The sequence below is a fragment of the Symphalangus syndactylus genome, chromosome 6 (assembly GCF_028878055.3).
Source record: "Symphalangus syndactylus isolate Jambi chromosome 6, NHGRI_mSymSyn1-v2.1_pri, whole genome shotgun sequence".
Lineage (NCBI taxonomy): Eukaryota > Metazoa > Chordata > Mammalia > Primates > Hylobatidae > Symphalangus > Symphalangus syndactylus.
The window spans coordinates 133,687,691-133,831,869 of NC_072428.2; the positions used below are offsets into that span (position 1 = coordinate 133,687,691).

The 144,179-nt window shown below is 40.3% G+C and overlaps 3 protein-coding genes and 1 non-coding gene across 17 annotated transcripts; all 4 read right to left on the reverse strand.

Annotated features, from left to right (window-relative positions):
* Window positions 1-6,673: 6,673 nt before the first annotated feature.
* LOC129485529 (U6 spliceosomal RNA) lies at window positions 6,674-6,776 on the reverse strand. Its single transcript, XR_008658676.1, has one exon. It is a non-coding gene; the product is annotated as a U6 spliceosomal RNA (small nuclear RNA).
* A 360-nt stretch (window positions 6,777-7,136) lies between these two features.
* On the reverse strand, window positions 7,137-9,734 carry LOC129484056 (cTAGE family member 15-like). Its single transcript, XM_055281481.2, is given in 3 exon segments — window positions 7,137-7,333; window positions 7,336-7,391; window positions 7,393-9,734. Coding segments are annotated over 3 exon segments (2,403 nt in total). The 5' UTR covers window positions 9,702-9,734; the 3' UTR covers window positions 7,137-7,295.
* Window positions 9,735-28,520: 18,786 nt separating this feature from the next.
* On the reverse strand, window positions 28,521-65,160 carry TCAF2 (TRPM8 channel associated factor 2). Of its 5 annotated transcripts, XM_063642319.1 has the most exons (9): window positions 65,072-65,160; window positions 64,589-64,698; window positions 61,734-62,370; window positions 38,193-39,184; window positions 37,484-37,581; window positions 36,003-36,216; window positions 35,424-35,663; window positions 34,179-34,516; window positions 28,521-31,497 (listed from the first exon to the last, which is right to left on the reverse strand). In XM_063642319.1, exons 3-9 carry the CDS (start codon window positions 62,354-62,356, stop codon window positions 31,243-31,245), a joined length of 2,760 nt encoding a protein of 919 aa, XP_063498389.1. In that variant the 5' UTR covers window positions 62,357-62,370; window positions 64,589-64,698; window positions 65,072-65,160; the 3' UTR covers window positions 28,521-31,242. The 5 variants fall into 5 exon arrangements, with proteins under 5 accessions (XP_063498389.1, XP_055140337.1, XP_055140339.1 ...); XM_055284362.2 differs by lacking the exon at window positions 64,589-64,698; XM_055284364.2 differs by lacking the exon at window positions 64,589-64,698 and having other exon boundaries at window positions 61,734-62,367; window positions 65,072-65,134.
* Window positions 65,161-79,782: 14,622 nt separating this feature from the next.
* Window positions 79,783-129,492, reverse strand: TCAF1 (TRPM8 channel associated factor 1). Of its 10 annotated transcripts, none has more exons than XM_063642317.1 (10): window positions 129,336-129,468; window positions 108,737-108,912; window positions 102,794-103,427; window positions 91,049-92,043; window positions 90,663-90,760; window positions 89,322-89,535; window positions 88,435-88,674; window positions 87,229-87,566; window positions 85,505-85,755; window positions 79,783-82,542 (listed from the first exon to the last, which is right to left on the reverse strand). In XM_063642317.1, exons 3-10 carry the CDS (start codon window positions 103,411-103,413, stop codon window positions 82,533-82,535), a joined length of 2,766 nt encoding a protein of 921 aa, XP_063498387.1. In that variant the 5' UTR covers window positions 103,414-103,427; window positions 108,737-108,912; window positions 129,336-129,468; the 3' UTR covers window positions 79,783-82,532. The 10 variants fall into 10 exon arrangements, with proteins under 10 accessions (XP_063498387.1, XP_055140328.1, XP_055140331.1 ...); XM_055284353.2 differs by having other exon boundaries at window positions 129,270-129,466; XM_055284356.2 differs by lacking the exon at window positions 129,336-129,468 and adding an exon at window positions 112,019-112,199.
* Between the last annotated feature and the right edge of the window lie 14,687 nt (window positions 129,493-144,179).

A 144,179-nucleotide genomic window follows, 5' to 3' on the forward strand; every position in this document is an offset into this window, starting at 1 on the left:
CCAAGTTGGTCAGGCTGGTCTTGAACTCCCGACCTCAGGTGATCTGCCCGCCTCGCCCTCCCAAAGTGCTGGGATTACAGGTGTGAGCCACCATGCCCGGCCTACATTAAAGCTTTAATTTTCAGGAAGACTCTCCGACTTGAAGCAGAGTGATATAGTTTAGATACGTTCCCACCAAATCTAATGTTAAATTATAATCCCCAATGTTGGAAGTAGGGCGTGATGGTAGGTGTTTGGGTCAATATTAAACTATAAACAATAACTTACACATATCATAATGCACATAATACTAGAACTCAATATTGGTTTAACATTAGAAAATTAATTAACGAATCCACTCATGTTAGCAGATGAAAAAGGGAAAAAAAGGATTATTTCAGTATTTGAAAAAATACTTATTATACTCAGAGTTTATTCAATACAATCTTTTAGAAATGAGAAATAAAGGTGTGGCTGGCAAGATGGCTGAATAGGAACAGCTCTGGTCTGCAGCTCCCAGAGATCAATGCAGAAGGTGGGTAATTTCTGCATTTCCAACTGAGGTACCTGGCTCATCTCATTGGGACAGGTTAGACAGTGGGTGCAGCCCATAAAGGGTGAGCTGAAGCAGGGTGTGGCATCGCCTCACCCAGGAAGCACAAGGGGTCAATGATCTCCCTCCCCTAGCCAAGAGAAGCCTCCAAGGACTGTGCCATGAGGAATGATGCACTCCGGCCCAGATACTGCGCTTTTCCCACGTTCTTCACAATCCGCAGACCATGAGATTCCCTGGGTGCCTATGCCACCAGGGCCCTGGGTTTCGAGCACAAAACTGGGCGGCTGTTTGGGCAGACACAAAGCTAGCTGCAGGAGTTTTTTTCATGCCCCAGTGGTGCCTGTAATGCCAGCGAGACAGAACCGTTCACTCCCCTGGAAAGGGGGCTGAAGCCAGGAAGCCAAGTGGTCTAGCTCAGTGGATCCCACCCCCACAGAGCCCAGCAAGCTAAGATCCACTGGCTTGAAATTCTTTCTGCCAGCACAGCAGTCTGAAGTTGACCTGGGACGCTGGATCTTGGTGGGAGGAGGGGCGTCTGCCATTACTGAGTCTTGAATAGGTGGTTTTCCCCTCACAATGTAAACAAAGCTCTTGGGAAGTTCAAACAGGGTAGAGCCCACCATGGCTAGCAGCTTGCCAAAGCCACTGTAGCCAGTCTGCCCCTCTAGATTCCTCCTCTCTGGGCAGGGCACCTCTGAAATAAAGGCAGCAGCCCCAGTCAGTGGCTTAGAGATAAAACTCCCATCTCCCTGGGACAGAGCAGCTGGGGAAAGGGGCGGCTGTGGGCACAGCTTCAGCAAACTTAAACGTCCCTGCCTGCTGGCTCTGAATAGAGCAGTGAATCTCCCAGCACAGCACTCAAGCTCTGCTAAGGGAGAGACTGCTTCCTCAAGTGGGTCCCTGACCCCAGAGCATCCTGACTAGGAGACACCTCCCATTAGGGGTTGACAGACACCTCCTACAGGAGAGCTCTGGCTAACATCTGATGGGTGGCCCTCTGGGACGAAGCTTCTAGAGGAAGGAACAGGCAGCAATCTTTGTTGTTCTTCAGCCCTCGCTGGTGATACCCAGACAAACAAGGTCTGGAGTGGACCTCCAGCAAACTCCAGCAGACCTGCAGCAGAGGGGCCTGACTGTTAGAAGAAAAACTAACAAACAGAAAGGAATAGCATCAACATCAACAAAAAGGACATCCACACTGAAACCCCATCTGTAGGTCACCATCATCAAAGACCAAAGTTAAATAAATCCACAAAGATAAGGAAAAACCAGTGCAAAAACGCTGAAAATGCCAAAACCCAGAATGCCTCTTCTCCTCCAAAGGATCACAACTCCTCGCCAGCAAGGGAACAAAACTGCGTGGAGAATGAGTGACAAATTGACAGAAGTAGGCTTCAGAAAGTGGGTAAAAACAAACTCCTCCGAGCTAAAGGTGCATGTTGTAACCCAATGCAAGGAAGCTAAGAATCTTGAAAACACATTACAGGAATTGCCAACTAGAATAACCAGTTTAGAGGAGAACATAAATGACCTGATGGAGCTGAAAAACACAACACGATAACTTTGTGAAGCATACACAAGTATCAATAGCTGAATCAATCAAATAGAAGAAAGGATATCACAGATTGAAGATCAACTGAATGAAATAAAGTGTGAAGACAAGATTAGAGAAAAAAGAATGAAAAGGAATGAACAAAGCCTCCAAGAAATATGGGACTACGTGAAAAGACCAAACCTACATTTGATTGGTGTACCTGAAAGTGATGGGGAGAATGAAACCAAGTTGGAAAACACTCTTCGGGATATATCCAGGAGAACTTCCCCAACCTAGCAAGACAGGCTAACATTCAAGTTCAGGAAATACAGAGAACACCACAAAGAGACTCCTCAAGAAGAAAAACCCCAAGACACATAATCATCAGATTCACCAAGGTTGAAATGAAGGAAAAACTGTTCAGGGCAGCCAGAGAGAAAGGATAGGTTACTCAGAAAGGGAAGCCCATCAGACTAACAGCAGATCTTGGCAGGAACCCCACAAGCAAGAAGAGAGTGGGGGCCAATATTCAACACTCTTAAAGAAAAGAATTTTCAACCCGAAATTTCATATCTAGCCTAAGTAAACTTCATAAGTGAAGAAGAAGTAAAATCCTTTATAGACCAGCAAATGCTGAATGATTTTGTCACCACCAGGCATGCCTTACAAAAGCTTCTGAAGGAAGCACTAAATGTGGAAAGGAACAACTGGTACCAGCCACTGCAAAAATGTATCAAATTGTAAAGACCATCAACACTGTGAAGAAACTGCATCAACTAATAGGCAAAATAACCAGCTAACCTCATAATGACCCAATCAAATTCACACATAACAATATTAACCTTAAATGTAAATGAGCTAAATGTCCCAATTAAAAGACAGACTGGCAAACTGGATAAAGAGTCCAGACACATCGGTGTGCTGTATTCAGGAGACCCACCTCACATGCAAAGACACACACAGGCTCAAAATAAAGGGATAGAGGAAGATTTACCAAGAAAATGGAAAGCAAAAAAAAAAGTGGGTGTTGCAATGCTAGTCTCTGATAAAACAGACTTTAAGCCAACAAAGATCAAAAAAGACAAAGAAGGACATTACAAATGGTAGAGGGATCAATGCAACAAGAAGAGCTACCTATCCTAAATATACATGCACCCAATACAGGAGCACCCAGATTCATAAAGCAAGTTCTTAGAGACCTACAAAGAGACTTAGACTCCCACACAATAATAGTGGGAGACTTTAACACCCTACTGTTGATGTTAAACTGATCAACAAGACAGAAAATTAACAGGGATATTCAAGACTTGAACTGACCTCTGGACCAAGGGGACCTAATAGACATCTACAGAACTCTCCACCCCAAATCAATAGAATATACATTCTTCTCAGCACCACATCACACTTATTCTAAAATTGACCACATAATTGGAAGTAAAACACTCCTCAGCAAATGCAAAACAATGGAAATCATGACAAAGAGTCTCTCAGACCACAGTGCAATCAAGTTAGAACTCAAGATTAAGAAACTCACTCAAAACTGCACAACTGTATGGAAACGGAACAACCTCCTCCTGAATGACTACTAAGTAAATAACAAAATTAAAGCAGAGATAAATAAGTTCTTTGAAACCAATGAGAACAAAGACACAATGTACCAGAATCTCTGGGACACAGCTAACTCAGTGTTTCGAGGGAAATTTATAGCACTAAATGCCCACAGGAGAAAGTGGGAAAGAGCTAAAACCGACACCCTAACATCACAATTCAAAGAACTAGAGAAGCAGGAGAAAACAAATTCAAAAGCTAGCAGAAGACAAGAAATAACTAAGATCAGAGCAGAACTGAAGGAGATAGAGACACAAAAAACCCTTTAGAAAAATAAATGAATCCAGGAGCTGTTTTATTGTTTGTTTTTTGAAAAGATTAATAAAATAGACAGACTGCTAGGTGGACTAATAAAGAAGAAAAGAGAGTAGAATCAAATAGACACAATAAAAATGATAAAGGGGATATCACTACTGATGCCACAGAAATGCAAACTACCATCAGAGAATAGTATAAACACCTCTACACAAATAAACTAGAAAATCTAGAAGAAATGGATACATTATCAGACACATACACCCACCCAAGACTAAACCAGGAAGAATTCAAATCCCTGAATAGACCAATAACAAGTTCTGAAATTGAGGCAGTAATTAAAAGCCAACCGACCAAAAAAAAAAAAAAAAAACCCAGGACCAGATGGATTCACAGCTGAATTCTACCAGAGGTACAAAGAGGAGCTGATACCATTCCTTCAGAAACTATTCTAATCAATAGAAAAAGAGGACTCCTCCCCAACTCATTTTACGAGGCCAGCATCATCTTGATACCAAAACCTGGCGGAGACACAACAAAAAACAATAAAATTTCAGGCCAATATCCCTGATGAACATCGATGCAAAAATCCTCAATATAATACTGGCAAACAGAATCCAGCAGCACACCAAAAAGCTTATCCACCACGATCAAGTTGGCTTTATCCCTGGGATGCAAGGCAGGTTCAACATACACAAATCAATAAACATAATCCATCACATAAGCACAACCAATGACAAAACCCACACAGTTATCTCAATAGATGCAGAAAAGGCCTTTGACAAAATTCAACAGCCTTTCATGCTAAAAACTCTCAATAAACTAGGTATTGATGGAACATATCTTAAAATAATAAGAGCTATTTATGACAAACCCACAGCCAGTAATGTCCTAGGCCTTCATACTCACTCACCACTCACTCACTAACTCGCCCAGGCAACTTCCAGTCCTGCAAGCTCCATTTATTGTAAGTGCCCTATACAGGTGTACCATCTTAAAAATCTTTTATATTTTTTACTGTATATTTTATGTATTTATATATACTTAGGTACATAAAAACCGTAGTTGGTGACTATTACCAAATTGTTACCATAAATGTAACACTTACTGTGTTACAATTGCCTATAGTATTCAGTACACTAATATGCTGCACAGGTTTGTCACCTAGGAGTGATGAGCTATTCCATATAGCCTAGGTGTGTAGTAGCTACTATATATACCATCTAGGTTTCTGTAAGTACACTCTACGACATTTACATAATGACAAATTCACTTGAAAGCACATTTCTCAGAACGTATCTGCATTGTTAAACGACACATGACTGTGTCATGTTAGCTTTTTGTAGATGCTTTTTATCAAGTGGATAAAGTTTCCTCCATTCCTGCTTTATAGAGAGCTTTTATTATGAATGAATATTGAAATGTGTTAAATTTGTTAAATGTTTATTATGCATCAACTGATATAACGTAACTTTTCTTCTTTTGTTTGTTAACATGGTGGATTATTTTGATTGACTTTTTGAGATTTAATCAGGCTTGTATTTCTGGAAACAACCCCCCTTGGACATGGGGTACATTTTTTTTAATATGCTGTAGAACTCTATTTGTTAATATGAAGTTATACATATCTTTACATATATACACACACACACCCACTCTCTCTCCTGGTTTTGGTATCAGTGTAATAATAGCTTCAAAAAATAAATTGGAGAGTGTTCTCTCCTTTTCTGTTTTCTGGAAAAGATTGTGTAGAATTGGTGTTTTTTTTTTTTTCTTGAACATGGTAGAATTCTCCAGTGAAACCATCTAAACCTAGAGATTTCTTTTTTGGTAGTTTTAAAATTATGAATTCAATTTTCTTAATGGTTTTAGAGTTATTCAAATGATCTATTCATGTGTGGTGAGTTGAGTTAGTTTGTGTTGCAGGAGGAACACTGCATTTTGTCCATTTTGTCTAAGTTGTCTAATTTATGTGTGTGGAGTGGTTTGTAATATTCCTTGATTGTCCTTTGTTATATGTGGTGTCTGTAGTGATATCACCTGTTTCATTATGATATTTAAAATTTATGTCTTTTCCTTTTAATTTCTGCTTGAGTTTGCTAAATTTTATTAATCTTTTAACAGAACTATCTCTTTGTTTCATTGATTTAACTATTGTTTTCCTCTTTTAAATGTAAGCATTTTCTGTTCTTATCTTCAGTAATCCCCACCCTCTACTTGCTTTGAGTTTATTCTGCTCTTCTTTTTCTAGGTTCCTGAGGTGGGAATCTGTTGCTCACTCGAGACTTTCCCTCTTTACTAATGCTTGCATTTATTGCTATAAGTTTCCTTCTCAGTACTTTGATATGTCACAGTTTCATGTTTATCCAGTTCAATGTATTTTTTAATTTTTCCTTGAGACTTCTTCTTTGACTGATAGATAATTTTGAAGTGTGTTTTTAAATTTCCAAACGTTTAGCGATTTTCATATCTTTCTTATGCTGATTTCCAATTGGATTCCCTACAATGATTTCTGGTTTTCACCTGCTCTGGATGATTACCATCGCTTTTAAATTTGTTGTGGTGAGTTTTAGGGCCTAGGACAGCTCTATTTTGCCATGTGTTTCATCAGCACTCAAAAAAATATGTGTATTCTGCTGTTATTGTGTGGAATATTCTGTAAATGCCAAACAGATTCTTTTGGTTAATGGCATTTTGAGTTGTCTTATATTCCTATTGATTTTCTTTTTTTTCCTCTTTTTAAAAATATGAAATGCTTGATAAAATTTTGTGTAATCTATATGCAGGAGCCGTGTTAATCTTATCTGCATCATTCTGATTTTAGAAAGTGCTGCCAAAGCCAACACTCCTTGCTGACTTTCTGTCTAGTTCTATCAATTATTGAAAAAGGCATGAGAAAATTTCCAACTATAATTGTGGATTCATCTATATCTCCTTTCAGTTCTGGCAGTTTTCTTTTTTTAAAAAAAATCAACTAAAGTTTATTTAATTAAGCATAAAGTTACTTTCATATTTATCTACAACCACAGTGAATACAGTTCTTGGCATGAAGACACCACCACCTTTAGAATTTAAAGCCTCCCCACCTGCAAGATTACATATATAAAACCCCCACTATTGTTTCTCTAAGAGTGGATTAGTTCACCAAATTAAAATAGTTATACTATCTAGAATATAGTAAAATGGAACGATTTACTCATAAGATTCATATTTAAACGATCTTTATTTACAAAATACTATCCTGAGAATTATAATTCCATTAAACTTCAATTTGGGCAAAAGTGCAATCACTTAAGTAACAGCAGTTACTTAAACTGAAAATGAGATCAGTCAAAATTACTTTTGAAGAAAGCAAAAATATTGTCAGGTTTCTTGCTGTGGTTCTGGATGTTCAGTAGCATTGAAGGCGGAATCAATCCTGAAGGGAACTCGCTTCTACCTTCAGAATGCGGGGGTGGGGTAAAATCCAGGTCTCAGATGAAGGTAAGGAGGTAAACCCCTCGGTGGATAGATGTTTCTCATTGCAAATGGAGCATGTGGTGGACCTGGGAAATCCCTTGGTGGAAAATAACCTCGAGAAGCTCCAAACATGGTTCCTGGAGGAGGTGGGGGGAAAGGAGGTCCTCTTCTCATGAACGGGCCCCTTGTATCCACTGGAAACAATGGACCGCTGATTGGAGCAAGAGGTGGAGGAATAAAGCTGGGGCCAGATGCTTCATTTTCAGCAGGGAGAGATGAATTAGGCACATTTGAATTACCAGGATCATCTTTGGCATCATTTCTACTGGATTCCATTTCTGAAGGCATTGACCCATCCATTTTATCCAAAGAAGGCATATTAAAACTTCTGGGTTCTGCTGGTCCAGACAGTCTATCAGAATTAGAATAAAATCTGTCTTCCCTTTGTGGAGGAAGAGCTGAATCAGGATATGATTGCCCTGGTGGAGGAAACATCATCTTATGGTCCTGTTCCTGCGGAGATGACAGGGACCCAGTGTCAGAAGGAGCCCTGTGAGGATCAGTTAACCTATCACAGCTTGGTTCTCCTCTTCCATTGGTAATCTGATGGTCCAGGGGATTCCCTGGGCCTCTTGGGCCTCTTCCTCCTCCCCTTGGATGCACAGGTGAGAGTCTGAGTGGATCCTCCAACAAAGTTTGAGGAGAGGGAAAAGCTCTCGTTTCAGATGAAGGCTGACCCAATGGTGCGGGACCATATGGGGAATGCTCTCTGCCAAATGCTGTATTTGAAACATCGAGTGCATTAGGATCTTTTTCTAAAAGTTCAAATTTCAACTCTGTTTCAGTTAATTTTTGTCTGTTGTGAGCATTTTCTTTCCTTAAATCATTGAGGTTTCTTTCAGCAGTCCGAGCTGACAACCAATTATCATGTCCTTTTTTCTCGTAGGAAATAACCTGCTTTTGATAAAAATGAACAGTTCTCTCCAATTCTTCTTCAAGAACTTTGGCGAGCTTTCTATAGGTCTCCAGCTCTTCAGTGGCACGGCTAATCTTTTTTTCCACTTTAGAAAGTTTCTCTTCTTCCTCTATCCGTTAATTTTCCTCTATTGTCAATTTCCTGTGGAGTTTCATTTCATTTTCTTGATATAATTCAGTCATTATTTTAAGTTTCTGTTGAAGCTTCTGATTCTCACTTTCAAAATGTAGGTTTTCTGACTGCAAAGATGCTTGTTGAGTCTGAATATTTTTCATATACTCTGTAAGCTCTTCCTTTGTTTTGTCCACTTCAGATAACTGAATAATAATGTGGTTTCTTTCTCCTTCTAAGGTTTTGAAAGAAACATTTAACTTAGCAGCATGAATCAGTTTCTTCAAAGCTCCTTTTGGAGGATCATCTAAGTAAGCACCATTTTCCGATTGACTGTTCACTTCTAATTCCAAGTTATCATCATCCGTTGTGTCTTCTTCAAGCACAGCAAGCTGATCTTTCATCTTTAGCAAGTGTCCAGTCAGAGTCTTGATGAGATTTTCTTTATCATTCAGAACTTGTTCTGCGTGTACTTTGGAGTCTTCAAATGTTATTTTCTGTTTATTAAGTTCACTCACTTGTTCTTTCCATACTTCAGCTTCTTGCAAAAGCTGTTCCTGGCTTTTCTGAAGTTGAGAATTTTCATTCAAAGCATCTTTTATTGCTATCGCCCATCGTTCTTCAGTTATTTTAAATATCTTGCAGATGATTTTGGCTTCAGCTATTTGTGATTTGAGGGATTTTGACTCATCTTCTAGAGACTGTATCCTTTTTGAAATATCCGCCATCGATTCATCTTGTTGAGAATGTTTAGATTTCTCTTCTTTTAACTCTTTTGCTAGACAGAGGATTTCATCCTCAAGTTCAGAGTTGGACCTGTTCAGCTTTTCACAGGTTGCCTCCAAACTTCGTGCTTCTGCTGCCGCCTTCTCAAAGCTGGCATTCTCTAAAGATGACTCTATTTCATAGCCTTCAAACTCTTTTTGAATAAGGCTAAATTTTTCAAGTAGTTTACATTTTTCTTCAATTAGTCCAGAAAGCGTTGCACCAAGTTTTTGCTCTCTTCCCATGTAAAGCCGACTCCTAACCGATCTAAAACTTCTCCACAGAAAAAGGAGAACAACAAAAAATCCAACAACAGCTGCGCATACCACCATTTCCGATGGAAAACCGTAAGGATTCGAATCTGGTCTCATACTCTCAGGCAGTGCTGCCACAACTCTGCGTAGCTCCTCCAGGACCAGCCCCAAGTAGGGCTGAAGGGTAGCACCGGGCTCCTCCATAGCGGCAATGCTGCTCTGGCGGTCACCGCGGTAACACTGGCCACAACAAGCGGTGGAGAACACGCAGCCTTGGGTCTGGAAACCGAATCCGCACGCGGCAAACAACCCGAGCGGACCACTGCGGAGCCGGCTGCGGGGGGAGCTGGGGATCGCGGGCACCCACAGGCCTCACAGGCCCATGCTGTCCCCCCCCACCCACCCCCGGCCTCCTTGTTACACTTTACGTTATGAGGCAGCGCTGGTCTGAGCCCGACCCGCCTTAGTTCTGGCAGTTTTCACATCACATATTTTGAAGCTCTGTTGTTTCGTTAATACACTTTTAAAATTGCTGTCTTCTTCATAGATTACACCTTTGATCGTTATATAGTCTCTCTGTTTCTGGTAATCTTCTTTGCTTTATCTGATATACATACAGGCACTCTTGCTTTCCTTTCATTAATGTTTGTGTAATATATCTTTTTTCATCCTTTTAATTTGGCCGGTCCTGTATTGGTAAATTTCAAGTGAGTTTCTTGTACACAGCATACAAAAAACATATAAGAAAGGGTCATACTTTTAAATACACTCTTCTATTATCTGTCTCTTGGTAGACCATTCATAATTAAACTAATTGTTGATACTTTAGTGCATAAGCCTGACATTTTTTGTTTTCTCTATTAACTCTTGTTTCTCTGCTTGTTTTTCATGACTTCCTGTGGGTTATTTGAACATTTATTTTAGAATTCCATTTTGTTATTCATAGTGTTTATGGTGTATCTTCTTTTTTATAGTTTTCTGGTTGCTTTTTATAGCTTAGTGATTGTTCTAGATATTCCTTTATACATACGTTATCACAGTCAATTGGTGTCATCTGTATTCCAGTTTGAGTGAAGTATAGCAACCTTATGTCATTTTATGTCTCTTTACCCTCCCAAATTTATAGTATAATTGTCTTACATCCATTTAGAATAACACTAGACAATGCTATGATTTTTGCTTGAAACATCAAACATAATTTAGGAAATCAAAATCTATGCAAATAAGTGAGCATTTTAGAGCTGCCAGAAGGAAATCGGACACAACCTGTTTTGTCTTTCATTTTTTCTTTCTTTCCTTTATATTGATCATAGATATTATGATGCCCTATCTATTAACTCCAATATCTGGAATTATCTGTGCATTTGTTTTTAATAATTGATTTATTTTTTATCAGTCTGCATTTCTTGCTTTTTTGTATATGTGGTAATTTTTTTAAAGTATGCTGAGTTTCTGGATAATATGATACAGAAATACCCAAAAATTTTGAATTTTTTTCTGGACAGATGTTATGTTACTTGTAGATCACCTTGCTGCTCTCAAGACCTAGTTTTAAGCTGTGCTATGGTAATGATATTTTATTTTCCTCTGAGGACATATGCCTTACTCCTAGGATACTGTGCCTCTCCTTAGAATCTTTAGGGTCCCAGCTGGGTTTCTCAGTTGTTTACCAACATTTCCCCATCTGGCTGGATCTGAACCCCAGTAGCTTTCCAGGAAATTTTCAGTCCCTGATGATCTCTTCTGCTTTCCCAGTAGTTACTTTCTACTAGGTCTCCCCTCTTCTTAGCCAACTGTCACATAGCTAAAGAGTCACAGAAGGACCAAAGTGGCATTTACACACCCATTTCTAGGGTTCTTTCTATGTTGAAGATGCTGTTTTTTTAAACAAAATGTAGACTCTTGCCATGTTGCCCAGGCTGGAGTGCAGTGGCTATTCTCAGGTGTGCTCATAGTGCACTATAGTCTCAAATTCCTTGAGCTCAAACAATCCTCCTGCCTCAGCTTCCTGAGCAGCTGGGACTATAGGCACACACCACTATACCTGGCTTGAAGATATGTTTAATAAACCTAACCTACCAAACTTCATAGCTTAGCCTAGCCCACCTTAACCATGCTTAGAACACTAACATTAGCCTACAGTTGGGCAAAATCATCTTACACAAAACCTATGTTATAGTAAGCTGCTGAATATTTCATGTAATTTATTGAATACTGTACTGAAAAGGAAAAACATAATGGTAGCATGGGTACTTGAAATATGGTTTCTACTGAATGCATGTCACTTTCCCACCATTGTACAGCTGAAAATCTTAAGTGAAACCATTGTATGTTGGTGACTGTCTGTATTTGTTTATTTATTTTACTACTTTCCCTTTTTCTTTTAATAGTTGAAAGGCATCATAAGGTAAAATATTACTGCCTAAAAATACTCTGCTTCTCTGGAAAGTAAAAAAGACAGAAGTTTCCAAGAAATCTTTCAAGAGATATAAAAATCGTATGAAAATGAGATAATTAAAGAATAAATCTGTAATTATGCATGTTGTGAAATACAAATGGGAGGCTGGAAGAGAGACTGTAGATGCGCCGTGAAAATGAAAGCAGAAATAAAGTAGGAATGGAAGCATTTATATAGGAGTTGTGAGATATAGTATCTTGTTTTTGTTCAACACTAAATAGTTTTCATGTCTAGCAGAGGACTTGGAAATTATAAGCTACTCAACAGTGAATCTCAGAGCTTTCTCCATTCATCTCACAGTTAGTCTTATATAAATATACAGCTCTGTAATGATTACATGTATCAATTTTTTTTCCAGTCAAGGAGTTTTCCTCCTCATGTTCATTTCTCTGAAAAATATCACTTGGTACTAGATGATGTGAATGGCTGTGATTGAACTGGTTACTTAGGGTAATAGGCTGACATCTTGTTTCAGCAATTAAACAATAAAAAAGATGTTCTTTATTAAGATATGAATCCATTTCTTAAAGAAATTGGTTCCATAGATTTCCATAGCATTAACTATGTTGATAATTCAAATGCCTCATCACTGAACAAAAATGCTCAACCTCAGAGACTACCCTTGCACATAAATTTTTTTCCTATTTTCAGTTGAGTATTGGCCAACTCATATCAAACATTGTTGATAGATTTTTTTTTTTCAAGATGGCAATTAGAGGCTTTTACCATGCCACAGCCACTTGGAGATAGCAAGGCAGTGCATAAAGATAAATACTGTGAGCTTTAATTCGAGAAGGAAAATGGAGATCCACTGGAATTGTGAAGAACACTCCAGGATCCTGAGAAAGAGAATGCTGGCAAACAGCCACCATAATGCTGTCCAGCTGAGAAAAGTGAATGAAGTCCCAGTACATGAGAGGTAGAAGCTTCCCTCTGTGACTCACGTTTCCACTGAGGATCAGAGCAATCCAGGCTGAGAGATAGCACTTTGTTTCTCCCAAATCCTGGAGCTAACTTCAGGAGAGGCTTGGAGATGCTGATGGGGACAGACACTGGAAAAAGCTACAGGCATTTTCCCAGTCCCAGGACAAAGAACAGGATACCATTTTTAATTTGGGTGCATCTAAAGTCAGCCATTCTTTGGCAACCCAGCAGCGTGGCCATGCAGGCATTTTAGTATTGGGACAGAGATTGGAGCACCTGCTCTGGATCAGGGTAGGGTCCTCCACAGCCAGAACCATGGAAAATATCTCAACAGTAGGCACTGGAATTGGTGTTTTCCCCAGTCACAGGCCTTGGGCAAGAGGAGAGCTGCTATAGCTGTGGTTTCTCCTGGGCAATGAGACTTTCAGCCAGGGCCAGCTTGATGAACTAGAACTGGTCTGTGTGTGTTATTACTAGGTGTCTCAGACTACTTTCCTGAGACTGTGATGTAGCAGGGCCTTCTCCATTCTACACATAAGCAGATCTCCAAGCATTTAAAGCACTCGCTCTCATGGGCTAGCAGCCTGGGTTGCCCCTTCCTTCCTGTGCAGAGATCCTTGTGCGAGGGGGCCATCTCCACTTCTTGCCCATGCAGATATCCAGGGATTCAGAGTGCCCATTAGTGCAAATCAGCAGTCTGAGCTGCTCCATTCTTCTGGTGCAGAGATTGCGGTGCAGTGGGACCCTCTCTGCTGCACAGATTTCCAGGTATTTGGAGCACCTGCTTGCCTGGAGCAGTAAGTAGCCTGAGACACCCCATCCTTCCTGTGCAGTGATAGTGGTGCAAGGAGACCCTCTCCACTCCACAACCAGGCAGATCTCCGGGCATTTGGAGCAGCCACTCTCCTGGATTAAGAGATTAGGCTGCCTCTGACACTCCTATGCAGAGAACTTGGGGCCAGGGAGGTTTCCTACCTCCATGCCGAGGCACGCCTCTGGACACTTGGTGGCTGCCCACTGGACTCTCCCTCAGAGCTGGTGCTAGTGCTTATTGTTGGGGGACCTGTACGTGGACTTGCCAGGTCCAGCCCTACTCAGTGTTTTTCCAGTAAACAAGGATCAAGTATATACCCAGCCCCATTGGCTGCAACCTGGTATTACCCATATGTCCCATCTATTGGCTTGTAGGTCAAAGTACCCAGCCCAATATAAAACATGCAGACAGAAGTGCATAGGGTTATGGAAGCAAAGCCAAAAGACCCTACCCAGCATTATCCTCAGTCACACCCTCTAGGGAGAGGAGGAAAGGGAAAGGGAAAGAAACAGAAAAAAAATATATAGGGAAAGGAAGGAAAATAAAAAATCCGAGCTTCGGCTGGCAAGATGGCCGAATAGGAAGAGCTCCCGTCTGCAGCTCCCAGTGAGATCGACGCAGAAGGTGAGCAATTTCTGCATTTCAAACAGAGGTACCCGGTTCATCTCATAGGGACTGGCTGGACAGTGGGTGCAGCCCACAGATGGTGAGCCAAAGCAGGGTGGGGAGTCGCCTCACCCGGGAAGTGCAAGCAGTTGGGGAACTCCCTCTCCTAGCCAAAGGAAGCCATTAGGGACTGCACTGTGACAAATGGTGCACTCTGGCCCAGATACTGCACTTTCCCCATGGTCTTCACAACCCACAGATTGGGAGATTCCCTCCAGTGCCTATGCCACCAAGGCCCTGGGTTTCAAGCACAAAACTGGGCAGCCATTTGGGCAGACACCAAACTCGCTGCATGAATTTTTTTTTTTCCCATAACTCAGTGGAACCTAGAACACCAGTGAGACAGAACCGTTCACTCCCCTGGAAAGGGAGCTGAAGCCAGGGAGTCAAGTGGTCTGGCTCAGTGGGTCTCACCCCCACAGAGCCCAGCAAGCTAAGATCCACTGGCTTGAAATTCTCGCTGCCAGCACAGCAGCCTCAGCTCTACCTGGGACGCTCAAGCTTAGTCACAGGAGGGTCATCCGCCATTGCTGAGGCTTGAGTAGGTGGTTTTACCATCACAGTGTAAACAGAGCCACTCTGAAGATTGAACCGGGTGGAGCCCATCACAGCTCAGTAACGCCACTGTGGCCAGACTGCCACAGCTCAACAACGCGACTGTGGCCAGACTTCCTCCTTTCTGGGCAGGGCATCTCTGGAAAAAAAAAAAAAAAAAAAGGCAGCAGTCCCAGCCAGGGGCTTATAGATAAAACCCCCATCTCCCTGGGATAGAGCACCTGGAAGGAGGGGCGGCTGTGGGCGCAGCATCAGCAGACTTAAACATCCCTGCTTGATGGCTCTGAAGAGAGCAACAGACCTCCCAGCACAGCGTTCACGCTCTGCTAAGGATGAAACTGCCTTCTCAAGTGGGTCCCTGACCTCTATGTCTCCTGATTGGGAGACACCTTACAGTAAGGGCCAACAAATACCTCATACAAGAGAGCTCTGGCTGGCATCTGGCAGGTGCCTTTCTGTGACAAAGCTTCCAGAGGAAGGAACAGGCAGCAATCTTTGCTGTTCTGCAGCCTCCACTGGTGATACCCAGGCAAACAGGGTCCTCCAGCAAACTCCAGCAGACCTGCAGCAGAGAGGCCTGATTGTTAGAAGGAAAACTAACAGACCGAAAAAAATAGAATCAACATCAACAAAAGGATGTCCACTCAGAGACCTCTTCCGAAGGTCCCAACATCAAAGACCCTGGAGAATTCTCTGGATTACCAGGCAGAAATTCTTATTCTCTTTTCTTACTTTCTCCCAAACGTACAGAATTTCTCTCTCTCTGTTCTGTGCCACCTAAAGCTGAGAGTGGAATGACACCAGCACCCTTTTGGCCACTACCACTATGACTGTGCTGGGTTAGACCTGAAGCCAGCACAGTGCTTACTGGGTCTCACCCAAGGCCTGCTGTAAACACTCCCTGGCTACTGCCTACATTACCTCAAGGCCTTGGGACTCTACAATCAGTAAGTGGCAAAGCCAACCAGGCCTATGCCCTTCCCTTCAGGGCAGCAAGCTCCCCTAAGCCCCAGAAGTGGGTCCAGAAGTGCCGTCTGGTAGTCAGGGACTAGAGTAAAAACGCTTAGATGTCTACCTGGTGCTCTATTGTATTGCAGCTGAACTGGCACTCTAACTACTAGATGCAGTCCTTCCCACTCTTCCCTTTCCAAAGGCAGAGGAGCCTCACCCCATAGCCACCACCACCCAGGCCACAAGGAGTACTGCCAGACTACCACCGAAGTTCCCTTGAAGCCCAAGATCTCTTAAGTCAGCTTGTCATAAATGCTACCTGTCCTGGAACTCCCATGTCAGGGCAGTGGGCACCCTCTGGCCCAGGACAGGTCCAGAAATGCTGTCCAAGAGTCAAGTCCTAGAATTGGGGACCCCAAGAGCCTGATTGGTTCTTTACCCTACTGTGGCCATGCTGGTACCTAAGGTGCAAAACAAAGTTCCCTTTACTTTTTCCTCTGCTTTTCTCAAGCAGGAGTTTTGCCCCAGAGCCACCACAGCTGGTAATATCCTGAGTCTCACCTGAAGCCAGCAAGCCTCAAAGGCTCACCCAAGGCCCTCAATGTAGTACTTGGGTATTGCTGCTGGTTATTCAGGGCCCAAGGGCTCTTCAGTTAGCAGACAATAAATGCTGCCAGGACTGGGTCCTTTCTTTCAAGGCAGCAGGTTCCCTTCTGGCCCAGGGTGTGTGTAGAAATGTCATCTGGTAGCTAGGGCCTGCAATGGGGACCTCATGACTCTGACTGTTGCCCTGTTTTGTTGTAGCTGAGCTGGTATCCTAGATGCATCACAAAGTCTTTCCCACTCTCCCTTTTCCTCTCCTCAAATGGAAGAAAGAGGGGTCTTTTTGAGCCATAAGTTGTGCAGCCTGGGTTTATGGGAGGGTTGAAGCCAGCACTCCCTTAGCTGCCCCAGCTAGTGTTTCTGTATGCCACATGCAGTCCCAGTTCACTGTCTTTGGGCCTAGTTCAGCACCAGGACTCTCCTAAGAGTTTCAGTCTTTATGGCCCAGACTGCCTTTCAAGTTTACTTGGAGATACAGAGTGTTTACAGCCCTTGGTGGTGAAGTTTGCAGGCACTCAAGTTCCAACTGTTGGGATCAGTGATTCTCCTCTGGCTAGGGCTGGTTTATATGCTCCCTCTGTGGGTGGGTGTCAGCTGAGTTTGGTCCGGTTTTCCTTTCTGCTCTAACAAGATAGCACTGAGTTCAATGCCTCACAATTGCTGTGTTCTTCCTTCCCCAGCACCTAGAGACGCTCTCTGCACCATGCCACGATTGCTGAACGGTGCAGGAGGGGTGGCATACTTGATTTAGGACTGTTTTTTTTCTATCTCTTCAGTGCTTGTTTCAGCCATGTGAAGTTAAAACCAGGTACTATGAGGGCTCACCGGATTTTTGGTTCGTATGAAGGTATTTTTTCTGTGTAGATAGTTGTTAACCTGGTGTCCTTGTGGTGGCTGGGCAGACTATCAGTGGAGCCTTCTGTTCCGCTCTCTTGCTTTGCCTCCTCCCCTCTGGAAAACTAATTTTTAAAAAATAAATTCTCGGCCGGGCGCAGTGGCTCATGTCTGTAATCCCAACACTTTGGGAGGCCGAGATGGGTGGATCACAAGGTCAGGAGTTGAAGACCAGCCTGGCCAATATGGTGAAACCTTGTCTATACTAAAAATACAAAAATTAGCCGGGTGTGGTGGTGGGTAGCTGTAGTCCCAGCTACTCGGGAGGCTGAGGCAGGTGAATCACTTGAACCCAGGAGGTGGAGGTTGCAGTGAGCCAAGATCGTGCCACTGCACTCCTGCCTGGGCTACAGAGTGAGACTCCGCCTCAAAAAAAAAAAAAAAAATTCAAGTCTCCACTAATTGATGTATATTCTTTAAAAATTACTTAGAATCAAAATCTCAACAGGGTTTGTCATTATTGTAGTTGTTTACTCACTTGTTTTAGTGGAACACAACAAGCTGGTTTAAAAATTTAAATGGAAGCACAAACAACAAAGAATAATTGTGTATTCTTGAAGAGAACTAAGGTAGAATAATTAGCAAGATTTATTATGAAGCTATTATAATAGTATAGCATTGGCATAGAGATGGAGAAAAAAAAAATAGAAAAGAATAGAGAGCCTGCAAAGAGATCCACACAGAACCACACTTTTGGCCCTGTAGATGAGGTAGAAAGAGTGAACTTTTCAATGAACAGTGCTATAATTAGGAATCCATATTTTAAAAAACTAAAGTTGTATTCCTAGTTCACTATGCCCAAAACTCATTTAAACTTAAAAATGTATACAATTCTTTGAAGATAATATAGAAAAATCTCTTTGTGGAATTTGGGTAAATATTTTTTTTTTTACTCATGGTACAAATACTATTAATCATAAAAAAGATTAATAACTTTGACTACTTTAAAATTAAGAAGTTGTGTTTATTAAAATACGCCATAAGAAGGGTGAAAATGTGGCTCACAGAGTGGGAAAAGCTGTTGGCCACACATGTAACTGACCAAGTTTATAGATCTAAAACATTGGGACATACAGAAAATCCGATAGAAAAATGCACAAGAAAATGTAATGAGCTCTTCAAAATAAAAGCAAAAATCAAATATTTAATTAATACATGCAAAGCTGCTTAACATCATTAGTAATGAGGAAAACGCAAGTTAAAACCACAATAATATATTACTATGTACTCATCACTTTGGAAAAAAAAGTTATCTCATAATATCAAGTGTTCCTAAGGGTCTAGAGCAATGGAAACTCATGTACTCAAAGTGATATGATATATCTTTGACTTGTCTTTATCTACAGCTTGGTTTTATCTAACAAAGTTGAAGCTATGCACATTCTATGATACAGCAATTCCTTTCCTAGGGTATGCCAGAGAAACTCTTGCACAGATATACATGTAAAGGATGTCTGTAGTATCAGATAGGCCCCAAATAAAAACAATCAAAAATCAATCAGCAGCAAAATAGATTAACTGATTGTATTATATTTATATAATTGAGTATTAGGCAGAAAGAAAAATGAAGTAGAGCTACACAAATCAACACAGATGATGTCACAGTATTGCACTAAAGAAGCAAGTCATAAAAGATCACAAAAAATATAACTTTCTTGTATTCTTACACAGTTTAAAACAAGTTAAAACTGAACTATGTAGTTTAAGTTTGTGCACATAGGTAGTAAAACTAAAGGAGCAAAAGGAATGATCACAGAAGTCAGATTAGTCTTCCACCTGGTGGTAGGAGAGAGACAATGAACTTGGAGGAGCATAAGGAGGACTTCAATTATTGGCAACATTCTATTTCTTAATCTGTTGCTGATCTGATTGTTCCCTTTATAATTATTATTTAAATTGTACATATGTTTTAGATACATTTTTTGTGAGCACAATGTATTTCATTAAAAAAAGAATATTGTTGGGTTGCACCTTCTGACACTAAAAGTAAATTGGTTTGGGAAATTTTTATGGATAATACAAGTAGAGAGCATATTGACCAGTCAATTGCTTCATGGGAAGGGTAACATAAATATCTCTTTTAAATTAAAACTAGGGCAAGAGACTGTGTTTGCCACAATGAGAAAAATTTCACTGTTTCAGTTGGTGATCAGGAGCTGAAATGTTTTCTAAATGGCCACAATGGAGAGACAAAGAACAAAGATTCTATGCAGAGGACACAGAACTTAAAATGTCTAGGGTTCATTCAAGATACGAGTGACTTTAATTCCCTTTAGCAGTGGCTGTTATTCCATTTTAACAGTATTTGTGAGCAGTAGGAGCTTTGACGGTCCCATTTAGTGTGACCAACTAAGGCTTTAATTTTTTCTGAAACTGTTTCAAAATACTAATTTTTGAAATAAGTCAGGGACTTTAAGGCACTCAGGGGAGGAAATATAGGCAGGGTCATTTTAAATAAAGATAGGGTCATCTTTTTTTTTTTTTTTTTTTTTGAGACGGAGTCTCGCTCTGTCGCCCAGGCTGGAATGCAGTGGCGTGATCTCGGCTCACTGCAAGCTCCGCCTCCCGGGTTCACGCCATTCTGCTGCCTCAGCCTCCCGAGTAGCTGGGGCTACAGGCGCCCGCCACTGCGCCCAGCTAATTTTTTGTATTTTTTTTAGTAGAGACGGGGTTTCACTGTGTTAGCCAGGATGGTCTCAATCTCCTGACCTCGTGATACACCCGCCTCGGCCTCCCAAAGTGCTGGGATTACAGGCATGAGCCACCGCACCTGGCTTAAGATAGGGTAATCTTTAAGGCTGGTCGCTGTGGCTAATGCCTGTAATCCCAGCACTTTGGGAGGTCGAGGCAGGTGGATCATGTGAGGCCAGGAGTTCCAGACCATCATGGCCAAACCCTGTCTCTACTAAAAATACAAAAATTAGCTGGGCATGGTGGCAAACGCTTGTAGACCCACCTATTTGGGAGGCTCAGGCAGGAGAATCACTTGAACGCAGAAGGCAGAGATTGCAGTGTGTTGAGATTGCATCTGGGCAACAGAGTGAGACTCCATCTCAAAACAAACAAAACCACCACCACCACCAATAAAAACCCACTTCTTTAAAACTTAACAGTGACCATTATTACTTCCCTAAAGTGTTCTAGGGTGATTTCTGTCTCTTGAAATGTCTCCAGTTTGTTGGGAATTTAGATTTTACAGCTATTGGAGCTAATAACCTATAGGAACGTATGTGGTCCCTTATCCAATGCTTTTAGACATAATGAGGGGAGTTGGGGCATCCTTAAAAATGATAAAAACCTTGAGTGTGAGACCTGCTTCCTCTAAGACTCCATCAAGCTCTTATTTTGAAGCACAGAATCTTTTTTTTTTTTTTTAATTATACTTTAGGTTTTAGGGTACATGTGCACAATGTGCAGGTTTGTTACATACGTATCCATGTGCCATGTTGATTTCCTGCACCCACTAACTCATCATTTAGCATTAGGTATGTCTCCTAATGCTGTCCCTCCCCCCTGCCCCCACCCCACAACAGTCCCCGGAGTGTGATGTTCCCCGTCCTGTGTCCATGAGTTCTCACTGTTCAATTCCCACCTATGAGTGAGAACATGTGGTGTTTGGTTTTTTGTCCTTGTGATAGTTTACTGAGAATGATGTTTTCCAGTTTCATCCATGTCCCTACAAAGGACATGAACTCATCATTTTTTATGGCTGCATAGTATTCCATGGTGTATATGTGCCACATTTTCTTAATCCAGTCTATCATTGTTGGACATTTGGGTTGGTTCCAACTCTTTGCTATTGTGAATAGTGCCGCAATAAACATACGTGTGCATGTGTCTTTATAGCAGCATGATTTATAGTCCTTTGGGCATATACCCAGTAATGGGATGGCTGGGTCAAATGGTATTTCTAGTTCTAGATCCCTGAGGAATCGCCACACTGACTTCCACAATGGTTGAACTAGTTTACAGTCCCACCAACAGTGTAAAAGTGTTCCTATTTCTCCACATCCTCTCCAGCACCTGTTGTTTCCTGCTTTTTTTAATGATGGCCATTCTAACTGGTGTGAGATGGTATCTCATTGTGGTTTTGATTTGCATTTCTCTGATGGCCAGTGATGATGAGCATTTCTTCATGTGTTTTTTGGCTGCATAAATGTCTTCTTTTGAGAAGTGTCTGTTCATGTCCTTTGCCCACTTTTTGATGGGGTTGTTTGTTTTTTTCTTGTAAATTTGTTTGAGTTCATTGTAGATTCTGGATATTAGCCCTTTGTCAGATGAGTAGGTTGCAAAAATTTTCTCCTATTCTGTAGGTTGCCTGTTCACTCTGATGGTAGTTTCTTTTGCTGTGCAGAAGCTCTTTAGTTTAATTAGATCCCATTTGTCAATTTTGGCTTTTGTTGCCATTGCTTTTGGTGTTTTAGACATGAAGTCCTTGCCCATGCCTACGTCCTGAATGGTATTGCCTAGGTTTTCTTGTAGGATTTTAATGGTTTTAGGTCTAACATTTAAGTCTTTAATCCATCTTGAATTAATTTTTGTATAAGGTGTAAGGAAGGGATCCAGTTTCAGCTTTCTACATATGGCTAGCCAGTTTTCCCAGCACCATTTATTAAATAGGGAATCCTTTCCCCATTTCTTGTTTTTGTCAGGTTTGTCAAAGATCAGATAGTTGTAGCTATGCGGCATCATTTCTGAGGGCTCTGTTCTGTTCCATTGATCTATGTCTCTGTTGTGGTACCAGTACCATGCTGTTTTGGTTACTGTAGCCTTGTAGTATAGTTTGAAGTCAGGTAGCGTGAAGCCTCCAGCTTTGTTCTTTTGGCTTAGGATTGACTTGGCGATGCGGGCTCTTTTTTGGTTCCATATGAACTTTAAAGTAGTTTTTTCCAATTCTGTGAAGAAAGTCATTGGTAGCTTGATGGGGATGGCATTGAATCTATAAATTACCTTGGGCAGTATGGCCATTTTCATGATATTGATTCTTCCAACCCATGAGCATGGAATGTTCTTCCATTTGTTTGTATCCTCTTTTATTTCACTGAGCAGTGGTTTGTAGTTCTCCTTGAAGAGGTCCTTCACATCCCTTGTAAGTTGGATTCCTAGGTATTTTATTCTCTTTGAAGCAATTGTGAATGGGAGTTCACTCATGATTTGGCTCTCTGTTTGTCTGTGAAGCACAGAATCTTTAAAACCCTCCAGTCTAGGTTGGACACGGTCTTGGTATTGGAAAAAAATCAATTATATATCCTGAGTGAAATGTTCCTTGGATGAATGACCTTTACTGTAAAGTAACTGACTTTTGTTTAACTAGGAATAACCTGATTGGTTTTGGCAGTTGGACTCTGCTTGCTCTGTGATCCAGTATTCAGACACATAGTCTAATGCAGGCAGAGTTACAGGCGATGGCAGATCCAGTAACTGTATAGGACAGTATGTTGGCTGAGAGTGTGGGCTCCAACTTCTAGGGTTGGAAATGTGGCTTCGCTGCTTACTAGTTCTTGGCAAAATGAAGAGAGTAATTGTGCTTACTTTGTAGGAATGTTGTGAGCATAAATAAATATAAAAGCACTTAAAACAGTTTCTGAAAAGCAGTGGTTTATTGATGATTCACCTAACTTATGTTAATATCCTTGGGAGTAAATGTGGTCTGGAAAATAGATTTTTAGGATCATTGCTTGAATGGGATTATATAATTATATAAATGCACAATATATTATTTGTTATAACTCCCCTGTCTGCTACAATATTTCACTGAATCTTCCCATATGTAACTTTACTAATTCAAACCTAAGTCGTCCTCAAAGGCCACACATTCTAACTACCTGTTCTAATGATTGGTTATTTAAGACAAAAACTATGTGGCTGGGAGTAGACTGCATGATCCTATTAAAAGAAGTATCATTTGTGAGGGTGAATCAGTCTCATGCATTGAATATGTATTTATCTAAGTGAAGCACACAGCTGCTTAGGTTCCAGTCTGCAGACCCAGGAAAGCATTGTTTCAACTGAGTGCCTTACCTAAGTGCTGAGAATTTGTTTTTCATCATTGTAAGTGTCCTTGCATGGCTTGGTTCTCTGTAGTGAGGCCAATTACACTGGACTTTAATTTCCAAATCTCCACTTAAGTTTTGCTTTTTTAGCAACAGAAAGTGATATGGCCAGGCTTTGTGTCCCCACCCAAATCTCATCTTGAATCATAATACCTAGGTGTTGATGGAGAGAGCTGGTTGGAGGTGATTGGATCATGGGGGTAGTTCCCCCCATGCTGTTCTTGTGATAGTGAGTTCTGAAGAGATCTGATGTTTTATTAAGTGTTTGGTAGTTTCTCTCTTCCTCTCTCATCTCTCGCCTGCCACCATGTAAGACATGCTTACTTTCCCTTTCGCGATGATTGTAAGTTTCCTGAGACTGCCCTAGGCTTGCAAAATTGTGAGTCAATTAACTGTCTTTCCTTTATAAATTACTCAGTCTTGGGTATTTCTTCATAGCAATGTGAAAATGAAATAATACAGAGAGTTAGTTGTTTTAGGGCTATTAAAGGCCTAGGAATAAAAAGCAGTAGCTTTGCTGTTGTTAATTCTCCCTTTCCATCTGTACTGCACAATAAAGATGATTGGCTTTTTTTCAGATTATTCTTGATGAAAGGGACAATACATTCAAGAACATTTTATAAATTTGTTGGTAGCCTAGGAAAAAGAAACAAAGGGATCGTTCTTATTGAATTTTAAAACAGAAATGGTTCATCAAACTGCTCCATTGGGCTGCCTTTGGGTTTATCCCCTTGATATGAGGTAATATGATATTTGAAGTGGTGTCTGGGAAGCTGTTCCTCAGGTAGGCTCTTGGTTACTCCTCCGGGTGAGGACTTTTTCTCTCCATCTGTTACTCAACTTCTTTGTTCTCTAGATCTCCAGCTTGAGAGATAGTTTACAATTTCTATCTTAATTTTTTCTCAACACTATTTTTCCCAACCTATGCTTAACATTTCAGAATGATGCTCTCTCCCTTTATCAGCTTGAAGAGTTTATAGAGATGATGGTTATTTTTTTTTATGAAAAAAGTTTCTCATGGCTTTCCCAAATGAAAAGTGAATCAGTACAAAGAGTTGTGTGTAGAAAATGTAGGAACTTCTGCAAGCTGAGTACGGGACCAAACTATCCTCCCATCAGAACTGGGAAGTGCACCAATCTTGCACAAGAAGACTTTTCAAAATGGAAGCCAGGCATGGTACTAAAGACCTTGTAGCAGGAACAAGTTCATGAAAATAATACCCTGAGAAGCGCAATCATGCCATGCCTATAAGGAGATAGCATCAACTGAAAAGTAGCTCTCCTTCTTTGGAAACCTTGACCACGTCTAACGTCTTGGCTGACCTGCTGTTCATGTGCTAGCTACGTGCTGCTGAGGAACTATTAGTGGGGGGCGCTTTTGACCTTAGATGAATCAGTGTATCAGAGATGTATCTGAGGAATACGCAGAAAGGTCCAGTTTCTATTTCAAAGTTCCTGGTGAAGACAGCCTAGGGGCTGAAGAAATAACTGATCATAGGAAACTAGCTTAGATTCAATAAGTGGGACAACGATTTGAAGTAAGCTAATAGCATGTTTTTGTTTTCTTCTATAGAAATGGACACTAACAGATGAGATGTACCTGTATGAAGGTGCCATGTATAGGCATCTCAGCTGTCTTGTTTTGGAGTTGGGAGGCCATATAAAATAATTTGAATTTTTTTGGGGGGTTCTTAATTTTTCATTATTGTTATTGTGGGATATATCCCTGTTCCAGAACCTAATAACACGGCAGAATAGGAAAAATGTTAATTCAAAATGAAAGTGTCTACACTGTAGTTAACTTTGGCTAGAAAGTTACTTAGCAGAGGAGAGGAATTGACTTAGAAATATAGTAGAAATAGGGCCCAAGAAATGTCAGATAAATAATTGTTTCCCCAAAATACAGAAACTCCTGAAAAGAGCTTATACTGTTCTCTGACGTAAGTCCCTAGGAAAAGGAGAAATAAGAATTAATGGAAAATTCACTCTCACAATACAGCCTGTATTCAGAAGCTAAAAATAGGAGAATGGTTCTAATCACACTAAAGCTTCTTTCTGGAGTAGTGAAACCATTTTCTTGAATAGGGATAAATAGAAGAGGTCTTTTTTTTTTCCTTCTTTTTTTTTTTGAGACGGAGTCTCACTCTTTTGCCCAGGATGGAGTGCAGTGGCACGATCTCAGCTCAGGGCAAACTCTGCCTCCTGGGTTCAAGTGATTCTTCTGCCTCAGATTCCCAAGTAGCTGGGATTACAGGCATGTGCCATCACACCCGGCTAATTTTTGTATTTTCAGTAGAGATGGGGTTTTGCCATGTTGGCCAGGCTAGTGTCGAACACCAGACCTCAGGTGATCTGCCTAAAGATAGCAAACATATACAATAGTTGGAAATCCTCATCTATTCTTCTCCCATTATCATACATTCTTGTTAGTAATGTATTAATACAATAGACCCCTACACCAAAACTGATATGTGACAGGCCCTGCCCTTGGGGCTGTCGATACAGCTGTGAATAGGGCAGGTCTAGTCCCTGCCCCTGTGAGGTTTCCATGTAGTGGGAAAGAGAGATTTTAAACAAATAATTACAAATGTGATGACTGATATATAAAGGAAGTTACAGGTTTTATGGGAGCATGAGGCTTAGAGACATGGCTCGAGGAAATGACCTCTGAGTTAAGAGCTGAAGAAAAAAAGAAAACCTTAAAAAATGCTGATACCCCAATCCGAAGTAATATAGAGAAGTGCCATCTCTTCTCCGAGGCCACCACTAGCTCATAAAATGCCGCTGTGTGAATTAGAGAATGTCGCTCTTGCTATCCTGGCTGGCTCAGTGACGCACCCCAGTGGCCCACCTTTGTGTGTGACCCAAATGGCACGTCCACAAAGTGTGTCACTTCTCCACAGGGCAGGTTTTGTTTTATTAAAAATACAACACTAAGCACTATTTTACCGAATTTAGCTAATGGAGAAAACATAGGTTGAAATTATTCACATTTCAAAAAGATTGCAGACCATTCAAGTTTAATTAAGTCCTGGTTAAAGATAATTAAAGACTTAACAGGAAAAAAGAAAAAGTGAAAATGTTTCAATTTCTTATGATAAATATAAATGATATATGATTCCTCACTCTGAAAATACGACTCTAAAAAGGACATTTTTCTAGTGACTTTTGTTGTTGTTCTACCCAAAAGGAAGCCCAAACATCAGAAACTTCTCTACTCTGTTGTGGAGGGAAGGACAGGTGGAAGCAAGGAATGACCCAGGAGCACAGAACAATCTGTAGAGACGAGAAGGAGGGCCGCGTTCGCACAGCTGAAATGTGTGTATCACAGCTGGAATAAAGAAAGCAAGGGATAGAGGTGGGAGGCAAATCTGGAAACACTCGCAGAGACCAAATCATGGAAGACTATGTTGGCATGCAAGCTGTGTTGTAAATTTTAATACAGTTTATATCTATCTTGTTTAAAAGGTGTCATGCTTGCATAGGGTAGAAAACATGTGTGGTAGAAATACAATACTAAATTACTAACAAAGAGCTTATAAGAAAAACAACAGGAATCTGCCCAAACCCTACTCCCTCTTTATCTCCCCTGTTTCTCTACTCTTTCAATCCTACTCTCCCTAAGAAACTATTTCAAAACTTAAAAAAAAAAAAATCTTTTACTTTTCTTTCTTTTTTTTTTCCTTTTGTTTTTCTTTTTTTTTTTTTTGGATGGAATCTCACTCTATTGCCCAGGCTACAGTGTAGTGGCGTGATCTCAGCTCACTGCAACCTCTGTCTGCAGGATTCCAGCGATTCTCCTGCCTCAGCCTCCCGAGTAGATGGGACTACAGGCATGAGCCACTGCACCCAGTTAATTTTGCATTTTTCTAGTAGAGATGTGGTTTCACCATATTGGCCAGGCTGGTCTCAAACTCCTGACCTCATGATCCACCCGCCTCAGCCTGTCAAAGTGCTGGGATTACAGGCGTGAACTACTGCACCTGGCAGAAGTCTTTTACTTCTATAGGTATAAATAGTAGACTTACACCATTACAATTTTACTACAAAATTTCTAAACATATGCAAAAGTTGAATAAGGATCCTTCAAGAGCCCCTTCACTTAGCTTCAATAACAAACAACATTTGGCACTGTCATTACCAATTCTCCAGTACCAAAGAAAATGTATGCTTCCCAGTACAGCCAGTAAAAGTCTGTGGTATGCACTTCATGACCTTGGCAAGGGCCACCTTCCCATCACTTGAACCAATCCTTGTTGGAAGGTATGGACAATTAGATGAGCCAGGCATGGATTCTGTGCCCACTCCTGCCACCAGTGTGGGCCAACCCCTTCCAAACCAAGTGGACTCTGTGTTGAGGTTGGTGTACCAAAGGAAACCAAAGGAAAACTGATGAGGCTTTTAGCAAAGCAGTTGAGTGGCTCATGGGAGGGAAAAGCAAACCAAACCCATGTCCTGTACAGTAGTGATTGGACAAAAATATACAGTCCAAGGGAAATTATAAGAACTAGTTCCAAAATGAGACAAGCTAGATTCAGTATCTATCCTACTGTTCACAGGACATGTTTTTTTCTTTGGGTTGGTTCCAAGACCATCCAATAATTTTCTTCTAATAATTTTTCTAGACTTAGAACTGTGAAATTATGGAAGTAAATGTCTCAGAAATCATAGATTATCCCTATCACTGGCAGCAAATTAGTTTCTATGAATAGACAAAATGATCTGAGAGTATTGCAGTTACAATTAACTATAAACTTAAAAATAAGAGGCAAAGTCACAGTCTCTCTGTATGAGAGACAAGGAGCTACAGGCTCCAGCCAACTGCTACCAGGATGTGTGTGTGTGTGTGTGTGTATGTGTGTGTGTATGTGTAAGAAGCCAGACATTGTCTCTGTCTCTAGGGCAATCTATTAAACCCAGTGATATCCATCATTTTACCCTAACATCACTGTTAAGAACACCAGTTCTGCAACCTACACAATGGGAGAAAATTTTTGCAAGCTACCATCTGATAAGGTCTAATATCCAGAATCTGCATGGAACTTAAACAAATTTACAACAACAAAAAAAAAAAAATCAAAAAGTGGGCAAAGGATATGAACAGACACTTCTCAAAAGAAGACATTTATGTGGCCAACAAACATGAACAAAAGCTCATCATTACTGGTCATTAGGGAAATGTAATTCAAAACCACAATGAGGTACCATCTCATGCCAGTTAGAATGGCGATCATTAAAAAGTTAGGAAACAACAGATGTTGGTGAGGCTGTGGAGAAACAGGAATGCTTTTACACTGTTGTTGGGAGTGTAAATTAGTTCAACCATTGCGGAAGACAATGTGGTGATTCCTCAAGGATCTAGAACCAGAAATACCATTTGACCCAGCAATCCCATTACTGGGTATATACCCAAAGGACTATAAACCATTCTACTATAAAGACATATGCACACATACATTTACTGCAGCATTATTTACAATAGCAAAGACTTGGAACCAACCCAAATGCCCACCAATGATAGACTGGATAAAGAAAATATGGCACATATATACCATTGAATACTATGCAGCCACGAAAAAGAATGAGTTCATGTCCTTTGCAGGGACATGAATGAAGCTGGAAGCCATAATTCTCAGCAAACTAACACAGGAACAAAAAACCAAACACCACATGTTCTCACTCATAAGTGGGAGATGAAAAATGAGAACACATGGACACAGGGAGGGAAACATCACACTGGGGCCTGTTGCAGGTTGGGGGCAATGGGAAGGAGAGCATTAGGACAAATATCTAATGCATGCAGAGCTTAAAATCTAGATGACGGATTGATCGGTGCAGCAAACCACCATGGCACATGTATACCTATGTAACAAACCTGTACGTTCTGCACATATATCCCAGAACTTAAAGGGGGGGGTTAAAAAAGAACACCAGCTCTGGAGTCAAATTTCCTGGGTTCAAATTCCTTTTCTACCCAAGGCTGGATTACCCAAAGGCAGACAAATCACATTCTGAGGCAGGCAGAAAATCAGATACCAACACCTTTTTGGAAGTTAAATTTGTTATTGAATGAAAATTCAGTAGTAAACATTGGAAAAATCCAGACTCTGTTGAACATATTTTCATCTATTTTCTAGGTGACATTTTGTTTAAATTGTAAACCATTCAGGAAGAATAAGTTCCACAATGTTTTCATTGCTGTGGGCTTCAGTTAAGCCCTGGCTCTTCCTCTTACTCACTTCGTGACTTCAAAAAACTTATTTTATGTCCCTTAGTGTCAGTTTCCTCATCTATGAAATGGGGATGATACTAGTACCTACCTCAGAGGTCTGCTGGGAAGATAACATTAAATCACTCACAGTAAATAGCTCACACAATGCCTGGAACATACTAATCACTCATTATGTGTTAGGTGTCATTACTGTTCTTTCCTTTGACAAATATTTCATGAACACCTTTCATGTGTAAAGCCCCTGGAAAAGGGTACTAGAGAAATAAAAGGAAATTATCTAGAATTGGGAAGGATATGCTGACAGGATTTAGCAAAAGACATGCCCTAAATTAGTTCTCCTAATGCGAAGCCACTCTACTCTCAACGAAGCCTAAGGAATGATATTCAAAACAAATAACAATATGGTCTAAAAGTAAATGGCGAAAGTAGCTAGGCATACACTCGTTAATCCCAGAGACAAATCTCCAATGAGAACTCCCCCTAACCGAAGAGTCAAGATGGGCTAGAATGAGATTAAGAGAAAGCTCAGGGGATGCTGGGGTGTGGGTTGATTAAGTGAGGATTGCGTCTCCTGCACCCAGTAGTCCTGTGAATCCAGAGTGAAGCCCACTGTGCCTGTGGACCCCCCACCACTGACAGTGCCTTGATTCCATGGTGACCAGAGGAGTCAGATGCCTGTTTTGTGGTATGAACGAATGGGCATATAGACTTAGTAGCAGCTGTTAACGTGACTTTGTCCTTTGGTTGAAGGGCAAAGGGCAAACCCTGGAAGATGGAGCTAACCCCAAAGACCCAACCTCACAGCTCTGTGACACTCAGTTTGAGCACATGCCATTTTTCTTTGGGTTAGGTTATACCCAAGAATCCTTCCAGAAGTCGGAGAAAAAATGTAGAAAGGGCTAGGATACTGCTGACAACTACCATTATTGATACCATGTCTGGGAAAACATTGACATTCTCTAAATATACAAGGACTGAATGCTAACGCCAAGGGGGTCAACACTGAAGTGAGATTCAGCGCCCAGGATGTGCATGCTAGACTGGACACCGTAACAGTCCACTATGGGACCAGGAGAAATCAAACAACAGCTTTGCGAGGAAAAGATTTGTATCCTCATGTCATGGATGTGAAGACAGAAACACAGAGAGGTGAAGTGATTTTCCATAGAACCAAAGCTGGCCTGGGGCTCTCTCCACTATTCCCGCGTGTCTCGCTTGCTATTTGAAAACTTCTTAAAGCATAATAAATTAGAAGCCTTGTTCAGGGATGGCAGGGATGAGAAAGGGATAACAGGTTGTTATAGGAACCCATGGTCTTTAGAGCTATTGGTCAAAAATAGAAGCCTCAGGATGGCGGGATGAAAGATCCTCTCTGGGAGACTAAGAGGTGAAGTCTCTTGGGGAAAGCAATAGTGTAAGCAGAAAAACAATAAAAAGAAGCACAAGGCACCTTTTTCAGAAAGGGGTTCCATTTTTTCTTATGACCTTGGCCACCATCTAGTCAGGCTCCAGATACTGAGCACACATGGCCAAAGCCCCGTGGTGGAGTTGCCGGCATGACGCTGCCTTTTTTCTCCCGCCTTGCGGGGCATCCTTTACTCCCTGGCATGGAGGTACACTTGCATGGGGTTTTCCTGCCACTCTGGTAGGGAGGCCAGGCTGTCAGCCACCTCCTTCTGGATAGGCCAGCCCCAGGCCTCAAAGAAGGGAACCAGATTCTTCTTCACTTTTTCAGAGAACTTCTTCACCCATAGATTCATCCTGCCGGTGTTGTCTTTGGGGAGGTGAGAGAGGGTCTGGTACTCAGCAAAGAGCTGGGTGAATGGCTCCCACCCGAAGGCCTCTTGGAGCTGAAAAGGGAAAGAAGGAACAGAATGAGGTGTCAAGTTTGCAAAAGTGACGTGACATATGCATTCTTAAATACATTTGATTCACATGATCACCTCCCCTCAATCGTTACCTTCATCCTGGGTATGTGCCCCTATCTCCCCACTCTGCCCCTGCACAATAATGCAATCTCGTTGGCTCATTCCACCTCTTGGCTACAAAACAACACCCCCTGAATCTAGTGGGGGTGCTCAGGGGAAACCTAATGTCTGAATAGAGGTAAATACTCAATAAATGTCCACTATTCGTATCTTTAAAAAATTGTCTTCCCGGATCTCAAGTGTTTTCCTCAGCATCAGGACAGGTTTGGGCCTGACTGAGATGAGAAACCCTCACTTCCTACATATTTGGCCTATTGAGATTCTAAAAGCTGCGAACCTCCAATACTATACTTTCCAGACATCATAATAATCCTTATTTTTTAATAGCCATCTCAGACCTGTGACTATCTGCAATGATACAAAGTTGCTCCATAGAACACTGCATTTAGGGCAGAAAAAGAAAAAAATCCAGCCTGTCTTGAGGGGCTAAAAATGAGAGTGGCTCATACTTCACAAGGGGCAGCCCTCCGGAAAGCCCTTGGCAGAAGGCCCTTGTTCACTAAGATTATACAAATTTCCAGTTAGCCGGGACCTGGGGTTTCACATCCCCACTCTCCCTTTAATAGATGGGCATTCTCTGACTCTAGCTCGTAAAAGCCCAAGGACAGATAACACCACCGAAGCCAGGCCTCCCTCAGAGTCTCACTGTTGTACCCTTATTATTGCTCATCTGTTCTCACTGGCTTGCTCTTTGACACTTATTAATCAATACATCAATAAGTTAAGCATTTATTAAACATTTAACATGTATTAGACATCCACACACTGCCAGCTACTGTGCTAGGCAAACATCATTAAGAGCTCTTGTCCTTCTGGAGAACACTGGCCAAAGGGAGAAACACACGTAAATAAACACATTGCTAAAACTGTTGGTTTATCAAGGAGGCAATGTCCAGGAGAGAAGGGGACAACAGAGCTGAATTTGGACAGGTGACTTGACAGCTAATGGACAAGATGTTCCAGCATGATTCAGCAGCAGGAAGCAAACAAGGGGAGGCACAGAAGCCAAAACAGCAAGTTGTGTCCATAACCATAAGCAGGTGGGCATGCCGAAGGGTAAATGTGGAGGTGAGAGCAGTAGGAGATGTAGCTAGAGGTGCTGGTAAGGATGGTCATGAAGGGCCTCCTATGCCCTGCTAATGAGCTTTGACTTTACCCTATATGTGCTAGAGAACACTGTAAGCATTTTATAGACAGAGTATTAACATTATTTTGTAAGGAGTGTAAGGAAGATGGATCATAGAAGATTGAGGCAAGATGCTGGGACAACTTAGAAGGCTACTGGAATACACTGAGGGGAGACTAACGAGACCTGCGCTAAGGCAGCAGCGGCACGGATGCTGGGGAGAAGGCCTCTAGCAGGAAGAGGAGTCAGAAGGTGACTGTTTGTCCTGAGGCCAAGTCTCAGACTTGGTCTCTCTAGAGCTATTGAGAACTGATATTCGGGGCTCCACAGTGAGTAGGTAGCAGACTAGGACAGAATTAGGGCTTAAACTTACAGTTTAGGGGCAACCTACCATTGTGGTCCGTGGTCCTGTATACCCCCAGACTGGCTATCTAAGGATATGGAAATGAATGCGATACAAAGTGAACTCATTGACTGGGACTGTCTCACATTAACTCTTCAGAAAATTAGTGAAAGGCACAAAAAACTAAGAGAGGGTACGGCAATGCAAAAGCCTGGGGCTTGTCATTACGTCCTGATTTTAAGTTCTAGGTCCTTCATTTAAATGGGGGCTACTGGACAGGTTGCTTAAATTCTTTAAAATAGTGTGTGCCTCTGTGAAATGTGGGCCAGACAGCTCCTATCTCTAGAGCTGTGGGAGACATTGCGGGAGATCTGAAAGGGGAACAGCATTGACAACTCAAAAACGTTGACATTCAATGCCGGGCTAGGGGAAGGGGCAGGGATTTGTGTTTATTTCACAGGAAGTAGATTTGCTTTATGAATTCAGTGTTCTGCTATTGGGTTGACTGGTTCTTCATTTTAAATCATTTTGGCTTCAAGTGGGGTGATGGATGCTGAGACCTTTCTTAGCAGATTTATCTCCAACAATGCCTTCTTATTGTAATGCAGCTGCATTGCAGACACCCTCTGTTATTATAAAAAAGCATAACTCATTTGATTTATAAAACTCAGGTGAAACAAAACAAAACTAAACAAAACAATGACCACTTATGGAACACTTATTAGGAGACCAAGAACAAAACCAGTGAGGGCAAGACCTGTGATTCAGCTGCAGGAATGTCTAACAGAGTTTCTGCCCTTGAATAATATGCTACGTTTCTATTTTTTTCAGAATATTTTTCATTTCCTCTTACATTGCAAAATCAGAAGGTGAGTAAGACAGGTGCCATTCCCTCTGCCTTAGAGGGGTATAAGCCAAGAAGCACCACCATGCGGCCCAGTCCCTCTCATTTCCAGGGGAGGTGGTGGTCCAGGCTGGTGGAGTGGTGAAGGAGCTGGAGAGCTACTGGGGTCCAGGTCGCTACATGAATGAGGGGTCTGGTCATCCCCTTCTACCAGAATTTCTGCTCAGTACCTGTAGATATGTTTCCAGGGCTGTCCACACATTCCAGTCACACAGGGGGGCTCCCTTTCCCAGGTGGGCCTTGATTCTCCTCTCTCGCTCTGGAGGGCTCAGAGCCTCGTGGGCCTGAGCCCTGGGGATCCCCAGGACTGTTTCATGCACGTAGACTGACCAGAGGTTGCAGGTGGCCTCAGTAGTGTGTGGGGGGAACTCCCATCCATGCCGCTGTTGGTTGTGGCCCAGCTCATGGATGGGGCCCCACACACCCCTGCTCCTCATGTTCGTCTCATTGATGATCTCCTTCACAGACTCCAGGTGGCACATGATGGGATATCCTGAATGCATCCAGCCTGGGAACACAGAAGGAAGAGATGAGCATTGAGGAGGGTCCCCCCAAACTATCTCCTTCATTCTTCTCCATTATGGGACTTTTCTTCACCATCCTGGTTATCCCCAATAATTGCAGAATCTCTGTTCTGATTGGAAAGCAAATAGCTTTCCCCTACTTGGTCAGAAACTGAATAGTACCCAATCCACTTCTTAGTCTCTCACATCTGAGTTGTGGCCTCCTCCTCACTCTGGCCCTGGAGAATTTGGTTATACTTTACATAGTCATTCTTGCTGTAATTCGACACCTTTATTTTGTGTGTGTGAGTGTCCTTTACATGTCAGTCTGAGATATGATGTCCTATGACTTGATCTGAGATCCTTGAGGGCTAGAACAGTGTCATCCTTTCTTCCCCATGTATACTACTTTTGTCCAAATTTACACTCTATCACAGAGATAATTTTTGTCCTTATTTGAAGGTATAAAAATTGAGGTCCAAAGAACTTTCCCCATGTGGGATCCAGAGTTCCTTATTTCTCTTCCTATGTACCTCTTTCTCTTTAACCACTCAGTACTTACCATAAACCTCCTTACATATTTCCTCTTCATTTTCAACTCTGGCTTATGTTTGAAGAAAATAGTTGATTTTCTATGTTGTCCTTGAAATGAATCTGGTTGCCATCTATGAATTCCCAGTACAACATTTTCTGAGATTGTTCTACCGTCCAGTGAAATCTCACCTTGTAGATGTCAATAATTTGTTTTTCACATGTAAACATTCTTTCATCCTCATAGTGGTCAATGTCTTTTATATCTTTTTCCCTTGCTTTACTAATAAAATTATGCTTACACATTTTGGACATTCATAAAAGGCAAAGTAATAGATACATGGTTTCCACTGACTAGGAGGATTCCCTGGGAGCACCCACCAGCTGAGATCTGCACATCAGCCACAATCCTCTCCGGACACCAGAAAGGGAAGGGCTCAGCCGCCAGCCTGGCCACAGCCTCCATCATCTCATCCCAGAGGCGGAGCACAGGCTCGGGGTCCTTCAGGGCCTGGAGATTTGTGGTTGGCACTGTCAGGATGATGTTGTCCGTGGCCAGCTCTCCCCAGGGAGCCAGGTTCTCCTGCATCTGCCTCTTCCACTCCTCTAGCGATGTCTTACCTGGGAATAAATATCATGGAACCTACCACACCCACTTCCCCAACTTCCCTTGAGCTGAAAAATACCATTTGAACTCTGGAAGAACACTGCAAGTATGAACCACTATCACAGGGGTCTATAGGCTGTCAAGTGAAGAAAAGGCTTCCTGACTTTTCTCTTTGTCTGCCCTGAAGTCTCCATGGACACAGGGTTTTCCATATCTCCTGCCTCCATGTTCTCTACCAACAGTTCTTCCTCTTTCTCTCCACCAAACCTCATCCCTCTCCCATTTAGCAACCACCCCACAGTTCCCACAGCATCTGCCGCTCTTCCTCCTCCCTGAATGTTCGCTCCACTTACCCAGCTTGTAGTATGGGGCAGGCACAGCCCCCCTGATAGTGACAGACACAGGGCCTAGTTGGCTGCCCTTGGGCACGATGATGTAGAGGAGGCCACCCCAGAGGCAGGAGACTGACCGTTCGGTCCTGTCCATACAGCATTGGTGAGTCACCACGGGGGCTCGAGATAGCTTCCTGGCCTTGGTTAGGTCATCAGTGTGGCAGCCAATCTGTACCTGGACAGGTGATTCCACCAAGTGTTGGAGGAATTAGAGTTCTTGTGATGCCTTGTGATGTGTGTGTGAGGTTGTGTAGATGGAAGATATTAGATAAACATGCCCATGAAACCTCAGCTTCCCTTTTTAATGTGCTAGGCATGGAAACTTCTCAAATTTTAGCACTCCAAAATCATTTGGACTTCAAAGCATGTAAAATCATTTTTCCAAGGATTTAAACAGCTCCACCATAAATCTTCACCTGACATGAACTGGTGAGAGACCAGGCTGATCCTGGCAAAGGTCTTGTGTCTTTCTGCCAGGCAAAACCCTGGGCTCTTCTAGCAGGACCTAAGCTAGTCTGGTGACGCTGATGTTGGGGTTGAACCGGGGGGCTCTGCTCTGTCCTCTGTGAACACACAGGAGGCCTGTCCAGAGCGAGTGCGAGTGAGGTTGATTCTCTCTCCCTCTTTGTCCAGAGCTTCCCTTTCTGGCCGCCAGACAGGTGGAGATCTGTTTTGTCTGGAGTCCTGGAGTTGCTTTTCTTAGGTTTGATATAAGCAAGCTCCAGAAAGAATGCTGACAGAAAAGAGACCCTAGCTGTGGTAGGAATTGACCTCCAGAGTCAAGAAGGCAGGATGAATTTAAATTCTGATGTAGGGCATATTTTGGAGAGTGATGGGATTGTGCACAACCTTCAGGTGTCAAGATAAAGAGATAAAACCAGAGTTTGTGCAGAATGAGCTTGCTGACACACAGCCCAAATTTCTACCACATGTTTCATTCTAACTCCCTCTGAGTTTGCACATGGGACCCATGAGGAGGCATGAAGAGGTAACTGCCCATGCCCGAAGATTTTCCAGCCCTTCCTTTTCCTTCTATCAATCACCTACTAATCACAGAATCCACTCCCTAAACCTTTTCTAATAAAGTAACTCTTTAAAGTAAATACAGTGGGACAGATTTGAGCTGGGCTCCTGTCTCCTTGTTAATCAAATTGCAATAAAATGTTTTTTTGTTTTTTTTTGGTGAAAAACTCAAGTGTCATAGTTTTGGCTTCTAGTCCATTCTGCACTGAGCTTCTTTTGCTTGATAACACGAGGCACTTCAGTCACTCACTTAGATGCCCTGAAATTTAGCTGCTTCATCTGTAAAATCTGTAAAATGGGCAGAATAATCCATCTCTGTACTCCTGGCAGCATTGCCATGAGCTGGAACTAGACAGTGGATGAGAATGACACAGCTCTAGGGTTTTGAGAGGTGGCAGATGTGGGTGTTCAGACCTTACCCTCAGGCCAGCACAGGCAGCAGCTTCAGACAGTGAGACTTCTGCATTTTGTCCTTCCAGGAGGTAGAGCCCAGTACTCACCCAGCAATCACTGTTGCCTGACAAAAGTCATAGAGAAGGCTCAGTTTTTCCTTCCTATGTGACTACATCTCCACTTGGGGCCTCCCAGCCCCTCCCAGTGGTACAGCTTCTCCCCTGTGTATCTCAAGTCATCCATACTTCTCCTTAGACTCATCCCTCTTAAACCTTAAGCAGAGTCCCAACCCCCATCTTCTTGAAAGTACCTGATAAAGAATGGAGTCAGCCGGGCCCAGTGGCTCACACCCGTAATCCCAGCACTTTGGGAGGCCAAGGCGGGTGGATCACCTGAGGTCAGGAGTTCCAGACCAGCCTTACCATTATGGTGAAACCCCATCTCTACTAAAAATACGAAAATTAGCCGGGCATGGTGGCATGTGCCTGTAGTCCCAGGGACTCAGGAGGCTGAGAGAGGAGAATTGCTTAAACCCAGGAGGCGGAGGCTGCATGAGCCGAGATTGCACCACTGTGCTCCAGCCTGGGTGACAGAGTGAGACTCCGTCTCAAAAAAAAAAAAAAAGAATGGGGTCAATCTTCCTGAGGGTAAGTACCTGCAATGTCCTGTGTACTGTCAGCCAATCCCACTTTCCCCTACGTCTTTAATGTTCTGGGCACTCTCCTGTTTTCATACCTGGGTTGATTCCGTCAATCTCCACGGTGATGGGGTGTTTTGAGGGGTACAAATTGGAGGAGCAGGTCCAGGTGCCAAGCCCCTGGGCCAGCTGGGAGCAGTCGGTTCCAGAGTGAGCCAGCCCTGTGACCAGGGAGAGCATGGCAGCCTCATAGGAGTCACTGGCAACTGGATTTTCCCGGCTCACAGCTGGGAGGCCCGACCCTCGTAGCATCTTCCTCAGGAGCCTGTGCAGGGATATGTAAGCAGGGACCCCCTCCGCAGGAATCTGTAGGAAGGCTGCACCATCAACTCTCAACTTTGCCAGACAGCTCTTTTCCAAGTTCCCATTCTCGTGGTTCAGTATAGCCTGGAATTCAGAGAGCGCCTTTCGGAAGTGGTAGCTTCTCATCTCAGGGGTGGGAACGGGGAAGCAGCCTGCTTTGAGAGTCTGAGGCAGGATGCTGAGGCCAAAGCAGTTGAGGATGACGTTACCAGGGAAGCCAGCCAAGGGGCAGTGGCCAGGGTTCTGGGAGGCCCACCACCAGGCCTGGCCCCCAATCAGCAGCCCGCCACCCTCAGCCACAAACTCCTGCAGCTGCTTAGCCTCCTTGTCACTGTACGCCTTGCAGCAGTAGACACACAAGTCGCTGTTCAGATGGGGCTCCAGGCTGCATTGCAGGCCATGCTCTGATAGGAGAGGACACAAATCTTTTAGATTTGTGTTCACCCCAACTTTGCCTGTCTGGCCTCTGGCCAGCCAGTGCACCGCATTGAGCAAGAAGGGCCCCATCTTGGGAGCACAGAGCAGGCACTCGTGGGCAGCCAGGACCACTCGGCCCTGGCCATAGCGAGCAGCTGCCAGGAAGCAGTTGAGTGAGGCATCCAGCCCCAGAGGGAAGGCCAGGGCTCCATGCACCAGCAGCTGTGAGGGGACTCCCCCTGTCCTGATGTCCAGCTCTGAGATTCCCTCCAGGAGCTGCTGCTGGTCCTGCCTGACATCCTCCCCACACCTGGAAGAGACAGGAGAAACAATGAGGCTACAGTCAGTTAATGAGCCACTGAATCGAACTAATTGAATAGAGAAATCTATGTGCAGGTAGGAAGATTGCATGGTTCATGCCAATCTTCACATTCTTACTAATATTAGGATTTTAGCATGTTAATATCATTTATTTTTATCATGTTTATGGCATATTTTTTCACTTTTTTACAACGGATGGCATAGTATCATTTAATTGGCAATGTTTAGTCTTTCTTTCTTTCTTCGTTTCTTTCTTTGTTTCTTTCTTTCTCTTTCTTTCTTTTTTTATTTGAGACGGAGTTTCGCTCTGTTGCCAGGCTACAGTGCAGTGGCACAATCTCGGCTCACTGCAACCTCTGCCTCCCGGGTTCAAGCGATTCTCTTGCCTCAGCCTCCTGAGAAGCTGGGATTACAGGTGCGCACCACCACGCCCAGCTAATTTTTGTACTTTTAGTAGAGACGGAGTTTCACCATGTTGGCCAGGATGGTCTCAACCTCTTGACCTCGTGATCCGCCTGCCTCAGCCTACCAAAGTGCTGGGATTACAGGCGTGAGACACCACGCCCGGCCTGGTCTTTCTTAATGATACATAAAATAATGGCATTTCTCACAATCAATGTTGTCATAGATTTGAGGAAACGCTATAGAAGTAGTGCCCTTACTTGCATATCTTAAAATCCACATTTTCTAAATGAACACCTCCAGGAATTCCTCGCATTTAGTCAACCAAGTGTTGAATATTTTGGCTTCAGTTTCTTGACTTTTAAAATAATTAAACATATAAACAAATTAAGTTAGAAAAACTAGTTAATTATGCCCAGAGAAAGTAGTACTGCTTATGAATTTCTCGATCTAACTTTCTGCAAAGGAAGGCTGTAAAAACACCAAATTTGGACTCTCCATAGGATAGGTCTGATCTAGGAACACATCACAAGTAAATTGTTTAACACTACACTTGAAGATTTATACAAACACACACCGTTTTAAAAAATTCACTTAGATCTGGTTAGAGTATTCACTTCTTATTAAGGAATGGTCAAAATGTAATGAATCAAGAGAAGTCTTTGTATTTCAGGAATTTTTTTAAAACAATTTGTATATACTGTAAATGTCAAGCAACAGGAGGTTGGTTAAATAAATTATGGTTAACAATAGATTGCAAACCATAGTGATTAAAATAATTATTAGATAATTTGAAAAATGCTTAATGGAAAAACTTTAAAAATTAGATTCCAGGATACCATGCTCTAAATAAGCCAAATTTTGGGAGAAAAAAATCAAAAACCATGAAACTAGACATAGAAGCAGAACCTAAAGCATATTTGTCAAAATATCTTTGTTAAAAAAAAATGTCTTCAGTGATCGTCTTGGGTGGTGGGGTTTTTTTTTTTTTTTTTGGCTGGTGGGAATTTAGGTCATTTTAATTATCTTTATAAAATTTTATTGTCTCAAATTTTAAAATTAACATCTATTTCTCTTATAATTAAAAATTAAATGTTATATTTCTTAAAAAGTATAGTTTATTTATTCCAGTAGTAAAACATTATTGAAAAATGTAACTCTTGTGCAGATTCTCTTTAATATCTTTTCAGCATGAAAATGAGGAGATGGCATGTCTTAGTTTTGTCATTCCATTTTCAGACTCACATGGCAAATGTCATAGAGTTCAGGTATCAGTTCTGCCTGTGGCTTTTTGTTAACTGTTGGAACTCAAGATATTTTGGGGAGTTAATGACATTGAGCTACAAGACTTAATAATAAAACATTCCACTCTAAGTGTTCTTAGCCTTTTCTCACAGGCACCTGGAAAAGCCTCAGCTAATGGTAGTAAAACTTCAATATGGAAAGCTGCAGTTACCTGCAGATATCCTCTCCACAGCTACTTAAAATGATTGCATACATTCCTCCATGTGCCCACACACGCATACAAACCACAGTAGCATTGGGAATCTAGGAAGTGACTAGAATGTTTGACAAAAGCTGCAAGAACCACATAGAATTAAAGAAAAAACCCAACAACTTCTTAGCATAAAGGCAGCATAAATAAAGTTAAAGAAGGTCAGATCATATGAGAGAAAAATATTTGCAACAGATTGAACAGATACAAAATTAGAATTCAGAATATATGAATAATTCTAAGGATAAACAGAAAAGCAAAAAACAGAAAATATTTTTAAAGTATATTCTCAAACAGTTCATGAAAGATGAAATCCAACTGAGATATTCAACATTTGAAAAGATATAAACACACAAATGCAAATTATATATAATAACATTTTTTACCCAGAAAATTAGTAAATGTTTCAAAAGCTGACAATATTAAGTGCTGTCAAGAGTGTGGAGAAAACTAATCTTTCATAAAAACTGGAGATCAATTTGGCAGTATCCAATAACATTAAAAAGAGAAACAGCCTATAGTAGTATACATGGAGGCAGTACTAGGAAGTTCACTGCAAATTGTTGGTAATAATGAAAAAGTATGAAGAAGTTAAATATTCACTAATATGAATGCAAATAAAAATTGGCATTTAATCATACGATGGATTACTATTTATCAGTCAATAAGAATAGGTCTGCCTATGTTAATTAACAAGGAAAGATGTTCAAAACATTTGTTGAGTAAAACAATTTCAAAAATAGCAGAACTTGGTGATGCAACTTATGGAAGACACAATGTAAAGCAAAGTAAACGTACGTCAATATATGTCCAAAATGTCAGGAAACAACCACAATAAACTGATAAGAGTGTTTTCTTTTGGATTGTGAGATAGAGAGAAAGGACTAACATTGAAGGAGATGATCAAAAGAGATTTGCCTCAATAATTTGTTTCTTCAAAAAAGGAGAATGTACAATTATATTTCTCAGGTAATTAAACATTAAATTTAAAATTTAAGATAACTGCTCCAAAAATAGAAGTAAAATGTATAATCTACAAATGTGTTGAGGAAATTTAAGAAATGGATAAAACTTAGTAGCAACCAAGGAAAAATGTAAAAAGAAATAAAGCTTAAAAATAGAAAATAAAATTAAAAGGGGGTAAGAGCAAGAAATACATTTGAATCATCACACTATATATGAACGTATTGAATTTCTATCTAATACAAGCTGTTAGATTAGGTTAAAAACATCTGGATATAAGCTGCTCATAAAAGACACACCTGAAACTAAGTCACATAAAAGCATTGAAAATGACAAAATCAACAAAGTTTTATTTTAAAAAATACAAAAACAAAAAAGCAGACATATCAGCATTAATAAGGGATGCAAGTGATTTCAAAGAGGAACAAACTAAAAATGAACATTTTCTATGGATTAAAGTTACACTCTAAAAAAAATAAAATTTTTATTTATTTTTATGTCCTGCAAAAACACAATACTGAAAGGAAGAACTGCTACAAAGAAAATAAAAATATGAATTGACATTACATTTGGAGATGGTAATGTATTCTCAGCATCTATTGGAAAAAAAAAAGGTGGAGATGATTTGATCAGAATAACTTACAAGCTTACTTACAGCCAGAAGACAATTGTCCTGCATCCTGAAGGCAAGACATTGAGACCCTAGAAGGTTGTGCTCTGCTAACTTGTTGCAAAAATATAAAGTAAAAAGGTGGACATTCTCCAACATGATACATTAACTAAAAAATCAATGTGCAGAGCACACACACACATAGATAAGCATCTGAGATGATCCATATCAAACGTTTAGGATTGGCTACCTTGGTCCAGAGGCATGAGACTGGAGCTGGTGGTGTGGGGAGGAGGATGAGTTGCCATTTTCCTCTCTATATTTCTGTACTGGTCTGCATTTTTTCACAATAAACTTGAATTCCTTTTGAAATATTTTCATAAAAAGGCATTTCTTAAAAGAAAAATAAAGAAAGAAAGGAAAGGAGGAAAGAAGAAAGGAAGGGGATGACAGAAGGAGGGAGAGGGAAGGGAGGTGGGAAGTGGGGAGGGAGGGAGGGAAAAGTGAGTAAGCATAGCAGTTAGGATATCAGGTAAATTTCAGCAGATGATTTGACAATATCCTAAGGGCAATACTAATGATCTCAGACAGCTAGTTACCAATATTTAAATCTTGTATAATATCTGTTTACAATGTTTAAGTGTGGAAAACAATGAAAGTAGCTGCTATTTAATAAGGTTTAATATATGTTAGGCATTTAACATATGTATTATCTCTTTCAATAATTATAGTAAACCTGAAAGTTACTATTCTCACTTTAAAGATGGAGTTTGGCTAGGCAATTTTCCCCATGTTTCCTAGCTAATAACTAGCAGGGACAGGAAGCAAACCTGATAGAGCAGGAGCATTGTCATCTCGGATAAACACCGAGATGGATAACATCTCGGATAAACATCAGCTCCCTTTCTAGCCCCATGCATTTCAAGGAAATCACTTCTCTTCTCACTACAAGCAGCCAGAAAGAGCAGACAGTAAAACACAGATAAGACAGCTCAGGCACAGAGGGAGGTGGGAGCAAAGTCTCTTGGTTAACTGCCAAACTTCATCTTCATACAATGGGCCCCAGTTAAACAGTGGGCCTTAATAAGCACATTCCTTTCCCTTTGGGTGCACTAAGTTAGGGAAGCTAAAAGATAGGAAGCTAAAAGTGGGGTATGCCTGCAGCTGCAGAAAGATGTATGGGAACAGAGACACAACTCTCCCTGCCAGATAAGCACAACAAAGAGACACAGAAGCAGTCGAGGCCTCTGATAAACTCTCCCACCCTGAATCCTTAAAAACTCTTTGTCTGTAAGGGAGTGTGTCTCTGACCTAACTCGGCCAGAAGCCCCTCTCAGGTTTATTTTCTCTAAATTAAACCTGTCTGTGACTGTCAAGCCATCTTTTGTGTTTCTTTCCTATTTCTTTAATTTTTACCAAATCCAGGCTGGCTTGTTTCCAAAGCCACTGTTATCTACACGCCAGAACTCTATCACTCAATTACTGAGTCTTTGATGGCACCTACATCTGGGTACATGGTTATCAACAGGTATATCTTGTGCAAAGGAAGCTTTACAGTATGTGAAGGTGCGAACAATACTGTGGTTAAGAAAGGAAAAGCATGTGTTACGTCAGAGCTTGAAGTGCAGGGGAAGCCACTGAGGACTAAAGGAAAGGGATGGGATGGTATGGTTAGGAAATGTTTGCAAACCACACCTGAGCAGACAGGTAACATGGGTGATAGGTTTCTGAATGCCGATTAAAAAACTGCCAAATTAGGAAGGTACAGCACTGAATAAAAAAGGTAAGTGTGAAGTGCGCTGCTGTCATTTTCACATATTGAAGGTAAAACATCTAACAATTTATATATTTTTTCTTGAACATAAAAGTAATGAAGTCTACTGGTAGTAATCAAATATATCTTCACTTAGCTTGTTTTGTTTTTCTGTTCAGATTGTATATGATGTAAAAATACTTTTCTGGATTTATTTCACTCTATGATAAATATAAACAGGACAGAAATACCAGAATCCAGAAACGATGTTTTCTTAGGATCTATAATGTCAAAAAAAGGTCTAGAGAGAACTATGTTGATCAGATGCTGTAAAAAACATTTTGAAGACCTGCAGCCCCCAACACTTGAGTATCTTTTTTTTTTGTATTTTTAATTCCTTAAATACAGATAAATCATAGTAAATAACAAAACTTTAAAAACTGTCTTCATCATCACTGAACCATATGGGCATAGATGATCAGAGAGGTGACTTGAAATTGTAAATGTATTTTTTTTCTTTTATTTTAAGCTGGTAAATACAGGGTAAAATCTCTTCAGGTCTCAATCATGCATATTAGACACACAATTTTATTTAACCTATTTAACCTGTTAGATTTAAGAAAATAATTTGGGAAACTCACTTTTGTAACAAATTGCAGGTACATAAATTACTCATTTGGAATAGTCAGAATACAGATGCTACTCACCTGTGAGCACAGATATATTCATATTTCTACGTCAGACCAAAATCCTGCTTAAACATACAAACATTCCTAACAATGTCATAATGTTTACTCTTTTCCTGGTTTAATAAACTATATTTCCAATATTATTGGAAGATTATTGTTAGAATTGAAGGAGATAGTACAGGTTGAGCAGCCCTTTTGGAAAATGCTTGGGACCAACCAATAGTGTTTCAGATTTTGATATTTTTCAGGTTATGGAATATTTGCATACACATAAGGAGATACCTTGGTGATGGGACCCAACTCTAAACACAAAATTCATTTATGTTTCCTATACACCTTTACACAGAATCTAAAGGTAATTTATACAATATTTTAAATAAGTTTATGCATGAAACAAAGTTTGTGTACATTGAACCATCAGAAAGCAAAGGTGTCCCAAAAGTGGGATTTTCCACTTCTGCCATTATGTTGGTGGGGCTCAAAAAGTTTTGAATTTTGGAGCATTTCAGATTTTGGATTTTTGATTAGGCCTGGTTTCCCCACTCTTAGGGGACCTAGTAAGCTAGGTCCACTCCACCAAACCACAGATGGAACTCACATGGGGAGTTTACACTTGAAAGTTTTTTTTCTTGTCTATCCATCCAATTTGTTCACTTTTCTATGAATTAGAAAGCATTAATTGGTAACTATTGAATTTGTGATTTTGACTATTTTCTTTCCATTGTACATGGGAGGTTGACTGGTGTTAGGAGCTACTCCATCCTGGGCCACCCATCAATCACCTGTTTTCCTTGGCCAGTGCATAGCAATGTATGTCATCATCATAAAAACCTTCCACATCCAGCCATTTATTAATTATTTTTCATTCATTTTGTCAGATTTGGTGGAGAGAGCAATTCTGGGATCTAGCCTCATTTCAGTTTTTACCTGGAAACTACATTCATGGATCTTGAATATAAACCTCATAAACCTTCCACACAATTATCTCTGTCTCTGAGTCAGATTCCCAGGAACCCAAGCTGAAACAAGTGGCATTTAGCAGCGCCTAGCGAAATTACGTATGAATTTCCTCCGTGACTCAGGAATCCCATTTCCAGTGATATGGCAAAACATAAGGACACGTACACAAAGGTATGTGGTGCTTGTAACCTGGAACTCCTTGGACAAAGACTTTCCTACTCTACAGGACTGTGTTGAGGACAGAGAAAATAAATAATTCTCAAGAGAGTCATAAACCTAAGCCACTAGTATACATTTACAATTTTTACTTAAAAAATAGTGACAGGTTCTCACTATGTTGGTCAGGCTGGAGTGCAGTGGGTATTTGCAGGTGCAATTATAGCACACTGCAGCCTTGGACTCCCAGCCTCAAGAGAGCCTTCTACCTCAGCCTCTCGAGTATGTGAGTACGTGTTCATCAGCATGCCCAGTTACATATTTACTTTTCTATGGGCAGCTGCTAATATGTTTCAGAGTAGATTATACTGTGTGTAAGTGTAATGGGTGGCTAGTTGATATCTGAGGTTAACTTTTCCTCCAGACTCTTCTGTCATGGTATAACAGTGGCAAGTGCCTTTGGATTTGCTTTTAAATATTAAAGCAACTGCAGTATCCTCCTGTTATATAAACATAGGTGTGCCCTTGGGGACAGGATGTGAGAGGAGCTTTTGTTGGTTTTTAGAGACTGCCCCACTCCTTGGCTGGCAGAGTTGGGGGAGGCCAGCAATAAACTTTCTTAAGAAGCTCCAGGGCCTTCCAGTCGAGATTTGAAGTTAACAAACCTGCTGGGTCAGTCCAAGCACCTTTGACCAAGATTTGTTGGCAGGAATGTTCACTGAAAACCTCTAATGGGACTCGCTCTGAAGGCAGGAGAAATCTGAGCCAGAGACTCAGACTCTGACCTTCTGAGACTCTCGAGGAGTTGGTTAGCTCTGGCTCTGTTGTTGGCTGAGGCTGGAAGGCTCTGGCACAGCCCTCAGCCCCATATTCCACAGTAGGAAGCTGTCTGCAGGATTAACACTAGTATATGAGGCTGCCTTTTCTCTTGTTATGGTTTTGGATGTGTATTCATTCGTATTTTTTCATTAATTTACATAGTTTACAAATATTTGTTGATCTCTAATGTTAAGTACTCCAGGCACTGAGAATAAAGCAGTAAACGCAACAGGCAAGATCACAGAGCTCTATATTCTGGTTGATTAGACGGGCCCTAGCAAGAAACAGTGGAGATAGTTATAGAGAGTGATAATGTTTAAGGAATAAATGGAGAAATGTGATGAAGTGAAACTGGATGGACAGTCCTAATTTCAGTATGGCCACTGGGAAAGACTGCTCTGAGGAGGGTGTTTGAGTTGAAACTAATTAAGAAGAATAAATTGGATTTTCAAGAGCTGAGAGAAAGTCCAGAATAGGAACAAATGTTTTGATTTTTTATAAAACAAGAAATCTAATGTTACATGTTGTGGTCTTTACATTGAGGGACAGTTCTAAAATACTTTAAAGATGTGTATGGATAATATATGTTATCACCAACCCCCCAATACTCAACTAGAAAATATCTGAATATGCAAGAAAGAGGAAATAGTTAAACAAATTACAGAACTTATGCTTAAAACTTCTCATTAAAAATATCACATGTAAAAATAGGAAAATGTTTTTAAGGAGAATACAAAGTAGCAGCATGTAATCACAGCTAGCAAAAATGATGTATTGATTTGTAAAGATATGCAAAGATAGAAGATATGTAAGCATAAACATTTTGGCTGAGGACATTACAGAAATTACAAATATTCAAATACTTTAGTGTCATATTGTTTTTTCAATAAAGGTTTTACAATTAATCAAAACTAACAATGTGGGAATTTATTTTTATATAGTATTACCTGTACTTTCGCTACACCTCTCTTAGTCCTAAAATATGGACTTAAATGCTGTGGGAATTCCAGTGCCTAGAATAGTGTCTAGAATTTAACAGGCACTCACATATTTTAGATAAATTAAAACATGGATACAAGATACTAGAAAGAGGAAAAAAACTGATACGTTAAGAAAATTTGTTCCTTTCTCCTTTTTGTTGGTGAATCAATGAAAACAATATAAATGATATCAGGTCAAAGAAAGATATCTTAATGTGATCTGGGCAGAAGTTTTCTATTGTTTAAGGGTTCTGAAAAGGCAAAGAGGTAATATTAAAAATGTCTTTTTCGTCAATTTATAATTATAGAGTATTTGGAAAGGACAAAAGTATTTGAAGATGAAACCAATTACCAACTTAGCCCCAGAGACACATTACTAATATTTTATTATATTTTTTTCTAATGTTTTATTTTCCTGGCTATACATGTATTGTTTTAATGAATTTAGCATCATTTTAATGCAGAGCTGTATATTTTAATTTTGTCTATTTTATCATGAATATTTTTCATTTCCTTTAAGAAGTCTTTCAACATAGAATTTTTAACAATTGCAAAATTATTCATTCAATAACTATAGGATATGCTATACTTTATTTAAGCAATCTTCTATTACAGACACATGTTTCTTCCAGTGTTTCACTTAACAGTGAAAATACTGTTAAAAAATATTTGCCTCATAGCCCGACTTCTCCCTGTCTCCAGTGCTTCTTCCTTCACCTTTCCACAGCTGCTGATCCTGAGAGCATGCCCTGACAAAACTCCCACACATTTATCTCTGTCTCTGAGTCAGATTCCCAGTAACCCAAGCTGCAACAAGGGGGACTTAGCAGTGCTTAGCGAAATTACATATGAATATCCCCCATGACTCAGAAATCCCATTTCCAGTGATAGCACAAAATATAAGGATACATGCACAAAGGTATTCATTGCAGCACATGTGTAACAGTAGAAGTACCAGAAAAATAACGCATACTGGAAACTCAAGTGCCTGTCAATAAGGGACTTACTGAATAAACAATATCATATCCATACACCATGGTATAATAGAGTATACAGTGTATCTCTATATACTATTATGGGGCCATATCCAGGAAATAATGTTAAGTGAAAAAAAGTAAGGAGGAAAAAATGTATAGAGTATGTTATTGCCTTATCCAGTGAAGAGAAGACTACTAATATGTGTGTGTTTGTGGATATATAAACAAATCATGGAGCATTAACCATTAAAAAAAAGCAGGGAAGGAAGAAGTGAATTGTTTGAAGGAAACAGGGACAGAATATAGGTTTCTTAAGATTTTACTTTGGACCCAGATTACTATTTTACATAACTTTAAACAAAATTAAATTACACAAGCAATTCCAAAACTAAAAAATAAAATAACCAATGAATTGACATGTACATCCATTTAGTGGTATAACCACAAAGAGAGGAAGTATTGGAAGTGACTTTAAAGATAATATTGTGACTTTATATATATATTTTATATATTTAGATGGGGTGGAGCCAAGATGGCCGAATAGGAACAGCTCCGGTCTACAGCTCCCAGCGTGAGCGGCACAGAAGACGGGTGATTTCTGCATTTCCATTTGAGGTACCGGGTTCATCTCACTAGGGAGTGACAAACAGTGGGTGCTGGACAGTCGGTGCAGCGCACTGTGCGTGAGCCGAAGCAGGGCGAGGCATTGCCTCACTCGGGAAGTGCAAGGGGTCAGGGAGTTCCCTTTCCTAGTCAAAGAAAGGGGTAACAGACGGCATCTGGAAAATCAGGTCAGTCCCACCCTAATACTGCGCTTTTCCAACGGGCCTGGTAAATGGCACACCAGGAGATTGTGTCCTGCACCTGGCTCGGAGGGTCCTATGCCCATGGAATCTCCCTGATTGCTAGCACAGCAGTCTAAGATCAAACTGCAAGGTGGCAGCGAGGCTGGGGGAGGGGCACCCGCCATTGCCCAGGCTTGCTTAGGTAAACAAAGCAGCCAGGAAGCTCGAACAGGGTAGAGCCCACCACAGCTCAAGGAGGCCTGCCTGCCTCTGTAGGCTCCACCTCTGGGGGCAGGGCACAGACAAACAAAAATTCAGCAGGAACCTCTGCAGACTTAAATGTCCCTGTCTGACAGCTTTGAAGAGAGTAGTGGTTCTCCCAGCACGCAGCTGGATATCTGAGAACGGACAGATTGCCTCCTAAAGTGGGTCCCTGACCCCCAAGCAGCCTAACTGGGAGGCACCCCCCAGTAGGGACAGACTGACACCCCACTTGGCCAGGTACTCCTCTGAGACAAAACTTCCAGAGGAACTATCAGACAGCTGAATTTGTGGTCTCACGAAAATCCACTGTTCTGCAGCCACCACTGCTGACACTCAGCCAAACAGGGTCTGGAGTGGACCTCTAGCAAACTCCAACAGGCCTGCAGCTGAGGGTCCTGTCTGGTAGAAGGAAAACTAACAAACAGAAAGGACATCCACACCAAAAACCCATCTGTACATCCCATCATCAAAGACCAAAAGTAGATAAAACCACAAAGATGGGGAAAAAACAGAGCAGAAAAACTGGAAACTCTAAAAAGCAGAGCACCTCTCCTCCTCCAAAGGAATGCAGTTCCTCACCAGCAATGGAACAAAGCTGGATGGAGAATGACTTTGACGAGTTGAGAGAAGAAGGCTTCAGACGATCAAACTACTCCGAGCTATGGGAGGAAATTCAAAACAATAGCAAAGAAGTTAAAAACTTTGAAAAAAAATTAGATGAATGGATAACTAGAATAACCAATGGAGAGAAGGGCTTAAAGGAGCTGATGGAGCTGAAAGCCAAGTTTCGAGAACTATGCAAAGATTGCAGAAGCCACGGGAGCCGACGCGATCAACTGGAAGAAAGGGTATCAGTGATGGAAGATGAAATGAATGAAATGAAGCGAGAAGGGAAGTTTAGAGAAAAAAGAATAAAAAGAAACGAGCAAAGCCTCCAAGAAATTTGGGACTATGTGAAAAGACCAAACCTACGTCTGATTGGTGTACCTGAAAATGACAGGGAGAATGGAACCAAGTTGGAAAACACTCTGCAAGATATTATCCAGGAGAACTTCCCCAATCTAGCAAGGCAGGCCAACATTCAGATTCAGGAAATAAAGAGAACGCCACAAAGATACTCCTCGAGAAGAGCAACTCCAAGACACATAATTGTCAGATTCACCAAAGTTGAAATGAAGGAAAAAATGTTAAGCGCGGCCAGAGAGAAAGGTCGGGTTACCCACAAAGGGAAGCCCATCAGACTAACAGCTGATCTCTCAGCAGAAACTCTACAAGCCAGAAGAGAGTGGGGGCTGATATTCAACATTCTTAAAGAAAAGAATTTTCAACCCAGAATTTCATATCCAGCCAAACTAAGCTTCATAAGTGAAGGAGAAATAAAATCCTTTACAGACAAGCAAATGCTGAGTGATTTTGTCACCACCAGGCCTGCCCTAAAAGAGCTCCTGAAGGAAGCACTAAACATGGAAAGGAACAAGGGGTACCAGCCACTGCAAAAACATGCCAAATTGTAAAGACCATCGAGGCTAGGAAGAAACTGCATCAACTAACAAGCAAAATAACCAGCTAACATCATAATGACAGGATCAAATTCACACATAACAATATTAACTTTAAATGTAAATGGGCTAAATGCTCCAATTAAAAGACACAGACTGGCAAACTGGATAAGGAGTCAAGACCCATCAGTGTGCTGTATTCAGGAAACCCATCTCATGTGCAGAGACACACATAGACTCAAAATAAAGGGATGGAGGAAGATCTATCAAGCAAATGGAAAACAAAAAAAGGCAGGGGTTGCAATCCTAGTCTCTGATAAAATAGACTTTAAACCAACAAAGATCAAAAAAGACAAAGAAGGCCATTACATAATGGTAAAGGGATCAATTCAACAAGAAGAGCTAACTATCCTAAATATATATGCACCCAACACAGGAGCACCCAGATTCATAAAGCAAGTCCTGAGTGACCTACAAAGGGACTTAAACTCCCACAGAATAATAATGGGAGATTTTAACACCCCACTGTCAACATTAGACAGATCAACGAGACAGAAAGTTAACAAGGATATCCAGGAATTGAACTCAGCTCTGCACAAAGTGGACCTAATAGACATCTACAGAACTCTCCACCCCAAATCAACAGAATATACATTTTTTTCAGCACCACACCACACCTATTCCAAAATTGACCACATAGTTGGAAGTAAAGCTCTCCTCAGCAAATGTAAAAGAACAGAAATTATAACAAACTGTCTCTCAGACCACAGTGCAATCAAACTAGAACTCAGGATTAAGAAACTCACTCAAAACCGCTCAACTACATGGAAACTGAACAACCTGCTCCTGAATGACTACTGGGTACATAATGAAATGAAGGCAGAAATAAAGATGTTCTTTGAAACCAACGAGAACAAAGACACAATATACCAGAATCTCTGGGACACATTCAAAGCAGTGTGTAGAGGGAAATTTATAGCACTAAATGCCCACAAGAGAAAGCAGGAAAGATCCAAAATTGACACCCTAACATCACAATTAAAAGAACTAGAAAAGCAAGAGCAAACACATTCAAAAGCTAGCAGAAGGCTAGAAATAACTAAAATCAGAGCAGAACTGAAGGAAATAGAGACACAAAAAACCCTTCAAAAAATTAATGAATCCAGGAGCTGGTTTTTTGAAAAGATCAACAAAATTGATAGACTGCTAGCAAGACTAATAAAGAAGAAAAGAGAGAAGAATCAGATAGATGCAATAAAAAATGAAAAAGGGGTTATCACCACCGATCCCACAGAAATACAATCTACCATCAGAGAATACTATAAACACCTCTATGCAAATAAACTAGAAAATCTAGAAGAAATGGATAAATTCCTCGACAAATACACCCTCCCAAGACTAAACCAGGAAGAAGTTGAATCTCTGAATAGACCAATAACAGGCTCTGAAATTGTGGCAATAATCAATAGCTTACCAACCAAAAAGAGTCCAGGACCTGATGGATTCACAGCCGAATTCTACCAGAGGTACAAGGAGGAACTGGTACCATTCCCTCTGAAACTATTCCAATCAATAGAAAAAGAGGGAATCCTCCCTAACACATTTTATGAGGCCAGCATCATCCTGATACCAAAGCCTGGCAGAGACATAACCAAAAAAGAGAATTTCAGACCAATATCCTTGATGAACATTGATGCAAAAATGCTCAATAAAATACTGGCAAACCGAATCCAGCAGCACATCAAAAAGCTTATACACCATGATCAAGTGGGCTTCATTCCTGGGATGCAAGGCTGGTTCAACATATGCAAATCAATAAATGTAATCCAGCATATAAACAGAACCAAAGACAAAAACCACATGATTATCTCAATAGATGCAGAAAAGGCCTTTGACAAAATTCAACAACCCTTCATGCTAAAAACTCTCAATAAATTAGGTATTGATGGGACGTATCTCAAAATAATAAGAGCTATCTATGACAAACCCACAGCCGATATCATACTGAATGGGCAAAAACTGGAAGCATTCCCTTTGAAAACTGGCACAAGACAGGGATGCCCTCTCTCAACACTCCTATTCAACATAGTGCTGGAAGTTCTGGCCAGGGCAATCAGGCAGGAGAAGGAAATAAAGGGTATTCAATTAGGAAAAGAGGAAGTCAAATTGTCCCTGTTTGCAGATGACATGATTGTATATCTAGAAAACCCCATTGTCTCAGCCCAAAATCTCCTTAAGCTGATTAGCAACTTCAGCAAAGTCTCAGGATACAAAATCAATGTACAAAAATCACAAGCATTCTTGTACACCAATCACAGACAAACAGAGAGCCAAATCATGAGTGAACTCCCATTCACAATTGCTTCAAAGAGAATAAAATACCTAGGAATCCAACTTACAAGGGATGTGAAGGACCTCTTCAAGGAGAACTACAAACCACTGCTCAATGAAATAAAAGAGGATACAAACAAATGGAAGAACATTCCATGCTCATGGGTTGGAAGAATCAATATCGTGAAAATGGCCATACTGCCCAAGGTAATTTATAGATTCAATGCCATCCCCATCAAGCTACCAATGACTTTCTTCACAGAATTGGAAAAAACTACTTTAAAGTTCATATGGAACCAAAAGAGAGCCCGCATCGCCAAGTTAATCCTAAGCCAAAAGAACAAAGCTGGAGGCATCACGCTACCTGACTTTAAACTATACTACAAGGCTATAGTAACCAAAACAGCATGGTACTGGTACCACAACAGAGACATAGATCAATGGAACAGAACAGGGCCCTCAGAAATAACGCCGCATATCTACAACTATCTGATCTTTGACAAACCTGACAAAAACAAGAAATGGGGAAAGGATTCCCTATTTAATAAATGGTGCTGGGAAAACTGGCTAGCCATATGTAGAAAGCTGAAACTGGATCCCTTCCTTACACCTTATACAAAAATTAATTCAAGATGGATTAAAGACTTACATGTTAGACCTAAAACCATAAAAAGCCCAGAAGAAAGCCTAGGCAATACCATTCAGGACATAGGCGTGGGCAAGGCCTTCATGTCTAAAACACCAAAAGCAATGGCAACAAAAGCCAAAATTGACAAATGGGATCTAATTAAACTAAAGAGCTTCTGCACAGTGAAAGAAACTACCATCAGAGTGAACAGGCAACTTACAGAATGGGAGAAAATTTTTGCAACCTAATCATCTGACAAAGGGCTAATACCCAGAATCTACAATGAACTCAAACAAATTTACAAGAAAAAAACAAACAACCCCATCAAAAAGTGGGCAAAGGACATGAACAGACACTTCTCAAAAGAAGACATTTATGCAGCCAAAAAACACATGAAAAAATGCTCATCATCACTGGCCATCAGAGAAATGCAAATCAAAACCACAGTGAGATACCATCTCACACCAGTTAGAATGGCCATCATTCAAAAGTCAGGAAACAACAGGTGCTGGACCGGATGTGGAGAAATAGGAACACTTTTACACTGTTGGTGGGACTGTAAACTAGTTCAACCATTGTGGAAGTCAGTGTGGCGATTCCTCGGGGATCTAGAACTAGAAATACCATTTGACCCAGCCATCCCATTACTGGGTATATACCCAAGGGACTATAAATCATGCTGCTATAAAGACACATGCACACGTATGTTTATTGCGGCACTATTCACAGTAGCAAAGACTTGGAACCAACCCAAATGTCCAACAACGATAGACTGGATTAAGAAAATGTGGCACATATACACCATGGAATACTATGCAGCCATAAAAATGATGAGTTCATGTCCTTTGTAGGGACATGGATGAAACTGGAAAACATCATTCTCAGTAAACTATCACAAGGACAAAAAACCAAACACCACATGTCCTCACTCATAGGTGGGAATTGAACAATGAGAACTCATGGACACAGGAAGGGGAACATCACACTCCGGGGACTGTTGTGGGTTGGGGGGAGGGGGGAGGGACAGCATTAGGAGATATACCTAATGCGAAATGATGAGTTAATGGGTGCAGCACACCAACATGGCACATGGATACATATGTAACAAACCTGCACATTGTGCACATGTACCCTAAAACCTAAAGTATAATAATAAAAAAAAGATAGTATTTTGACTTTATATATATATAATATATAAATTATATATATAATATATATTATATATAAATTATATATAATATATATTATATAAATTATATATATAATATATATTATATATAAATTATATATTATATATAATATATATATTATATATAATATAAAATATATATACTATATATAATATAAAATATATATTATATATATTATATATGTTATATATAATATAAAATATATATATTATATATATTATATATATGTTATATATATATAAAATATACATTGGGACAAAAAGAATTGCAAATAATCTGTTACAATAATCATCATATTGCTGGTAGTGGTGCTATTATTCATATTTTGCAATTGTTGTTTGTACATCATGGGATAGAGCAAATGGGTAATTACACTGGTGTCTTATAGAACCGGAATTTTTCATCATGAGAGATAGCTAAGATTTCATCATAGAAATAAGATTGTTGAAATCAAATTAAAACCCTGTAGCCCCAAATCTGATCTGAAGTATCAGTAATCAGTATAAACCAAAACAATCCATTTCTTAGCTGTGCCTATTTAGAAGGCCTAGAAACAATGATCAAACAATGCACACCTCTAACACCCAGATTGGGGTTTCTAAATGCAAATTAGGACTCCCAGAAATATGGGTTGTACGTTAAAAAAAAAAAAGAAGAAGAAAGAAAAAAATCGGGCTTTTTGGAGAAATGGCAGTTCTGGTCCTGAGCAGGAAATATATGAGATGAAATTGAAACCTCCTGTTATATTAAAAAACCAGGAATCCCATTAAGGTTGGGTGGAAAAGATTCAGGAATCATCTTGAATTGGCTCCCAATGGCCAAACAGGACAATTTCAACATCAATAAGGTGAATAAATGAAACACATTGTGTTTCCAATCATGATTTCATAATAATTCTAAGAAAAATGTAAACACATTGGTGACCTCTGGAAGATGCTAGGGAACCAACTCAATATTGTAAACTGGTTTTAAAATGAGAAAGAGAGAATTAAATATTTATTTTGCCTTTCCTATATAAATTATACCATAGAGTATGTAATTGATGAAGGAAAGTGTGTTTTATAAAACTATTCCAAATAACAAAAGGAATATTAAAATTTTAAAGTCATCATTTTATAAACACAAATTAATGGGTCTAGGGCTAAACAATGCTTATTAAGGACTGCCAACCTCACAGTAAGAGAGAAAATCAGACCATTGTGTTCTACCCAATAGAAGTGCATACTACCACCTATAAAACAGGTCAAAAATTCAAACATGAATCTGACCAAACCTCTAGATCAGGAGTTGAGAAAGTTTTCCTTAAAAGGTCTGACAAATATTTTAGACAAATATGGGCCATATGGTCTCTGCTGAAACTACTCAACAATGGCAGCACAGTTTTTGAATGAATGGGCATGGCTGTGCTCCAACAAAACTTCATTCACAAAAGCAGGGGCTGGCCTCAGTTTGTCAATCCTGACCTAAAATCGAGATCTAACTTTTAATTTGTATTATACAGAAAATACAAGGAAAAGATGAATATGTTAAGTCAGTGGTCCCTAACCTTTTGGTACCAGGGACCTGTTTATAGAAGACAATTTTTCCATGGACCTGGCAGGGGTTTCAGGATAATTCAAGTGCATTACATTTATGATGCACTTTATTTCTATTATTAGCACATTGTAAAATATAATGAACTAATTATACAACCCACCATAGTGTAGAATCAGTGGGAGCCCTGAGCTTGCTTTCCTGCAAGTAGATGGCCCCACCTGAGGGTGATGGGAAACAGTGACAGATTATCAGGCATTAGATTCTCATAAGGAGCACACTACCTAGACCCTTTGCATGAGCAGTTTGCAATAGGGTTCATGCCCCTATTAGACTCTAATGCTGCCACTGATCTAACAGGAGGCAGAGCTTAGGTGGTAACGCAAGCGATGGGGAGCAGCTGTAAATACAGATGAAGCTTTGTTTGCTCACCCGCTGCTCACATCCTGCTGTGTGGTCTGGTTCCTAACAGGCCATGGACTGGTACTCCCGTATTAAATGATACCACAGGAAGGCAATCAATTTGCCTTTCCAGGTTTTCACCACTGCCCCTCACTCTGCCTGGAATCCTCCTCTCACAGATGCACACATGGCTCATTCCCTGACTTCCTTGAGGTCTACTTTCAAAGTCCAGACTGAACGAAACTGTTCGATAAAGAGTAGCTGGTGTCTTCAACAACAGCAACAAAACTGCAAGAAATAGAAAGTTGGAAAGGAAACGCGTATCTTAAAAGAAATATAAAATTTGTATCAAGAAATCAAAATATTTGGGCTTTATTTAAGTTTCAATGTTAATGCTTTTTTTTTTTTTTTTTTTGAGACAGAGTCTCACTCTGTTGCCCAGGTTGGCATGCAATGGCATGGGCTCAGCTCACTGCAACCTCCACCTCGCGGGTTCATGTGATTCTCCTACCTCAGCCTCCCGAATAGCTAGGACTGCAGGCATGCACCATCACTCCCAGCCAATTTTTGTATTTTTAGTAGAGTATTGCCATGTTGGTCAGTCTGGTCTCAAACTCCTGACCTCAAGTGATCCACCTGCCTTGGCCTCCCAAAGTACTGGGATTACAGGTGTGAACCGCCATGCCTGGCCCAATGTTAACACATTTTGAAAAATAAGACAATCATGGAAATAAATGATGACACTAAGGAATTATTCTTTTAGGTGTGATAATGGTGACTTGCAGTTATGTTTTTAAAAGACTTCATCTCTTTAGAGATATATATTTAAATACTTACAGATGAAAAGACATGATGTCTGCTGTTTGCTTCAAAATAACCTTGGGTGGGGAAGAGTGGGGCTACAGGTGAAATAAGATAGACCTGGAGTTGACTATTTTGGGGATTGGGGAATGGCTACATGGGGGTTCATTGTACTATTCTGTCTACTTTTGCATATGTTTAACATTTTCAGTAATTAAGAATTAAAATAACAAACACAAAAAATATACCTTAGAATCGGTGGCAGGGATTAAAAATGTAGGTATAGATGAAGAAAAACAGGTTGAGTTAGCTAAAGAGGAGAGTCTCTTGGGGCAATTAAGAGGCATTATGGTGATGAGATTTCACCTGCTTTTCCCTTAGTGTTAGAATAAAAAAGTTGAAGCGAATCAGATCCACTCTAATGTCTCTGAGTAAACCCATCCCCTCCCCAAATCTTTCAGAAGGGAAGGAATTCGAAGAGGTCCAGAGCTTGGGGCTGAGGGTTCAGGGCACTGCCAGCTGCTCACTAGTATCTGATGCCCCTTCTTCTTTGTACAGAATCTTGATTTCTTCAGAGACGCCAGTGCCCATTTAAAAATAGCCAGCCCTTCAGACCTCCCGGTAGTTAGGTCTGGAAGTCAGGGCTCCCACTGATTCTACATTACGGTGGGTTGTATAATTATTTCATTATATATTTAAATGTACTAATAATAGAAATAAAGTGCATAATAAATGTAATGCCCTTGAATTATCTTGAAACCCCTGCCAGGTCCATGGAAAAATTGTCTTCTACAAAACAGGTCCTGGTACCAAAAGGTTAGAGACTACTGATTTAACTAGGCTGGCCGCTAAAATATAAATAGAAGTCTAGGGCTTCCAGAAAATATATGGTTTTATAAACTAAAAGTAGGTTTATCCATTCCAATTTATTATTGCATGGGTGTAATTATGGTGCCTGGAGTAGTAGTGGCAATCTTGTAGCCATAAGGATAAAATAACACACCATGACAGGGGCAGGCAGTGATAGGGAGACAGAGACCAACCATGGGACATCATAGAGTCACTGCCCCAGAGCTGGACTACCTACCTGTACTTTGTGTTTCATAGAAAAAATAAACCACTACATGGTTAAACTGCTATACTAAGGCTTCTGCTACATGTGGCCAAACATAAGTAACTAGTCACTAATATCTGAAACCCAAAACATCCAAAATGAAACTCCTGATCTCCTCTAATCCATCTTCTCATTGTCCTTTCACAGATCACTAAACAGCAGCACCTGTGTTTAATTTTTTGTCTTTTTCAGACCAAAAATTTCAACTCCTCTTTCTCCTTACTCAATCCATCAGCCAAGCCTGTTGGGTTCTTCCTTTGAGGTGTGTTCAGAATGGAACCTGTTCTCAGTAGCTCCATAGCTTCTACCAGCCTTGTCTGGGCCACCACCATCTTTCCTGTGGTCTACTTCAGTGGCCTCCTGATTGGTCTGCTGCTTCAATCTTTGCCTCCCAACGTCTGTTCTCCACCATCTATCAGAGGGTTCCTTTTGAAATTTAAGTCACATCATAGCAATCTTCTGTAGAGAATACAAAATGCCTTCCCACCTCACTGCAAATAAGATCTAAAGTTCTACTCCTGGCCCATCAGTTCTTACATGACCTGAGCTGTCATTCACTGAGCTCCCATCATTCTGGCTTCCTTGATTGCCAGGTGTGTCCCTGGCCGATGGATGAATTGAGTACTCAGACATAGGTAAGCAGTGTAAGAACAGCTAGGTGACTGCCTGGCGCTAGTGGCCACAGAGCAGCCCTGAGAAGCTGAAGCTGCTTGCTTTTATTTACTGCAGGCATAATGCCGAAAGCCTGGAGCCTACACAATCTGTAAGTGACTAACATTTATTGTTCCTCATTCAGAGAACATCATGTGCGCAGATGTTCAAATGTCAGCTCCTGGACAACTTCAAACAAACAAGCTTGATCAAGACAAATTCCCCTACACTCCCTTGTACCTAATCCTTGCCCTCTGCCTCAGGGTCACAGAACAGCTGCCTTCAGCTATTCTCCCCTGGAGCTTTGCAGAGCCTTCTGACCTTACAGAAGGGCCACTCTCTTTCCCTTGGAATGTACCAAGCAGGCTTCCCTTCCAGGTTTTTTCACCCTCTCTCCTCACTCTGCCTGGAATCTTCCTCTCACAGATGCCCACATGGCTCATTCCCTCACTTCCTTGAGGTCTCATTTCAAGTGCCACCTACCAGACAAGCCTTCCAAGCTGGCCATGGGCTTGTTTGCATTCATCTCCATTCCCCTTTCATCTTGGTCATCCTCTGTGTTGCAGAAAACTGCATTTCTGTGGCTCCCCTGTTCCCTGGATCCTGGTGGGTTCAGCCCATGGGAGGCAGAGGTAGAAGACTGAAACCAGGAAGGAAGAGGGAAGGAGGCTAAGTGTTTGCTTCTCTCTTCAGGCTGTATTTCTGGTCCACAGTGTCTTCTCTGAGACTCCAGCTTCTAGCAGACAGACTTTTCATCTGTGGTTCCAGCTCCTGCTGGGAAAGCTTAGCATGGCTCCAGCTTCTACCAGGTGGCTGCAGCACCTGGACTCCAGTCATACCACCAGCTCCCTCTGCTGGTTCTGCTGTTGCTGATCTCTGGGTTACTTGCTGTCCCCTGTGTGTATTTTCAGCCCCTCTATCATGGGTATAGTCAATTCCCCATACTAAATCCCTTCTGCTAGCAACGCCAACAAATCCTGACCAATCCAACTTGGCCTGATAGGACTTCCCTGAACACCTTAAATAAAATAGCCTCCATCAGCCTTCCTATTGTCATGCTATCCACTTCTATTATTATCTTTCATGGATCTTAGCAATACCTGATAGAGTACATATATATTCGTTTCCTTAATTGCCTATCTCTTCCCTGGAATACAAACCTCATGATGGCATGATTTGCCTGCCTCGATCTCTGCTAGACCCCTATTGTCCAGAATGAGGCGTGACCAACAGTAGGTGCTCACGCAAACAAACAAATATTCTGATGAGTACTCTCTATGTTCTATGTAGTAGACATGGAGATGAAGTGGTGAGTAAGACAAGCTTTTCTATTCAGCTTTGGCCACATGAGGGAATGGCAGTGAGGGCCCAGCCTCTCTTGTGTCTTGGTGCATTTTAATCATCCTACTTTTGATTTGTGGTGGTTCCAAACTGAGTGGAAAATCACCTGTATTGAAATGGAAGCTCGTTGAAGAGGGGGACCAACTCTATTGTTTATCCTGAGTCAGACTCCCTAAGAGGGGAACAGACACTCACCTGACATGGAGTGGGATCTTGGGCACCTTCTTAGAGACCTTGAACCGGTCTCTGTCCCCATAGATGTCAGTGAAGTACACTCCAGCCACACTTGTCACCTTGTTCCCAGGGAACCTGGAGAGCACCTTGTCAGGTCCGTGCTGGCTGGCCCAGTACCAGGCCTGGCCCCCGATTAACAAGCCCCCTCCATGTTTCACAAACTGGATCAGCATTGCAGTCATGGTGTCATTGTAGGCATTGATGCAGTAAACCCCTAGGGGCTCTCCTGGTTCTGGCTTGACCTGTGCCTCAAGCCCAGCATCCTGCAGGATGTTTACTAGAGGTGCCAGGGATGGATGCACTCCCACGGGAGCCCCAGGGCAGGGACAGAGCCAGCTCACTGCATTGAGGAGAAATGGAGCCAAGCCAGCATGCAACAGGTAGCCCTCATGGGACACAACCACGAGGTGGCCTCGGCCGTAGGAGGAGGCAGCAATGAGCACCTGGCCCTTGTCATTCACCATCACGGGGAAGGCGGCCTCTCCAATAAGAAGGAGTTCACTGGGGACGGGGCCTCTGGGGACATCCCAGCGTGTCACTCCATCCATGAGGGCCTCAAACGCAGCAGCAGCAGTGGTCGCCATGGTGCTATCAGCTGCTGCAGGGGGAAGCAAAGACTTTCATGTATTTAAGAGATACTGATATGCACTGCTGGTCAGAACAGATGAAGGAACAGGTGAAAAAAGCAAACACCTCCAAATTTTACTGGATTCCCCATTGTGGGCCAAGCACTGTTCTAGCACTGGGAGTACAGCAAGAAACAAAACAGATAAGGTTTCCCTTTTTGTGATCTGAATACTTTAGAAGGAGAAAGATAATGAATAAATAGGTAGATAAACAGATAAATAAAATGCAACAATCACTATGATGAAAATAAAACACGATGATGTGACATGGAGGAACTGGAAGACTACCTTAGATTGGGTGATAGGAAAGGACTCTGAGAAAGTGGCATTGAAGCTGAAACCTGAAATGCAGTGAGCAAAGGGCATTCCAGCAACAAGACCGCTTTGGGGTGGCTGAGAGCCAGGAGCAAGGAGGAGCAGGACCCCAGGAGGAGGGAGGGACAGGCTAGATCCTGTGGGGCCGGTAAATGAAGGTGATAGTTAAGTTCGTGTGCCTGAGTTGACACAGTGCTTGATTTTTTTGAACAGAAAGGTCATAGACCTGTCAAAACATGCCTTTCTTCTGACAGCTTTGCTAGGTTGGAAAGTGCCCCCTAATTTATCAAATCTGCCCTAATGGAGAGGACTCTCCTCTATTTGGTAGTATTATGCAGTTTCCGGAGGTCTTTTAAAATTGGCTGTGCCTAGCACTGAGCCTATTTGTCCCTTTAAGCAGCCCCTCTTGGATAAATGACTTCAGTCTCGGTTTCCCCATCTACAAAAAGAGAATAATACAGCCCTGGGAAGATTGTTTTTGAAGATTAAAGGAATATGGATAGGCCAGGCGCAGTGGCTTATGTCTGTAATCCCAGCACTTTAGGAGGCTGAGGCCGGTGGATCACCTGAGCTCAGGAGTTTGAGACCAGCCTGGCCAACATGGCGAAACCTCGTCTCTACTAAATCTACAAAAAATAGCTGGGCATGGTGGTGTGCACCTGTAATCCCAGCCACTTGGGGAGGCTGAGTCATGAGAATTTCTTGAACCCTGATGGTTGGGGGCGGAGGTAGCAGTGAGCCGATATCGCACCAGTGGACTCTAGCCTGTGCGAAAGAACAAGACTCTGCCTCAAAAAATAAAATAAAATAAAGTAAAATAAAATAAAGCAAAGAGTATGTCTAAAAATGCCTTGTCTGGGGTTGGTACACATACAGTGAGCACGGAATAAAAGAGAGTGTCCGTCCCTTTGCTGTCCTTTCTAGTTTCCGGGATTGACGAGGGCAGCGTTGTAGACTGCAGTCCTGCAGTAGTCCCCTGGCTGCCTGTGCCGCCTCCCTTTGCGCATCTCTGACGAGCCCACTGTAAGGGACTTTCCTGTGTGCTCTGATGGCTTCTCACCTCTGCAGGTGCACAAGGCAGCTCTGAAGTAGCAGTGAGTTGACACTAGGATGAGCTTCGCCCCGTAGAGCGGGGATTCATAGAAAAGTGCCCCGTGGCTTTCCCGAGGTGCCCATCAGAGGTCCTCGGAAGGCACCCGGAGGAAAGGAGCGCCATGTGGAAGACCCTCAGCCACATGCTTCTCCTGGCTTTCCCTTTTTCCTTGTCTCATTCTCTCCACTTCCTCATTTGGGCTTTTTGGTCTTACTTACCCCCAAAAAATTACCTGCAGGTAAGCCCTTGCATAAGGCTTTGCTTTAGGGGAGAATCTAAACTAAAACACACACCAAGCCCTTGAGCCACACGTGCCTTCCTTTCTCCTTCCTGCTTCCATATGCAGTCAACCACCTCATTTTGTTAATCTCTCACCATCTCTCTCAAACATCAGTCCCTTTAGTTGGCAATCATTCTAGACTAAACCAATCTGGTTTTACTCCCCAGGATGTATTCTCATCCACAATCGTCCTCTGCAAGAACTCTAGCAAGAACCGTTACATTTCGTCCACTCTCTCTAAGGTGAAACTTGCAGAGCGCCTCAGCCTGGCTTCTCCAGGGTCTGGCATGCCAGTGATTACTGGACGTTTTTCCTGCTTTCTTCCACGAAATCTCTCCAAGCTCGGAAAGGTTGGCATTCTGAGCATGCCCTGCATTTCCTGTAGAATTCCATCTCTTCCCCTCTTCCCTTCCTATCCACCACCTTTTTCTTAATACTGCTCGCGGGAAAGAAATTCACAAAAGAGAGCCAATACTCGGCAGAGCATTGAGAATGCGGGTACCTGATGTCAGCCTTAGAAGTTACCAGTGGAAAAAAGCAGCCGAGAGAGATCCGGAAGCCTGAGCTCAAGATCGTGCTAGCTACCTTCCAGAAGACATGCGACGTCTTTCACTTCCGGGGCAGTACCAGTTTGACAGGATAAACAAAAACAGACAGAACACCTCAGATGAGTAATATGTCCCGGAAAGCTGACCCAGCATTCCGCAACGAAATGTGCCCTCGTGCACGCACACACCATGCACATCTTTGTCAAATTCGTAATTTACAAGTTCAAATAGGAGGGAGAAACGTGTTTTAAAACAAACTGCAAATAGCACCAGACTAACAAAACGAAATGAAACCAAAGACCTAGACCTAAGAAGGGAGGGACACCCCCTGACGCCGGGAATGGCTTGGGGCCTCTAGCACTTTGCGGCGACCCCCAGTGCTCTAGGTGCTCAGCTACCGCCCGCACCCCAGGACCCGCTGGGATTGGAAAACTCACCCCTCAGCAGTGCGGATCCCTGGGGACTGACGGACTGACTCTGCAGTGGCGCGCAGGGGACGTGTCGGAGGCGGGGCGGGGCGGTCCCGGAGGCGGGGCGGTCTCGGAGGCGGGGCGGTCTCGGGGGTGGGGGCCGTCCTGGAGGCGGGGCTGTCCTGGGGACGGAGCTGTCTCGGAGGTGGAGCCCTGCGGTCCCGGAGGCGGGTTGTACCGTAGGCGGGGCTCTCTCCTAGGCTGGCCCGTCCGGGAGGAGAGCTGTTCTGGGGGCGGGGCTGTCTCGGAGGCTAGGTGGTCTCGGAAACGGGGCTGTCCCGGAGGCGGGGCACAGGCTGGGGTGAGACGGAGGCCGTCCCTGAGGCGGGCCAGGGGCGCGGCTACCGCTCCCTGAGCCACGCCCGTGGTCTCCCGTTCCATCGGTGGACTCCACCACGGGCCGTGCTGCGGGCTCTCGGGGCACCTACCAGGTGAGCGACCCCGCCTTCCCGGAGGGATGCTTTGGCGTGCATGGGGCCCCAAACCGGCTCCCTCAGAGTCTCTGCGGGTTCTTAGATGCGAGAGGGGACCCAGCCAGTTTGCTGTCGCACTTGATAAGAAAAGCAAACCCTAAGTCTCCAATAAACCATATTTGAGGCGAATAGTTCCCTAATAACAACGTATGCCACGGGGGAGGCCCCGCGTGGAATCAGGCTCCCTTCCCTCCGATCCTGGGGTGGGCTCAGCAGAGCCGGTAGCCGCCGCGTCGCCTCCGTCGCTCGAGCCTCTGCGTGAAGAGCTGCCCCCTAGTGGTCAGCGGCGGGCCATGCACTTCGAGCCCGGTGGATGCTTATGGCCATGGGGCGGGTGCTCAACTGGGGCATTTTTCTCTGAAAGTATCCACAGAAATGCTGCCCAGTAAGTGATATTCTTGCTGGAAAGGAAACATGCCTGTGGCATCACTAACACAGATTCGTCCTTGCATGGCTGAAGAAATTAAGCTAAAGCTATAGAGTGGCTGGTGCTCGAATTTCTACGCAAGAGAGGTCAGAAGGCGAAAATCAAGGTGGAAGGGTGTGGTCAGGAGGAGGATTTGGTGTAGTGGAGTTTAGGAACGTCTTACCTAGGAAAGTGATGACTGTGCTAGAATGAGGGGAAAAAAAGTAGTCTGTCTGCATTTTGCCCACCATTGAGTCCTCATTGCCTATTTTCATTTCTGACATAGAATAGGCTTTAGTTTCTTAATAAATAACTAAATATATGCTAAATAAATAAGGATACAGTGAACGTCTAAAAATATCTGTCGAATGAGTGAGTTAATAACTGACTCTTTGGAGGGCTAGTGGAAATCTGATTGGCAGAGGACCAAATACATTCAGGTTTTAGAAATAAAGAGCAAGGAGAAACTTACACAGAAAAGAAAGTGTGGATAAGACTTGCCAGAATTTGGAATAATTTAGGTTAGAAATCCAACGTGCGGTGACATACGTTGAGTTCTTAGGCTTCATATCAGGGAACAACTGACCTTTGGGAGCTGAAGTGGGAGATGGACATCAAAGAAAGTGGGTCAGTAAAGTTCCACGTTAAAAGCTGACTCAGGGCCGGGTACGGGGGCTCATGCCTATAATCCCAGCACTTTGGGAGGCTGAGGTGGGTGGATCACCTGAGGTCAGGAGTTCAAGACCAGCCTGGCCAACATGGGGAAACCCTGTCTCTACTAAAAATACAAAAATTAGCCGGGCATGGTGGCACAGACCTGTAATCCCAGCTACTCGGGAGGCTGAGGCAGGAGAATTGCTTGAACCCGGGAGGCGGAGGTTGCAGTGAGCGGAGATCATGCCACTGTGCTCCAGCCTGGGCAACAGAGCGAGACTCCGTCTCAATAACAACAAAAAAAGCTGGCTCGGTATCTTTTATGTGTTTGTACTCTTAGGTTTTAACCAGTCTCCACCTACATCACCTCACTCCTCATGGTAAAGTACTACTATTGTTCTAAATTAACTCCTGAGAGTATTTTGGTGTTACTGTAATAGAAGAAAGGGCTTTAAACAAAGGTGATTTTTCCAGGGTCAGAGAGCAGAGTACCTGCCATTTGGGAGCAGGAGCTGCCTGAGGAATGGAACCTAACAACATAGGAACGGCATAACGGTTCATTAAAAAAAAAAAAAAAAAAAGGAAGAAAAAGATTAAAGATGGTAACCAGCATTTACGTTCTGACTAAAGGGTGTCTGAGAGAGAATACAGTCATGGGTTCTTAGTTTCTCTTTCTAGTTGGGCGAGTAAAACCCCTTCCTCATCCCTCTTTTCCCCTTTCACTAGAGACAGAAACTAAAAACCATGAGTTCAGGCTGCTAGAAGCCTAAAATAAAACAAAACAGAACAACAACAATAACAACAAAAATAAGGTGGGTTGGATAAGCTTCGAAATGGTTATTGCTTATGCAACGGTGCAGGCCCCAGATCTTTCCTTTTACTTGGGAGAAAACAGAAGCCATTCAGTGAAAGTCAACATATCCTTACTGGACACTTACTCTGTGAGGCACTCTGGGAGATAGAAATGCTATTACGGTCAGTAAATCTAGAGAGGAAAAAAGACATGAAAACAACGATACCAAAATTGGCTACAAATCAGGTGCAAGGGCACATAAAAGAAGCAGCAATTATTTCTGATCAAAGGATTAGAGAAGAATGTGCAGAGAAGGTGACACAGAAACTCAGCTTAGAAAAATGTATATTTGCGGGGAGATAAGAGGGGAAGGTATTACAATGTGAGGCTGTATAATATTCCAAAGCATGGAGATATGAATGTGAAAGGCTTAATGTGAGAAAGACAAAATATTCATAGTGACTGAAACTTGTTAGCAGAACTTGCATAGTGCTAGCTCTAATGAGAAGTTTGGGCTTGGTTTAGAGAAGTTTGGGCTCGGTTTAGAGGGACTTTGGCTGCCACACTAGGGAGTTTGGATTCCATTCTACAGTGTGGAGGAAGATTTTTTAAAAGCACCATTTAGTAAACACTGTGGTTGCCGCCTCAACATCTATTCCCTACACTACCCCTATTGTCCTTTCTAACCAAATCCGTTTTTTTTTTAAAAATCAGATAATCCACCTCTCCTTTATGAGATTCAGGGGACAATGAATTCATCTCCAGTTCCGAGGATAGATCTATATTAGCTTAAGTCAGGCAGGCTAACTCATACTTTTTGTGCTTCTATGACAGACTCTTTCTGGGTTATACATAATAAATATACATAAACAATATTATACTTCATTGTCCAGCATATACAAGAGGCAAACACAAATCAGAAATATTATTTTTACCGTCGTACATCAGTCCATTTTTTGTCAAATAGAGAGAAATTGCTGCAGTAATTGCAGTTTATCACTAAGCCAGATGCAGGGTTTACTCATACATATGCCTTCTAATTGTGGGTTAGTATTAATAGTCACTGGCCTCCTTCTTAAATTATTTTCAGTCATGAGCTTAACTTAATGTGGTACCATATATTCTTTCTTTTAAGGACCTTAAGAATCTGGAAAGAATTAGCCACACTCTAATTTAGGAACAGAGATGGATGAATCCACCTATGGACATTTCCTGGTATGAGTCACTGGGGAAGTTTACTAAGTCACTATTTAAGATGATCCAGAACAGGTGTCTACAGCTGCCTTAAGAATGAGTACTGTGGTGGCGATGAAAATGTTCCTCTCAGATGTCCAACTGCAGGGAGTGGGTATGAAATTGCCAGATGGCCCCAGCTGGTGTGCTCTGGAATCCTCGGCGCCAAGGCCATGCTGCCAAGGGCTTCTCCAGGCTGGTGATTAAATGTAGTGAGGATCCTAAGGCAGGCCCATTCCTGGAAGACATGAGACTCTCCCGGTGGGTGAGTTTGGCTCAAGGACTCCTCATGGTCCTGAAAGAAACTCTCTGAGACCTGTACTTCAGTGGAAGCCTTTCTTTCCTTTGCTGTCTCCTTCCCAAGGGTTAAACCTACATTGCAGTCTAATGGTGGCTCTCCCGGCCTCCTCTGGCTCCCTCTACAGTTTCTCTCACAGGCATTTCCTTTAATAAATCTCTTGCATATCTGATCCTGTCTCGGCTTTTGCTTCTTGGAGGACCCAGAATAACACAAGTACTGTCATAATTATATCTCCTCACTTTAAATCTCTCAAGTGTAATTACTAAATCTGTGTTGTAGTGGAAGTAAAAAGCAAAGTTACTAACTTGAGAGTATCTATGAAACACTCACCCATTAAGTTTCATTCTTTAGTACATTTATAATAACTTTTATTCCAATTATAGCATGGTCTATCTCCAAGGGCAAGTTCTTGCCTGTGTCTTCATTGAAAACAGTGGAACTTTGAAGCAATGAGGGAGTTTGTTGCTTCTCTTGACAAGTGGCCAGCCCTAATTCAGTTATAAAAGCTTTCATATTCTGCTTTGGTATATTTGTAAAATATACTTGGGCATACATTTTCTTTTTCTGTTTGGATCATAAGTGTGTGAAACATACGTGGTAAGAGCCAGTTACATTCCAATCACAGAGGATGTCTTGGAACGCATCACTGCCACTCCAGAGGTACTGAAACTTTCTTCCTCTAGTAAGGAACATGGCTGGGGTGGGGGTGAGAAGAGATATTCTTACATTTATAAACTGTTTCTCCCACGACCAGACCAGACGTTAAGTTTGGTTTTGTCCTGAAGATTTCAGCTGTCTTGGAGCCAGTGGAACTGAATTAGTCCAAGAATGAGAGTGGATGTCCTTTTTCTTTCTGTCTTTGAAATATCAGATTCATTGGACAGGTGCTCAATAGATCCAATTTTCTTTAATTGCACCTACATCAGTGTAATATAAATGTCTTAATTCACAATCCCACAAGGGTCGTAGATATCAATATGCCAGGGGGGATAGTGTATGGGAATTGAGGGTCATAGTAGGTCAATACTATATAAGAAAATTCCTACAGAGAGTGAGTCAAAACCCCTACTCCTATGGGGCTAGTGACTATTATTGTCTGTTTCTTTACTTATTCGAAAATGTAAACAATTATTTCCCAATGGACTTATTACAAAGTTCCTGTGACATCAAGATCATTCCTTCTCAAGGCTTTTCATTATATATTGAGACTTACAGTCTTAATTTCATTTTGGTTTGCCCCAAGACTTCCACCAAGTCTAGGGGATCTGTAGGGAACCATCCTTTCCCAAGATACATCATGCATACTTTCTGCTATTAATTCTTTTTTCAGTCTGTCCCTTGTGGTCAATCAAGAGAAATACAGATTTGAATCTCTATAAGAAGAGCAAAGGTTCTCCCTTTTTTAAACTTTGAACTGAGAAAAAAAAAAAAGAGCAGCAGCCCCTGCCATCCAGAAACTTGTCTGGCACTAAGAGCGAGGCCATATTGTTCTCCCATTGTACAAAAACAATTTCAGAAAACATCAACATCAGACAAGGTCACTCTGAGACCATCATAAAGTGAGGCACATACAAGATCACCATGCAACCCACAAAATACTGATCATCCTCTTATCTAAAATGAGTAATTGCACTTTTTAGAAACCAATCGCAGCTTTATTCTCATTTTATTTACTTATTATTTTTGTTTTTGAGACAGAGTTTCACTCTTGTTGCCCAGGCTGGAGTGCAATGGCACGATCTCAGCTCACCACAACCTCAGCCTCCTGGGTTCAAGCGATTCTCCTCCCTCAGCCTTCCGAGTGGCTGGGACTACAGGCATGCGCCACCACGCCCGGCTAATTTTGTATTTTTAGTAGAGACGGGGTTTCTCCATGTTGCTCAGGCTGGTCTCAAACTCCTGACCTCAGGTTATCTGCCCACCTTGGCCTCGCAAAGTGCTGGGATTACAGGCGTGAGCCACCGCACCCAGCCTTTATGCTTATTTTAGTCAGCTCTCCTTATATATGAAATTTTTTGAGATCTTAGTTGTAGAATTGCTTCTGGTTCTTGACATTATGTCATCCAAAACAAAGTCTTCCTTCTTCAGACACTTCCCAAAATTATCCAACCAAAGCCCACAGCCTGTAATAGGTTCTTTCTGACACCTTTTTACTGATATACCCAGAGTTCCCTATGGTGTGCATTTTCCCTAGCTGCAATGAACAATAGATTCAACTTAATTATAGGTGTGTTTCCATTGGTCTTTGGCTGTAGGGCATTAATAATATTATGTGCTATTAGTGCATTAATAATATTAATAATGCCCTACAGCCAAAAGTACTTTTTCCAGTGCTAGAGATCCACCAGGCTTTCTGCTAAAGGTCACTCTAACATTACTGACACTAGTCAGTTGTTTGTCTTTTAATGCTTTTGCCAGCTGAAATAGTTTATCTCAGAGTTTTCTATGAGGATCTGAGATTTAACTCTGCTCTAGGTGTTGAGAGCAACAAGCTCATAGTGCCAGTTGTCTTGTGATTAAATGTCAAAAGCCTTAATTAAGGCTCATTATTTTCTCCTTTGTAATAGGTCGGCTCCAAGGCTACACAAGCAGCAAGAAGAAAAGGAAAAACTCTGTTTTATTAAAGCTCCACTTGCCTATCTATCTTGGTGGAGGGTCAAGAAAAGGTTTATAACCTATTTGCAGGTTTTTGGCTCCTGTTTGCAGCATAGAAACCTCACAGACAATAGGTAAGCCTGCTGGGCCCTGGCCTATAGGGTCTGTTCAGGAAGAAGAAGGATCTTCTCTCTAAACCTGTGAGATGTCTTCTAGACTCTTTTATAGATTGTTTTTATATTGTATGTTTGATCATTTTGTCCTCCCCTAACCCCCCACCCCCTTTGGGCACTATCTCAGACTTTAAATATACTAAATAACTTTGGCAGTATGTGAAAAATGAATTTTATGTCACTAAGCGATTCATGGAAATATTTTTTTAGTACCTACATGTACAGATTTCTTAACCAATTATGTATATTTGAGTTCTTAAGAATAGAAGTAACTTTTTAATGACCCTCAGGTACACATATTTGTATTAAAATAAACCTTGGTTCCTGACTGTCATCATTGGTCACTACATTTTTTTTTAAAGTTGCAGTTGCTTCCCAACCTCTATTTATCTTTCATTTATTTACTCATCCCTTTATTCTATTTATTTCTAATATAATGAGCACCTATGAAACACACCCTATCTCAGACTAGAACATCAATAACTTAAGCTACTCAAGCTTTCCTATCAAAGAAATGCTTCTTTATAGCACTCAAATGCACAAGAATCCAAATGCATAGGAAGCATTTCTTAGTTGTCTTGATTGTGAGGTGAGTTATTTTTCTGTGTAGTTAGAAGAAAGATCTCTGAGAAGTTGAAGATCACCTTCTGCCCCCTCCCTATTGAAGATTGACTGCAATGATGTGGGTCAAAGAAAGAAATCATTTTAAGAGTAGAAGCCAAGCAGGAGTACAAAGGCTTTGTAAGGAGTAGAGAACAGAGGAGGAAAATAGTCTTGAAAGAAGGGATAGAGTATGCTACTTTTGTTGGCAAAAAAGAGTCAACATCTAAGGCCATCCCTAGTTACCCGTTGGCCTGTTAGGTACATATATTAGGTGAGGTTTTGACGTTGGGTGAGGACATTGCATTAACCACTAAATAGATCAGATTAATCCCGTGAAGAGGAGATAGGAGGTGTTTCTGATAAATACTGCTTTGAAAATTGGCTGCAAGGCCAATACTCATCAGAGAGCTCCAGTTGACTATGGGAGTTAGACAACAGAGGAAAGTAAACTCATGACATATTTGAATTTCTCTTTACAGGAATTCAGACTCAGTGGTGTGGTAGAAGATAAAATAGTTTGGGTTATTTCTGTGATAACATGAGCAATCTGGAAACTACTCCCATTTGTGAGGGTAAATCTCTATTATGATACATGGAAAATAGGACAGATGCTAATTCAGGTAAGAAAAGGTCTTTATACAAATATTTACCTTCAGACCGAAACGTTAATGAAGATGGAGAAGGAACAGCTACCAAGAAATTAGGGATAGTAGGACACAAAAAACCTGGTAGTGAGTATGAACCAGTCTGGTGCCTTGCCTCCAGAGGAGCAGCAACGTAGCAGAGCTACTGGACAACCAGCCTTGCACTTCCCTAGAGCACAGACCAGCTCACTATGCAGCCGCCAAGAGATAAGCACCCAAGGAGAACCTACCAGCCATGGATCCTCAGAAAACAGACCAGCTCAGTGGCCCAACCTTCAGGGTACAAGCAGCTGAGTAGGCATACCAGCCACATAAACTTCTGCAGCCAAGGCCACTGAGGTACTTGCAGGCACCACTGACATTAACTACAGCTAAAGAAGCTGCATGGAGACTACATTACTGCATCCACCCAGAACAAAAACAAATGTACCTTACCCAATTAACATGCTAGGACACATCTGCAGGTGTAAGTCTTTTCCAATGAAAGCTACCCTAAAAGTTAGAAAAGGTGATTATTCCATCAGATGCACAGATGCCAGTGCAGGGATACAAGAAACATAAAAAAGCAAGGAAACATGACACCACCAAAGAAACACAATAATTCTCTAGTAACTGACCTCAATAAAAAAGTAAAAATTTATGAATTGCCTGAAAAGGAATTCAAGAAAGTGAGCTTAAGGAAACTTGTGAGACATGAAAGAACACAAACAGATCATTCAACAATCCTGAAAAACAATTCATGATCTGAATGAGAAATTCAACAAAGAGAGAGATATCAGAAAAAAGAACCAAACAGAAATCTTGGCGCCAAGAAATTCAATGAATGAAATAAAAAATGCAATTGAGAGCTTCAATAGCAAAATAGATCAAACAGAAGAATTTTTGAACTTGAAAACAGGCCTTTTGAAATAGTCCAGTCAGAGGTAAAGAAAAAAAAAAAGGAATGAAGAAGCCTATGGCACTTTTGGGACACCATAAGTGAACAAATGTTTGCATTTTGGTAACTTAAGAAGAAGAGATGAAGAAAGGCAAAGAAAGCTTATTTAACAAAGTAATAGTTGAAAACTTCCCAAGTCTTGGAGAGATATGGACATCCAGATCCATGAAGTTCAAAGGATCCCACAAAGATTCAACCCAAAGAGGTCCCCTCTGAGCATATAACCAAACTGTCAAAAGTCAAAGACAAAGAAAAAAATACTAAAAGCACCATGAGAAAAGCATCAAGTCACATATAAGGGAATTGCCTTTGGACTATTAGCAGATTTCCCAGCAGCAACCTTGCAGACCAGGACAGAAAGGGATGATATATTTAAAATACTAGAAGAAAAAAAAGCTGCTAGCCTAGAATACTACACCCAGCAAATCTTTGCTTCAGAAATGAAGGAGAAATAGTCTTTCCCAGATCAGCAAAAGCTGAGGGAACTCATTACCACTGGACCAGACTTACAAGAAATGCTTGAGTATTTCTATTGGAAAAAAAAGTTTTCATGATAATTGCTACCAGAAAAAAACATGAAGTATAAATCTCACTGCTGGAGGTAAATGCATTATCAAATTCATAATACTTCATTACTGCAATGGTGATATGTAATGTTTCTAATCTCTAGTATGAAGGTTAAAAGCCAAAACAGCTGGGTGCTGTGGCATGTGCTTGTAGTCCCAGTTATTTAGGAGACTGAAATGGAAGGCTCATTTCAGCCCAGGAGTTTGAGTCCAACCTGGGCAATGTAGTGAGACCCCATTTAAAAAATAATAATAATTTAAAAAAATGCAGCTCTGTGGGATGCCAAAAAATGAAAATTGTAATAATGATTATAGCTATGATAAGTTGTTAAGGAATAAACAATATATAAAGATGTATATTAAAGCAACAAAATCATAAATTTAGGTGCAGAATGAAAGTCTAGAGTATTGGTATGCAATGAAAGTTAACTTATCAGCTTAAAGTAGTCTATTATGAGAGATTTTTAATGTAATCCCCATACTAACCACAAAGAAAAAATTACAACAGATATACAAATGAGAAAGAGAAAGAAATCAAAGCTTAACACAACAAATACCCTAATCAAGCCACAAAGATAAACATGAGAGAGGAGGAAAGGAACAAAGGATAAACAAAACAACCAGAAAATAATGAACAAAATGGCAGAAGTCCTTACCTATCAATAATAACTTTGAATGTAAATGAAATAAATTCCCAATTAAAATATACATAGTGGCTGAATGGATTAAATAAAAAAAAAAAAACAAGATTCAGCAACATGCTGCCTACCAGATACTCACTTCACCTATAAGTCACACATAGACTGAAGTGAAAGAATAGAAAATGAAATTCTATGAAAATGGAAACCAAAAGAAAGCAGGGGTAGTAATACTTACATCAGACAAAATAGACTTTAAGTAAAAAACTGTAAAAAGAGAAAAGGTCATTATATGATGTTAAGGAAATCAATTCAGCAAAAGGTTAGGACAGTTGTCAGTATATGAGCACACAACACCAGAGCACCCAATATATAAAGTAAATATATAAAGCAAATATGAGATCTAAAGGGAAAGAAAAATAAAAAAAAATAAAAAAGGACTTTAGCACCCTCTTTCAGCAATGGATGGATCATTCAGATAGAAAATCAACAAAGAATTATCAGATTTAAATTGCATTCTACACCAAATAGCCCCAGCAGATATTTACAAAACATTCCCCTCAATAACTACAGAACGTACATTTTGCTCCACAGCACATAGAACTTTTCTCCAGGATAGAACATATGTTAGTCCAGAAAACATATCTCAAGCAATTAAAAAAATCAAAATCTTATCAAGTATCTTCTCTTACCACAATGCAATAAAAACTAGAAATGAATACCAAGGGGAACTGTGAAACATATACAAATATGTGAAAACTGAAAACAAGTTTTTGCACAACCAGGGCATCAATAAAGAAATTAAAAAGAAAAATTAAAAATTCCTTGAGACAAATAAAAATGGAAACATGACATACCAAAACCTATGGGATACAGCAAAAGCTATTCTAAGAGGGAGTTTATAGCAATAGATGCCTACATCAAAAAAGTATAAGAATCTTATATAAAAACTTTATGTGGCACCTCAAGGAATGAGAAAAACGAGGGCCAGCTGAACCCCAAACTACTAGAAGAGATCTTTATCAGATCAAGCAGAAATAAGTGAAATAGAGCCTGAAAATAATATAAAAATCAGTAGCACAAAAAGTTGGTTCTTTGAAAGATAAACAAATGTTTTAGCTAGACTAACAAAAAAGACTCAAATAAATATAATCAGAGCTAAAAAAGGAGATACCACAGAAATAAAAAGGATCATAAGAGACTTTTATGAGTAATTATATGCCAATAAATTGGAAAACCTGAAAGAAAGAAATAAATTCCTGGACACATGCAACCTACCAAAATTGAACTACTATGAAGAAATAAAATACCTACACAGGCCAATAATGTGTAACAAGAATGAATCAATAATAATAAGTCTCCCATCAAAGAAAAGCCCAGGACCTGATGACTTTACTGCTAAGTTCTACCAAACATGTAAATAATAATATCACTTCTTTTCAAACTATTCTAAAAAGTTGAAGAGGTGGAAATTCTTCCAAACTCATTCTATGAGGCCAACATTATCAAAACCAGACAAGGATGACTTGATAAAAAGAAAACTACAGGCCAATCTCCTTTATCAACATAGATGCAAAAATCTTTAACAAAATATAAGTGAAACAAATTCAACAGCATATTGAATAGATAATTCACCACAATCAAGTGAGATTCATCCCAGGGATGCAAGGATGGTTCAACATATGTAAATCAATAAATGTGATACATCACATTAGCAGAATGAAGGACAAAAATGACATAATCATTTCAATAGACAAAAAAAATTTGATAAAATTTAACATCCCTTCATGATAAAAATTCTCAGCAAATGAGATATAGAAGTAATATACCTCAACACCATAAAGGCCATAAATGACAAGCTCATAAATAACATCATATTGAAAAAGTTGAAAGCTATTTCTCTATGATCTGCAACAAGACAAGGATGCCACATTTATCACTTTTGTTGAATATACTACTGGAAGTCCTAGCCAGAGCAATTAGGCAAGAGAAATGAAAGGCATCCAAATAGGAAAGGGGGAAGTCAAATTGTCCTTGTTTGCAGATGACATGATCTTATATATAGAAAATCCTAAAGATTCCACAAAAAATTGTTAGAATAAATAAATTCAATAAAGTTGCAGGATACAAACTCAACATGCAAAAATCAGTGGTGTATCTATATGCCAATAGCAAGCTACCTAAAAAAAGATATCAAGAAAGCAATCCATTGACAATAGCTATACAATAAATACCCAGGAATATAGTTAACCAAGGAGGTGAAAGATCTCAAGTGGAAACTATAAAATACGGATAAAAGAAATTGAAGAGGACATAAATAAATAGAAAGATAAGAATTAATTGCAAAAATTAATATTGTCAAAATGTCCATATTATCCAAAGCAATTTACTAATTCAATGCAATCCCTATTCTTCACAGAAATAGAAAAAAAAATCCTAAAACTTCTGTGGAACCACAAAAGACCCCAAATAGCCAAAGTAATCCTTAGCAAAAATAAAGCTCGATGCATCACACTACCTGACTTTAAAATATACTACAAAGCTATAGTAACTAAATCAACATGGTATTGGTATAAAAATAGACACATAGATAACTGAAACAGAATACAGAACAGAAATAAATCCATGCACTTACAGCCAACTGATTTTCAACAAAAGTGTCATCAACATGCATTAGGAAAGGAGAGGCTTTTCAATAGATGGCACTGGGAGAACTGAATATCCACATGTAGAAGAATAAAATTAGACCCCTGTCTCTTACCATATGTAAAAATCAGTTTAAAATTGTTTAAAAACTTTAATGTAATACCTGAAACTGTAAGCATACTAGAAGAAAACATGGGAGAAACAATTCATGACATTGGTCTCAGCAAGAATTTTTTGAGTAAGACCTCAAAAGCATACAACAAAAGCAAATATAGATAAATGGTACTATATTAAACTAAAATGCTTCTGTACAGCAAAGGAAACAGATTGAAGTTAACTTGAGGAATGGGAGAAAACATGCAAACTATGCATCTGACAAGGGGTTAATGCCTAGAATATATAGAAAACTCAAATAACTCAATAGCAGAAAAATAAACAATTCCATTTAAAAATGGGCAAAATGCCTAAATAGACATTTCTCTAAATAAGACATACTAATGCTTAGCATCACTAATCAGGGAAATGCAAATTAAAACCATAATGACATATCACCTCAGTCCAGTTAGAATGGCTATTATCAAAAAGACAAAAAATAACAAATGTTGGGGTAGATGTGAAGAAAGAGGAAGTCTTATATGCTGTTGTAAATTAGTCCAGCAATGATGGAAAACAGAATGAAGGTTCCTAAAAAAGTTAAAAAATAGAAGTACCATAGGATCCAGAATCCCACTACTGAGTATATATCCAAAGGAAATAAAATCAGTTATGTGGAAGAGATATCTGCATTCCCATGTTTATTGCAGCATTATTCACAATAGCTGCATGGAATCAATCTAAGTGTCCATCAATGGACGAATGGATAAAGAAAATGTGGTGTATATACACAATGAAATACTACTCAACCATAAAAAGAAATTTTGTCATTTGTGGCAACATAATTGGGCCCAGAGGACATTATGTTAAGTAAAATAAGCCAGGCATGTAAAGACGAATACTGTATAATCTCACACAAAAGTGGATTCTGTAATTTAAGAAGTTGATTTAACAGCAGTAGAGCTTAGAATAGTGGTTACCAGAGGCTTGGGAGGGTAGTGGGGCAGGGAAGATGGGGATAGACTGGTCAGCAGGTACAAAGGTTCAGTTAGATAGGAATAAGTTCTGGTGTTCTATGGCACAGTAGGGTGACTACAGTTAACAATATTATTTGTATATTTCAAAATAGCTAGAAGAGAGGATTTTGAATGTTCTTACCACAAAGGGATGATAAATGTTTGAGGTGAAAAATATGCTAAATACCCTGATTTGATCATCACAAAATATATACATATATCAAAACATCACACTATACCTTATAAATATGTACAATTATTATGAGTCAATTAAAAGTAAAATAAAACTTAAAAAAAAAAAGAAAATTGGTGGCCTAAAGATTTCCATTAGATAGTTGGCTGTTTCTCCCAAGTACAGGGTTAAAAATAGCTGAAAAGAAGTTACGATGTTCAGGGAAAGTAGCAAAGAGTACACCAGAGAGACTGACAGGTGGACAGAAATCCTCTGACACCAGCTGGCCTCATGTAAGACTAAAACTTATTAAAGCTGTCAAATGAAAGGGAGTGCAAGAAAGCTTAGGGCCCTTGATGGTCCTTCTTGAAATGTTTCCCAGAACAGGGGCAAACATCAAAGGCCTTGGAAAAGAATGAAGTTGGCAAACTTCATTCAATGCTGTATTGGACATTCCTTCATTCAACAAATATTAAAACCCACTAGATGGTAAGCTTACCCAGCAGACATGGTGAGATCAGCAGTAGGCTTTGTTTTTAGTGGAACACCTGTACAAACAAAAGAATGTGAAGTGTGTTTTAATAACTGGAAGATACTTAATCTGGTTGGAAATAGAGACTTGTGGGGAGATACCATGAGCCTGGACACATCAAGTGGACCTAGATACCTGAGGACCTTGAAAACCATTTTAAAGGCTTTAGCTGGGTTGCATCTTAATCAATGTGAAGTCACTGGAAGATTTTTATTTGGGTTTATTAAAAATTTTTTCAAAGTAATACATGCACAAGGTAAAAAATTAAATAGTACAGAAGGACTTAAAATGAAAAACACAGTTTCCCATCCCACCCTTTTAAAATCTAGTCCCATTCCCTAGAGGTAACGCTTTTAACAATATTTTAGATCGTCTGGTAACTAACTTTCTAACTTTAAATAATATGTTTGAGCAATAATTTCTTGACTTATTGACTTTACAACATCTTTAATAATTCCCCATTACAAAAGATAAGGATTTAACTTACGCTATCACCACTTTCCTTTGTCCATCTGTCTCCAAATGTCTGATAGTTACATCACTTTTTAATACATCTATTGGTTTGATTTTATAGCTTTGAACAATATACTAATCCTCTAGTTCTTGTTCCATTAACTGAAGATCTTTTCCTCCCCACTTTGAATATATAAGTATCTCTACCTTTGATTCCACCTCTCTTCCTCTAATTCTCAATCTCTTTCTGCTTTCTTTCCCTTTGTCAGCATTACTTTCAACTTCAGTTCTGAATAAAAAATGAAGCCTTTCACACTTTGTTAATAGGCTGATCTGAACACTGAATACTAATAAATGATATCCACATTATTTTGGCTATTTAAATACTTCTTACTGGGAGCCTAGTGTAAGCTAGGATATTTTCTTCCCTACACACCCAATATTATCATGCCTGTGCCACAGAAAAGGAAATGTACCTATCAAGCCTCTTATTGTTCATGAATAACTCAAAATCATGCCTCATTTTATTTTGCTCTATAATTGGACCTGAATTTTTTGATATATTGTTGATTTGTCTTTCTTTTTTCTTGACTAAATAATCTTCTCAAGCATCCCAGCTCTTCAGTGATACTATCTATGGCACTGAATGCACATTCTTCCTGGAAAACCCAAGACAGTGTGCTCTCATCTGAAATTAGTCTGCTGGATAGCTGTCACTCTAGGGTGAGACATCCTTTTGGATAACTGTCACTCTAGAATGAGACATCCTAGGTAAGGTCCACTGTTTTATGGATCCCATTCTTCTTCTTTCCTGGTTTTCATCCTCATTTTGCTGGAGAACTTCCTCAGGATACTTCCTCAGTAAGGGTGCAAAGGAGGGAGACTTTCTGAAAATTTGCCTGTCAGAAAATGTCTTCACTTTGATATTCTTCTTGACAGTTTGCCTTACTATGAAATTCTAGGTACAAAAATTTTCCATAAGCTCTGTGAAGATGTTGATCCATTGACTTCTGGCATTCAGTGTTGCTGATGACAAATCTGTTAGCAGTCTATTTCTCATCCATTTTTGTGTTGAGCTAATCGTGATGACCTCATTTGTTTTCTCCCTGGCCACTTTAATATCTTCCTTCTATCCTTAATATTCCAAAATTTTACAATATCGTGTCTAGATGTAGATTGTATTGGGCCCTCTCAATCTGGAGACTTAGCTTGCTCTGTTCTTCAGTTCTTTTTCTTTTTATTTCTTCACCTACACTGTCTCTGTTCTCTCTTCCAGGAACTCAGCATTACATATTGATTGTCTATGTCTTTTTTCTTTCTTTATATTTTTCTATTTCTTTTTGCTCTTTATCTGGAGAGATTCCCTCAACTTTATTTTCCAGACTGTATACCAAATACTTTTAGCAGTCTTATTTTATTTTCAAAGAGATCTTCTTATTCTCAGTCTTCTCTTTCTTTTCTTGCTTTTTAAGAGACAGGGTCCCACTCTGTCCCCCAGGCTGGAGTGCAGTGGCACCATCATGGCTCACTGAAGCCTTGAACTCCTGGGCTCAAGTGATTTTCCCACCTCAGCCTCCCAAGTAGCTAGGACCACAGGCACATGCCACCATGCTTGGCTAATTTTTAAAAATTATTTTGTAGAGACGGGGTGTTGCCATCTTGCCTAGGCTGGTCTCGAACTTCTGAGTTTTCCGTTTCTTTGTAGTATCCTGTTTTTCATCTTAAATACACCTCAAATCTCTCTGGAGATGGAATTAAAATTAAGTTATTCTTTCCACATTGTCTTTGTTTCCCTCAGAGTTTGTCATATTTTCAAGGCCCCTGATTCTACCTGGTGACTTTTCTTATTCCTCTTCCCTCCCCATCACCCATGTCTGGGAATTTCTAACTCACCATTCCCATTTAAGAATCAACATAACTGTTAACTTGTATAACAGTTGGCACGGGTTTCCTCTGCTGTTGTACAGTTAGGTCTGTTTCTTCAGCAAACCTCTTCTATACCTGAAGGCAACAGGCACTTGAGTAGGAGGTCTCAGCTGTCAGTAGAGGATTAGCTGACTGGCTGGGGGTAGGGGCACTTATTTCCACTAGAAGAGAAATTTTTTTCTGGAGCACCAACTCTTATCTCTCTGCAGGCAGCCTGTTCAATTCCTTTATATAAACAACAGCAACAATAACAAGAAATTTTTAACTGGTATCAATAGTGGAGACTGCATGTGTTCTGTGCATAAGAGTTGGGGGAGAGTAGGAGAGGGCTCAATCTTACAACTGGAGTAATTCTTCAGTAGACAAGCTTTTCAGGTGCGCAAGTCTCTTTGGGGTTATGTTGTTCAGATCAGCTTATATTTTATCTGAAAGGTTCTTCACTCTTTCATTATCATGCTTCATCCACTTTCTCTCTTCCAGAAATATGCTGAGATCTTCTCCACTTATAACCAAATCCCTTCAGTTTTCTTTGCTGAGATGTGTCAATTCCTTTTTGCATTTCTTGACTTCCATTTCAGTGGGGCCTGGGGAGGGAGGGAAGGTAAACTTATGTTTAGTCCATTATCTCAAATTAGAAATTCCACTGGAGGCTTTTAGACACGGAAGTAACATGGATAACTTTATATTTTAAATATATCCCCGGGATGTACTGCTAAAAATATATTAAAGAGGGCAAGAATGAATACACATATTCTCAAAGATGGAGGATCTAATTTCCTTTCTGAGAACATGCAGTGTTTGGGATCTCTGGGAGTCAGGCACTTCACTGAAATAGTCCATCATTCAAAATCCAACAAACTAGAGAACACTTTCATGGTACCCTAGAAAGAATAACTGAAATTTGAATAACCCAGAACCTAAAAGATCTGGCTGATGCTAAAGGGCTCACTCCAGCACTGTCTATTGGGAAGCACTTCAGGAGCCTACCTTAAATTCTTTGAATTGTCATTTGGGATAAACAAAATGACTTTTTGTTCTGATAAAAGTAGATGATGGGTAAGTATATGCAGCCAAAGCTCTGGCAAGTAAGGATATAATGATCCTTTGTTTGCTGGTTGGCTTCTTTATTTACCCATTGATGGGGTCATTCAGAGCACTGTAGTTATGAATGCCCATTCTGTAATCAGAATGCCTGAAATTCAAATCCAAGATCAACCACTTATTAGCAATATAGCGTTAGATAATTTACCTTATCTTCATTAAATTCAGTTCTCTCTTTCATAAAATGAAATGGGAGTGATAATAGTTGCCATGTCATGAGATTATTGTGAAGATTAAATGAAACAATCTATAGAAAGGAATCACTACAATAACTGGTACACACCCAATAATTGATAACAATTATTTTAAATGTTGAACAAATATCCAATGTCTCATGTTTAAAGTGCCTAGGCAATGGATATTCGTGCAATCAGGAGAAATAATCCTAGGACCGACAAATAACATGATAAAGAAATCTACTGGGAGGCCGAGGTGGGGGGATCACCTAGGTCAGGAGTTCGAGACCAGCCTGGCCAACATGGCGAAACCCTGTATCTACTAAAAATACAAAAAATTAGCTGGGTGTGGTGGTGGGCACCTGTAAGCCCAGCTACTTGGGATGCTGAGGCAGGAGTATTGCTTGAACCTGGGAGGTAGAGGTTGCAATGAGCTGAGACGGTGCCATTGCACTCCAGCCTGGGTGACAAGAGTGATGATACTCTATCTCAAAAAAAAAAAAAAATCCAAAGAAAAAACTCTATAGGTCAAATGTTACAGTCTACATATCTACCCAATTACCAATTAAGCAAATAAAACGATATATTAAAATAACTAAAATAAAAAGTGAGCTGAAGAAAAACTGGCTGGATGTATATGACATCAACCAAAAGGACCCAACTTTAGTTAAAACTATAAAGAAATAGGGGATTCTGAATAAAATTAAAAGGAAGTAAGTTTGAGTCAACTCTATCCAATTATCTTGTTTCAGAGTAAAGTCCTCTATGTGTGTGGACTTTTTCTGCCAAACTGGTGAGTAACTCTTGACAGGGACTGTGTCTTGAATCTGTGTTACAGAAATATAAACATTGTCATGAAACCAGATACAGTCTGTTTGCTAAGGACAAATGTCATTATGGAATTGATCTGGTTTCTTCAAGACATCTACTCTTGATTTAATCAAAGAAGGAATTGGCTCTGTAAGACAGAATTGTGTAAGGAGATCAAGGAAGAGCTCCAGATTCACAATGGGGTTCTTATAAATAGCTTTACAAATCTAAGTTAAAAAAAACTAAATTGTTTAGCTATTTTTAAAAAACTGATTATGAATTTAGAGCTCTTCCTTTAGATTCATAATGCAACATAGCAGAATCCTTTCAGAGGTTGCTGTATAAAGTGCAAGATGGGCTAGGATTAACTACAACTGCCTCTGTAAATATCATCTAAAAGTAAAGTCTAGCTCATAAAGAGTATTGAGTCAATTCGATAATAATAATGGCAGCAGACATTTTCTCAACACCTACTATCTGCCAGGGACTGTTGTCACTGCTTTTTAAAGGTATTATAAAAGGTAATCCTCACAATAATCCTATGAGATAGATCCTATTTTATAGATGAGAAAACTAAATCACTGAGAAGTTAAGGAAATTGCCAGGGTTATACAACTCGTAAGTGAAAGAACCAGGATTTGAACACAGGGAAGCTACTTGTAGAAAGAGTTATTCTAACCTCTAAATTCTGGAGACAGGATGGAAAGTAGTAAGCTCATTATCCTGTGGACCAGCATAAAATAGAAAAACCCCTTAGATGACATGCTCTGCAGACCTCACAAGCCTCTTCAGAATTTATCAGTCTGAACCTCCACGACAACCCTGTGAACTGGGAATTTTTATCCCCATTTTACACACAGGAAATGAGAGTACCAAGTTGAAATGACTTTCCCGAGAGCTAACCCTACCTAGTTCTGGGCTCTTCCCACTATACCAGAATGCTTGTCTAGCACTTTGAAAACTGCTTAAGTCACAAAATACATGAGTCCATCCAAGAGCTGTCTGGGTCTCATGGTAAATTTGTGTTCCAGTTGACTTTTATGGTCAAGTTTTTGGAACAACTGATCAAAAACAAAAGCCCAAAGGGAGTCCTCAGGATGCCAACATGAGAACTATCCCCTCTGGGCTATGGCCTATGATGGTGAATCCAGGGCTGATATAGAAGCAGATGCCAAAGCTCTCGGAACTGGGCCAGTGCAGGGTCAGGAGGGAATGTGACAGCTGAGAGAGCAGAGGAACAAGATGCAGAAACAGAAGCCCTTGCACCTGAGAAATTCTGATTCTACTTTTGGCTGTGTTCTGAACCCACTTCCTAGAGACAGAAGTCAGTAGTAAGGTATAGGGCAATGAACTAAGAGGACAAGGCCAGACCCTGGGAGGCAGAGGTAGAGGAGTGAATCCCCACCTCTGCCTACCTCCCCAAACCTCTCTACCTGCCACCTCGATGGGCACTCCTTACATCTGTGTGAGGAGGTACAATTTCATAATATTTTCCTTCCATTCAGGCAGATAGGCCAGGCTGGTAGCCACTTCCTTCTGGATGGGCCAGGCCCAGGCCTCAAAGAACGGAGCCAGGTTCTTCTGCACTTGGTGGGAGAACATCTTGACCCACAGATTCATTTTGTCAACATTGTCTGTGGGCAAGTTGGTCTGGTTCCTGTACTCAGTGAAGAGACGGATGAATGGCTCCCAACCAAAGGCTTCCTGGAGCTGGAAAGAGAAAGAAAAATGCAGATGACATTTGGAAATAAAAGAGGGTCCAACAACAACCACTATAGTAAGTGAACTTAGTGTATGTAACCCCTTACCCATTAGCTTCACATCTATCACTGACTTGCTCTCCTCCATTTTGCCTCCTGGCCTCATGCCCTGCTCTCCCACATTCTAATCTTAGGAAGGGCCTTGGGACCAGCACGGTGCTCAACACCAAGTGGACACTCAATCAGTGAGGGCCATGGTAATAACTGCAATGCTTAATATCAATATTTTCTACCGGTATCATTATCCATATATCCCACTAGATCATGCAAATAGAGATAGGATATTACACAAGGATTTAAAATTGGCAGAATTGGAAGAATCCTCTTCTCTCTCAAGAGTTGAAAAGTGAAACCTCAACAATAGGGAAACTTCCACCTCATCCTGACACAAAGAAATCCTCATTAATCATAGATCTTTGTCAATGTGCAAGGCTATTAAAATGGCCTTTGGGGAAAAAAGTGAGTTGGATAGAAGTAGAAGACTGCAGATTGTCTGGGTAACTAGAATTAAGAATAAGTTGTAATTTTTGAAAAAGGCAGCCTTCCTGAGGCTGTTGAGTTACAGTGCTTGAATTATGAAGCACTTGAACTGTTCCCCAGACCAACTTCACATTTATTTCACCAATGAGAAACTTGGTGTTCCTGGGGCAAAGCAGCCATAATAAGGTTAAAATGGAGCCTCCTTGGCTGTTTCCCATAATTCTCATGGCAGTGGGAATGAATAAGAGAGCCTCCAGCAGGTGGAAGAACCAGAATAGAGCCTGCTTGGCCTGAGACTGAGTTCTGAAATTCAAGGTGATGAAACTCTCCAGTTTCATGCCAGGAACTGATCCAGGCATTGCAGGGAGAGAACTGGGCATTAAACAACTGGTCAAAGGCAAGGCCACCTCCTTGTCCAGGTCAGTGAGGACTCTTGGATTGCCTACATAATGGGGACTCTGAGGCTCGGCCAAGGCATAATGAGAAGATAGTACATTCATCTAAGGAAAAAAAAATAAGTCATATCCTATGGATTATGTGTATGGTTGGGGGGGACTGGTTTTAGATAGCTATTAAGTAGGAGAGTTTGGCTTCAGTCTCAGGTATGTCTGGCTTTAAAGCCAGAGAGAGTGAGTATATGTATAGTACTTTATTTGCCTCTACCATTTTTAACCTTTCTCAATGCTTTCTATTTACTATCATGTATCTCTATGGGGTGGAAGGTGAGGCTCAGGCAATGAAATCCACTTAAGGGTCATGCAAGGTGATGCACTGAGAGACATCAATACGACTGTGACAGTTGGATTTGTCAGGGCCTCCCATATCCCGGTGTGGGAGACAGGGGCAATGGGTGGTCTTCTGGGCCACTAGAACATTATCCAATAGTTGCCCTGATGGTCCCCACAATAGGGGTCCCCCATCACCCGCCATTCTTGCCCAGTACCTGTAAATACGTTTCCAGTGCGGTCCATGCATTCCAGTTTTTCACATTGGGACCCTTGCTCAGGTAGATTCTGACTCTTTTTTCCCGAACTGGGGGCCACAGAGCAATATTGGCACGGCTTCGAGGAATGCCCAAGACTGTCTCATGCACATACACACACCACAGGTTGCAGGTGGCCTCGGTGGTGTGTGGTGGGAACTCCCACTCCTGCCGCTGCTGGTTGCGGCCCAGCTCGTGGACGGGGCCCCACAGCCCCTTGGTTCTGATGAGCTTCTCGTTGATGAGCTCCTGCACTGACTCCAGATGGCACATGATGGGGTACCCTGCATGCATCCAGCCTGGAAAATGCGGAAGGAGGGAAGAGAGAGTTAGGGTCCTCCCCATTTAACTAGTAATATTCTTCTATGTTTTGTGTCTGTTCCAAAACACTCAGTAACCCCAGCCAAATTCCAGCACACCATAATACTCAGAAAAGCAACCCAAACCAAGACCCTGCTAGGTGTTCCTTCTCCTCTTCTCATTCTGTAAGAATTCCTTCATCTTTACTCTGACCCAGAATAGTGTGGCTATGGAAGGAGATGCAGCTTATATATAAGGAGCCGTTCATGTTACCATTCAATTTTTCTATTTTGATGAGGATGCCTTATCCATGTGAATCTGTGTAACTATAACCTTTTCTCAAAATTCAGAGCTCTTTGAGGGTAGCTCCTCTCTCATTGTTCAGATATGGAGTTGCCATATCAACACAAGTTTACAGTGAACATCTGTATAAGAGAAGAAAATGAGGGTCCAGAGAAATTCCCATGGTTCTTTAATGTCTGTATATTTCCCTCATTTTTCATCTTCCTTGACCACAGGCAAAGATCACTTTATTCAGTGTGTTCATAAAGTTGTAAAATTCCCTGTTCCAACCCAACAATTCTGACCTAGGTCAAGGCCCTCTGCCATTTTTACTGACTTGGAGTCCCTGATGAATGCCTGTGAAAGCTCAGGTGGCATTTCTTGATGTCCTTGACATGCTGACCTAAACTGTTACAAATATATATATATATATATATATTTGCTTCCCATTTAAATAGCAAGGATACATCTATATGTCTTGCTAGCAAAATATGTTTCCTCTACTGGCTGCCCACTGCATGGCTGATGAAGGACAGGAAGGCGCTCAGAGGCAGCATGCACAGAGGGTTTGCTTGGAGCACCCACCCACTGAGATCTGCACGTCGGCAACAATCCTCTGAGGCAGGCGCAAAGGGAAGGGCTCAGCTCCCAGTCGTGCCACAGCCTGCATCACCTCGTCCCAGAGGTGGAGCAGCGGCTCAGGGTTCTCCAGAGTACGAAGATTTGCGGTTGGCACGGTCAGAATGATGTTGTCCGTGGCCAGCTCTCCCCAGGGCCCTGGATTCTCCTGGATACGCCTCTTCCACTCCTCCAGGGTGGTCTCCCCTAGGAAGAGAGACCATGGAGCTTGAAATCCTTTCCTAAATCCCTTAAATTACAACATATAGCTTGGACTCCAGGAAGAGAACACCAAAATCATGAACTGCCATGTCCCTCCTCTTTTTTAAAAAATTTAAAGTTGCGGGATACATGTGCAGGACGTGCAGGTTTGTTCCATAGGTAAACATGTGTGATGGTGGTTTGCTGCACCCATCAACCCATCACCCAGGTATTAAGCCCAGCATGCATTAGCTATTTATCCTGATGGTCTCCCTCCATCCACCCCTGCTACCCACCCCACTGACAGGCCCCAGTGTGTGATGTTCCCCTCCCTGTGTCCATGTGTTCTCATTGTTCAGCTTCCACTTATAAGTGAGAACACGTGGTGTTTGGTTTTCTGTTCCTGCGTTAGTTTGCTGAGGCCATATCCCTTTTCTCTATCCTTCTATGAAGTCTCCAAGGATGTGGTTTGGTCTTTATCTGTACAACCCCAAAGCTGAATCTAAGGAAGCTGACCCTCCTTCCTCTGTTAGCCCGTGTCTCTCTCCTTCTGCACCAAACAGGCTCTAGTCACCTCCTGGAATCCCATGCTCTCTGGAATCCTCATCTCAGTTCTTCCCCTTCCCTCAGGGGCACCCAGGGCTTCCACTCACCCAGCTTGTAGTATGGAGCATGCACAGCCCCCTTCACGGTGATGGGCACAGAACCCAGTTTGCTGTTCTGAGGCACAATTATATAGAGGAGTCCACCCCAGAGGCACGTGATCGATTTTGTGGGTTTGTCCAAGCAGCACCGGTTAATTACGAGTGGGCCTCGGAAAAGCTTGCTGGCCCTGGTCAGGTCATCTGTGTGGCAGCCAATCTGTATCTGGAGCAGAGAGATCCCCCCCACGGAGTCACCATGGGGCACGAGTGGGTGGAAGGAGAGAGCCCAGCAAGGGACTCAGGTTGGGTCATTTAGCCATGAACCCAAGCGAGCCCAGCCTTTCCACCACAGATGAACCATGTGTGATACCCCAAGAAACTGTAGCATTCCTTGGGGCATATGGACTGAAGTATATATAAATACTTTCCCAAGGCATTCAGACAGCTCCATAATGGGTCATGTTAGATAGACATTAATGTGAGGAGTGCCAGGTGTAACCTATAAGGCCAGTTCTGAGGAGGGCTGACTCCCACGCCCAGTCCCCTGCTGTTGCTAACAAATAGAACACTTGATCGCCTATCTTATGGTGGTGATTCTGGCATTTGGAATGGGGCAGACGGAACCCTGCCTTTTGCTGGTCAGAGAGAGGGCCCAGGGGGAGGCGGTGTGATCTGGCTAAGATAGTGGAGGGTTGATTCAGTTTCTCCCCTTTCTCCAAGCCCTCTTCCTGGGCAGGTACTTGGTAGAGTCCTAGGATTCTTTTCCCTGGGTTTATGCTAATCAAGTTCCAGGATAGGTACAGGCACAGAATAGATGCTAACCATCACAGTGACCCCCAAGGGGGATAGGGAAGGGCAGCAAACTAACTTTGCAAATGGGTTCTATGTGAAAGTGACAGGGGGAAGGTGAACTGGGCAATCGAGGAATGGTCCTGGATGTCATGGGGAAGAAGTTGAAGTCAGAAAGACCTTGTGCTACCATGGGCATGGATACGGAGATGAACAGTGAACTCAGATTTACTGAATGCCTACTCTGTGCTAGGTTACCTTCCATTTGATACCTCTTATTCCCTACTCTAGGACGTAAGTCAAAAGCACAAAACTTAAGAGCCAGAAATAAGTTAGGTTTGAGTCCTGGGCACTTATTTGTATTAGCTCTATACATTTCAATCAATCAATCAATCAATCAATCAGCTTTTCTGCACCTTAGTTACTTCATCCTTAAAACAAAGGTAAAATCACCTGCTCCATATTACCAACAGGGCTTTGTGAGAATCAAATAAGATACCGACTGTGCTAGGAAGAGCCTTTGGGTTCCATGTTACATGGTGAGGTGGGGCATGGCCTTACCTTCAGGTCGGCAGAGGCAGTAGCTTCAGGCAGTGAGACTTCTATAATTTGCCTTCCAGGTATATAGAGCCCAGTACTCATCCAGCAATATCTGGTGCCTGCCAAAAGCAGGAGGGGTAGGCAGATTTTATCCCTCCTCCATGATGCCCATCTCCACCCAGCATCACCAGAGACCCTTCGTAAGCACGTATCTTCCCCACATGCTGCCCTGACTCAACTCTTCCAAACAGTACTCAAAATCCCAACCCTTATCTTCTTCAAAGTTCATGGTAAAAAATGGAGACCACTCTCTGGACATGATCGGGTCCCTGAAATGGACTGCTGATGTCAGCCTGTCCCCATTCCCCCGTTCCCATAATATTGAGCTCCCAACCCTTGTTCCTTACCTGGATTGGTGCAGTTGACCTCGACGGTGATAGGAGATTCTGAGGGGCGCAGATAGGGGCTGCTGTACATATCTTCAATCTCTGGGACTAACAGAGAGAGGTCACTTCCAGAGTGGGCCAGCCCTGTGGCCAGGGAAAGCATAGCACCTCTGCAGCAGTCATTGATAACAGGGTTCTCTCGAGTTGCTACTGGGAGCCGGTATCGACTTAGCAGCTTCCTCAGGAGTCGATGCACAGACATGTAGGCAGGGATCTCTTCTGCGGGAATCTGCAGGAAAGCTGCACCATCTGGTCCCAGCTTTGCCAACCAGCCCTTTTCCACATTTCCTCTCTTCCTGCCCATTATAACCTGGAACTCGGCCAAGGTGGAGCGGAAGTGATAGGTCCTTATCCCTGCTTTAGGAGTACGAAAGGGCCCTGGATTGAGGCTTTGGCTTGTAATGCTGATGCCAAAGGGGTTGAGGAGGAGGTTTCCTGGGAATCGAGCCAAAGGGGACACTCCGGGGTTCTTGAAGGCCCACCACCAGGCTTGGGCTCCAACAAATAGCCCACCACCCTCTGCTACAAACTCCTGCAGTTCCTTGACCCCCACTTCACTCACGGGTTCAAAGCAATACACACTTGCATCACTGGTCAGATTGGGCTCGATGCTGGTATCTATGCCCCCCACTGCGAGGAGGCCACTCAGGGTTCTCAGCTCTGTCTGCACCACGATCTTGCCTCTGCGGCCCCCATCCAGCCAGCGGACAGCATTGAGCAGAAACGGGCCCAGTTTACCAACAGTGAATAATACCTTATGGCCAGTCACAACCACCCGGCCCCGGCCATAGCGGGCAGCCGCTATAACACAGCCATGGTAGGAATCTAACCCTAGAGGAAAGGCTAAAGCCCCATGCACTAGCAGCTGGGATGGGAAACAATCCGAGTTGCTGATGTCCAGCTCTGAAATCCCATGCAGAAGCTCCTCTCTGTCCTCGGAGAGGTCATCTTCACAACTGCAAAAGACATATGCATTCTTTATTAGAGGTACAGTTCTGTATAAAGCTGTTAGAACAGTGGATGGCATACAGTAAGGGCTATAGATGTGTTAGCTTTGCTAATATTGTTATTTTTAGTTCTTAGGGGAAAGTTGGGAGAACAAAATGGACAGATCTGACCTCACTGGGTATGGAGACTTGTTGGAGGGGTGGCAGAGGGACTCAGCATTAATTCTGCTCTGCTCATTCTTAGAGCACAAATTCTCCAATGGAAATTGCAAAGGGAGCCCCACTGTGTTTACCCAATACCATGTCTTAAATATTCCAGATTTAAGTTCATGGTTATTTCAACCCTCTAAACAATACATACAAAAAAAAAAGAATGGGAAATCATGGTTTTTTTTTTTTTCCTTATAAGGAGTCTTATTTATAAATTGCAGGAAATTGCAGCTAATTTCCTACAAATAAAGTCCATGGAAGGCCAAATCAATAGTGCTAGTGAAGAATCATTATTATCTCAAAAGATGGGGTAGGGGAACTGACTGGCCTCAACTCTAGTGAGACCCTCTGGTTACCTGAGCCCAAGAGGACTTTACTGTCTGCATCTAGAACTCCACTTTTTCACTGCCTGCCCAACAGGAGTGATGCACATCCATGCTGTAAGGTTTTGCCCAGCACCATCTGTTTACTTTCTGTGGGTAATCCAGCCCTAGAAGCCCTCAAGACGCCCATAAATCCCAAATGAGATGGAACACTGGAAAAGGTGGGGTTAAGGAGTAGAGTGGCCTCTCTGAGCTTGAGATTCCAGAGTTGGTTCTGTCACTTTTGTTAGGTAAAGCTATGGCAATTGTATAGTAGGATGCAGCTGTAAGATAACACCAAAAAATAGGGGTCAGGTAGACAACAAATTTGCAGTATTCGTGCTATACTCTCTATGGCTGGCAGAGCTCTACTGATGAGAAAGCTAGGGTCCTCTTAGCAAGTACAAACCTTTATTAAGATAAAGCTACCACCATACTAATTGGCAGATGACTCTCTAACTCGGTAAAGAACTACCATTAACATCATTCAACTATCTCTTCTTGCTCTGATTCAAGGCTTACCAAACAACTCTGTGATTATAATGCTGCTTTCCATGATCACCTGCCTAATGAGAGAAAGAAGTCACTGGCTAGGCCAACCAGAATATTCTAGATTTGTAACATTTATTTATTTTATTCAAGCAACATTTTGGATAGTCTGTATTTAATTTGGTGACTCTAAAAATTTTTTTAAATTCATTTTTAATTGTAGTACTTTAAACATGTATGCAAAATTTAATGAAAAATGTGTCTTAGTTCTTATAAATTGGAGTTCTGTTTATAAATTTTTTTCTCTTTTATTTTTGATTTTTTAATTTAATGGAGAGGGGGGTCTCACTATGTTGCTCAGGTTGGTCTTGAACTCCTGGGCTCAAGCATTTCTCCTGCCTCGGCCTCCCAAAGTGCTGGGATTATAGGCCATGGCACCTGGCCTGGTTTACAAATTTCATGCAATTATTTTTTTTTTAAGAGTAAAATCAGTGAAGAGGTGGGCTACTGTGCTCTAAGTGAATACATCAGCTTCAGGATTTCTACATGAGCCTACTGACAAGATGAGAGAAATTAAACCTGCAAAGCTGAGATTCAGACACTGAGTTATTAGAACTTCATCTGAACATTGAGACCACATGAGGTCTTGCTCAGTGCTTAGCCAGGGGGCACCCTCAGAGGCATCTGTCTATTGGTTCCAACAGCCATGATTTATATACAGTGGTGGCTAAGTAATTCTTTCATATGTTGAAAAAATGAGTTGGATTTTACTTCTCTTCCTTACCTTCTTCTGAAGTGAAACAAAAGTTACTTAAAAAAATAAATCCTCGTGAAACTCTGTCTCTACAAAAATGCAAAAATTAGCGGGGCATGATGGTGGGTGCCTATAATCCCAGGTATTCAGGAGGCTGAGGCAGGAGAATTGCTTGAACCTGGGAGGCGGAGGTTGCAGTGAGCTGAGATCGTGCCAATGCACTCCAACCTGGGTGACAGAGTGAAACTCTGTCTCAATATAAAAGATAAGTAAATCCATAATAGCATTGGATTTTGAGAAGGGTGCCATCAGCAAACTGAGATAGTGGGGACATCTATAAAAAATATAAATCAAATGGTATCTGATTGATCAGAAAGCCATGAGAACAGAAGACTAACTGCATACATGTGAAAGAGAAGATCAGGAGAACAAAGGACCAAGGATTATCATTTGTCCCAAGAAAATGCTCTGCAGTAATAATAATCAACCTAGGATTTAAACGTAATTTAAAATTTAAATAGACAAGAACCACCAAATATCTGATGAAAATTAACAGCATGAAAGAGAAGCACCCAACTAAACTCCCAAGGGAACAACAGCAACAAATGGAGAAGAACATTCTAAGTAGGTATTGCATATCATCAGAAAGTTCTAAGAATATATATTACCTCTCTCTTGAAAAAATGGGACAGGATACTCTAAAAAGTTATTGATTAGGCCAGGCATGGTGGCTCACGCCTGTAATCCCAGCACTTTGGGAGGCTGAGATGGGTGGATCATGAGGTCAGGAGATCGAGACCATCCTGGCTAACACGGTGAAACCCTGTCTACTAAAAATACAAAAAATTAGCCGGGCGTGTTGGTGGACGCCTGTAGTCCCAGCTACTCGGGAGGCTAAGGCAGCAGAATGGCATGAACCCGGGAGGCAGAGCTGGCAGTGAGCTGAGATTGTTTTGACTACTTCATTTCTGTAAAAAGTCTTAAAACTAGCCTATGTTAGTTCCATTTCATTTGTATATTTTTAGAATCAATTTGAACTATGGACTGCATTAAATCTGTAGGTTAATGGAGAGAAACTGACATCTTAAAATATCAAGTGTTCTGATCCATCAACATGGTATATTTCTCCATTTCTTTAGGTTTTATTTAATTTCTCTCAGAGATGTTTTGTAGTTTTCACCATACAGGTCTCATGACATATTTTGTTAAATTTAACACTTACTACTTCATAATTTGGGTTCTATTTTAAATGTTGTATTTTTAAATTTTAATTACCAATTGTTGGTTGCTAATATATTAAAAATAATTGGTTTTGTGAATTGATTTTTGTATCTTACAACCTTGTTAAAATTAATTATTATAGCTTTTCTGTAGATATTTTAGGATTTTTTTCACATAGATGATCATGCTTTTTGCAAATACTTCTAAAAATAAAATAATTCCATTCTAGGAAATGCTCTGCTAACTTTATGTTTAAATGGATCTTGTCATTTAAAAATCTTCTACATGTGTAAAATACTTTTTTCATTTAAATTTGTTTTCTGACACCAAGATTCAAACATTTCCTGTCTTTTGGCTCAGTGTTCTAGAAAAACAAAACACATATATAAATTTTTTTTTAAAATTTCCAATCTCTATGCCTTATTTTCCTTGCCTTATTACACTGGGTAGGACCTGTAGCACAATGTTGAATAGAAGAGGTGAGAGCAGGTATTATTCCTTGTCTTGTTCTTAGTCTTAGAGGGAAATGTTCAGTATTCACCATTAAGAATATTTTTAACTATATATTTTTCATAGACATTTTTATCAGGTTGAAGCAGTTCCTTTTTATTTCTCATTTGCTGAAATTTTATCATAATTTGGTATGATTTGGTATTGAATTCAGTCAATATTTTGTATGTGTATTATTGAATTATATGGTTTTTCTTTTCTTTTTTTTTTTTTTTTTGAGATAGTCTCACTCTGTTGCCCAGGCTGAGTACAGAGGCACGATCTCAGCTCACTGCAACCTCTACCTCCCAGGTTCAAACGATTCTCATGCCTCAGCCTCCCCAGTAGCTGAGACTACAGGCGCACGCCACCATGCCCAGCTAACTTTTGTATTTTAATAGAGATAGCATTTCACCATGGTGGTCAGGCCGGTCTCAAACCAAACTCCTGATCTCAAATGATCCACTCACCTTGGCCTCCCAAAATGCTGGGATCACAGGCGTGAGCCATCACGCCCGGCTTTGAATTATATGGTTTTTCTCATTCATTCTATTAATATGGTGAGTTAATCTGATTACTGAATTTTAAACCAGTCATTCATCCTAGGATAGCCTTACTTGGTCATAATGTATTATTCTTTTTATATATTTCTGTATTCTATTAATATTTTATTAAGAATTTTTCATTTATATTCATGAAGGATATTGTTTTGTAGTTTTCTTACAATGTCCTTTTCTGGTTTCAGTATTAGAGAAATGCTGTTTTAATAAATCAAGTTGGAAAATCTTCCTTTTCTATTTTGAAAAAGAGTTTATGTAGGATTTGTATTATTTGTTCCTTGAATGTTTGATAAAATTCAACAATGAAGCTGTCTGGGCCTGGAATTTTCTTTGTGTTGTTGATTTTAAATACAATTTCTATTTTGAAATGTAAGAAAATTGAAAACTTGCAATATAGTAAAACATTAATTGTACATCTGTCAAAACTAAGAAGTCAACAGTGATCAAATACTACTAACTCAACTCCAGATTTTATATAAATATCATCACTCTTCACACCAATGCCTTTTAGGATCCAATCCAGGATACCACATTGCATTGAGTGTTGGAATGTTTAAAATTACAATTCAATTTATTTAGCATATATTTCATGTTTCTTTTTGTATCAATTTTGGTAATTTTTGTCTGTCAGGAAATTTGTCTATCTCATCTAAGTTGTCAAATTTACTGGCATAAAGTTGTAATATTCCCTTATTATCCTTTTAATGTCTGTAGGATCTGTACTAATGTTCCTTCTTCTATTCCTGAAATTTATAATTTGTATTATCTCTCCTATTGTCATAGTCTATCTAGAGGTTAATCACTTTTAATGATTTTTTTTTCAACTAATCAGCTTTAGGTTTTACTGATTTACTTTTTTTTTAAAGTTGTTTCACAGATTTCTGCTCTCTTTATTATTTCCTCATTTCTTCTACAGATTTTGGGTTTAATTCAATTTCCTTTTTTAGATTCTTAATATGGAAACATAGTTCATTGAGTTTCAACTTTTCTTCTTTCCCAATAAAAGTATTTAAAGGCGTATCTTTCTTAGCACTGTTTTAATAGAATTGTACAATTTTTGATATGTTATGCTTTCATTTTTATTCAGTTCTAAATATGTTCTAATTTCCTTTGTAATTTCTGCTTTGACTTAAGGAGTATTTAGAAACATGTTTTTAAATTTACAAATATTTAGGAATTTTTCAGATATGTTTTATGTTATTGAATTCTAATTTAATTCCACTGTGATGAGGACATATATGGTATGATTTCAATTCTTTTACTCTTGCTAAGGCTTATTTTATAGCACAGCAAATGGTCTATCTTCATGAATATTTCATGTGCACATAAAAGAATGCATATTCTGCTATTGTAGCCATGCTAACTGTTAGCATTCATAAAATAAAATTAAATAAACAAATATGGAGAAAACCCCACATGGAATAAAAACAGGCCCAAATGTAAAAAGCAACTTGAATACTTTTGAATATAGTACTTGCTGGACTCTATATGCTCAGTGTGGTATATTCGGAAGACAAAAATAACTCATCAAGTTTGTTATTGGTAATAGTATGGGTATAGGAATCATGAAACTCGTTTGTGTGTATTACTGGACTGAGCAAATAAGTAAATGTTGAAGCTGTTGAAACCAGGATTCTCACTGTGGCAGAAGAAAAATACTAATATGGAATGAGTGAAAGAGAAGAAGAATCCTGTGATTTTGAATGAAAATTGGGGGTATCAGTATGAATGTATGATTAAAAGATATCATGGTTCTCTCTTCTGAGGAACCCAGAAATGATGACACCATAGCAGTGAGCATGCTTTAGATCTTGGTTTCTAAATACCCTTCACCATTAAAAGGAACTAGCATTCCTTGAGGAAATGGCTGAATCCAGTTTTTGAACTAGAAAAGTACAAGATAAACTTGCAATATCTTTTTATGTCAGAAATTAAGTAAATACTAAAAAAATAAAACTGATGGGCTCAGGAGACAGCTTAACGAGGCTTTAACTTGCCAAATTTGGGACAACTTAAACCTTCGAAAAATACTGACTATAAATGGATTGTAATGTATTCGATCTTAAAAGAAAAGGATCCGTGAGTATAGAGTGATACTAAAACAAACATTTAAAAAGAAGAACAAACCTAACAGTAAGTGTGAAGGTGCGGAAGCAAAGGTCTTATTTACCAAAGGATGTCAATCAGTTCTTGTAGAAATCTACAAGTAAACCAACACTTAGCCTGAGGTAAGTGCTAAGATGTTAGGTTAGTATGGGAGCACAAAAGACTCATCTATATCAGAATTAGAGGAGAGGAGTAAGGGACAGCTTTCTGAAGATGTGATACATGAGATGAATTTTGAAGAAAGGTTCAGAAGTGGCTGAAGTGGTAGAAGTAGCCACTTTCATAAATATTTACTCAGGCACAGATCATCCATGAAAGCTAAAACCACTGGGTGAAAGGTTGTTGGCAAACAGGATATTCATACAGATCTAAAATTGTCACACACTAAATTAGTTTAAAAAAAGGGGGAAAGGAATAAAATAAGTAGAAATAAAATATAATAAATAAAATCAGTAAAATAGGAAAATCTGGCAAACTCCAGTTTAATTAAATGACCAATTTTAACATCACCAATAATTGGATAAACTGACCTCATGCACCTTTAATTTGTGACACTGTGATGAAAACAACATAAATTATTTTCTTGCCAAAAATGTGTGAGCCGAGTGTAATCATGAAAAAAAAAAAAACAATTAGACAAAGCCAAACTGAAGGGCATTCCGTAAAACAACTGGACTGCATACTTCAAAAATACTAATGTCCTGAAAGATTTTTAAAAAGCTAGGGAACTATTTTGATTAAAGGAGACTAAAGAAACATGATACAGAAACTTGATTAGATCCTATATTTCTAAAAATCTAAAAAAGGGATATTTTTGGAACAATTAGAGACATTTGAACATGGACATTAGATAACAGCATTCTATCAATGTTACATGTTTTAAGTGAGATAACTGTATTGTATTATATGAGAATGTCCTTGTTAGGAGATACAGGCTGAAGTATTCAGGTATGAAGTGTCATACCTATCACCTACCTCCTTTATTCTTGAGATCTGTAGGTTACTCTCAAATGGCTAGGCCAAATAATCTCTTCATATGTGTACTTATGCAGTATATGTATGTGAAAAAATATAATCACTGGTGAATCTAGGTAAAGGGTACGGTGATGATTATGTTATTCTGACAACTTTTCCTTAAGTGTGAAAAATTTGAAAGAAAGAGCTGGGAAAAATTAAAGGTAGCTACAATAATGATACAAAAATTGTATATAATTTCTAAACAGAGAGAAGGGGGAAAGAAACCACATCAATCAAGCTAAAGGCAGCAAAGGAAAAGTTAAAAAGCAACGAGAATGTTTAACAAAGAACATCAAATAAGATGATGGAACTAGAAGAAAAACATCAATGTCCTTAATTATATAAAAACATCTATGTCCTTAATTATATAAATTTTTCACCCTTAATTGGGTTAAAAAATCAGATTTGTACTAAGAGATGTATCTTTAAAAACAAAAGAAAGAATAAAAAGATCAACAAATAAAACAAAGTAGGAGTCATAATTATATTAGACAAAATAGAGTTTAAGGTGAAAAATACTAAATGCAAGAAATAATATTTTCGATGACAAAAATGTATGAGCCATAAAAAAGTCATGAGTTTTTATAAACCTAAAATATAGCTTTGAAATATATAAAGCAAAAGCCAAATTCAATTCTAAAATCACATTGACAGTATGAAACAATTGTGATATACATATCTCTATACTTATCCTTTAGATCAATATATAATATAAATATATTATTTATATTTCCATGACATAACTGATGATATAATCAGTTGATCTAAAGGGTAAGTACAGATATATGTGCATAACAGATGACACAATCTTCTTGAAAAATGATATGGTTATTTTGTTAGGACAGAAAAATTGTGATAATTTTAAAAATGGGATAACAGTATTGTGACTATATTTAAAATTTTGTCTTTATCTTTTGGAGATATACTGTTTTATGGGTGAAATGATACACTGTTGGAGATTGGCTTCAAAACAAATGGGAAAGGTTAAGGAGTGGGTGGGGTGTGATTTGATACCATTACCTGGGTGATGAGTACATGTGCTCATTGTTCTATTTCTATTTCTGTTATGTGTTTGAAAATTTCCAAAATAAGATGTTTCTAAAAGGAAATTACCAAGTCTTTAAAATGAAGAGGTGTATGTCAAGCTTAGGGGTGGTAGTGAAAAGATAGTCATTGTAGTATTATTTATAAGAAAAAAATAGAAATAACATTAATGTGCTAATAGGCAAATGGTTAAATGAATTTCGGGACAATCCAACTGAATGCAAGATGCTCTTCAAAAGGATGATGCCCATCTTTTTACAGGGATATGAAAAAAACGCTCAAGATATAGTCAGTGAAAGAGCAAGTTGCAGATCTCTCTCTTTTTCTCTGTCTCTCTTTCTACCAGTCCAGCTCTCCCAACTCTAACCCCATACATAAATGTAGGAAAAACATCAGAAAAGATACCATCCAAACCATTAGCAGTGATCATTTCTTCGGAAGGGGGGAAGAAAAGAATTAGTGAGAGGCAGAGGATGAGGTGGAGGACAAAGATCTTTCACTTTTTACTTTGTATGCTTTTGAATTATTTTACTTTTTTCTCAAGCACATATTTTAAAATTAAAAAGGAAAAATGTTCATTAAAAGGAAAAGAAAGCAATTGTGATTTGGCAATCTCTCTTATAAAATAGCATATTTTGCCACTTGTACTCACTCTCTAAAAAGTTCTATTTTGTGAAAATCAGTTAAAACAATTTTAGTATATATGGCTAAGAATATAGTAAGAAGTACAAAGCATGAGTTAGGTAAATACATTCACCCCGCCATGCCTGGGCATTGATTCTGACCTAAAACCTATAATTAGGATTCTATATATGCCTAACATATAACCAGCAATAACCAGCAATGACCTCCAAGGATGTGCAAGATCCTTATTATAAATAAACTTACAACCAAGTCTCTTTTGTGTCTAATATCCCTTCACCATTTTTCAAACTGAAGGGGGCGTGGATAGCATCAATTTATAAGGTTGGTCAATTCAGATTTCGTGGGGGTATTTTCAAACCAAATTTATGGGAGCATTTGGGCATTTAGAGTATGACCATTTGCACGGCGTTCTTTTCTATGCATCTCTGATGACTTTGTGAACACACAGAGACCACTGTAGACTGAAAAATGGAATAACAGCTACAAGGGACAGTAGGAGCTTCTATGCCAACACTTTCCTTTAGAGAGAAAAAGAGAATTGAAAGGACATGCTAATGCCACACTGTGCCATTACTGGTTGTAGATCCCAGGTTTTCAGGTTTTATGAATAATGATAGCATAACCCTCTTCCTACAACAGTTACTTGGTTTTCAACTTTTGTTTCCAAGTCTTGTAATTGGAGATGTTCCTGTGCCCCTAATTCTCAGATCTTTGCAAATCAGGTTCTTGAAATAAGAAATAATGCCTGAGATATATAATATATTTAATAAACCCTGGCTAAATAAATGGATGAAGGAACACAGAGTTTGAACTCCTTTGCAGAAGCCCAATATTTGGGCTAAAATGATACAAGTCATCTTTTTGTCCAAAAACAGAGCAGACTAACTATTCTGGTTGATCTTCCTAAAACTTCCCTAAAAGTGCCATGCCAAGGAGAAGTCATAGCTCATTCCCACACCTTTGTAGTACCCTTGGTGTGTCTTCCTCACCCAATCCTACCTTGCTCCATTCCCATCAGTCAGAAATATCAGTGTTGTTTGTTCTGAGGATGCTGAGAATTTTAATATACAATATAGAGAGTGGCCTAATGTACTTTTTCTGCTCCTGGAACTAATCCAGCTTCTAATCCCTCTCATTCATTCATGCAGTCATGCATGCAAGAGATGTTTACTGAGCACCTACTGACCTGCTATCTGTTAGGCACTATATGTGGTGCCGGGGTGCAGTTGAGAGCAAAGCAGGCAGGGCAGTACACTCCAAAAACTTTCAGTGCAGGCTGTCCTGCACCCATCACCTGACTCCTTCATTACTGATCATCAACCTTTTGCCCCTCCTAAATCCTAGATTTAGGACATACAACTTGAACCATCTTTTCTGATATCTTAACGTCTGAAGGCTTCTACTTCCTATTGCATCCTAACCTCATCTGGATGGACATTTCAAAACCTTTCTCACACCTCTCTAGGCTTTGGCTCATGGGGTCCTTCATGCCTGGTTTCCTTTTCTTCACATTCCTGTTGAAAGCAACCTCTTCTATAAACCATCTGGATTAACTATGCCAACTATGCCCCAACTATGTTGGGGCCAACAGCACAGTTTTGATTAAGCAAGACACTGGGACCATAGCCATCATTAAGTTCCAATTATCAAAGAGCTAAGTGGTCTGGTCTGGGAAGACAGGGGCAGTGAGGACCTTGCCTCTCCTATGCTTCAGCACATTTAAAAAATCTAGTTGATCTGCAGTGATTCCATATCTGAGTGCCTGGGAGCACTCTTCTGTTAGCCTTGGAGCAACCTGAAGATAAGAACCGGGTTTGCTTTTTAATCCTGGAGCCAACTCCCCAGTGGGGTAAGGTACTCACCTAACCAACACTGGGATCTTGGGCATCTTCTTGGAGACTTTAAAGAAACTCGTGTCCCCTTTGTTGTCGGTAAAGTAAATTCCAGCCACACTGGTCACGAGGTTCCCAGGGAACGTGAACAGAACCCTTTCATCCTCACCCTGGTTGGCCCAATCCCAGGCTTGTCCTCCTATGAGCAAGCCGCCACCACGTTTCATGAACTTGACCAGCTTTTCTGTCATGGTTTCATTGTAGGCGTCAATACAGTAAACCCCCAGGGAGTCTTTCACTTCTGGCTCAACCTTTGCATCCACTCCAGAGCCCTCGAGGATTTTAGCCAAAGGTGCCAGGGATGGGTGTACACCAATGGGAGCCCCAGGAGAAGAGCAAAGCCACCCCACTGCATTCAGGAGAAAGGGCGTGAGCTGGGCTTCCACCAAGTAGTCCTCATGGGACACGACCACCAGGCGGCCACGGCCATAGGTGGAGGCAGCAATGAGGACCTGGCCCATGTCATTCACCATCACAGGAAATGAAGCCTCTCCAATAAGAAGCAGTTCACATGGAACGGCATCTTCGGGTACATCCCAGCTTGTCACGCCATTCATAAGGGCCTCGAAGGCAGCAGAGGGAGTTGCCATGGCTCTGTTGGTTTCTGCAGAGAAGAAAGCAAAGGCTCAGCTTAGCGAAGAATGGATAAACAAAGAAATAAATAGAACAGTTCACTCTTCCAGTAGCTGGGCTATTCTTCCCACTATGCAGATGAGGCTGACACTGGGAAATGATTCAAGCACTCGGTGTTAGTGTCTAAAGTCCAGGAGACCCCACTGGGCCCTCTCCTCTTAAACTCTGTGGTCAAACTTAGAGAGCTTGATACTTTTCCATCACAGAAGGAAACAAACAGAAGGAAAGAATGAGCAAGGAATTGTGTCCCCCAAAGAGATATTTTGAAGTCCTAACCCATAGGACTTATTTGGAAAGAGGTCTTCACAGATGTAATCAAGCTAAGATGAGGTCATATGTGATTCAAATGGGTCAGAGTCCAATGACTGATGTCCTTGTAAGAGGATGTTTGGAAACACAGGGGAGAATGCGGTCAGAAAATGGGGGCAGAGATTGGACTGATGAGTCTACAAGCCAAGGAAGACCAAGAATTGCTGGCAAACACCAGGAGCTAAGAGAGAGGCATGGAACAGATTCTGCCTCAGAATCTCCACACTGCTGACACCTGGACTTCAAACTTCTAAGCCTTCAGAACTGTGAGATGATGTCTTCCTGTTATTTTAAGCCACCCCATTTGTGGTCATTTGCTACAGCAGCTGCTGGGCATTCATACAGTGGTGCAGCATGTTGTGCTCCCAACCCATTCCATCCCTCTTGGCTCCCACACTAATCAGATTAATCCCAGCTTGGAGAACTCAGAACTTCCATCTGAAATGCCTGGGCTTTCAGAGAAGGTTCTTTGGTCAAAGTCACAGGCTAGGTAAGAGGAAAGTGGAGGTCCTCTGTGGTTTAAATGCAAGTCTCATATAACCAGGAGCAGAAGGTAACAAGATATGAAATTATTGCAGAATCCTAATTGCACCTGGGATGCAGCTGACAAAAGTGTGGAGGTGAACTCACAAATATCCTCTGCTTCTTCACAATGAGATCCCCATTAACGACGCTCTATAGTCTGACCTCTGCTATGGGCACTGTACTGAAACACCTCCTCCAAGGACAGATGTGTTTTCATGGTCAGGTTACGCAGGGTGTCTCATCCTCAGTGACCACTCAGCAGCGCAGGACATCACTGCTCTTCCAGTCCATGAGGCTGAACCACCTCTGTCAGTGGGCCTGAGGTAACCTCTTTATATCCAACCTCTAGAGCCACTTACTTTCTGTCCTTTTCTGACCTCCTCTTGGAATATGCAGATAGTCCTTACATTTTAATCTTTGGCCCTTACCACTTGTCTATTTCCCTTGTCAGAAAATATGCTCACTCTCAACATAGCATGCAACATGATTATAAACTTGAGTTCTGGAGTTACGGCAGTCTGAGTTTGAATTTCAGCTCTGCTGCTTAACAACTGTGAGACTTGGACAATACGTCTCAGATTTAATTTCCTTATTAATTAAATAGGAATAATAATATCTGCTATATAAGCTTGTCCTGAGGATTAAAGGAAATAACATAGGTTAAATGCCTTTTCTTAAGTATTCAATTATTTATACGCATACACATATATGCTTATAATTATTTGGTTAAGAATAAACCATTTAATTTAAGCATGTGAATAATAGAGAATTCTTGCAGTGGAAAAACAATTTAACCTAACATAGATTTTACAAGCACTGAATTGAGCATGTATTGATTCTGATTTAATAGTTTTCATATTTTGGTACCATACTAATACTAACACTACCACTAATGCTAATTACTATTACATTCGTTTCTCATATATCTCTGCATACCCTTGAGAAAGTCCTTCACACAGGCTGTGCGCCTTCCACAAGCCAGGATAAAATAGCCCCAGTCTTGAGGTAACAAGTTCAAGACCATACTGGACATTTATAGCCAGTCTCTAAACTAAAAAAGTCTTAAATTTATTAATTTCCCTCTAAGTGAGCTCTTTTAAGGCAAATTACATAAGCTCGATGTTTCTAGTAGTTAAACAGAAGCATTAATGGCCTACCCACCTCAGGGGACTGTTGGGAAGATACTGATATGAACATTTGGTAAGTAAGAAGCTTGTCTTTTCCCTGCTCCTCCTGATGCCCACAAATAATCAGGATAGCAAAGTGCACAGTGTCACAGTATGTCTCTTCTCCCTGCTGCTCCCATATCCAGCTGGTCGCAAGTCCTATTAATGTCCTTGTTCATAGTTTCCAATCACACTGCCATTAACTTAGTTTAGGTCCTTAGTAATTCATGCCTGGACTCAACCGACCCAATTTCTAAGTTACCAGGACCTGTTCCCACCTTCACTTTTCTAAAACCACTCTAACCATGTTATTTACTCTCAAAGCTCCATCTTGGTCTCTGGGGACCATCTACTGCCTCCCAGTGTGGATTGCCTGCAGAGCTGGCTGCTCCCTGGCTTTTCCTGCCTTTTCTCCTGCTGCCTCTCTCCCTGCAGCAGCCAGTCTGCCAGGTGCCCTTGGACATGCTTTTTCATTTTAGATTATCTTCCCACTCTCTTTCCATTCCATTCCCACTCCCAAATCTTTCTATCTATGGAAATCCTATCCTTCTAAGAGAATATATGACACAGAAAAGAAAATATAAATGGCCACTTCTGTGAAAAAATGCTCAATCTCACTAGTAGTCAAGTAATGGAAAATATATCCTGTGTTGCTCATAATATTGTCAAAAAAGATGATACTCCTTTCTAGAAGAAAGTGGAGGAGGAGAAGGGGAAGAAGATGAAGATGAAGAAGACAAAGGTGGCTAATAATGTTTAATATTTGAAAGGCTACGGGAACACCATCACAATCTGCAGGAATGATGGAGAATGTCTGCACTCTTTTTCAAAAACAACTTTATGGTGCCTACTTGGCTTCAAAGGTGTGCCTATCTTTAGACCCAACAACCCTTCTTCTAATAACCCTTCTTACAGAAATAAGAAGGGCAGTATCAAAGATATATGTACAAGGATGCTTACTGTCATACAAAATTACAAATGGAGATAAATGAAAACCTAGAAGTACAGATAGATAGATTAATGACAAAGAATGTTTCCTAGAACCATTTTTGATTCTTGTGGGTGCAGGATCTCAAACCCAAACCCACACCTATCCAACTTCCACATGGGCTCCCAGACACCCCATTGTACCCAGCATAAGACCTTGTAGCACTGCCCCCAGCCATCTACCCATACACACCCCCTAAGGAGTTGCCCATTAGAACTCTTCTCCCTCAGCGTCTGCTGCCTCTAGTGCTGGCACAAGTACAACCGGAACAGGGACCTCACATACCTGTCTCACTAGTTTTTTTCTGAGCTAGTTCAAAGATGAGTTGAATATATTTTACATCCACCTAGAATAATGTCCTAGATACATTTTAAGTGAAAATTTCAAGTCACTATGATATGCAGAACATGAAGTCATTTTTGTATGGGCAAAGATAATAATAGTAGTAATAATTAGTAGTAGTAGTAATTATTATTAGTAGTAGTAACAGCACAATGCTTACTGGGTTCCTGGCATGATTACACGTGATTTCTGTAACTTATTTAATGCTGACAATAAACCTATGAGGTATTTACTCTCACTATCCCCATTTTATGGATGGGCAAAACAAAAACTCCAAAATCATAATGCCCAGAGAATTAGTTATTTGCTCAAAATCACACAGGTGGTAAGTGGTGGTGGATCTAGGATTCAAATCCAGGAAACCCAGTGCTGGAGTCCACACTCTTAAGCACCAGGAATACATAAGTACCTGTTATATACCAGGCTTTTATATGCATTGAAAATCTATGGAGGCCATATTTCAACATAATCACATTGATTACGTTAGGAAGGAAAGAGGTGAACCGTTTCTCTGTCTTTATACAAATCTGCATCCTTTGAATTGTTGTACGTATTGCTACTACAATGAGAAACAACACCGAGTTAATACAAATTCAGTTAAGCATATAAACACACATTAAAAGATGCGGTACAGTTTTTTGCATGATGAGGTAGACTGATCAACTGATCCTGGCTCACTGGACCTAAAAGGTCTTCCTCCATCTCTGATCAGGTTGTTCATCTGCCCATCTACAAATTTGATTTCCTCCTCTATGGGTGTTCCTTGAACTCTGCAGCTGGTTGTGTCCCCACTTTCACCAGCTATTAGTGACTCCATCACTTGACTTTTGAACCAAATGCCCCCTCTTTATGCCCGAATCCATGTTTGTCCTCCAAGCTTGGTGAGCTCAAATGATTAAAACCTGGGGGAGATGTCCTTTCATTTCTCTCCCTAACCCCTCCCATGCTTCCTGCTTTCTTTCTCCTGGGCCCACCTCTGGCCACTTTTAGCTTGCTGGAACCAAAGCCACCTCCAAAGCAGGAAGTATTGAAGGCACAACCTGTAACTCAGGGAGAGAGCAGAGCTTCCACTCCTAACACAGAGCAGCACCATGGCTCGTAAACCTGGTTTTCCATTTGAGAGATGCGTGGAAGGGCAGGTGGATGGAGGGCCATGCTGGATGCTGCACCACCCATATCCCGTATGTTAGTGTGCTTTCAAATCCCGAAACTAGAGTAAGTGTCTGAGGCCAGAGTATACATTTTATTCTTTGGATGAATAGATATTCCATGTCTGGATGATTAAATGACAGATGAGGGTATAAGGGAAAACCCAAGATCATTTTCTCAGCAACTAGCTAGCCTGACCTCGAAAACTGGTTTATGTTACACACATTCAATTCTATAGGTCTTCTCTCCTTCATGCTGTTTTTTTTTTTTCTCGTGAACCTTCTGTTTCTTTTTCTTTCTATATCCGGTATCTTTTCCCAGACATCAGGCTAGTTCAACCCCTTTTTTGAATTCTGTCCTAGACATTCCCAGCTCAGTCTTATTTATTTTTCACCTAAGATTGTTTAATTCATATATCTGTAAGAATATGTAATAAGAATATGTAATACACGTGGAGGGATATAGATGGTAATAATAAAACAATCTGAAAAATTAAACAAACTCCCATACACCTACCATTCAGCTTAAAAAAATAGACCTTTATCACCATTTTTGAAGCCCCTCCTGCTATCCTCCCCATTCAGCCCCTCCACCATCCCCACAGGAGTAAGCAGGGTTGGAGTCTTTGCTTCTTCCAGTCCTCTATTTCTACCTTACCGAACTGCCTTCTTAATTCTCAAGTTCCCCGGAGGCTCTGTCTTTCTCTTACTCCTATTCTCTCACTTCTCTCCTAGGTCACTCAATAGGATGACATAATTGAGGAGCACAAGCCCAGGAGTCAGAAGACCTGGGTATTATTACCTTTTTAAATGTGGGTGCTGCCTCCCCCCAGCTGTTGATCTGCGTGCCTCAGGGAGTGTTCTGTCAAATGCACAGTGTGTGAGAAGGGATGTTCTAAACTCCTAGAGGCTGTCAGCACTCAGCTTGGAGTCTGACGGGGCTCCACTCTCTCCTTTCCTCCCAGGCCCAAAGCCAGTCTGCAAAGAGCACAACGGTGACGTCTGAGGAGGGAGGGGGCTGGGGAGTGGGGGGCAGCCGGCAGGGAGGAGGGGAGCTCCTCCGTGCGCGTAAACACACACACACACACACACACACACACACACACACACGAACGCTAACTCAAGTCTCCAGGGGCCAGTGCCAGTGGGAGATAGATCTCAGTCCCAAAGACAGTGTTCACAAAGATCAAAGGGCAGTAGGACAGTAGGCCACAAGTGATGCTCTGTCACCAGCTACCCACGACCCTGCTCAAGCCCCGGGCCTTCTCATCCAACAAAGCAGCGGATTAGACGCGGTTCTCTAGGTTAGGCCCTCAGGTAACTCAACAACACAAAGCAAGCACACACAAACATCAGATGTCAGAACCTGGAGAGGAGGAGCAATGCGGCAGGGGGATGCAGGGCCCGAACGCAGAGGAAAATCACCAGCAGAAACACGGATACAAAGGGAATTCTCTGTCCCCAATGATTTCGGCACACCCAGACCCGTGCGCGCACATCGCGCCCCGCATCCCCGCCCCGGCCTCCAGTCCCGCCCTCCCCCCCCAGCACCCAGGCCGAGTCACCGTCGCTGGCCCCTTCTCCAGCCTGCCAGGCTTTTGGAGAGGGCCACTCACCAGGTCACCCTGCGATTTCCACGGGGGCAGGTGGGAGCAGGCAGAGCCTGGCGCAGAGAGGAACGCACAGGGAAGAGGTTTCCCTGTAACACAGTGACTGGGCGACCGAGCCGGGATTTGGGAGCGGGGAGGAGGCTGGAGCAGGAGGAGAGGAGGGGTTTCCACGGGAGTCCCCTCCTCCCCACTTCCTCCCAGGCTGGAGTGGGAGCTCCAGGGGGCGGCGCTTGGCAGGGGACAGCGCTTCTTTGTGTCGCCGGCCTTGGTGGCTTGGCATTGCTGTGGCTTAGGGACGCCTGGCGACCCCATCCTGGCAGTGTGGACGGCCGTTTCATTAAAGATATAAACTTCTCTGACTCTGCATTAGTAGGAGAAAGGCTGAGCAAATTGTGGGACAAACATTCTGCTTAGTATTATTCAGTTCTTAGGAAGAGCTTGAATCTCCGTTTAGTCGGTGAACATACCGTGATATATTGCCAAGGGGAAAATACAAATTGTAGAAATTGTTGAATACGCTTTTGTTTTTATAGGAAAAACAAACCCCGTATATATTTGTATTATGGTGGGGAGAAGGGAAGGCTACATTTCTACCCATTAATATTGTTTAGCTTGAGAAATAGGAGAGGTGCAACTTTTTATACAACTCTGCACTGTTTGCAGTTACGTGTGTTACTTTTGTAACTTAAAAATAATATAGAGTTCAAACAATAGTTAACTAAAATGTATTCTTCGGCGTACAGTTCAAATCGCATTTCTTTCCTTTTTCTTTTCCTTTTTTTTTTTTTTTTTTGAGACGGAGTCTCACTCTGTCACCCAGGCTGCAGTGCAATGGCGCGATCTCGGCTCACTGCAACCTCCGCCTCCCGACTTCAAGAGATTCTCCTGCCTCAGCCTCCCAAATAGCTGGTATTACAGGCGCCCGCCATCACGCCTGGCTAATTTTTTTATTTCTGTAGAGACGGGATTTCACCATGTTGGCCATGCTGGTCTCAAATTACTGACCTCAAGTGATCCGCCCGCCTCGGCCTCCTAAAGTGTTGGGATTATAGGCGTGAGCCACCACCGTGCCCGCTCCCCATTCCTTTCCTTTCTGCTATCAGCTGAGAGCTGCTCCTCTCTCTCGTATATGTGTCCACTTCGCCTTTCCCACAGGTGCTGGCTCCAGCATGGGAAATGCAGGGTGGTGACACGGACCCAGACTAGGTGGACTGGATTCAAATCCCAGAGCTACACTTTACCAACGGTGTGACTTTGGGGAAGTTACCTAATTCCTCTGTGCCTCAGTGTTATTACCTATACAACGGGGATGAGAAAAGTAATACCTATACTAAGCCTTATTATAAGGCTTAACTTAGGTGAGTTTATGCTTGTAAAGTTCTTGAATCAATGTCTGGTATACGGTAAGACTGGATGAGTGCCTGATAAATAAATATTCAAATCATCCTAAGATTCAATATTCCATATTTCAGTAAAATGCATACCTTTTAATCCTGACTAGGGTTTGAGTCCTAACCCAAGCCATACTCCCTTTCCACATATCCCTTCAACTCCCTTTCTCCAAATTGGATCATTAGGAGCAAGTCATAAGGCCATGTAGATTGGTGAGCTCCGCGGCAGGTTTTATGTAAAGGAAATGGCAGGGAGAGAAAATCAAGAGAACCTGAATTCAGGATCTTGCCAAGTCAAGGCCCACCTGAGAGACAGTGAGCACATCTTTTATCTTCTCCAGTGTTCAGATTTTTCAGCTAAATGAGGCGGGCTAGTGACTGGCACTAAGTCCCTTCCGGGTCTGCAATGTCAGAACTAACAGCACCGCAAGTTAAAACCCTGTAATACCGAATCTCGTGCAAAAATTTTAAATTCAGAACAAAAACGCATATATTGGTTACCTAAAAATAGACATTAATAATAAAGGACAAAATATACAAGGTAAGGGATGCAAACCAACTTACCTCTGAGGATGGGGGCGTGAGATGTGGTGGGGGGAAGGGGTTTTAACTGTTTTATTTCTTAGAAAGGGGGGTGGAGGAAGAGAGGGAGCACTGAAGCAAAGGTGATAAAATGTCAGCATATAATAAATCTGTCATATTATCTTCTGCGCGTAGCTTTGAAATATATTTCATAATAAAATATGTTGCTGGTTAGGTTCCTGGAGAAGAAATGCAGTATGAAAGAAAGAAGAGACTGGTAGAAAGAAGCTGAAACAGAAGCAGCAATGGAGAAGGCGCAGGCAACCCTCTTTGAAAGACATCTACCTCCCTGGACCCAAAACCCAGGGGGGTCCCAGGCCAAAAACGCGACCACTTTGGCAGCCCCGCGTGCGCCCCCTCGGCCACGCTCCCCAGGGACCACGACCCAGTGCCTCCTTCTCCCACCCGCACCTCAGCGTACTGCATCGGGAGCCGCCCCTGAATTGGTCCGTGTGCCCGGGCCTGCTCTGGTCCCCGAAACCAGCTTTGGACGAGACTCACCCTTTCGTCCAGCAATTTCTACACCAGGCTACTTCGGAGTGGGGAGTCTTCCACAGAGATGTGGGAAGGCGCTGGGGCAGACGCCTTGGGGATTTGCAAATTGGTAGTGAAGTGGCTGGGAGGAGGCGTGTGGGGGGAGGCGGGCTGCAGTGCAGACGGTTGGGGGTGGGGGCGTCCCCGGGAGCTGATTGGCTGCCGCGGGTGGAGGCGGAGCTTGGCCACCGCCCCCGGACCGCAGAGGCCCGGCTTTGTGTCAGTTTCTACCCCAAGATGCCGCCCCAGATCCGGGATGGAGACCCAGGCGCCCGCCCTCAGAGTGCAGCAGGACGATTTGTTTCAAAGTAAATTGTTGAGACTATTTATTAACAAGGGAGCGATGGATAAATAATGATGATCTCAGTGTAAAATAATATAAAACTATTTCCAGGGATGAGTTAAATCTACTTATATAAATCTACTTATATATTGCCTCTATCTATATATTTATATATTATTTTTAAAATAAACATTTAACATAGTAAAAAACCTTCCATTTTGTTAAGAAAAACCTTCAAAACTGTTCATATGTACTTGTATAAACACAGAAATTGTATGGAAGATAAACTATTAGAACCAGTTACTTCAGACAGGAAAGTGGATTACTTGTTTTTTCTTGATACACCTTATTAGCGTTTCAATAGTCACACGTATTATTTTGTAATAAAAATAAATTTAATCAACTAAAAAACTACATAAAATATCCTCACCCAAGCAGCTGGCAGCGGCTTCTCTACAAATATGATTTCTCCCTGTGGAAAGGTTTCTTGAACTTTATTCCTAGTTCTGATCCATGTCATTTGAGTGGAACAGGAGACTTGACCATGGAGCCAGGAACTGGCTTTATGCCTGACCAGGTCCTGCACTCACATCTACTCATCTAACCTGGAGAACTCAACTGTAAAACCTGGAGGAACCACTCATCTCTTTTTATGGCTGGTCCCCAGGGCCCCAGGGAGATTTACATGCCCCTGTCCTGTCTCCAGATTCCTCACCCCTCACAGCCCTGGCCCCTGTTTGCTGAGTACCGAAGGAAGGGTTGTCTTGGGACCAAACTGTTCTCAGGAAGAGACCATCACAAAGCTTTCTCCCCTACTACAAAAGTATAGTGTCCAGAGTGGAACTTCCAGGGCAAGGTGGCTTCAGTGGTGAAAGGGACAGGGTACGACATCCCATATAAATTAAGGGTTTCATTTCAACTGCCCCAACTACAGGAAGCATAGGTTAAGAACTGTATTTTATTCTTTCTACTCCCCACTTCACCTAGGTCACAAACAGGTGCTCTGTAATGTCCACTGGATGGATGGATGAAATGGGGTAAGAAAGAAAATCCTTAGGGTCATTCCTCAACAAAACAAACAGCGGCCTAACGCAGAAAATGGATCAAATTACAAACTTCCTGCGCTGTAAGTAAGTTTTCTCCTTCCTTCATGCTCTTTTAATGCTTCCTCAAATTTTACTTTTTTTTTGAGACAGGGTCTTACGCTGGAGTGCAGTGGAGCCAGGCTCACGCAACCTCGACCTCCCGGGCTCAATCGATCCGCCCACCTCAGCCTCCCCAGTAGTTGGGACTATAGATATGCGCGCCATCATGCCCAGGGAGTTTTTGTATTTTTTTTTTTTTGTAGAGATGGGGTCTCACTTTGTTGCCTAGACTGGTCTTGAAGTCCTGGGCTCAAGTGATCCTCCTGCTTCCGCTCCCAAAGTACTGGGATTACAGGCATAAGACACCCTGTCTGGCTGCTTCCTCAAATTTTGAGCTGGTTCTATCTCCTCTTTCTCAGTCTCAGACACTACATTACAAGCTCAATTTTAAATCCTGGATCCTTTCTTATTTCTACTTCCCCTTGAGTTTGTTTTCCTTTCTAATGTTCTGCCTGGAGTAGCTCTGAGTAACGAAGACTGCCATGAAATCCTGAAAGAATTCAAATAACTTTTGAGATACTAAGTTTGGTAAATATTCTGAAACATGTGAATAAATGAACAATTAAAAATCCGTATCAAAAATAGTATGCAATTCTTTAAAATGAGCTCAATTCATACCTTGAGAAATTGTCTTAAGGTATATTTTCAGCAATAAAAGTGTGATTCTACTTTTTGCAGGGAAAAAAATCTATAATTGCGTGTTTATGTTTAAACACAGAAAACATAAGGACAAATTTGGCTACTTCAGGAAGTGGGGGAGGGTTGAGCAGTAATTTTTTTCTTTAGACACTTTGTATTTTGAAAATGTTACAAGTATCATTTTGCAACGCAAAATAAGACTATTCAGTAATACCACCTTTAGGTGTTTACCCAATATACACATTTTCACTGAAGGACACGTACTGGAATCCTCAAGGCGTCACCATCCAATATAGTCTAAAACTGGAAACTACTCAAATCCTACCCTCCCTGCTTTCTCAGCTCTAATCCACCCTGCTCTCTATCAGCTGGGTACCATCAACAGTAGAATGTTTAAATAAATTGTGGCATATTCACAATGAAATATGGTACAGCAATGAGAATGAATGATTTGCATTTTTCACAATATAGCTGAATCTCACCAACATACTGTAGTGAACTAAGCCAGAAACAAGAGAATATACACTATATTGTTATATTTACATAAATATAAAAACAGGTGAAACTAATATTTGATATTAAGACTCAGAATAATATTTACTCTTGGGCCAGGTAGTGACTAGAGAGGAACACAAAGGAGACTTCTGGGTTACTGGCAATGTTCTCTTAATCAATTTAGGTGCTGGCCCAAGGTCATGTTCAGTTTGTAAAAATGTATCAAGCTGTACATTTATGATATACTGATATATAACCACACATGCAAATATCTAACTTTAATAAGGTGTTAAAAATAATGTTTTAGTTCTAGAAATGTAGATAAATGTCCCAAAACATACTACTGATGCAAACAACATATATACACAAAATATTATAAATTCATTAATGAGATGATAAGAAAGTAAAGAGTACGCAAAGCCAGAAATGAACTAAAAGCAGGAAACATTAAAGGAAGCAAGCATGAAAGCTGGTTCTCACCACAATGCTTCCACAAAACCCTGGAGAATGTATGGGGAGTGACTCTATGGGATTTCCAGCCTAGGATATTAAGACCAAGCTCACATAAAGAATATAATTAAAAATGACATCCTGGCACAAAGCTCACACACCAAAGGGGTATTCCAACAGGGTAAAGGTAAATAGGAAGTAAATTCATATCACAGAAGAAATCAATCCAATTTGCTTGTCTTGACCCTGCTGAAAGATGAAGGGGAAAAAGATCAATGAGAATAAATAACCACAAACCAGTTTTCCATATAGGTTTGTAATATTAATTCATGCTACGTCTGTGGATTGAAAAACCCTAAGCAAATAATTTGAGGTGGTCCCAATTTGCTAATGTATTCAATTGGAAGATGCACATGCATATCTTTTCTAGAGAAATTTAACTTTAATGTATCTAGAAATAATTTCTAGGACAAAAATTCACATGAAAGGAGAAGCTCACATTAATAATTTTTAAAATCACATAACGCTCAGGAAATAAAGCACAATGAAAGACAGCCATTACAAACAAGAGAATCAGAAACAGGCAAAATTCAGATATCAGAATTACTAGTCACAGAACATATAATAGCCATGTTTTGTACATTTGAAAAATAAAACAGAAACTAGAAACTTGAACAGAAAATAATTGTATTTATAAAAAGAATCAAATAAAACTAGAAATTAAAAAATAATTGAAATAAAATAGTTCAAAATAGAAATTTATTGAAGAGACTAAATAGAAGATTAAACAAAGTTGAAGAAAGAATTACTGAACTGGATCTGGAGTAGAGGAAATTATTCATAATTCAGTCTAAAGTCGAAAAAATGATGTAAAATGTGAAAAAGGATAGATGATACACAGCATCTGGTGAGAAGACCTAAGACATATCTGATCTGAGGTTCAAATAGATATAATAGAAAGATTGTGGGAGAGTTATTATTGAAAGAAATGATTGAATTTTCCAGAGATCTTGAAAGACACCAATCCTCAGATCCAGGGAGTCTAACAAATCCTAAAATGATAAAAAGAAATACTCATCTAAATATCTGTAGTGAATTAAAGAGAAGAAGACACCAAAGACATCTCAATTGGTTCAGCTTACACAATTCTTACTGAAAAATCAAAGTTGAGCAAACTCTCCACTTGATGGGATGCATCAAGATCAGCTGCAGAGAAGAGAAGAACTTTCAATGGAGATTTTAAACAAGTAAGATCAAGATTCTGAAGCATATCCTCAAAGAACTCTGAAGGATATCCTCAAAGAACTGTAACAGCAGAGGTAACATGGCTTTACCAGTATGATCCTGCAGACAAAGCAGAATCAAAGCAATGGCTACCAAGAGGTAGAAGTGGTCCAGTCAAAGCAAAAGCAGACCAGTCAAAAGCAAAGGCCGTGGCGACAGTTTTTTGAGATGCTCAAGGTGTTTTGCTTGTTGACTTTCTGGAAGACCAAAGAATGATAACATCTGCTTATTACTGTAGTGCTCTGAGAAAGTCAGCCATAGCTTTAGCAGGAAAACACCCAGGAAAGCTTCACCAGACAGTCCTCCTCCATAATGGCAATGACTTTGCCCATTCCTCTCATCAACTAAGGGCAATTTTGAAAGAGTTTCAATGGGGAATCATTAGGCATCCACCTTAGAGTCCTGATTTGGCTCCTTCTGACTTCTTTTTGTTTCCCAATCTTAAAAAATCTGTGAAGGGCACTCATTTTTCTTTTTTTTTTTGAGACGGAGTCTCGCTCTGCTGCCCAGGCTGGAGTGCAGTGGCTGGATCTCGGCTCACTGCAAGCTTCGCCTCCCAGGTTCACGCCATTCTCCTGCCTCAGCTTCCCGAGTAGCTGGGACTACAGGCACCTGCCACCACGCCCGGCTAATTTTTTTTTTTTTTTTTTTTGTATTTTTAGTAGAGATGGGGTTTCACCATGTTAGCCAGGATGGTCTTGATTTCCTGACCTTGTGATCCACCTGCCTGGGCCTCCCAAAGTGCTAGGAGAAGGGCACCCATTTTTCTTTGGTTAATAATGTAAAAATACTGTATCTACATGGCTAAATTCCCAGGACCTTCAGTTTCTTAATGATGGACTAAATTGCTGTTATCACTGCTTACAAAAGTGTTTTGAACTTCAAAGGGCTTATGTTGAGGCAACATTTATTTTTTTTAATTTTTTAATTCCATTTTTTTCCCACAAACTTCTTGAAATTCCGTTGTATCTTTGGAACAATCGTCCCATTGGAAACAAGAATGAAAGCTCAACAAAATATAGGAAACAACTGAAGACTCGGAAAAGTAAACAACATAAACAGGACAAGAGGACTATAATCCTTGATGAACAGAAAACACAGGACATGAGTTGTACATTCGCCATGGCTTTTTACTTTGGGGCATTTTCCATTTTACAGTGCAGGGTTACTGAGGCTGAATAGCGAGTGTCACTCTTAACTGGTTCAAGACTATCAAACCAGGTGGAGCTCAAAGGACAAAGTTTCAGACATGAAGAAACCAGACAAGTTAATCCAAAATTTTATATATGAATTCCCCTAATGTCACTGGCTGATTCCTAAGATATGCATGCAATAGGAGAGATCTCAAGGCAACTTGTAGGAAATAGTGGCCAAAAGGCTAAACAGTTGAGCAGTCATTTCAGTGGTTATACTGTTCTGAGAAAAGCAATGGAGTTTATGCCCCAATAAAAAGAAACATTCTTATAAACACTCCATGATTTCAGTTGACACATAAGAAAATCCCTGACGTATGAAGAAGAAGCATATCTTATGGTTTAAGGACTATGTTCTTGGAGAAAGATCAAACCTTAAATGGGCTAGTCCTAACAAAGCCTAAAACTAATCTTTGATAGCATCAAAGTAATCTGCTGGTACTTTACCTGCTCACTTCCCCAAAAAATCCTCTTGAAAGAAAATAACATCAACCAAAACCTTTATATTTTTTTATCCACAATATTCTGCATTCAATCAAAAATTAAGAAAGAGGTTAAAAAACAGAATAAATTGCCAATAACTCAAGAGAAATAACAGAAAATAAGATACAGGCACAAGTGGTTCAGATACTTGAGTTCTTAGACAGGGAACTTAAAACAACTGTGATTAATATGCTAAGAAATTATATAGAAACAAGGCTGTGAATTTCAGCATAGAAATAAAACTCATAAAAAAGTATAATGGAAAATTAAAAAAGAAAAACAATAATTCAAATTGGTACTTAATAGATTGCTTTAATAGCATATTAGATACAAAAGACCAGAGAATTCCTGAAGTATAGCAAAGGTAAGTAGAAAGTATCCATACATAACATAAAAGGAAAGAAAACATGATACACAAAGAGATCAAAAGATACAGAAAGAGTGTAACAGGATTACCAGACAGGGTGAAAAGTTGTGACATATGAGTAATCAGAGTCCCAGATGGAAAGGAAAGAGATAATAAAACAAGCAAAATATTATTAATTAATGATTTAAAAAACATCAAACCACAAGCTGAAGAAACTTTACGTTCCCCAAGCAGAATAAACAGAAAGAAAACTACATTCAGACACATCACATTCAAACTGCTGAAAACCAAATTCATAGAGAAAATCTGAAAAGCAGCCAGAGATAAAGGATACTTCTCATTTAAATGAACAAAAAATGCAGCTAATTTTTCAAAGGAATGATGAAAATGAGAACACAACAGAATTCCTAAAAGAAGAAAAAGAAAAATCTGCCAACCTAAAATTCTATACATAAGAAAAATATTCCTAAAAAATAAAGGCAATGTAAAGATAATTTTAGACATACTAAAGCTGAAAGAATGTGTTCCCAGCAGAATATAACAACTAAAACTAATTTTTCATGATTAAGGACAATTATTTCTCATAGAAGCACAGTGCTCTAGGAATTAATAGAGAACACTGCAAAGAGTAAATACATAGGCAAATATAAACAAATATTGACTGTTTAAATAAACAAATATAATACCTTATGGAATACAGAAGCATATAAAAATAAGACAATAGTACAGCTGCAAGATAGAGATAAACTTTTAAAATTTTGCATTGAGAATACACAGAAGTAATAATTTAAGGAAGGTCATAATAAATCAATAAGGTAAACTGTAATATCTAAAGTAAGCATTAAAATAATAAAAAATTTATAATTCAAAATATAGAAGAAAATAATACAAAGTGTTGAATTAAAAAGAAATCAAGAAAAGAGAAAATAACAAAGAAGAGATGGAACAAAGAGAAAACTGTGCAAATTGGCAGACTTAAACCCATTTTTTTTTTTTTTTTTTTTTTTTGAGACGGAGTGTCACTCTGTTGCCAGGCTAGAGTGTAGTGGTGTGATCTCGGCTCATTGCAACCTCGGCTCACTGCAACCTCGGCTCACTGCAACCTTACTTAAACCCAATTTTTATAGATTGCATGTTTGTGTCCCTCCAAAATTTGTATGTTGAAATTCTAACCCCCAATGGAATGGTATTAGGAAGTGAGCCTTTGGGAGGTAATTAGATGTAGATGTCGTGAGTGTGAAACACTCATAATGGGATTAGTATCTTTTTAAGAAGAGAAAGAGACTAGAGCTCCCTCTCCTGGCCATGTGAAAATACAGTGAGAAAGGTAGCTGTCTATAAGCTAGGAGGCCAGCCCTCACCAGACATTAAATCTGCTGGTTTACCTTTAAATGTTTGTTGTTTAACTATCAGTCTATCATATTTCTGTCATAGCAGCCCAAAACGACTAAGATACCAACTATGTAAATAATTATACTAAATAGAAATGGATTACAAATCCAATTAGAAAAAGAGTTCATTTAGAAGAGAAATATTGAAAGTAAAAGGATGGAAAAAGGTATACCATACAAACATTAACCAAAAGAAAGCTAATATGGCTGTATGTACAATAGGCAAAGTAAACATTACTGTCAACAAGTGTTACTATAGATATAAAACACATTTCATAATGATAAAAGGATCAATTCAGTACAGCAATACAAAAATTTTAAAGTTGTATCCTTAATAACTTCAAAATGTATAAAGCAAAGTTGACAATAATAAAAGAAGTAATAGACAAGTCCACAAGCATAGTTGAAAACTTAAGTACATCTTTCTCAGTTATCTGATAAAACAAGTGCATAAAAAATCGGTAAGGATATACATGATTTGAATAATATAATTAACAAATTTGACCCTGTTGACACATATGGTATATATACACCTACCAACAACAGAATATATGTGATTTTTAGTGCATTTCAAACATTTTATTAAATAAAACATATATTGGGCATGAAGCAAGTCTCAAGAAACTCAAAAAGATGTAGACTATATTCTCTGATCTTAATGGAATTAAACCAGAAATAAATAACCCTAATTTAATTAGAAAATTCCCACGTTTGGAAATTAAGGAGCACACTTCTGAACACCCCTTAGGTCAGAGAAGAAATCACAATGGAAATTAGAAAATATTTTAACTAAATAATAATTAAAATACAATTTATCCAAATTTGCAGGAGGCAGCAAAAGCAATTACTTAATAAAGGAAAACTATATAGCTCTAAATGCATACATTAGTAAAAGGGAAAGACTGAAAGTAAACTATTTCAAAATATTAGAAAAAGCATAACAAATTTAAAGTAATCAGAGAATATAATAAACATAAAGGCAAGAATCAAATTCAAAGACAATTTAGAAATTCAGTAAAACCAAAAGTTGGTTTTAATGAACCAAACTAAGAATGATCAATAAAGAGAGAGAGAATCCATTATAATTATCAGGGGACGTTGATACAGTCCCAAAAGACATTAAAAATATAACAAAGTGATATTATGAGTAATCATATGCCAATAAATTTAACAAACTCAGATCAATTTGCAAATTCTTTAAACAACATAATTTATCCAAAATGGCAAGAAGCAGCAGAAAATATAAATAATCCTATATATCAAAAAAATGTAGTCCAAAATCAAAAACATTCTGCAAAAAAGTTTAGTCCCAAAAGGATTTTTATGGTGAATTTTTCTAAACACTTGAGAAAAATATAATACTAATATCATAAAACTTCTTCCAGAGAATAGTAAACAAAGAAACTCTTCCCAACTCATTTTTATTACACCCAGCATAACTTTCATAGCAAAATCTCATGAGTACAAGAACAAAAACCTAGAGACGAATATTACTCAATGAACATAGATTCAAAAAGTCTAATGGTGTGAAAGGCCTTTTCAATAAGTATTTCTTGATTGATTAGACGTCTGTATATAAAACAATGAACCCTAACCCATACCTCATATCATATACAAAAAATAACCTGAGATAAATTATAAAACTAAATGTGAATGATAGAACTAGTAAGCATAGGGAACAACTTTTTTGTGACCTAGAGGTAGGCAAAATTCTCTTCAGTACGACTCAAGTCCTAAGCATAAATGTTTGGATTTATTGACAATAAAAATTAGATATTATAAAAATTAAATAAAGAGGTTATTTTTATTAAAAGACATAATTACCAACGGGAAAAAGCAAGCCAAAGGTTGGAAGAGGATATTTGCAAATCGCTGATACAAGAAAAATGTATATGCATATCCAGAATATAATTTAACACACTCACAAAATTAATTAAAAAAAGAAACTACCCCTTTACCCCCAAATAGACAAAATACATGTACAGGTGCATCACAAAATATGGTATTCAAATGGCCAATAAGCATACAAAAAGATGCTTAATATAATTAGTCATCAATGCAATGCAAATTAAAACCATAATAAGATACCTATATCCCTTCCAGGTGGCTAAAATTATAGTGACAATATCAAATGGTGATGAGGATCTGGAGCTGATGAACTTATATGTATTTCTGATGGGAACATAAACTGATACAGCTATGTGGCAAAACTGTTTGACATTATTTAGGCTGACCACATGTATGTTCCTGAAAAGTAAGTTCTTACGTCTACCAAAGATATGTTCAAATGAGATTTATTTGTAATAGTCAAAAACAATGGAAAAAATAAATGTCCATCAATAGTGGAATGGATAAATAATTTGTGATGTACTTATACAATATTATAGAAAAAAAAGTACTGCTATATGCCACTATATGGAAGAATCTCATCGACCTAATGCTGCATAAAACTGTTTGACATTATTTAGGCTGACCAGATGTATGTTCATGAAAAGTAAGTTTTATGTCTACCAAAAGTAAGTTTTTATGTCTATCAAAGATATGTTCAAATGAGATTTATTTGTAATAGTCAAAAACACTGGAAAAAATAAATGTCCATCAATAGTAGAATGGATAAATAATTTGTGATGTACTTATAAAATACTATAGAAAAAAAAGTACTGCTATATGCCACTATATGGAAGAATCTCATCGACCTAACGCTGCATAAAACAAACACAAAAGGATACCTATTTATGACTCAATTTATGTGAAGATCAAGATTGGACCAATATATCATGACAGAGGGCAGAATAGTGGTTATTTTTGAGAGTGAAAATTACCTAGAATAGGTAAAATTACCTAGAATAGGGAAAAACAAAGTCTTCTGAGGTGCTGTAAATATTCTATATCCTGATCAGACCATATACATATATAAAATTTATTGAGCTGTACACGTAATATTTGTGAACCTTATTCTATGTATATTATACCTCAGGGTCTTTTTTGTAAAAAGAAAAATCTGTAAACACATATTGGTAAACACATATTGAATACACTGATGGTATTAAATAAAAATAAACATTTGATACTTCCAGGGTAAGAGACAAGGTACTAAGGATCAATTTAACTTAAGTATGCTAAATTAAATCTGTTCTAAAGCTAGTTAAACATCTTAAAAAATAGGAATTATATGGGTTAAACATATTATAAAATTAAAACATCGGAACTAAAACATGTAACTTCCAAATAAAAGAAAGAAAAAATGGGCAAAGAAGGAAAAAAATGGGTGGGCAGTGGGGGAAAGAAACATAAAACGCAGGAAAAATAAAAAGCAAATAATAAGATGGTAGAAATAAATCTAATTTTGTATTACTAATCACAATAAATATACATGGATTATTCAATGACAAGTTATAAATTGTCAAACAATATTTTAAAAATCCAGACTTTAAAAAAACCAAGTAAGTTTACTACATATGTACTTAAAACATAGATTCAGAAGATTTAGAGTCAAATGATAAAAGAGAGATAAATGAGGCAAAAACCAAAGAAACCTTGATTTGATCTTTGAAAAAAAAATACAATTTTTAAAAACAAAAAACATTAATAGGTATCATAATGTAAGGTCCCTACATTATGATAAAATGTTCAATTTACAACAATTCACTGATAACATAGCCTCAAAATATATGAATCAAAAATATATAGATTTATGAGAAATTATCAAATCCACCATCACAGTGAGAATATTTAACATACCTATTTCTGTAATTGACAACTCAAATAAAAAATTATAGATATGTAAGATTGGGTTGTATAATTAAAACAGTTGATACACAGAACATCATGCAATTACAGACTATACATTCTTTTTATGCACACAAAGAAAACTTACTGGGTTTTAAAGCTAGATTCAGTGAATTAAAAGAATTGGTACCATGCAATCTCTGACTACAATATAAATTAGGCAACTACAACTACAAGATAACAAAAGAAACTTCATATGGCCAAATGGAATTTAAAAGGTACATTTCTAAAAAAATTCATGTCTCAAAGAACAGACTATAAGGAAAAATATAAATAATTAAAGCTACATGGTCAAAAATAATCATATCAAAACTTGTAAAATGTAGCTAAAAAGTAGCAATAGAAATGTATAGCTTTAAAAGCTTACATAGGAAGAAAAGCTCAAAATGAGCTAAGCATATAATTTAAAAGCTTAGAAAATAAATCAGAAAAATTTAAAGAACGAAGGAAGTAATAAAATAAGTAAAAATTAGAAAAAGACAAAGTTTTTATGTTGGTGTTTGAAAAACTAATAAAGTAGACCATGTTCTGGAAAAATTAAAACAAAAAGAAAATGTACACATATTAATAATGAAAAAGTGGCCATATCAATAGATAATGGAAAGATTTATAAACAGAATGAGAGGATATTATAAACAATTTTATTTTATTAATCTTGAATATATATATAATATATATATTCATATATATACACTTGATCCTTGAATAATGCAGGTTTGAACTGCTTTGGTCTGGATTTTCTTCTGTCTCTGCCACCCCAAAGATAGCAAAACGAACCCCTTCCTTCCTTCTCATCTGCAGCCTACTCAGTGTGAAGATGACAAGGAAGACCTTCATGATGATTGACTTTTACTTAATGAATGGTAAATATTTTTTCCCTTTCTTATGATTTTCTTAATAACATTCTCTTTTCTCTAGTTAAGAATATAATACATATAACATACAAAATATGTGTTAATCAACTGCTTATGTTACTGATAAGACTTCCACTCATTAGTAGGCTATTAGTATTGAGTTTCATAGGACTCAAATGTTATATACAAATTTTCAATTCTGAGGGGGGTCAGTATTCCAACTGCTGCATTGTTCAATGGTCAAATGTATTTATACATATTGAATAAACATACACATGTATGTATACTAATACATTCATGTATATGTGAAATTGTTAAATATCTTGGAAAATACAATTTACCACAACTGATTCCATAGGAAAACGTAAATGGTTCTATAATCATTAAAATCTTCTGACAAAATACACTACAAACACAGATGATTTTACAGGTGATTCAAGGAAATATTCAAGGACCAGATAATCCCAATCTTGCACAAATTCTTCCAAAGAATAGCATAAGGGAGAATACTATTCATATTATTTTACAATAATACCAACATCAGAAAAGCATAGTACAGAAAAGTATAATTACACGCTAATCTTAAATCACACATATAAATAAAAATATCCAATGTTTACCTTTTGTATCTATACCCACATACAGAAGTTACTACATATTTACCAGGAAAGGTTTATTCTACGAATACAAAATTGGTTTAACATCAGAAATTAAATACTATACTTTAATATGTTGTTAATATAGTTAAAGGAAAAAAGTATATATATTCTCAACAGCTACTGGAAAAGCATTTGAAAAAACATCCATTTATAATAAAAGGGCTTACCAACAGAAGAATGGAATTTTCTTATCATGGGGAAGACGTTTACAATATAGCAAATGTCATTTTTAAGTTGACATAATGAAATATTTCTCATATTATCTTAAGGACAAAACAAGATGCCCTTTATTACTTTTATTCAACAGTGTACTGGAGCTCCTAGTCATTGTCATAGGACAGAAAAAAGAAATTAAAGGTATGAGGATTGGAAAGGAATAAAGAAAATTATCATTATTTTCGGATGATATGATTGCCTATGTACCAAATCTGAAAGAAGATACAGGTAAATTTAGAATTATTAATTTTCTCAAGTTTGATTGATATATAATTAATATATAAAGGGTAACTGAATTTCTGTATGCCAGCAACAATAAGCTACAAAATTTCACTTTTACAAAAGAAAATACAATAGCAGTAAAAATATAACACGCCTAGAAATTTCACAAAAACCGAGCCAAAAGAAAACAATAAAAAATAGTACAAAACATTGAAGATGACCTAAATAGTGTCATATACCATGTTCATTGAGGAAAAGGGCCAATGTCTTAGAAATAATTTCTGCCCAAAATGATTTATAGAGTGCAATGGTTTGAATGTGTCCCTAAAACAGCAGGTGTTGGAAACTTAATTCCCAATGCAATCATGTTGATAGGTGGGCTTAAAGAGAGGCCATCAGGCCATGACGGCAGAGTGAATGAATTAATGCCGTCACTGCGGGAGTGAGTTCATTATAAAAGGCGGCATTCACCCTCCTTTTATTCTCTCTCTTTCACCCTTTCTCTGCCTTTATGCCATGGAATGACACAGTAAGAAGGCTCTTGCCAGATGCCAGCCACTCAATCTTGGACTTCCCAGCCTCCAGAACTGTGAGCTGACAAATTTGTGTTCGTTATACATTACTCAGTCTCAGGTATTCTGCTACAGTAGCGCAAAACAGACTAAGACAAACACACAGAGTTGATCCAATATCAATCAGAATTCCAACAGGTTTATTTGCTTGTTTGTTTCTTGTTTTGGAGAACTTGATAAGTTTATTTAAATATTTATATGGAAGGTCAAAGGTCCAAGTAAAGCTAAAACACTCTTAAAGAAGAAGAAACAGGTGATAGGACTTTTCCTACAAAATTTCAAGGCTTTTAATAAAACTACAGTGGTTAAAAATTATTTAGTATTGAGGCAGAGTTAGACAAATAGAAAATAAGAATGGGGGCTTAAAACAAATTCATGCTTATATGGAAATCCTGATTCATGCAAATCACTGGTGCTGGGGCAACTGATTATTCATATGGAATAAACAACATAAAAATCAGTTTCCATGTGGATTAAGACTAATTGCCAAAGGCAAAACCATAACACTTTTAGAAAACAATACACTAAAATTAATCTATGATCTTGAGAAAACAATTATCAAACAAGACAAGCTATAAAAGAAAGTACTACTAACTTGAAATTAAATTCAAAACTTAGATTCATTGACAGAGACACAGAAAGAAACAGACATAAAGACATACAGAGAAAAAAAACCTTGGCCGGGCGCGGTGGCTCACGCTTGTAATCCCAGCACTTTGGAAGGCCAAGGCGGGCGGATCACGAGGTCAGGAGATCGAGACCACGGTGAAACCCTGTCTCTACTAAAAATACAAAAAAATTAGCCGGGCGTGATGGCGGGCGCCTGTAGTCTCAGCTACTGGGAGAGGCTGAGGCAGGAGAATGGCGTGAACCCGGGAGGCGGAGCTTGCAGTGAGCCGAGATTGCGCCACTGCACTCCAGCCTGGGTGACAGAGCGAGACTCCGTCCCCCGCCAAAAAAAGAAAAAAAACCTCAAAAGCAAATTGGAAAGATGTCTGTGGCATATATAGCTAACAATTATTGCTTAACAAAATGAGTCAATAAAAAGGTAAACAACCAATACAAAAATGAATAAGAGACAGGAATCAGAATTTCACAAAGAGAAAGCACTGATCAACATATAAAAAGTCAATCTCATTAGTTATGGAAAATGCTTAAATGCTATTTCACACCTGCCAGACTGACAAAAAATGTAATTTTACAAAATTAAGCTATGGCGAGTATGTAGAGCAACAAGAATGCTCATCCACTGCTGGAGGGAGGTGCAAACTGGTTTAACACTTTGGAAACAATTTAGAAATGACCCAATAAAATTGAATATACATAAATCTTATAACTCAGCAATTCTACTCCCAGCTATATACTCTAGGGAAGCTCCCACACAAATGTACTTGAATCTGAGGACATGGGCAGGCTTTAAAGTGGCCCCGATAATCCCTGCCTCCAGGTGTTCATGTCCTTGTGTCACCCCCTTCCCTTCAGTGTGAGTTGGGCCTAGGGACTTACTTCTAATAAATATAAAATGGCAAAAATAAGGGGATGTCGCTTCTGAGGTTACAAAAAGAATCTGACTTGAAGTCTTTCTCTTTTTCTCTGTGGGAGCCTTCACTCTCTGGGGAGTAAGCTGCCATGTTGCAACCATTCTTTACACAGAGGCCCATGTGGCAAAGAACTGATGTGTCCAGCCAGGGTCAGTGAGGCCAATCGGCCTGCCAGCAGTCATGTGAGTAAGCCCGGGGGAGGTCCTCGACCCTACGCCTAGCCTTGAGATGACTGAGGCCCAGTCAATACCTTGATTGTTGATACAGCTTGTGAGAGACCCTGAGTCAGAGACTCCCAGCTAAGCCCCTCCTGGATTCCTTATCACAGAAACTGTAAGATAGTAGGTAACAGGACTTGTTTTGTTTGTTCGCTTTGGTTTGAAGCTGCTAGGTGTTGGGGTAATTTGTTACATAGCTTATAGATAAATCATACACCTCCAAAACTAGAAACAATCCAATGTCCAACAGCAGTAGAATGGATAAATTATGTACATTTTTACACCTTAAATGACGAAAATGGAAGGAAGCATGAAAGATGAATCTATAAAACTTAAGAATACGTACAGAATAATGTCATTGATAGAAAAGTACAAAATTGAGAAAGCCAACACATGTTTTAGGAATACACACACAAATATGGTAAAACTAAAAAGAAAAGCAAGGGAATCATTAAATTAAGACAAAAATCACGAAAGATGTCACATCTCAGAGAATGGAGGAGAATGGGCATCAGTTTGGACTCACGGGCCTCTAAGGTACTGTGACGCCCTATTTCTTGACCCAAGGAGATGGTCAGGCATTCGTTTCGTTATTTTTTAGACCATCCTGAGATGTTTCATGTACTTTTTATTCAACATTTTAAAAACAAAGTATTGAAACCAATTCATCAACAAATCACTAGTTTGGAGGATGAAAGTGATGGACCGATGGTTGGCTGGTGAGCTAGACAGACACATTCTGTCCTTTACGTCTAGTTCGAGCTGTACTTCTTCTAAATTTCCATGATTATCCAATTGGCAAACATCTTTTTCTCCTGTACTTAAGGCCTTCTTCCGTTGCAGGTTGGGCCAAACTAGCGGCCAGCTCTCAGCTGTTTACCAGGGAACTGTACCTTCCAGCACTTGCTGCTTCAGGCCAAATGCATCCCACACTAACATTCAGCCTGAATCCCCGCGCCGCTCTCACCGACACCCCTCCCCAGGTCCCTTCCCCCACCACAAAACCACGCCGCGCCCGTGGGCACCTAGAGCACTGGGGTGGATGAAAACTTCCACCTGGGCTTAACGGAGACAAGCTAGCCTAGAAGAATGCAAGCCCCCAACAGGAGAGATCAAATCGCCTCGAGAGTTCCTGTTAGCTCAGATCTTAATGGCTCCTTGCGGAGCAAAAAGCAAATCCTACGACAATTGGGGGGTCATCGCCTCCTGCCCAGCAGAGGGCATAACAATGCGGCGAGAATGAAATAGGGACCAAGCTGCAGAGAAAAATCATCAACGGGGTAGAGACGAAGGAAGGGATCCTCGGTGGAACGGCTCTATCACCTGGGGGCGCGCGCAGAGGCCGCAATCCACGCCCGGCCCTCCCCAGACGCTAAGCATCGCACCCCGCGCACCGCTCCCCGCCCCGGACACTAACCCGGGACCCAGGCCTCGGTCACCGCGGGCCTCTCCTGGTCCAGAGTCTACGCTGAACCCCACTCACTGTTTGCCCCGCTGTTCCCTGCAGCGCGGGTTCGGGGCAGTAGCAACCTGCTAGGAGCGGGAGGCGGTTGTTCCCAGGAGGAAGCAGCTTCTCCGCCCAGGAGGCACAGGGCGGCGGGCTCCAAACTGCAGGACTTGGAAAGTCGTAGGCGGAGACTGCGGGCCTTCCAGGGAGCTGATTGGTCGACGCTGATGGGGGCGGGACTTGGCCGGCGCCGTCCCTCCCCTAGACCTCAGAGGCCCTGCCCCCAGATATGGCTCCAAATCCCGGATGCAGGCCTAGGCGCCCGCCCAGGAATACAGGGAGCAGTTTAAGAACAAAACAAAACAGAACAAAACAAAACAACACAAAACAAAAGTGAGACTACTTCTGAACAAGTGAGGGCCTTGATAAATAGCTAGAGATGTTTATATAAAATAATACACGACTTTTAAAGGGCGAATGAAATCTATCGGTTCTAGATATATTTTTTAATTAAAAAAGCAAGTTGTATTAAAACGGAGAGTAGGATCTCTTTCTTTCTCTTTCTTTCCTCCTCACCCCTCCCCTCCCCTCCCCTCCCCTCCCCTCTCCTCGGGGTGGGTCTGGTTCTGCCACCCAGGCTGGAGTGCAGTGGTGCAATCACAGCTTACTGCAGCTTCAACCTTCCAGGCTCAAGTGATCCTTCCACCTCAGTGGCTGGGACCACAAGTGCGCTGCCACCACGCCCAGCTAACTTTTTGATTTTTTGTTAGAGACGGGGTTTTACTTTGTTGCCCAGGCTGGTCTCGAACGCCAGGGCTCAAGGGATCCTCCCGCCTGGGCCTCCCAAAGTGCTGGGATCACAGGCCTGAGCCACCACACCAGCTTTAGCATTACATTATTGTATGAAGAAGACATGCTGCATGTGCTTCTATAAGAGGCGGGGCTAACGGTGGAGAAATTGTCTATGATTCTTACATTCACAACCACTGAATTGTTTTTTTAAAAATCACATACATTGTTTTTGTAAGTTTAATAAAACAGTAAGCTGTTGAGAATGTTACTAACCAATCAACAGATGACAGATACTGGGCATGAGGGAGGAAAGAAAGAAAGGAGTAGCAGGGAAAAAGCCTGGACTTTGAAGCTACCACATCCTCTGCTTAGAAGTTGGGGAGTGTATTCGTTGCTAAAGCTGCTGTGATAAATTTTCACACATTTAGTGGCTTAAAACAACACAGATTTACTTCCAGGACTGTAGGTCCTGGAAGTCCAGCACAGGACTCACTGGGCTATCATCCAGGTGTAGGCAGGGATGTGTTTCTCTTTGCAGGATCTAGGGACAAATCTATTTTCCTTGCTTTTTCCAGCTTCCAGAGGCTCCCACATTCCCTGGCTTGCAGCCCTTTCCTTCATCTTCAAAGTCAGCAATCTCATGGCTCCAGCCTCTGCTTCTGTGTCACATCTCCTTCTTTGAGTCTCCTGCTTCCTTCTTTCACTTAGAAGGATGCTGTGATTACATTGTGCCTATCCAAATAATCTAGATAATTTCCAATCTCAAGGTCAGCTAATTAGCAGCCTTCATTCTGTCTGCAACCTTAATTCTCCCTTGCCATGTAGCATTGCATATCACAAATTCTGGGAATTAGGATCTGGACATCTGTATTAATCCATTTTCACACTGCAGATAAAGACATTCCCGAGACTGGGCAATTTACAAAAGAAAGAGGTTTAATTGGACTCACAGTTTCACGTGGCTGGGGAGGCCTCACAATCATGGCAGAAGGCAAGGAGGAGCAAGTCACATCTTACGTGGATGGCGGCAGGCAAAGAGACAGCTTGTTTGGGGAAACTCCCATTTTTAAAACCATCAGATCTCCTGCGACCTCTCCACTGTCATGAGAATGGTTCCGGAAAGACCCACCCCCACGATTCAATCATCTCCCACGAGATCCCTCCCATAACGTGGGAATTATGGGAGCTACAAGATGAGATTTGGGTGGGGGCACAGAGACAAACCATATCAACATCTTTAGGGAGCCATTTTTCTGCCTATCACAGAGTGCTTGTTAACTTCTATCTTAGTGTTTTCATCTGTAACATTGGGGATAATAATTGTCTCTACTTCGTGGAATTTTTATGAAGATTAAATGACTTAATACAGATAAAGCTCTTAAAGCAGTGTCTGGCACATGGAAAACCCTATGTGAATGTTCACCATTACCAGAGAATGGACAGATCCTTCCAGACTTCTTCCATGATTTCCTTGGCCCTTGCCTCCTTTGCTTTTCAAATCTCCAAGCTGTGTATTCTCTCCTCATTTCCCTGCAAATCTAGTCTCCCTCAAAACTACACAGGCCTGGCCTGAGATTGGAGGGCAGACATGGATGGGAGTTTACTTCTAAGAGATTTCTAGAAGTGAATACACCCATCTACTAGCACAGAGGCATAGTTTATGACTACTATGGTGAAAAGAAAAACCAGCGTCTGGATGTGTTTGTGCAGTTAAATGGGGTATTTGGGGGGAAACTGTAGGGGCAGGTGGGTGTTTGAGGATTATAGACTGAGTGTGTCTGAAAGACCAGGATTGCTTGCAGTTACCTCTCTTTCTCATTCTCTCAATTCTCATTCTCTTTACCAAGACAGCTGCACTTCTCTCTTGCCAGATCCCTCCTCCCCTCAGAAGCTGACAGTCAACAGGACATAAGCTTGCCCACCCCCACTCTCTCTCCAGGCACACAAGCAAAACCCACAATTTTTAGTTGCTGTTGTTTTTTGCTGTGCAATTGGTCATAGAATTTCAGAGCTAAAACATCTCATCCACTCTCCTCCTTTATATTAATAGAAAAAGGAACACTGAAATGCAAGCAGCAGAAGGGGTTTGCAGCAGGTAGAGATGGAGCATGACCTTGGAATTCAGATGCCAGTGCTCTGGCAGTACAAAGTCCTTGAGGCTGAGATCACTGGCTAGTCCTCTCGGCGCCTCATGTTTCTGTGTGTCTGTGTGTGTGTGTGTGTGTGTGTGTGTGTGTGTGTGTGTGTATTTTAGGGGCTGGAAGGACACAGGGCCAGTGTAGCAGAGAAAACCCCTTCACCAGCAAGCACACCAAGACTCCTGAACCTGGGCCAGTGTGAGTTCTGGGCCAGCCAGGGCCAGGAGTTTCCATTTCACTTGCCTCCTCCCGCTACTGGCCACCCCTCAGCTCCTCCACCCCTCGCCCACCACTCCCCCACCCCTTCCTCTCCTTCTCAGGCTTGCTCTTTGTGGACTGGCTGTGATCCTGGGAGGAAAGGAGGAGAGAGGGGAGCCCTGCCAGACTGCAAGCAGAGTGCTGACAGCCCATAAGAGTTTAGGATGACCTTTCTTACACAGCATCACATGTGCTACAGCTCTGAAGAGCAGCAGTCTTTTTGGTGGCTAATAAGTGCAGTACTAGACAACAAGGCAAGTGGTCTGTTGGTAAGAGTTTCTGCCCACGATGCTGTCTACCTGTAAGGAACTAAATTATCTCAGGGACGAAGGTGAACAATATATGAGAGAAGATGGACAGAAAGACCCAAGGGAAATGAGCATTAAAAGGGAAGCAGGGTTTGGAATTGAGGGAGACCTGTGAGATTGGGGCAGAAAGGGAAAACAGGTCAAACAGGCTCAGAAGGGAAGTGGAGGGGTTTTGCTTTTGAGAAAGGTGCTGTAGGGAGGAGAGACACAGCAGTGGGAGTGAAGGAACCCACAGTGCAGGGAGAAGGTCTTATTTATTATTAGAGTGAGGTCATTGGCAAGAGAGAGAGAGAGACAGAGACAGAGACAATCCATGTGATTGCCTTCCTTCTGGCTTGACTGGAAGCTGGAAAGGATGGATGGAGAGGGTTGGTGCTGAATTCTGAAACCAGCCCTTGGTAACATGGCCAGCAAATTGCTCTCAGCTTTATGAAATTTGTAGTCTTGTCTATAGTTTAGGAAGTCTAAACCTGAACCGGTTCTCAAAAACATGGCAATGTAATCTCCATTTCCCAACCTCCCTGCCGCCTCTCAGTCCAGTAGCTAGGATGTGTAATTCCTAGCCTTAGGTACTTTTCCAGTGCAGAAAGCAAAGCGTCAGGGCCACTTCATGGATGTGTGGCCACTGCGGTCCCATGGAACCCCACACTTAGGAGAGCCTCACCTTTGGTTTCATGCTCTGTTGTCTCCATCTTGGAATTCTTAATACGTTTTGAACAAGAGGCCCCACATTTTCATTTTGCACCATGCCCCCAAATTATGTAGCTGCTTCTGCAAAGCATCCTGAAGGACTCAGTCTTTAGTGAAAGCCTGAGCCACTGGACAGATTACCAAAGGTGCTTAGTGAGGTGAGGGCGGGAGGGCCTTGGAAAACCACCAAAGCCAAGAGGAGAGAATGTAGAGGCCTGGGGTAGGGCCTGTGGACCGTAGAAGAGCAGTGGTGGGTTGACCGACCTATGCATGTGTTACTGTGGTACCCTAAGGAGCTGGCCAGACCCCAGAGGGGATGCCCAGGACCCGATCAATGACTATGACAGAATTTTCTGTTAAATCAGTGGGATAGGAACTCAATGTCAGCATTGAGTTGACTGAATAAAAACAAAATCAGTTTTGTTTACATATATGAAATTTTCAACTGAGACTGATACTTGCCTCATGAGCAAGCAGAAAGATTTTTTTCCAAATTTACCTATAATAGAGGTCCCAGATCAGCAGCCCATAGGCTAGGCTTGGTCCCCAAGGGTGTGTTTAGGGGGACTGGATAGTTGTCTAAATCTTTTCACTAATTTCCAACATTTAAGGAATCAGGAGTTTTTACATAAGGAGCAGACTCCCAGCTTCTCTTGAATAAATTGGAAACTGAGCATCAGAGGGCCTGCATTCTCAAGGCATGACAATCTAAAGTCCCCCTTTAGAAGACTGTTCTGTTGGCTAGACTGCGCTTACCTTCCCAACATCCTGTACCAGGCCCACTTTTCCCCTTCACATTACTGCCTGACCTTTGTAGGCAGTGGGACTTGTAATCAGGCCCTGAATATTTCCCAACAATGCCCTTTCGCTGCGTAGTAGTACTGCCTGGGGTGGGTGAAAGGGATTCCTGCAGTGTTGCAACCTGAGTAGGGAAAGCGGATACAGCCCCACAAGGTGACCTGACAGGCCTTTGGGAATGCTCCAGAAGAAAAGGTTCACTTGAATTCAATAAGGAAACCAAGGAATTGCTCAGGTAAGTGGTTCTCCACAATATGAACATTTGAAATATTGTTAAGTGTTCTGTTTGGGGGTTTTCTCCACGTGATTGGGGGATATCCCATTAAAGAACGGTACCCATGAATGGTGGAAACTATGAGTGTTGCTGGGTTATTTTTTGGTTTCTGAGAAGACACTGGTGGAGGTAGGAAGACATTTCTACACTTGAAGGATAATATTCTGACTTTTTCAGGGACTACTCATTACCTCAGGCCACTATTTGAAGATAGGATGATATCAGCTGGAATTCTTAGTGTTTTGTAAACTTACTTCTTTCGTTTGTACAATTTCTCAGAGTGGGCCCTTTGGCAGAATGAGTGAGGGGTAGTGTTTATGCATCATTCCAAGATGAACCAGACTCTTATTTTTATGGAGGCAGAATTTGCAACCAAATAGTCTGGCTTCAAATATACATTCTTGTGTAAGATGTAGTGTGAAGAAAGCCTAGCACATAGTAAATGCTCAGCACATAGTAAATGCTCAGCAAATGCCATTGTATTTTCTTTTTCTTTTCTTTTCTTTTTTTTTTTTTCTTTTTTGAGATGGAGTCTTGCTCTGTGGCCAGGCTGGAATGCAGTGGTGTAATCTCGACTTACTGCAACCTCCGCCTCCCGGGTTCAAGCAATTCTCCTGCCTCAGCCTCCCGAGTATCTGGCACTACAGATGCGTGCCACCATGCCCAGCTATTTTTTTTGTATTTTTAGTAGAGACGGGTTTCACCACGTTGGCCAGGATGGTCTCGATCTCCTGACCTTGTGATCTGCCTGCCTTGGCCTCTCAAAGTGCTGGGATTACAGGTGTTAACCACTGTGCCCCGCCTGTATTTTCTATTAAATTATATTCACTGTTCGAAGTTTATGGAATGAGGTTGTGTCCCATTCCTACTTTGGTTTATGCTACAAAATTCTTTAGTTTTTATAAGTTTCTTTAAATTAATTTTATGACATATTGATAGGAAATCTACTTTTCTGGCATCTTTATTTGGCAATTTCTGCCATTTCCTTCTAAGAGAAGTAAACATTTATGCTAGCCAACTCATTCCTGGAAAGATTTCACCAATTTTCTTTGATAGAATTCCCAAGCCATCGTAGTTTTTACACTATCTAATGGAAAAATTTATAAGCTTTTTTTTTCTGGTCACTGAAATATATAGCCTCTGTACCCTAAACCTGCAGCCCTTTTCTCCCACCCCACCTCAATCCCATTTAGGAAATTCAAATAGTGTGGTTTGGAGAAAGGAAAAAATGTCCTAACATCCTCCTAAAGGAAAAACAAAAACCAATCTATTTTAAAGCAGGATATTAAAAGTGTCTTAACAACTCTTGTTCAAGCCTGGGGTACTCCTCTCTTTGGAAAACAGCGGGTTCTTTTGACATTGATTGTAAAAAGCATCCTAGTTTAGCATACTTTAAAATGTGGAGAAAATGAACTACTTTTTTAAAGAAACACATTAAAAAATAGTGGACAAAGGTGTATATAAAAGGGCATTATAAGGGTGCAATCAACACCATTTAAATTGTCCAAACTACAGGAGTTTAAAGTGCGGAGAACATTTTATTACCTGAACCATGTGAGAACAAGTTGCTAAAATAGTGCCACAAATCACCCCTGAATATTCAGAAGATTCTCCTCTATAAGCATCATATAATCATCACAATCAGAAAAGCTATCATTGATACATCACTACTTTCTAATCTCCAGACCCCATTTGAATTTTCCAGTTATCTCAATAATGGCACTAATAGCAATAGGATCTATTCTAGAGTTGTGTTCCAGTTGGTTGTTATGTTTCTTTAACCTTCAGTTTGGAATAGTTCCTCAGTCTTTCTTTGACTTTTATGACTGATGCTTTTGAAGACTACAGGCCAATTATTTTATATTTCCTTGTTTTGGACTTTCCTGGTGTTTCCCTATGATTAGGTTCAGGTTATTCATTTTAACAAGATCATCACTTCTGTGAAGCTGAGCTCTTTATTCTGTTAGATGTCACAAGATCTCAATGTATCCAATTACTAATGATGTTCATGATCATTACCTGATTAAGGGTGTATCTTCCAAGCTGTCGTATAATAATTTAGTGTACCCTACCTTACAGCCCCACCTAGTCGCTCTTTCCAACTGCAGCGCCAATGGCGTCATTAAGGCCACTAATTTGGCATTATTTGTATTTGTACAGTTTTGTATCACATTAGCCTTTTTTATTTAATTATTTAGAACATCTCTCTTTTTTTTTGATATGCAGTATCACTTGTTCCTAATATACACATAGGAACATCATACCACTGGTTTCCAACATCTTACTTTTAATATACACATTAATGTGCAGATTTTATTTTTTCAGGTCATTGCAATCTCTTGTGTGGAAGACTGACCAAAGAATTCCTTTTATTCTGTATAGAAACAAACTTAAGTATATAAATATGTGTATTTACATATATATACAAAATCAAGTATATACAAATCAAGTACATACATCTATACATATATGTACCTCAAATTATTTGTCTAAATATTAGGTTGTTGGAAAATTAAAGTACAATTTTGATTTTCAAAAGAGAAGAAGTTGAAGTTAAAGGAAAGGTCGGGAGGGGGTGAAGTGGGAAAATTATACTGAAGAGGGAGGGCTGTGTCCTCCTCCACCATCACGAATCATGCCTGCACCTGGGTCTGTGTGCCAAGAGTGAGAGGTGGGTGGGGTGTCCCTGCCTCCTGTCTCCCAACGCAGGGAGCCAGTGGGTGAATAAGCTCAGCTCTAAGGGTCATGCAGTAAGAAGAGCAAGGTGAAAGAGAGAGAACTTTGGGAAAGCAACCTGTGCTCTGTTATTAACTCTTGTGTAATGCTGAGCAATCCTTTTTCTTCTTGGGACCTTAACTTTCATGCCATGGAAATGAGGAGAGAGGAATCCCTTTCAACACTGCACAATAAGAAAAGGATAGGTCAGGGCTGTAAAATTCTGAGATGAGAAAAACAGAAGCATAAACATCAAGGACACTTTTGTCCCCTTTGGGCTCACAGAACCTCTAACCCATAGACATACCTTCCTGTGTTTCACACACTTCCAAAGATCCCACCGCACACATCCTTTAGGACTGCTTTCCAAGGAACTGTCCATCTGTCCCCTTGTCCTTGCAGCCTTTTAAGTTAAATGTGTTATATTTCAAACACTCTTAGGGGTAAAGACACCCTCTTTGCTACTAATGTTATAGTTCAGATGTGCTTAATGTGAGATTTACCTTCAGAGAAATGGTGAGGAGACAGACAAACAGCCTGGAGATTAAAAAAGTAGGAAAAGAATGTGAAAAGGAGAATTATTGTTCATAGACGTCTCCATCTTTCTTTCTGGGCTTGACTGGAGGTTGGAGGGGGCTGGAGCTTTGCTGTGGAGCTTCCCCATGATTCAGTGAGGTTTATTTATAGAGACAGCTTGTGGGACTTCTGTGCTTAGGAAACTTATAGAGCTATGTGGAAAGAAATTACAAAACCATTTAGAAATAGTGTACTCTTGTTAAAATGTGCTGTATTATTATTATTAATGAAGTTCTTTCTTAGGTATTGGTTGTGATACAACCTTCTCATTGAAGTATTATCAGAGACATTCTGCACCTTGGTAGATTACTAGTTCCAACAGATTTCTGAAAATTATCTCCACATGGCTATCTGGTAAAGTGGCATAAAGGAGAAGAAAGGAGGTTCTTTTGTATTAAATTAACTAAATAAGTATGACTGTAAAAGCTGCACTGCCTTCTAGGAATGGAAAGAATTAGTCGTGGGCTTGGGCTTTGCAAATACTTGCCCACAGAGCATCTCTCTCTGTTTCAGGTGGGTGGGGCAAGGAGAAAATATTTCCTTTAGGCAAAGTAGCTAAAAAACAAACTAAATCTGTTCTTTCAATGAGCTTTCAAATTCTAAGCAAGAAGAATAGACTATTGCAGTGACAGAAGGCAGGCAAGTGGATTAGAAAGACTTTTAGAGAGACTGTGAGTATCAGAAAACCTCCAAATAGCTTCCCTGACAATCCATGTGATTCACTGTGCTCCATGGACCTTCTCTCACCTTAGTGCAAATTAGGGTCTTGGATTAGGGGCTGAGGTTAAGGTAGGGTTGATGCCTTTAAATTCCAAAGATTATTTGAAGGCCTCTTCCTGTGGCAGGAGACTAAATGAATAGCTAAAGAAGAAATAAAGGAACAAACCAAAAATTAAGGCCTCATGTTAATTATTTTTCCGTTAAGAATTTTAACAGAAAGATAGAAAGATAAAAATAAATATCCCATCATTACAAGGTCCAAAGAAAGACACTCTTAACAGTATTAAATATTTACTTCTTGCTTTTCAAATTTCTATTTTTAAACCATAGCTGCAAGTTGTGTTTAATTTATTTGTGCAACAACTTAAAAAACGTTTTCATTTTGAAATAATGATAGATTTGTAGGAAGTTGCAGAAAAATGTACAGGGAATTCCTGTGCACCCTTTACTTTGTTTTCTGTCATGGTGACATCTTGCATAATTATAGTACAATATCACAATCAAGAAATAGATTATCCGAATAATCTACAGAGCTTATTCAGATTTTACCACTCGTAGATGCATTCATTTGTATATATGCATATATAGTTATATGTGACTTTATCATGTGTTTAGATTTGTATACCCATCACAATCTAGATACAGAACTATTCCATTACCACAAGGCTCCCTTATGCTACCTCTCTATAGCCACATAGACCCCTAACGACTTCTAATTTTTGCACACTTTCTATGTACCAAGCACTGTTCTGGATACTAGGAATGCATCACTAAGCAAGTAAAAGTCTCTGCTCTATTGAGAAGAGACAAAAAATTAGCAATTCCAAAAACTGAATATATAATATAATATGTATTAGATGATGAGTTCTATAGATAAAAATACATTTTTAAAATTGGTATTATTTCTTGACAAGCTTATAGATTTAGGCGCTAGGCTAAGAATTCAAAATGCATAGCTGTTTTGTTTTTCTTCACAGAAATCTGATGAGGGAGGTATATTTTCTGCATTTTGCTTATGAACAAAATAAGGTGTATAAAGATTAAATGATTTAATCTGAAATCACAAGGCTGCAAGATGAATAAGTAACATACACAAGTTTATAATGTGTTTTTTAAAACATCCTGGCATAAGCTTTCTTTCATGTTATTAACAGCTCTTTTAAAACGTTATTTACATTTCTATGTAATATTTTTTCGTGGATATCCAAGACATGAGCTATGCTAGGCAATGTTTTACAAAGCAGTTCCTGTCTTGTGGATTATAGTAGCGCCTGTAGTGCTGTTTTGTATGTTCCACAGTTACCAGCCTTTCATTTATTCAGGATAGGGCACGTGGAATTAGTGCTGGCCAATGGGCTGAGAGTAAAATTACGTGGTTCGCTTCTGGTCAGAAGCAATTAAGGTATGAGTTTGTCATATTCTCTTCCTCTGCCACAGTGCCTGTAAAAGCCATATATTGATATAGCAGAATTTCATGATGGAGCAAGTATGGATCTCTGATCAGTGGATGAAAGAATGCCCCTTGGCTTGCATTTTTGTGTCAGGAAGAAATAAACCTCTGTGTGCAAAGCCATTGTGTTTATTTTCACAGTAGTAGCCTTGAGTTCAGTTTTTGGACTCTTACATATAATATTGCATTGAAAAATCATTCCAGATTAAATATTTTTTATGTTTGAGATTTTCTTGCTATATGACTAGAATCGGAACTAATGGCTCAAAGTTTCTGAGGTTTACTTCCAAGTTGTTTTCCAAAGTGTTGTTTCTATTAAAAATTCATTGAGTGTCATTTCTCACTAGACTATCAAGATCATTAATTACTAAGATCGAAATAATATATTCAAGCACATGAAAGAGACAAAGAAATATCATTGTTGATTTGATTCATACTCATTTCATTATTAGTGAAGTTGACCTTGTTTTCATGCATTTATTTTTTTAATAGCTTTATTGAGGCATAACTGACCTACAATAAACAGCACATATTAACAGTGTAAAACTTGATAAGTTTTGATATCTGTATATGCCAGTGGAAACATTACTACAATCAAGATAATGAACATTTGGAAATGATCTCCAAGACTTTCCCTACGCTCATTTACAATCCCGCTCTTCTACCCATCTCTGACTTAAAAGATGTGGCTCCTCTATCTTTGGCTTGCATTGTTTATGATAAGAAGTCAGCTTTCATTATTATTTTTGTAGTTTTGTATGTATATTTTTTCCCTCTGACGGCTTTTAAGCTTTTCTCTTTATTACTGATTTTAAGCAATTTAATTATTATATGTCTTAGTATAGTTTTATGTGTGTGTGTGTGTGTGTGTGTGTGTGCGTGTGTGTGTGTTTGGGGATCACCAAGGTTCTTTGACCTTTGGATTTATAGTTTTCATCAAATTTGGTAATTGAGGGGGAATTCTTCCTCCAAATATTTTTCCAATTACATGTAAATTAGGTAGATTGAGTTTCTCATATTTTATATATGCTCAGTTAGATTTTTGCTCTTTTTTCTCTTTGTATTTCATTTTGAATAGTCCCTAATGCTGTCACCAACTTCACTAATTTTTTTTTTACAATGCATAATCCTGCTATTAATTCCATCCAGTTGTGTTTTTCTCTTAGGAACTGTATTTTTCATGTCTAGAAGTTAGTTTTGGTTCTTTAAAAATATTTTCCATGACTTTAATCTTTTAAACATATGATTGCAGTTATAATAATTGCTTTGATGTTTTTGACTGCTAGTTCAAATGCCTGTGCTAGATTTGGGTCTTCTTTTAATCTTAATTTTTTTTTAGAGGTGGAATCTCACTATGTTGCTCAGGCTGGAGTGCTGTGGCTACTTCACAGGTGAGATCATACCACACTACATCCTCAAACTCCTGGGCTCAAGCAACCCTCTCACTTCAGCCTACCAAGTGGGTCTTTCTTGACTGATAAAGTTTCCTTCTTAAAATTGGTCATATTTTCCTGCTCCTTTGTATACATGGTTGATAGACCGTGAGTTTTTGTCATTTTGAGTGCTGGATATTTTTGTATTCCTCTAAATATTCATGAACTTTGTTCTGGGATTCAGTTAAATTACCTGGAATTAGTTTGATCCTTTTGGGTCTTGCTTTTCGAATTTGTTAGGTAGGACCAGAGCAGCATTTACTCTAGGGTTAATTATTCACCACTGCTGAGGGAAGACGCTCTTAAGTACTCTATGCAAAGGCTTATAAATTATCAGGGTTTGCCCGGGCATGGTGGCTTACGCCTGTAATCCCAGCACTTTGGGAGGCCGAGGCGGGCGGATCATGAGGTCAGGAGATCGAGACCATCCTGGCTAACGCAGTGAAACCCTGTCTCCACTAAAAATACAAAAAATTCTCCGGGCGTGGTGGCGGGCGCCTGTAGTCCCAGCTACTGCAGAGGCTGAGGCAGGAGAATGGCGTGAGCCCGGGAGGCGGAGCTTGCAGCGAGCGGAGATCGCAACACTGCACTCCAGCCTGGGTGACAGAGGGAGACTCCGTCTCAAAAAAAAAAAAAAAAAAAAAAGAAAGTGTGGTATTTTTAAAAGATCATGATAAAACCCTGTCTCCACTAGAAATTCAAAAATTAGCCGGGTGTGGTGGCGGTGGCCTTTACCAAGTTTCCATATATCATCATCATCATTATCATCATCCTCCAGTATTTATAATTGCAAGCGACAGATGCAAACTTTGGCTAGTTTAAGCAGAAAACACATTTATTAAGGAGTATTAATAGCTCACGTAATCTCTGAGAATAATGCTTGGAATTGACTACCGTCAAGAAAAACATTTAAAAAATCATTCTACAGAAGTGATTCTATGAAGGCATCGATGCAGTTTTTCGGGGGCGGGGGGGCGCCCAGACAGGGTAGTGTGTGCTGCTGATACCCATGGTACACCGGATAATCCTAGAATTGTTAACACTAGTTATTCCGGAAACTGGACTTGCTACTGCCTCCAGTGTCAGTCACACTACATTTAATTCTGGGCAGTTCCTCCCTTTTTGTATCACTAGTCCTTGACTGGCACAAAAACACCTGAGTAATAGAGACCGGGTCACAAACCTGTGCCCCTACTGCAGAAGATGCTGAGAATATTTTAGCCTCTCCTAAGAGAGGATACCCCAAGCATCAAAGGAAGAAGATGCTGGACAGAAAAACAACATCATGACAGATGTTTACATTTCACATCTTTGGCTCCTCCAACATACATACACTTCTTTCTTCTCATGTTAACAATGCCTCCCATTTAAAACGTACTCATCTGACACTGTGCACAGTTAGAACACACTAGCTGTCTTCTCAGATGATGTCAGTTTCACCCATCTCCAAGACTGGATGTTTTCAATGAATACCAGGCCTCCTCTGGAATGTCAAAATCCTGCCTTGATATTCTATAACCTGTGGACCAATCTGAAAAATATACTGCTATGAACAAACCCAAATAAAATAGTAAGGGACAGGAGATGAACGAAGAATTAATAAAACATACCAATATACATGTGACACATCGAGGAGAAAAATTTGTGAAGATGCTATATCCTCATTTCTGTGACTGGCCACGTGGTCACAGTGTTTGTGACTTTTCTGCTCCACCCATTCCATAATCCCTTTGCCCTCACCCAGCTCCTTAGCTTGTTTGGATTATTCACCCAAGGGGTTATCCGAATCTTCATTCTGAAGAAGGAATGTTAGAGTGGGCATTAAGTATGTGGAAACTGAATATCATGTACCTCACAGTCAATCTATTAGACTTCTATTTTTCTCTTTTTTATTTAATAGCCTTAAGTTTTATTTTTTTTTTTTTTAATTTCTGAGACAGAGTCTTGCTCTGTCCCCTAGGCTGGAGCGCAGTGGCGCAATCTCGGCACACTGCAACCTCCACCTCCCAGGTTCAAGTGATTCTCCAGCCTTAGCCTCCCGAGTAGCTGGGATTACAGGCACCTGCCACCACACCTGGCTAATTTTTTTTGGTATTTTTAGTAGAGATGGGATTTCACCATCTTGGCCAGGCTGGTCTTGAACTCTTGACCTCGTGATCCATCCGCCTTGGGCTTTCAAAGTGCTGGGATTACAGGCGTGAGCCAGGGCGCCCGGCCTAGCCTTAAGTTTTTAGGATGGCATTTTACCAGCCAGTGCTAATAAATTAAATTCCCGTGTGCCACCTTGAGACTACAGGCGCTCCTACTTAGTAGTTGCTTATGAAAGACATTTGGACATATAGGAGGAAGGAAGGAGCTATTGATACAGGGACAAAATAAGATGAAATTCTAACCAAAAAAGCCATTAAGAAGAAATTTGTTTTTTAAAGTCGAGCACCAGAAAATATTTGAGAATAAAAATCGGATTTTCCAACAGGCATGAAGACATCTTTGAAGGTTACCTGTAAAACAAGCCCTTTGGGGACATTTTCTTTCACTTGATCTTAGCCAAAAGGCTGAGAAGCAATGGACATTTGGCTTTCAAAGACTGACTTCTCTTTAAATCTCCACAGGCCTTTATGATAATTGGTCGCTATGGATAACATTACTTAATATGTGTAATTTTAGAACATGTATAAATAGTCATATTTTTGTTAATCAAAAATATCTTGATTTGTCTTTCTATTTT

Bases quoted from the DNA above. Each gene is read 5' to 3' on its own strand.
- TCAF1 (XM_055284352.2), bottom strand. From the start codon at position 103,413: ATGGCAACTCCCTCTGCTGCCTTCGAGGCCCTTATGAATGGCGTGACA. The intron at 89,536-90,662 runs GTAAGGCCATGC...TCTCTGCTCCAG, and splicing joins CTGCCTCTGCCGACCTGAAG to ATACAGATTGGCTGCCACAC. The intron at 87,567-88,434 runs GTGGGTGCTCCA...CGCATTTTCCAG, and splicing joins CGACGTGCAGATCTCAGTGG to GCTGGATGCATGCAGGGTAC.
- TCAF2 (XM_055284362.2), bottom strand. From the start codon at position 62,356: ATGGCGACCACTGCTGCTGCTGCGTTTGAGGCCCTCATGGATGGAGTG. The intron at 37,582-38,192 runs GTATGAAAACAG...GACTTTTGTCAG, and splicing joins GATTGACGGAATCAACCCAG to GCAACAGTGATTGCTGGGTG. The intron at 31,498-34,178 runs GTACTGAGCAGA...TTCCCTTTTCAG, and splicing joins CCCTGGAAACATATCTACAG to CTCCAAGAGGCCTTCGGGTG.